A 144179-nucleotide genomic window follows, 5' to 3' on the forward strand; every position below is an offset into this window, starting at 1 on the left:
TCTATTCCTTGGCCTGCCAATTCTGCGTGCACCACCATGTGGCATGTATTCATACGCCTTTTTAGCGGGTTCATCATCGCTCATTCTTATGATATGGCCTAGCCAACGCAATCGCTGCATCTCGATACGTTTAACTATATTGATGCCGTTGTATAGCAGATACAGCTCGTGGTTCATGCGACGTCGATATTCACCGTCAACGCAGATTGGTCCGTAGATCTTTCGAAGAATTTTTCTCTCAAATACACCAAGCACTGCCATGTCTGCTTGCGCAAGTACCCAGGCTTCGGAGCCATACATCAGCACGGGTAGTATCAGTGTTTTGTAGAGCGTTATTTTTGTTTGACGAGATGTGGCTTTGTTTTTAAACTGCTTACATAAACCAAAGTAGCATCTGTTGGCCAATACAATTCTTCTTTTTATTTCACAACTGATGTCGTTTGTTGTGTTTACGGAGGTGCCGAGGTATACGAAATCTTTTACTACCTCAAAATTATAAGAACCAACTTCAACAGTTGGTCCGATCTCAATGGACGCATTGCGCGTCGACACCATCAACTTGGTCTTCTCACCGTTTACCGCCAGACCCACTTTAGCAGATTCTCCTTCGACCTTTATAAAGGTATTAGTTACTTCTTTTACTGATCGGCCCATGATGTCTATATCATCAGCATAAGCAAGTAACATGTGACTATTGGTGTAGATTGTGCCACTTCTTTTGACGTTTGCCTCTCGTATAACCTTTTCTAGCATGATCACACGAAGGGCTGTCTCCTTGTCTGAAACCTCTTTTGGTACCAAACTCTTCGGAGAGGTTCTTTCCTATTTTAACTGAGGACCTCGTGCCAGTTAAAGTCATTTTAGAAAGCCGGATGAGCTTTGCGGGGATACCAAATTCAGACATGGCTTGGAATACCTTGCAACGCAGCGGGCTGTCCAAGGCTGCTTTATAATCGACAAAAAGGTGGTAGGTGTCGATCTGCATCTCTTGGGTCTTCTCTAGGATTTGCCGCAGTGTAAATATTTGGTCAATGGTGGACTTGCCAGGTCTAAATTAATATTAATTAAATTAATATTAATTATATTAAAAATAGCAGAAAAAGTCATTTATTAAGAATTTATTTTTAATGAAGTTAAACAAGTAAAAAGCGTTAAGTTCGGCCGGGCCGAACTTTTCATACCCTCCACCATAAAATATTCTGAACTAAAATGGATTAATTAGTTTTCATTCCTGTCCCCAACTTTAAGTGGGTACGTTAAAATGTCAGATAATGTACGTTATATAGGGGTTATAATAAAACATGGACCTATGTTGACAGTTTTTGATGGGAGCCTTTAATGTCAAATAACTCCTAATTCGGCTAAAAATTGCAGCTAGAATCCTCAAAATACCGAAAATCGGTACATAAGGTGGAAACTTCAAATGTCATTAACAGCTAGTTCGGAGGTATGTGGGCTATACGAAAATATGAACTTAAATGAAAAATTTTTGTTGGCTTTTAAATTTCAAATTACAGAAAGTTCGTTCAAAAAATAAAGCTAAGGTACGGAAAATCGGGAGGTTTGTTTTGGGGCTATACCAAAACATGGACCTACGTTGGTTAAACATTTTAAGTAAAATCCTCAAAGTACCGAAAATCGGGAAGTATCGTTATATTGGGGCTATGTTGAAAATTGTTGATGCATATGTGTGGTGACCACTTCAGCCTTCAAATGTCAAATTACAGTTAGTTCGGTTAAAAATTTTAGCTAAAATTGCATAATTATTGAAAATTGGGAGGTACTGTTATATGGGAGCTATATCCGAACATGGACCTATGTTGACAATTTTTGATGGAGAGGGGTTGTGACCACTAGGAATTTCAAATGTCAAATGTTCAAATTACAGCTAATTCGGTTAAAACTTGTGGATAAAAATCTCAAAATACCGAAAATCGGGAGGTATCGTTATATGGGGCTATACCAAAACATGTACCTATGTTCATAATTGTTTCGAATATAAGTTTTTTGGTCACTAAGAACCCTAAATATCAAATTATAGCTAATTCGGTCTAGAAATGTGACTTAAAACGTCAAAATACCTGAAAGCGGGCGGTAACGTTATATGGGGACTATTCCAAAACATGGACCTATGTCCACTAGTTTTGTTATATAAGTTTATTGACACTTAAGATCCCTAAATGTCAATTTATAGCTAAATCGGTATGAAAATGTAGCTAAAAACGTCAAAATACCGTAAATCGGGGGTACCGTTATATGGGGGCTATACCAAAACGTGGACCTACGTTCACAAATTTTCTTATATAAGTTTATTGGCAATTAAGAACCCTAAATGCCAAATTATAGCTAAATCGGTCTGAAAATGTAGCTAAAAACGTCAAAATACCGTAAATCGGGGGGTACGGTTATATGGGGGCTATACCAAAACGTGGACCTATGTCCACAACTTTTGTTATATAAGTTTATTGACACTTAAGAACCTTAAATGTCAAATTATAGCTAAATCGGTCTGAAAATGTAGCTAAAAACGTCAAAATACCGTGAATCGGGGGGTACGGTTATATGGGGGCTATACCAAAACGTAGACCTATGTCCACAAGTTTTGTTATATAAGTTTATTTACACTTAAGAACCCTAAATGTCAATTTAAAGCTAAATCCGTCTGAAAATGTAGCTGAAAACGTCAAAATACCGTAAATCGGGGGGTACCGTTATATGGGGGCTATACCAAAACGTGGACCGATATAGCCCATCATCAAACTTGACCTGCCTGCAAACAAAAGACGGATTTTCCCAAAATTTCAGCGTCCTATCTCAATTTTTGTGGATGCTAGAGTGATTACCACAGACGGACGGACGGACGGACGTGCACAGATCGACTCAGAATTTTACCCTGATCAAGAATATATATATACTTTATAGGGTCGCAAATGAGTATTTCAATGCGTTACAAACGGTCAAAAATCGGACATACGATATGAAAATTTTAACACGATTCGAGAAGAGCTCGACTTAGTCCATCTTTTAATTTGCGCTATATTCATGGGAGTCACTCTTTGAAATAGTTATGGTGTTTAGTTGTTTAAGGTAGGATTATTAGATCTTTCAGCTAATTATGTCAGGAAGCAATATGAACCACAGTGCCTATCTTCCTTGAAATTTTCAAAGAAGATGCTCAAACAATCTTTAAACGTGAGGTACGTCGTTACCCGATGCCATTCGGTCATATCGAATACTCAATTGGTATATGATCGCTTTCATCAATCATTTTTGGTGGCCTATTTTAGTCAGGTTTCAGCCCAGATTTCGAGATTTTATTCAATTCATTACTTCATTGCAGAAAATATTATATTTCTGATGCCTCGATATATTTCGAAAGTAATTATTTACCACAAAGTCTACTTGTTTTTATTTCCTTCTTCTTTTACTTCAAGAGCCTTCTTAAAGAAAATTAAGTCCTTGTAAGTCATTATTCAACTCTTGGAAAACCTACGAAATATTTAACAGTCACCTTTATGACAGGTGACCCAAAACCCAAAACAACGAAAAACTTTCAAGTCAAATGTTGTCGTTTTCAGGTGTTCCCAACATCTCTTGACAAAACAACATTCGAAGGTAAAGAAATAGCATATTTATATTAGACAATGTCACAAAAGCACAACAACAAAACCTCCTTCTCACAAGCCGAGATGGGAGAAAGGTGTTTCCGACACTGCGGTGTTAAAAAACATTGAAATAAAATTCACGAATTCCATTAAAATGTCAGACTTTCACTTTTCACAGCTTAAATTAATATGAATTATTGCTTGACGAGGACGCCGACGGCGACTACAAAGACATTGGTGAACACTCCCCTCCAATTTAACAAGACACAAGACCAACGCCTCCATCTTAATATTTACATTCCCCACAGGCAGGATGTAAAGGATAATTTAGCTTTTTTTTCCTCTTCTTCGTCTTTTATTTTTGTGGGAACCTTTCTGCTGCTCTGCTAGTGTCTAGTCGTTTGCCTCATTGCTGTTGTGTTTTTGTTCTTGTTTTTGATGACATTAACACCTTTTGTGCACAAATAAAACAAAATTCATTTAGAGGCGTATGTTGCACGTACGAACTCTAGCTCTAGTTACTCCCATCTACTTACCTTGAAAGTGTTACTCCAGACGAATGTTGTCTTCTTACCCACCTTTAAAGAGTGTATGAGTTGCGAAAGAAATTATTGTGGTAGATTGCAAGGAATCGGAAATGGCTCCGTCAGTAGTAGTAGCAGAAAAACCCCATGTTTAAATAAGTATTTTTTTCTCCTCGTTTGAGATTTTTATGACAGAGACATGTTGAAGTTGTAATAAGCTCCACATACTGTAACAAGGGAGTTAGTTGATGTATACTTGGGTTATTATTATTGCTGCAACGTAGAACACAAAAAAAAAATAACTCCATATGACTTCTAAGAAATTATACTGTGGTTCAGAGCGGTATAATATTGGAAATTATTTAGGTGTAGTCATAAAAAATGTTCATAAAAGTCAGACTGGGTCTAACGCATGAAAATCTGAATATTCATTCTGCATCTTTTTGTGTTTATTTCAGCTAAATTCTGCAAATGGATGTAGCTTTAAAATATCTTCAAATGCAGAGATCAGATGCGTTAGACACGTAGTTTCGACTTTGCTATAAGGATGAGGGTCATATCATATTGATAGAATCGAGCTGTATTCTATACAATAAAAGAAGTCTCTCTTTGTTGTACATAGAGGGCTTTATCATCCCTGGAATTGTTTTCCACCTAACAACTTCATATCTTATTCCACTGTGCTTCCACCAGACCAATAATCTTTATTGTAATGGCAATCTTATTTCATTACATTTAACGAAGAGCAAGGAAGCTTTGCACAACACTATAAAACTGCAGGTGGTAATATCCTAAAGTGAACATCTGAAGGAGTAAAGTATTATAAGTAAAGGAGAATATTACTTAACAAGTGAGCCAATGCCATAGTAGGGTCGGGGCTGACTATGTGATACCCTACACCACTACCCCTGTGCTTTTGACTGGTAAAATTCAAAATATTAAAATTGGGATAACTTAGCGCCTTTGCTCTGAATGTCTTTATTAATACAGGTCAATTTTGTTGAAACGCAAGTGGGATGTACGCCAACCACCAATAGGCTTATTTCTCTATGAGACCGCCATCAACCCCCAAAATTTCGTGAGGATCCGATCAAAATTCCGACCTATAGTGTGATTGCACAACAAATGGTAAAAGGGATGCATTACCGACAATTGAGATATCTCTGTTGTTTGACCACCGATGACAACCTACTTCACATCGTTGTAATGGTGATATTTTCTACTTGCCAGGTTTTTCTTTTGATATACCTCTTACAGAAGGGAGATATTCGCTTTGAAATAAAACGTTGGGATTTTCTAGACTTTTTCTCCAAATGAGTTTTTTGCCCATTGCGACCCTTGAATATTATCCGACAATCACCAACATCAATAGGCAAAAATGAAAAGTTGTGTTTAATTTGCGGCTATTGCGATATCTTCGTTGTTTGATCACCTACGACAACCGCCTTTACATCGTGGTGTGGGCTATAAAAAGTATTACAACAAGTGCAAAAGACATTCCTTTTCTTTCTTAAAACAACATTAACTGTTAACCCTTTTGTAAAGGACATCATTAATAAGTCGCAAAACATTAAAAATAAAGCCGTTTGTCACACGCCCGACCCCACAGTTTCAAACTAGAGAACACCGTCTAATAACAACAACAAAACATTTTCCAATTTCTACTAAAATAAAACGTTTGATTTTTCTGTTATTGAACTGAAGATGAAGATGGAATAGTGGAGTGATAGCTGACTGGCTGGGTCAAAGGATTCAGTCATCAGTCAGTCATTCGTTCGTTCATACATTTTTTAACGTTTGGCCATCGATAATAAATGAGTTTCTTTGAAGTGTAGAGTTTGTTTGACAGTATCCATCCAACAAACCATCCCTTTGAAGGCATTCATCTTTGAGGTGGGGTTCAGATCTTTTTGAAAGCCTAAATCACATTCAAATAATATCCATTGCCGATAATATTTTTTTGTTTTTTTTTTTTTCTTTTGTGTTTTTCTGACATTTGATTTCAGTGATAAATGATTATGACCATGGCTAGCTTAGCTACTAGTCGTTGATGATGAAAAGCAAATCCACACTTCAATTTTAGAATTTTAATTTTGAACGAGCATAGAATTGAAATGAAATAGCGGACGGCGAATAAAGGCAACGCAATATATTTTTTAGATAAATAATTTGTGATATTCTCGCTCTTGGAGGTCAATGTGGAGGCTTGTTGATGGGGTTAGTATGTTTTATATGGCATTATTCTTGTAAATTAAAATTAATGAATTATGTTTGTAAATTTGGCAAATTTTTATAAAATTATTTTTTTCAAAATGACAAATGTTGGGCGTGGAAGTTTTTAATTAGTTTTCGGAAATTATTAGAAAAACTTAAAATAATAAAAATAAGAAAGCAAAAGCTTTCATACCCTACAATACCGCTCTTGGGCATAAGCTTTTCACTGATAAAAAAGCCATTAAAGTAGTGGTGGATCTAAAAGTCCTACAAAGAGATCCCTAATTTTAACATTTATATTTTGGAAATTTTGCAGCATAGATTTATTGACGTTTGTAAGGGGGTATCAAACAACGTGCACCTACTTATTCCATTGAAAGATCCAATCCACATAGTCTTCACTAATAAAATGTATACGAGGGGAACTAGAAAACTTTCTGGCCTAACAATAAAAACGCGAATATTTACAATCAAAAATAGTTTTATTGTTTTCTACATTAGTCTCCTGCATTATTTATACAATTTTTCATGTGCTCAAACCAATTTTTAAGTAATCTTTCCACTCAGATTGAGAAACCTCCAAAATATGGTTTTTGAACGATTCAACAGCATCTTCTGGCGACGAAAATCGTTGACCACGTCCGTCTTTTTTCTTTCTGTGCGGGAATGAAAAGAAGTCATTGGGTGCCATTGGGTCAATTCTGTAGGCGAATCAAATTGTTGTCCGGTCAAAAAGGCGCTGGTTTGAATCGATGTATTAGAGCTTACGTTGCCATGGTGGCCAATGAATCGTCTTCTCTTGTTCGTTTTTCGAATGTCTCAGTCGACTTTAGGCAAACAAATGGTAGTGTACAACTCAGAATTAACTGTCCACGATCCCCAAGCCGTATAGTAGCCACATGGTCAGTTTAGTCGAAGAAACAGGCGACCACTTGCCTTGATGTGCGACGTCGATTGCTTTTTTCTTTCGGCCTCATACGCATAGATCCGAGATTGGTCGTTTGTGACGATCTTATAAACGTCGATTGAAGCGCCGCGATCTTATTTATTCACAATTTGCACAAATCAACAGTAGCCTTTTTTTGAGCAATTTTCACTTGAACGTAGTGTCGAATGTGACCCATAGAATATTGGGGTAGTTTGTGATCGGGATTCTGGTACCATCGACCACGACATTAAACTCTCTTCCAAACTGCGCCGTCCATGTAATGAATAGAGTGGCGGAAATCTGCATATTCCTCGCGTGAAAAGGTGGCAAGATCTATTAAATAGGAGTTCAGTCTCTCACAGATGTCACTAGGGAAGGTACCTAACGCCAGGATCGTGCAATCATCCGTATAGGTTACGATCTAGATGCCGTCTGGAGTGGGAGGAATACAGGAGAACTAGAGGATAAACAGTTCCGGCGTTATCACCTCAACTTGGGGATGTGTGTGAGTTTCCTGTGTGTCGCGTATCACTGGCGTCCACACATATAATTTACTATCCAACGGAGGGTTGTCTCCTCAATGTCCTCAATCAGCTGGAGTGCCTGACAGTATCAAAGGCTTTTAATAAGTCAAGCGCCACCATCAATGTTCTATCACACGGCGGTCTCTGGTTGAGTCCTTGACAAAAATGTGCGCAAATGGCGTGCAGCACTGTTGTCATGTTGTGCAGCTTACGGAATCCATGCTGGTGATCATCAACTGGATACCTATTTCTGACGCTGGGGAGGATTAAGGCCTCAAGGGCCTTTGTTACTGGCGACAAAAGCGAAATCGGCCTGTACGATTCGCTTTTGCTGACATCCTTGCCTTGCTTCGGTAGGGGGACAACACTGCTTATTTTCCAGACTTCGAGAACAATAAGGGTGGCTAGCGACAAGTTGAGAACTTTAGTGAGATACTCCACTCCCGACTCATTCAGCTGTTTCAGCATTACCATGGAGATTCCCTCAGGGCCCAACGCTTTGGATGATTAAGGGTTCCTGGTGGCCTTCGCCACATCATCCATTGTAAACTGTTGTGACTCATCCTTGACAGGAAGATATCTAACGCAACGTAGTACTCTTTTTTTCGCCCATTCGCTCCCTGGGTGCTCGAAAAACTGTCGATTGAAATAACTTGCGCACCTCTTCGGGTCAGCCAACGTAACGTCGTTAAATGTGACTGAGGTCCTATCTTCCTTCTTTTCGATGTTCACAGTTTACTTATACCAGCTCCGATGTTGCAACTCTTCACATGATTTAATCATTTTTTCCGCTTATACTCCCCGACCAACCTGTTAACTTTCAGTGTCAGTCTCATTTGCCAATCCCGTCGCTTCTGCTGGGAAGCTTGGTCTCTCTTCGGGTATTCGTCTAGCAGGTATATTGCGAGCGGCTGTAGCAGTGATGATGTCTCGGAACGTCCTTTCCAGTACCCGAACATCAAAAGGATTGGCGAAAGTGCGGCGTTTAGAGGTGATAAAATTGGGCAGTCTGTTAATAGAGACATTTTTGGGGAGATGGTCTGAGTCGAGGGTAATGATCGGTTGCCGGAAGGCGTCATTTGTCAGACCAGGTGACATGATAGTTATGTCTGGCGGTCACAGTTCGCCTCGCTCTCCTCTTATTCTGGTAGGGGCGTCCTCAGCCAGCGCTGTAACAATCTGGTCGTTTCCGGGGACCGAAAAACGATACAAATACAAACATACGTACACAGATGTGGCGGCCGCTGGCCGGAACACGGGCGCTGTTTGAGATTGAGGAAACATTTGCTGTTGATTTACCGATCTGCGTTTACAAATAATCATGTGATATGAACCCCAAATTATGCATAATGCATGTTATAAAAGTAACAGACTATACACTATTTCACTTCAATCGCTTTCTTGCATACCATTCATTAAAATCTATTACAGCCAACTATCATTTATCTCTCATGGTTTTGATTAGTTCTTCGTTCACTGGCGACGGCAACACACTTTAATGAAACTTTCTCTCTAATAACCACTATCAACTATCATTACAAAACTATAAATTACCTCAAGCATGAAATTATCATCGCCGACGACAAAACCAGAAGAAATTGTGCAACGACAACAGTGGAAATTAACGACTATTACAGTGACTAATCACAGGAATACGTACATTACTCGCTGTTAAAAACAAACAAACATAACAAGATGATAAGAAACTATAGCAAGTGACTGCATATGTTCATTATCCTTTCAAACCAAAATTATTATAGTTTCGCCTTGTTAATCTCAACAACAGGCATTTATGAGATTTTACAAGTCTTTGGGAACAGATTGTAAATAATTCAAAAAACGCGACACAAAGTATATTCGTATGCAATGGTCATAAAGGTTAGTTAAGTAAGACATATATTTCGTAAATATTTAACATTTAATTAAAAAAATCTATAAAATGCCATAGTTGGTGAGGTCCGCTATTTGAAGACTAATAAACAAATGCTTCTGAGAAAGATGTCAGTGCCATGTGTTGAAATAATAACCATAATTAGTAGCAAATAAAGTAATTTCCACATAATTAGGACCGAAAATGCTTGATCGACTCATTCTCCATAGACAGATAAGCCGGATCACAACAATTAAAGTTCCTTATTAAAGGTGTTGCAAACTATGTTGTATAATAACATTTACCCACACACTTTATACGTATTGTGGTATGATAGCAAAAAAGTTAGAAAACAGCTGTCAACTTTCGCTTTGCATAGCTTTCACATGTCATTTGAAATGACATCAGGCAAGATTTTAAAAGTATAAACGAATGAATGTTTCTTTCCCTTCATTCCCTCCGCAACTGTTTTATCAAGGGTCACAAATAAAACTTTCATGATTTTTCTGCTCATTCTGTCTCCTGCTTCTTGTTCTACATTTCTTATACATATCACCATCACCGTCATCATCATCGTAGTCGTCGTCGTGGCAGTCATTTCGCTTAATGTTTTTATCTGGCCGGACTTTTGTGCGTAAGTTTTGTTACTCCCTGCTAATTTAGTTGTCATTTCTTTTTCTTTTTTTGTTTATTGTTTCCTCTGACAGCTGCAGGTCTTTGGCGGTTTTCTCCACTTGGTTGGACAGATTTTGAAGCCTAAGGTATTTTTGGTTAAAATATTGTTATATTTTTTTCTTGTGATGTTCTTCTCTTCGTTAGTTTCGTGGAATGTTAGAAAACATATGCCAGTTGTAAACGTAGTATAAAAGCGGTAGGATAATTGAGGGAAAAAATTTGTGTCTAATTTCAACGGTTGAGGAAATGGTATAAATTTCCCGTTAATTCTAATTAATATCAGAAATTGGATATTTCAGTTTTGGATACTTAGGGCAAACATGCATATAACGAGTATGTGCGAGGAAGTCAATAGAAAAGACACAATACGCAAAAGGACATATGTGACAGAGTAAGTATTTCAAAAACAACTAAAAAATAATAAATAGGTTTGAACCTCTTTCGATTGTTTCTGCGAATATTCAATGAATTCCATACCACCAATTGCATTCTAGTTTTACTTTTGTAAGCTATAAAAATACAAATCATAAAAACGTTTTCCATTAAAAAATCTCCTAAATGAATGCTGGACCTCAGGGGTCATTAAATAATTGTCACATTGAAATTTAAATTTCAAAATGAAAACTACAGGCAGACAGCAAAGCAAGCGAAACAACCAGTTGAGACCAACTCAGTTGTATGGCTTAACCGAAAAAACTGGAATTTTTATGTAAAACAAGTAAGAAACTATCAGTCGGCTTTGCCGACAGAGATATACCTCCAGCCTATTTAAATTTAAACTTTCATATATGGACAGATCGAAAACCGGCTACACTACCGCAATCATTTTCCCCCAAAATTGTATATTATGGGAATTTGGAGAATTTTTGCGCATTTGATCTTGCCGACAAAAATATACTCACAGGTTTTGCGGAGGAGGTACTTGAAGGGTTTGGCCGACACTGTCTATTTTTGAAGTGGATCTTTTTTGGGAGAGATCCCATTCAACAGATATCGTGTCCACCAGTCAATTCTGTGTGTAACCGTTTAATTTAGAGCTTTTTAACCATTATGTCATAATATGTATATAATTTTATATGTAGTCATATTGTTGTTGTTTCAGTAAAAATGTCAAAAGAATCCTTGAACAGATCTTAAAGCTGTCGTGGAGGCAGGTGTTTTTTCGGGTTCATTTTCCCAGGAATATTGGCCTCGATTACAACCTGCTGCACAAAAAATCAAAACGATCCGATAGGAGGTCTTAAACTGAAATGAACCAAATTTTTCTGCGGGATGTTCCGTAAGGAGAGAGTCCATATTCTAATCTGATATATGGTAACATGAGACGCCTTCGCTACGTTTTTGTTCAAAATGTTCTCATACCGACACTGTTAAAGATTTTTTCAAATATTATTTTTGGTAAGAATATTAGCATGTCTTGACTATATGTTTTGATATATAAATGGTTATAATTTTGTTCTTAAAATACTATTTTTGAAAATTTACAACATTTCTAAAAAGTGGCGAAGCCTCCCCACCCATGGAGCAGCTTCGCCATGGATATTGAACATTCCCCAACGGACTCTAAAAATTTTGTTTACCATACTTCTTCTTTAAATATCAGCGTTATGCAAAAAACTAACATGTTTTCTATTCTTCTTCTTCTTTATTTGCAAATACTTGTTCGGATATTAGCGATCATACATTTTTTTGTTCATTCATTACAATACATAATTTATAATATTCATTCTGTAATGGTGAGTTGTCTACATTTTGCAGCATTTAATTGATTTCTTTCATCAGAGATATGTGTCCAGTCTTGTATATTCCGTAACCATGTAGTTTCTCGTCTCCCTCTGGTTCGTTTACCCTCAATAGTTCCTTTGAGAATCGCTTGTGGAATTTTGTATCCTGTTTTTCTTCTTCGGATGATTTTCAGAAGTTGTCTATCAGCATTCATTCTTCTTAAAATATCTTCGTTTGTTGTACGAGCAGTCCGTGGAATCTTGAGTGTTCTTTGATATAACCATATTCAAAAGCCTCTAGTTTTTTCTCATCCACAGATTTTATTGTCCATGTTTCAGCTGCGTACAGAAACACGGACCAAACGTAGCATTTAATAAAGCGCAGTTTTGTAGGAAGGGCTATATCATGGCTTGTTAGGACTTTATTGTATTTGAAGAAAGCACTTCTGGCCTGTTCTATGCGGCATTTTATTTCAGTTGATGTACTCCATTCTTCATTAAGCAATACTCCAAGATATTTAAATTTGTTTACGCGTTCAATTTCAGCGTTGTTTATCAACAATGATGTGTTGGTTATGTGTGAGTATTTCCTGCTGACAATCATATATTTGGTCTTTTTCGTGTTTATTCTCAAGCCATATTCTTCACTACATTGAGTTAGCTTATCTATTAATTTTTGTAAGCCAGACATACTGTTTGATAGTAGTGTGGTATCGTCAGCATAGCGTATGTTGTTAATTAGTTCTCCGTTAATTCTGACACCAGTTTTTTCTTTATTGACCGACTCTCTGAATATCTTTTCTGCGTAGATGTTAAATAATAGTAGCGATAAAATGCAGCCTTGTCTTACTCCTTTTGATATGGGAATTTTATCTGTCGTCTCTCCATCAACTTTTATATTTGCAACCTGATACCAATATAAGCTTTGTATACATCTTAACTCCTTGCCATCAATTCCTATTGATTTAAGAATTTCGATAAGCTTGTCATGTTGGACTGTGTCAAAAGCTTTTTCGTAGTCCACAAAACATGAAAATACGTCTTTTTTCATATCCCTGCATTTTTTAATTAATACTTGTATACTTAAGAGTGCTTCTCTTGTACCCATTCCTTCTTTAAACCCAAATTGTGTTGCTCCCATATATTTCTCGCATTTCGGATAGATCCTTGTATGTATGATTCGAAGGAAAATTTTAAGTGCATTAGACATTAGGCTTATTAACCTGAAATCGTTACATCTTCGTGCAATGGCGATAAATGTTGACAAAACCCAGTCATTGGGATATACGCCTGTATTATAGATATTGTTGAACAAAACTGGTAAAATGAGTATATTGTTGTCATCTATTAGTTTTAGTACTTCTGAAGGGATTTCATCCGGTCCCTCTGCTTTCTTATCTTTTAATGCTTTTATTGCAACTTTCACTTCCTCTTCGCTTATTGGGCTTCCAGTTGGTTCAATTTGCATTGAGTGAATGTTGTATGTCGACCTTTCATTATCTGTATATAACTCTTTTATGTAATTTTGCCATGTCTTCTTCCTTTCTAAGATGTCAAGTACAGCTTTGTTGTTGTCGTCGAATAAAATTCCTGGTGATGTTCTACGATATACACCTGACACTTCCTTTAGTTTCTTATGAAGATTATAGTCATCATGTAATGCTTGCAGAACTTCTATTTCTTGACACTGACGATTTATGTGTGCAGTCTTTTCAGCACGTGTTGCTGTTCGGATTTCTTGATTTAGTTCCCAATAGACTTCTTACTTTTTGTTTTTGTATTTTCTCCTTTCATTGCGGAGTTCTCTTATATCATCTGTCATCCAGTCTTCCGTTTTTCTATTTTGCCTTGTTGCAGGAATATTCTTTGTACTGAAATTGATCACATTTTTTATGTTTTCCCATAAACTGTTTAGGTTTTCATAGTCGATGTCATTGAGATTAGTGTTTAAGGTTTCTCTCACCACGTTCTTGGTTATAGGATCATTGAGTTGTTCAATATTTGATGTTGCTCTCGTTTTAGTTTTACGGGTGGAAGAAAGTTTGATGCGAATGTTGCACATTAAGAGATTATGGTCTGATGGTGCATCGGCCCAGGAAATATAGAACATTTTGTTATGCAGGAATAATATCTATTGTTTATTATGATGTAATCAATTTGGTTTCTTACGATATTACCTCGGTTGTCCTGTGGGGATATCCACGTGTACAGTCGCCTTGGATGAAGACAGAAAGTTGTGTTTGATATTTTCATTTTGTATTCTTGGCAGAATTGAACAAGTCTATCGCCTCTTTCATTTCTTTTGCCAAGTCCATACTTTCCAGTAGTACCATTTACTTCCTCATACCCAACTTTTGCATTAAAGTCACCTTGGATTATAGTAATCTCGCGAGACTTCGTCATTTTTATCAGTTGCTCTATTTCGCTATAAAATTGTTCTACATCTTCTTTGCTTGAGTCGCATGTAGGAGCATATGCTTGAATTATGTTAAGATTTAGTGGTTTTGCCATAATTTTTAACATCATAGTTCTTTCAGACATGTGAACACATCCGGCTACATAGGGGATTATGCTATTGCCAACAATTACAGCGACACCTTTCCTATAGATGTCCTCCCGATTTCCAGAATGATATATTTTTGCATTGTGGGATTTAAACTCTCCACATCCAGTCCACCATGTTTCGCAGACACCAAGTATATCTATTTTTAGCCTGTTCATTTCGCATATTGTGCTATCTAATTTTCCTGGTTCATACAGATTTCTTACGTTCCAGGTCCCAATTTTTATACCCTCCACCATAGGATGGGGGTATATTAAGTTTGTCACTACGTTTGTAACTACTAGAAATAATCATTGTAGACCCCACAAAGTATATATATTCTTGATCAGCGTGCAATTCTACATCGATATAGCCATGTCCGTCCGTCTGTGGAAATCACTCTAGCGTCCGAACGGATTGACGTAGGTTGATGAAATTTTGGGAAAATTGTTGTTGGCGTTTTTTATTGTTGGACTGCAGAATTTTACATCTTTGTGTTTATTATTGAAGCAACACACTATGTTCGTATTCTTTGCAATGCAAAGACGACATAAAAACAGTGGTGGATATAAAATTCTTTAGTTCGACTCAAATTGTAGGGTAATCAGTTTTAGGGCCATATAGCAAATTTCTCATTTTGTTTAATTTGCTGGATGGGCTTATTGACCTGTTTATCGATACAGAGTCGGCGGAAAAGGGAACTGATGAAGTTGTTTGGTGACAACTGAAACTATAGTATTCCCGACCCTCCGCCCGCAACTAATCAATTTCATATCCACTGTAAAACATTTTGTTGTTATTCAAATACTTGAATACAACAAAATATGGACTAAAGCTGAAATAAACACAAAGATGTAATATTTTGGGAAAATATGTTATATTTACATAGGACTTTTGGTATTGAAAGCGGGCTATGTAGGTCCACGCTTTCGTATAGCCCCCATACAAAATGACGCGTGACGCGTCGTCGTTTTAAGGAATTTTTAAGATATTTGTATTTGTACATTTGTTAGTTGTAATTTGGTACTTTGTGTCTCCAGAGGCCAAAAAATATTCCTACCAAAGTTGGGTTATATAGGTCCACGTTTTGGTATAGTCCCCACATAAGACCCCTTATAAAGTACGCGTCATTTTAATATATTTTGAATGTATTAGACCCATTTGACCAAAGAATCGGTTGTAACTTTGTATTTTGTGTTTCCAGAGGCTAAGAAACATTTGTACCATAAAATGTTTATATAGGTCCACGTATTGATATAGCCCCCATAATACAATATCTCCCGATTTTCGATATTTTGAACGTTTTAGCCTCATTATCACACCGATATGGCTGAAATTTGGTATTTAGTCTTCTTTAGGCGTATAAAACTTTCCCCCAAAAATTTGTAGGTATAGGTCCACGCCATCATATAGCCTCCATAGAACGGTACCTTCCGAATTTCGGTATTTTGAAGGTAGTGGCCACATTAATCCACCGAAATGGCTGAAATTTGTGGTGGAGGGTATAAAAAGTTCGGCCCGACCGAACTTACCGCTTTTCTTACTTGTTAGTTTTCTCTTTGTTTTACCTCCGGGGATTCTTAGCACCCTCTTTTTGCCGGAGACTGAGGGCCGTTCGTTATTTTGTACTTCCATTGTTATATGTATGATTTTCAAGGGATATTACTTCAGCGGTTTCCTGTTGCCTTCTGAAGAGTTTAGAGTTTTCTGTCTCCTAATTCAGCCGCACCTCCTGCAGTTCAGATGCTGTTTGCTGCCGTCAATCCTTTGGTCAGACGCTGCCGTTTTCCATTTTTTCTTTTGGTTCGCCCCACACATTTTATTTCTGCGTTACCCGCCATATCTGATGAGCGTTCCCCTATCCACCACCTGGGGAGGCGTCCGATGGGAGAGAAATAATGGAAAAAAATATCTCCGCACGTATGTTTTCTATTGAATAATCAAAAATGATTTTAAAATTCACAAAAAGTAACCGATTCTAGAGGTTAATTGAAGTAGGTTCCTTGAATTTAGGTACAAAAATTATAATGTATAAGTTCGATACATTGGTTACGCCAATGTATACGTTCGATACTTCGTTTCCCCTTCTGCAGCATTCCAATTACCCACGCTAATTGGCCGCTCTCACGAGCCCTATGGGGATATCTTCTCTGCACTTCTTCCAGGAGCCTTATTCGCCTAGTTCGGATTGTAGAAGAGAGTTCGCTCTTTTCTACTACCTCTCCTGGAAGCCTTATTCGCATAGTTCGGATGCAGAGGGGCGCTTTCCAATGCTGCAGTCGTAGTTGATGTCACGGCTTTTGATCGCTATTTCGCCCTCTTGGCAACTTCACTTGCTATTTAACTTTCGAAGGAGTCACACTCCTATTGCTTTCGTTTCGTAGCTTCACATACAAAAGGTAATGTTTCTCATTCGCAGAAACCTTATACGAACAATAAACCGAAAATATATTTGAAACTGATACACTCGTGTTTGTCTTTTATTTTCTTCTCTTTTCATCCCTGAGCTATCGGCGGTCAGTGGTATCACGCCAACACATAATATAACTAAAACAAAATATGTTTAGGATAATATTTGATTTTAACTTCATATTATAGTGTGGTATATCTATGGTATAGCGAATTTAAGTTAAACATGACAAATTTCTAACATTAACCCACCACGCCCCTATCATGGCGTAGGCGCCCTGATTTATATTCTTCAGTAGTTGTCTTCTAACGGTATTAAATTTGTTTTTGATATCACAAAAGGTAAAGAAGATATCACAAAAAATACCTACCATAATTATTTTTCCCAATATCCTGAAAACACCAAACATCGTACTTCCGCTATCATACCTATGACACAACTGCCAACTCTTGGGAGATGATAGATCTTGATTAAACTCACAATTTTGCCTTTAACGGATTTTTTCTAGCACTTGTATTTTGAGACAAAATCGGGGCTGGCGTAGCCGCCCCAGTGGCGAAGGCGCCCCATGTTACCATAATCACTTAATCTCTCCGAAATCATTGGCAATTATGTTCATAGTGGAATCGTAGAAGTACAGCTCTTTTAGCCGAAGAGCACTCTTGGATGTATTCAGCAAGATTTAATGGGTGAAGAACTAATATCACCATACCATATGTCTGATAGAAAAATTACGATGTGCAACGTATAGACCAAACCGGTTAATCACTTCGAAGGTTATCGTGCTTAATATTTTAGCCAAATATTTTGAATTTTTTGTGAGAGGTAACCGAAGCAGTGGAACAATATGGCCTATCATCGAACTTAGACTAAAATTGGAAAAATTACTATGAATGCCAGGTTTTTAACCAATTGGTTGATATTGGAACCAGTCCAAAATCGGGCGGTATCGTTCTACAGGGGCTATACTAAGACTTGTACATACACCGACAATTTTCTAAAAAAAATATTGTAGGCGAAGACTAAACACCAAATGTCAGCAATTTCAGAGGTATAATACAGTTAGAACTCTTAAAAATTCACAAAAGCATAGAGTACCAAGCTATGGGTACTATGTCAGATCATGTCAATTTCCTTATAGAAATTTCTGAAGAAGGGTTTTGTAGTCCAAGTTTAGAATACATACCAAATGTCAGCAATTTCGGTGGAATAAAAACCCTAGAAATCGGGCGGTAACGTTCAACGGGAGCCATATCAAACCCCTGACCTGGAGAACAATTTTTTGCCCATGCCAATTATTAGCTATTTCAGAGGGATAATGCTGTTAAAACCTTACAAAATTCCCAAAAAAGCAAAGAGTACCGTTTTATGGGCGCTATATCATAAATTTAACCCGCTGCGACGAACTTTTGATAAAAAGGTTTGTGGCCCAAGCAAATACTAAATGCCAAATTTCAGTCATTTTGGTGTGATATTAAGGCTAAAACCTTAAAAATACCGAAAATCTCAATTTGTCATTCTATGGGTGCTATATAAAAACATGGACATATGTTTGGTGTAATTAATTTCAGTCAATTTAGGCCGAAAATGTAGGCAAGTAAAAGAGTATCAGTCGGCTTTGCCGACAGTGATATACCCTCAGCCTATATAAGGGGTTTTTTCAGAATTTTGTGTCCCTTTCGAACTTGCATACAAAAATGTTGATTAGGATAAAAGTTAAAAATTGTTGCGGAGGAGGAACTTGAAGGAATGGACCGTTTGGCACAAACGTTGAACCATATGGTCCATATACAAACCTGATCTATGTCTGGCAAATATATTAGGATGTGTAAAGTATGGACCAAATCGGTCACTCCCTTCAAGAGTTATCATGGCTACAAATTTTCGGAACATTTTTGAACTCTTGTGGGGAGGTACCTGAAGGAGTGAACCGATATAACCCATCTTCGAACTTAAACTAAGTTTGGACAAAATATTACGAAAGGCAAATTATGGACCGAATCGGTTGATCCGTTCGAGAGCTATCGTGCGCTCCAGCCAGACAACCAGACATATGGACGGACATGGCTAAATCAACTCCAAATTTTCTGAAACACATTTCGTCCAAACATACTTGGGGTCTAAAACCATTATTTCGATGAGACACATTTTGTCCGTATGAAAGTGTATATAACATCGTTAGCATAAATGCTGAGGGTATAATAAAAACGTGAAAATACCGAAAATCAGAAGGTGCCATTCTATGCGGGCTATACCAAAACGTGGACCTATATGAATAGTTTATTGTGAACATGTTTTATTACCTCTGGAAACAGATGAAGCGACATGGTTATATGGATGTAGGATTGTACGCTGATCAAGAATATATACTTTTTGAGCTCTAAAATATTTCGAGGAGTTACACACTGGATGACAAACTTACAATACCCTAAATTGTATAGTTGAGGGTATTTAAATATAATTGCGAAATATCTGCGACAGCTTATTTATTGGGTGGGGTTGAAAAATTAACAGAGGAGCCTCACCATAAAATCGTTTCCCCATCAATTCTAGTATTCAGTCCTTCTCTCCACATGTAGCTATAAAATGGCAAAATTAAATCAAAATCCCCCAGATAATTCCGGTGGTAATCTTAAATTCACTTCAATATTAAGCGCAATCAGTTCGTTCTCATTTTCAGTGTTTTTTAAATTTATATCCCCGATGGTCAAACCAGACCATCATATGCAGAACAGCTCAATTTGTATGACCTATAAATTTGTATTCCATTTTCTTTGTTCTGCAACAACTTTAGCTCCCAGCTCACACCTCTAAAGTAACAAATTGCAATCATCATAACATGGTGAATATGGAAAACTCAGTGGTTGGAATTTAAAGAAAATGAACAAAAAAATCAAAAATTAGCAAAATGTACAACAGCAACATCAACGGGGAAAACCAACAAGATATTATATGAGGAGAAAAAATGTTGAAAAAAAGCATGGAACTTCTACTTAAGTTTGCGTTACTAATAGGAAACTAAGCATTTTTTTAACGAGTTACATGAAGGCGATGTGAATCCAGCCTAAAATGCTGGTGTATTTGAGAAAATGAACCAGCACCATGTTCAGCACAGGAATCATGGCATCTTGGCAATAGAGCTAGCTCGCTTGCCTGCCTGTCCGTTAAGAGTTTTAATAATTTTTTGTTATAAGAACCTAAATAAGTATATGTTTAATTTTGAACATACCCAAAAAAACAAAACACACAATCCTGGAAATGGAATAATTTGATATTTTTAGGTCATGAAAAGACTAAAGCCTTATAAAATACAAAACGGCAAATTAAATTTTCAAACTGAAAACGTGGGGAAAATTTAAATTGATATATTTCCTTAATTCGAAGGAAATCACTAAACTATTTCCGTGGACAACAACAACAACGCTAGCTGGTAATCGATACTTGAGTCTCACATCTCATTCGCTGGCAAAGTGCACACATTTTTCCGCTACAAACACTTGGGAAGGAAACGGAAATTGTCGTTAAGCAAACCAAACACAGTGGCACAGCTGTTGATGTTGGTTGGGTGGCAACTCCGCTTGAATTTCAGGGCAACAGGGAATGAAAACTGCTGCTTTCGTAAGGTTTTCTTGTAGTCGAACGGAAGTTAAATGGAATATTTTACAGTTTCGTTGCTAACGTTCATATAAATGGTGCAACATTTTTTTTGGCGATATTCACCTTTTGCACCTCCGCACCACCATTAGTCTTCGCGACAACTCCTATTTCTGGCTACAATAATATTTTCTCTGCATATGCACTTCATTGTGTAAAGTGCTTCAACAAAAAATTTCCTTCAACTTCAAAGTTGTATTAGGTACTCAACTAAACCAAACGACACAAAAAGTATTGCATGTTTTTTCGTTGGGTTTATAGTTCTGAACATGTTTTGGAAAACTAATTTAATGTTGTCATCTTTTAACAATTTCTGTGCAAATATTTGCTTAAGAAAGTTCTTAAATATGAATTTAAAGATTGATGGAAAGTTTTTGTAAAAAAATACTGCAAGGAAAAAATATTGATTTGTACTTAAATTGAAAAACATAGGTAGCTCCATACAGAGCATTTTCTCTGCAAGTCGAAGTAAGAATTGATTTCCACTCCTCTCAATTTGTTGATTTGCTTTCCCAAATTTGAATACCACGTTTTTCGATCTCATCTTCCAATTGTTTATACCAATGGAGCCTAGGCCTTTCCGTTCACCATGTACCGCCATACTTTTTTATTTACACTACTTTTTAGCTCAGTCCAATGACACGATACGTTTAACAACGCCGGTTTCGTCGTATAGCCGGTACAGTTCTTGATTCATGCTTATTCGATATTCACCGTGAACGCATATTGCCCCGTAGATCTTTCGAAGAATTTTTCTCTCAAGCACAACAATAACTGCCTTATCTGCTTGTGCAATAGCCATGCTTCGGAACCATACATTAGCACGGCTAGTATCGGTGTTTTGTAATGGGTTTTTTTTTTTTTGATAAGATGTAGCTTTACTTAAGCCGAAGTAGCATTACTTGGTGAATACAATTCTTCTTCTTATTTTTTTTACAAATGATGTTGTTGGTGTTGTTTTGTTGTGCCGAGGCAGTCGAAGACTTTTACTTCCTCAAACGTATAGGAACCAACTTCCACAGTTGGTCCAGAACCAACTTCCATCAACTGGATGTTGTCACCGTTTACCGCCACACCCACCTTAGCAGATTCCCCTGCAACGTTTTTTAAAAGTAACAGCTACTTCCTTTACTAATCGTCCCGTGATGTTTATATTATCAGCATAAGCAAGTGACATGTGGCTATTGGTGTAAATTGTGCCACTTCTTTTAACATGTGCATCTCATATAACCTTTTCCTACAGTATGTTGAACAAGTCACACGAACGGCTGTCTCCATGCCTAAAATCTCTTTTAGTACTAGACTGAGGACAAAATATCAGTTAAATTCATCTTACAAAGCCGAATGAGCTGTACGGAGATACCAAATTCAGACATGGCTTGAAATACCTTTGAGCGTAGTGGACTGGCGAAGGCTGCTCTTTAATTGACAACAATGTGGTAAGTGTCGATCTACATCTCTTTTATCTTCTCCAGGATTTGCCGCAGGAAAAATATATGACCAATGCTGGACTTGCAGGGTCTAAATCCACATTGGTATGGCCCAATTATTTAGTTTTTAGTCGATCGAAAAATATCCGTGACACTACCTTGTAGGGAATAGGTAGATAGTTAGACCATACAGTCATATCTCCTTTCTTGTAGACGGGACGCAGGATGCTCAGGATCCAATCTCCAATCTACGCGTTCTTTCTGCCAGATGTTGCAAACAAGCGATGCATACACCTTATCAGCATATCGTCTCCGGTTTTGATTATTATTCTTCATCCGGTGCTATCTTTATCTCATATTTTCCGAGCGGTATACATTCAATACCATATTCTGGGTTGGATCTGTGTTAACTTCGTCGTCTTCGTTAGTATTGGATACCAACAGTTTGGAAAAATTATCTTTCCATATGGCAAGGTAATTTGGTAACTTTGGTAACTGATCCAGAAAGTGTGCTTAATCAGTATTAGTTACCAAATTTCCTTGCTGGTCTCTACATGAGTATGTTCCTGTACCAAATCAGTCAGTTTGATGTTTCAATCTTTAGTAGAATTTTCGGACTTCGTTCTGGCTGTTGTACATCTCCCGAATTTTCGGACTTCATTCTGGATCCTGTACATCTCGATTTTTTATACTCCCGCTTTTCGATTTCTCTCTTTTTCCTGCGGAAAGGATGTTTTCCCTCTCTCCTTTTCTCCAGATTCCTCTCTCGTGTGCTACGCGGCGCACAACATTCTTGGTCATACCATGGGTTCCTTGGTGGAGGTCTCTGGTATCCAAGTATGAATAGTGCGGCTGTTTGCATGGAATGGACAATACTTTGCCACTGTGCTGATATGTTATTGGATTGAAGGGTGATTTTGTTAAGCAATTGGGCTAGTTTAGTGGAACATGCTGTGGCTATCCATTATGATTGCAGCTTACCGATGTCCAACGTCCGTGTTGTGTCTGTTCCTAATTTGTTTGGTACATTTAATCGGGTACATACCTTTGTTGCAACAAGGTGGAGATCCAAGTCGATGTTTGCTCCCTAAAACGATCGTACATCCATATATCGCAACGTGATCAATTTCATTTCGCTTTTTTTGATCTAGTGACACCTTACGAATAATTAGATGTTTAAATCCGGCACTGCTAACTATCATGTTTTCTGCCGCTGCAAAGTCTATTAGCCTCCTTCCATTGTCAGATGTTTCACTGTGCAGGCTGTATTTTCCTATTGTTGGGCCAAAGATATTCTCATTTCCAATTTTGGCAGTAAAATAACTAGGAATAATTTTAATGTCATGGGAAAGACAACAGCCATATATTTTGCTAAGCTCTAGTAAAATATATCTTTGATCTGCTCGTCCTTGTTTTTAGTGGGAGCATGAAAGGAAATAAAAAAAATGAAATGTTGAAAAATTTAGCTTTCATTCGAATCGTAGGAAGTCTTTCACCGGGGTGAAGCTGGAGATCAGATGTGTTAACCTCCTGCTTTGTGTTATGGCAGTGTGCCAACTTTAGGTGTTGTTGTGTCGTCTTTTCTAATCCATCATATTTCCAGTATGACAGTAATATCGACCTTATAGTGCGTAAACTGCACCGTCTCTACAAAGAGTCCAAACATTCCAGGTGCAGATTCACCCATCATGGTTTTTAAAACATTTGCGCGTGTCATCAACTTTAAAGGGGGTTGTTTTTCGTGTTCTTGTCATAATATGTTGCCTTTTGGAGAGGTGGGTTAGTAACCAATCGCCCAACTCAGGTTATTAACATTCTTATGGGTGAACACGTTACACATGTTAGTTCACTATCTTCAACGGATGTTAAAGGCAGGTGACAGGGTGACACCACCGAGAGGTCAGTGTCCACATAAGATGAAGAAGGGACCAAGATAAGTCCTAGGCTTTGCTATGTTAAAGCCGATCGGGGTCATTGCTTGGAATCGTTCATCCTGCAGGTCACCCAAGGAGCAGACTAATGTCCCCATAATTCCTTTTCTGTTCGACGGACACAATCGATTAGTTGTCAATGAGAGCCGTACCTAAAATTTTCTGAGCGACCTTATTGCAGAACATTTCGGAGCTGAAAAACGTCATCTTGTGGTACTTTTAGAGCGGCTATTAAAATAAAGGACGAAAAGGACATTAAAGGACATAAAATTGCACGTGTTAAAATGCTGTTATGACTTTAGACTTCATTTTTTTAGAGGAATGTATCATTATTTAGCCGCTCTTTTATACACATCCAGCACAAAATGCAAAATCACTGTGGAATATATCACTTACTCTAAGCGGGATGCAGGATCATACAACTGTACTGAGTAGAGTACAGACACAACTGACAGAATATTAATTGAAATTCCTATTTTTAATATTTCAATATTCATTCAAATAGCAATTACTGCAAATGTCTTTAACTGATACCGTTGTTGTTGTTGCATATGATGTTGTTGTTGGTCTACTAACTATACAATAATCCAAATAATTATGCAATTGAAATAACCGACTTTGTTTACACTGGTCAAATGCCACAAATGTCTCAATAAAAGAACGAACACAGCCACCATACTTTGGTAAACCCACAGAACACCACCCACTACCGAGAGAGAGGCTGAGAAAATAGGCAGGTTATGCAAACATATAAAATACCGAAAATTTTCTGGAAAACCTCAACAATAAATTAAACGATAGGCTGTAGGATATGTAGTAGGGGCCAGGTATAGATGGTAATGGTGTGTTTAGTGTATAACTCTGCTGGTTAAAAGCAACACTGAATGTGTAACGACTACTAACAGAGGAGACAGTCATAACAGCAGTAGGCGACAGCAACCATAGAACATACAACACAGAACACATTCCAACATATTTGCTGAGCAAACAATTCAACTATGGCAGTAGTACAAAACAAACAACACAGGAAATGTGCGAAAGGAAAGGACAATGGACAAAACTGTAACTTGAAACAATGCTATTAACAACAACATTGATTTTTCGGGTAATGCTTAAAAAGGGAGAGACTAGAATTCTGGCTGGTGGTCATTACCACCATTATAGTAAACCGGAATCATCCACACATAATCGTGTGTGCATAGATACATACATACATACGTACGATTGTTTAGATGTGAAATAGTAGAAGGTGGCAACTATGTGAAGGAGTTTGAAGAATGCCTGTCTACAAACATCATTGAACTGTAAAGTATTTATGTGCACATCGAACACCCACAATATGACCACATAATCAATTGCCAGCCACAGTATTAAAAGTTCCCGATACATAGTAGTACAAAACCAACAACATTTGTAACAGCAAATACAGTAGCAGCAGCAACAACAAATACAACTACATTAACAAGAGAAACTGTAATTTTATACAATTTGTAAAACATGATTATTGTAGGCATGCAAAGCTATCATCATTTCTTTTCACATAGTAGGTGAGGCGAAGTTGCTTGAAAATCAAATCCTTGTTATGGAGGAAAGAACTGCTAAACACAAAAGCAGAACAATTGTAGGTTCATTTAACTAGAAGTACGATTGTAGTAAATGGTTTTATGTGGCATAGCATCGTAAGCCGCGTTGGAACACTATGGCCTGAAATAGATAAAATTTTCAACATCAGCCCTCTCTTCGATCATGGTTTGCCAGCTGACATGGGTTAACAGACTTAACATTTATTCTAAGAGTGGTATATACACTTTCTCCTGTAGAGACCTGCAAGGTTATAAGGCTATATTATTGAATAATGTAGGTAAAACCTTCAGAATACAGAAAATCGGGAGGTAATTCTCAACAGGAATGTTTTTTTTTTCACCGAAGACAATATACGGAATTTTACCCAATTCAGTTTGATAATGAGTCTAAAACCATCAAAATATTAGAGTTGCTAAATCAAGTGAACTAGTTCAGTAGCATAGTTCGTTTGCGTATTAGTTATTTTGTGAAAACAAAGAGATAATATAACTCATACACAGTTCGTTCATACAAACTACCACTGAACTAAGTAATGAACCAGGTCGTTCGAAATGGATTTCAACAACTCTACAAAATATTGAAAGTTGGGAGGTACCGTCCTATGGATGCTGCATCAAAACGTGAACTTGTATTGACAATTTTCTGGGGGACGACATTGACTTCTTACTTCTACTTCTTTTACTGATCAACTCATGAAGATCAGTAAAAGAAGTAACTGATATATTTAAGAAGGTCAAAGGAGAATCTACTAAAGTGGGTCTGGCAGTAAACAGCGGCAAGACCAAATTGCGTCCGTAGAAATCAGACCAACTGTTTTGAGGTAGTTAAAGACTCGTCGACCTCGGCACCGCCATAAACACAACAAACACATAATTTGTGAAATAAGAAAATACTACTGTCCAACAAATGGCTACTTTGCATTTCTGGGCTAATAATGAAAACTCGAATGCTCAAATCAACTGCCGAATCACTTTTTCCACTCCCAATGACACAACTCTAAAAATGGGTTTTACACACCTCTAAAACATGGGTTTCAACGCTTAAATTATATAGGACTATACGCCGGATGACCCATCCACGTTTTGGCAAGTCAAAAAGGAGTTAGTTTGAGCCAATTCGTGAGAACTCGAATTGTCAAAGTGCATAATGATTCGTCTTCTTTTGTTCGGTTTCCGTTTTCGTGGTGTTCCACTCAGAATTTGGCAATCAAATGTTGCTCAATTTGTTTGCTTCGAAGTGCTTCTTCCACGAACAGCTTTCGTTGGATTTGGCTCATCTTCAAAGATCTACACGGTCGATTGCTCTTTTGATTCAAGCTCATGAGCATAGATTCATGATCAATGGTATGCTTATGGTAGAAATGCCCAAGGATGTCTCTATCTGACGGTATGTCACATGTCGATCTTTAATTATCAGTTCACGCACGGCATCAATGTTCTCTAGCACAACGACATCACATGTTAATATGTCAAACTCTCCAACGGAAATGTATATAGTAGCTCTCGTACTATCTTTGCTAATATATGATTCCGAAGCCTGCGTACTTGCGCAAGCAGATATTTGGTGTTTTTGGAGAAAAAATCTTAGAAAGATATACGGGCCAATCTGCGTTGTTTGTGATCAAAAAACACGATATTCCAAATTGGTAAAAGAGGACCATATTTTCTTAGATCTGTTTATATGGTAAATGTTCAGTAGCGGGCCAAGTAAGCTACAGCTTTTGCACAATTTTAAAGATATTAAAAATGTCCTGCTATTATTGCTTTAATATTTTACATACATATGTGTATTCAACAAAATACTTTTTTTTAATTAACCCAAGATGCACAATTCCAATAACCATTTTTAATGTCACCACCAACTGGTACTTGAATGCAGTGTTACATTCCGCTGGAAAATATACTAAATTTACTAAAACTACATTAACAAGTTAGCATTGCTTTTTTTCTACCATGACTTCGACAAGTGTGGCACCAAATTACAGCTAAAACTGATTAGCAGTAATTCCATGTTACACTCAAATGGTCATTAGTAGCATTTAGATGACATAAATTTATCATGACCCGCTGAATATAACTTTAAGCGTTATTATTTTCAATTCCTTTGGGAGTCATAAAACTCGAGAACATATGGGACAATGACGCTAATGATGAAAGTTTATATGTTTTCATATTACGATCATGATCACCAAGCAAATATTACCATAATTTAATACTTCAAACGTCTAAAAGTTTTTATTTTCTAAGCAAACTTTTGGCCTCATGCTCTGTTAATTACGAAAAAGGGAACACTTTTTGGAGTTTTATTACATATTTATGTTTTGTTGTTGTTCATTAAAAGCTGATACACACTGAGATACTAGTGTTACATACGTTTATGTGTATGTAAGTTTGTGCATGTGTGGGGAAATTACATAGTGGACATAATCTTTATCAAAAGGCTTTACTTAGTTTTAATAGTAGTGTGAACATCCTTAAATGTTAGTTATATATTTTAGTTAAACTTTGTCTTAGATTTAACTATTCACCAGGGAGAGAGAGAGTATGACTTAGAGGAAGGTTGTGTAAAAAAATTTAGGGTGAAATGTTGGCATGTTTTTATGGTCACATTGTATCCACACATTTAAGTCTTATGGCGATGTTTTGGTCTTGTTACTATGGACCTACACATAAAGCTAAATTAGCTTGAATTATTGTACAGGTTATGGTTCAGTGTGATAGCCTATAAACAAATATTCTTTAAATAACTCAAAATGTGTCGGCAAGTTTAGAAAAATATTATGTTTGTAGATGTTTTAAATGCCAAAATTGGAAAGAAGACCCAACTATCTATGAACCAACACTTTTTATTCTCAAATAGTGCGTGGCAAGCATTCAGAGATGTTTAAATTCGTACTTCGAGATGGATTAGTGGCCGAAACCGAGACAGTTGGAAAGATGAAGACTTCGCCCTTATAAAAAGGATATTATCTCATCGAGAAGATGCAGTGGTGTAGTCAATTGAAATGACGCCAAAGTTTTGTGGTTGCCATAAAGGCGAGGGAAAATTAGTAGAAGAAATCATGCTGCGTCCGAAAGAGACTTTAGCAGAAATGATACACGTAGAGGATCACAGATATTCTTGCAAACTCCGTGCTCATGACTTCTACGTGTTCACAATAAAGTAAAATACAAATAAATTTCACAATAATGACTCATAATATTCTTTAAACATTTCTTCTTCAACTTTCAAAATAGTCCTCAGTGATCTCTCCTTAAAGGTAATTTTATGTAGCCCGAGTACTGTAATCCAACTTCTCGCTGTGCCTGTGTGTGCTATATAAAAACAATTATATGTTATAATAATAAAAACAAAAGTATAATAAAAAGTCAAAACAATTTATTTCTAAGTTTTGTTTTATTACCGGCAAACAATTCATTACTTTAGTGTACAACGCAATGCAACCATTTGGAGAAGTAAGACCGGCCAATGGTCGGAACATATGGTCACATTGCCATGTCGATTATATCTATTGCAATAAAAATACAACAGTAAAGAAATATGTAGTGAAAGCAAGTGAATACATATATGCTCTGGTCAAGCTACATTTTACGATTCCATTTTATGGACATATGTTAATAGTCTTGGGCAGCTCTTATTGGGGTATACTTGGGTACCACGATTATGAAGTTAATGGTTTGAAATCACGGGTGACGTAGGGGATGGAAGATACCAAGCAACGGTCCTGACCGGTTTTAACATGGCAAAGCCCAGGATTTATCTTGGTCCCTCTTTCATCTCAAGTGAACACTGACCTCCCCGTGGTGTCACCTGGGGAACTGCCTTTAACACCCGTTAAAGGTAGTGAGCTAACATGTGCCGCGCGTTCACCCATAAGAACGTTAAAAACTTGGGTTTGGGCGTCGGGTTAGTAACCCTCCCCTAGAAAAAACAGCCTACTATGAAAAAACGAAAGAAAATAAAAAACAAACCCCTCTAAAGTTGACGAACCCCGCAAACGTTTCAAGGACCATGAATGTTCGCACTCTTTATAGAGAAGGTGCAGTCTTCGCATTGGCAGACGTACTTGAAAAGTACAAGGCCGATATTACTGCCATACAGGAAATACGATGGATTGGGAAAGGCATCACAACAACACCTAAAGGTGACGCACTGTATTATAGCATGAGTTTGGTTGCGGATTTGTAGTTAGTCGGAGACTAAAACATCTGTTATCCAGCTTCACTCCAGTGAATGAAACACTTGCTGCAATTCGAATAAAAGCTAAATTCTTCAACATCAGCTTTATTTACGCTCTTGCTCCCACTGAAGAAAAGGACGAACAGACCAATGATATATTTTACGAGCGCTTAGAAGAAACACATGACCGTTGCCCTGCCCATGACATTAAAATCATTCTAGGCGATTTTAATGTCAAAATTGGAAAGGAGAATATCTTTGGCCCAACAGTCGGGAAATTCAGTCTCCACATTGAAACATCTGACAATGGTATGAGACTGATAGACTTTGCAGCTGCAAAAAACATGGTAGTTAACAGTACCAGATTTAATCATCTCGATATTCATAAGGGTACCTGGCTGTCTCCAGATCAAAGAACAAGTAATCAAATTGATCATGTTGTGATAGATGGAAGACATTCATCCAGCGTGTTGGATGTACGATCGTTCCGAGGCGCAAACATTGATTCGGAACACTACCTTGTTGCAGCAAAGGTACGTACCCGTCTAAACGTTGCAAATAAAGCACGAACAGACACAACGCGGAAGTTGGACATCAATAGGCTGCAATCACAATAGATAGCCACAGTATATTCCACTCAACTAGCCCAATTACTTAACGCGAGCATTCCTTGTCCCGATAACATAACAACACAATGGCAAAATATTGCCCACTCCATGCAAACAGCCGCAAAATCCATACTTGGATTCCAGAGGCCTCCACAAAGGAATTCATGGTATGATCAGGAGTGTCGTGCTGCTACCGAAGAGAAAAATGCGGCATATAGAGCTACTTTGCAATCAGTAGCAACTCGTAGCGCACGAGCGAGATATCGGGAGAAAAGGAGAGAAGAGAAACGTCTTTTCCGCAAGAAAAGAGAGAAATGGAAAAGCGGGAGCGTGAAAAAAATCGAGATGTACAGGAGTCAGAATGAAGTCCGAAAATTCTACCAAAGAGTAAAACATCAAACAGATGGGTTTGGTACAGGCACATCCTCCTGTAGAGACCAGCAAGGTAATCTGGTACCAATCTGCTGGTATCCAATAGTAGCGAAGACGATGATACCACAGATCCAATCCCAGATGATGGTATAGAATGCATACCGCCCGGCCAAGATGAGGTAAAAACAGCAATCAACCGGCTGAAGAATAATAAAGCAGCAGGAGCCGATGGCTTACCGGACGAGCTGTTTAAAACCGGAGGCGACGCGCTGATAAGGTGTATGCATCAGCTAGTTAGCACCATCTGGCAGGAAGAACGCGTACCCGACGATTGGAACCTGTGCATCATATGTCCCGTCCACAAGAAAGGAGATAAGACTGTATGCTCCAACTATAGGGGCATAAGTCTTCTCCCTATTGCCTATAAGATAGTGTCAGGGATATTGTGCGAACGACTAAAGCCAATGGTCAACGAAATAATTGGACCATACCAATGTGGCTTTAGACCTGGCAAGTCCACCATTGACCAGATATTTACCCTGCGGCAAATCCTGGAGAAGACCCAAGAGATGCAGATCGACACCTACCACCTTTTTGTCGATTATAAAGCAGCCTTCGACAGTCCGCTGCGCTCAAAGGTATTCCAAGCCATGTCTGAATTTGGTATTCCCGCAAAGCTCATCCGGTTTTGTAAGATGACTTTACCTGATACTAGGTCCTCAGTTAAAATTGGAAAGAACCTCTCCGAAGAATTTTGTACCAAAAGAGGTTTCAGACAAGGAGACAGCCTTTCGTGTGACCTATTCAACATTTTGCTGGAAAAGGTAATACGAAAATCAAATGTCAAAAGAAATGGCACAATCTACACCAATAGCCACATGTTACTTGCTTATGCTGATGACATAGACATCGTGGGACGATCAGTAAAGGAAGTAATTGATACCTTCAGGAAGGTCGAAGCAGAATCTGCGAAAGTGGGTCTGGCTGTAAACGTCGAAAAGACCAAATTGATGGTGTCGACGCGCAAAGCGTCCATAGAGCTCGGACCAACCGTGGAAATTGGTACCTACAATTTTGAGGTAGTTAAAGACTTCGTCTACCTCGGCACTGCCATAAACACAACAAACAACATCAGTTGTGAAATAAGAAGAAGAATTGTATTGGCCAACAGATGCTACTATGGTTTAAGTAAGCAATTTAGAAACAAAGCTGCATCCCGTCAAACAAAAATAACACTATACAAAACGCTGATACTACCCGTGCTAATGTATGGCTCCGAAGCATGGGTACTTGCGCAAGCAGATAAGGCAGTGCTTGGTGTGTTTGAGAGGAAAGTTTTTCGAAAGATCTACGGGCCGATTTGCATTGACGGTGAATATCGACGTCGTATGAACCACGAGCTATATAAGCTATACGAAGACATGAATATAGTTAAACGTATCGAGATGCAACGATTGCGTTGGCTAGGCCATATCATGAGAATGAGCGATGATGAACCCGCTAAAAAGGCGTATGAATGCATGCCACATGGCGGTGCGCGCAGAATCGGCAGGCCTAAGCTTCGATGGAGCATACAAGTGGATGAAGAAATGAAAAGGCGCGGTATTCCAAAAAGTCAAGCGAAAAACAGAGAGGAATGGAGATCTTTTCTTAAATCGGTCTATGGAACAAATGTTCTGTAATGGGCCAACTAAGTAAGTAAGTAAGGTTTGAAATCACAGGGACGAAATAAAACTTAATTGTAGGTAGCCACTAAACATATAATATTTAAGCTGGGTACACATTGTCAGCTTAATAGCATTTAACTTTTACTTTTAAGTATTTGGACAAGGTTTGGATGACGATTTAGTATTAGTTTGCTTGTTTTAAAACTGGAGTTTACTAAATCAATGCAAATTCGTTTTATTCTAATTTCAAATGATCTGATCTTAGTATATCAGATACTATAAAACACATTAATTTAAAACTGTTTACGTACTTAAAAACATTATTTCTTTTAAAAGACGGTAGGAAAAAGAAAAAATCCTTCAAACAAAAAAATAAAAATTTGCATATTTTGATTATATTCAAGTCTATTGTCTGAACGAGTAACTCGTCTCATGTCTAATGTTCACAATGAAAATTTTCTACATCATCAAAATATAAAATTGAATTGATTTTATGAAAATGTATAAGCTGGCAGTGTGTAGTCAGTGAGAGCTGCATATGCTTGCTCGAGTTTCACAGATGTATTGGAGTACAAACCCCATTTCGCCTAACCAAAAAACACACATGAGGTGGAAACATCGATATTCCATTTTGAGACAATTTGAAAACTAAGACAAAACAAATAATAGACTCACGTCTGTGCCACTCTATTGTTATTGCTTTATTCGTTATTTGTCGTTTATGGAAGGCAATACATTTTAAAGGCATAAACGCCTATGACAGGATATTAAGGAGTGGAAATATGGTTCAGATGCAGTGTTTTGTTTTAAGAATATTCAAATATTTTAAATATTTTAAGAGGACACATATGTATGTGGGTATTAAAGTTATTTAACCCTTAAATGATTTACTGGGGAAAATCGTCTTTAAAAGTTTCTCAAAAAAGAAATTCGAGTTGTACACAAGTTAGTCGACATATACATACATGCGAAAGTATGTTTATAATCTACTAATTTCTTTACTTACCACTGAACCCTTTATGGTCACATGAGTGTTAAAATTCCAAGTGTGTATATATGCCGCGATAATGTAAAAAAGTCTACTTCATTGAAAACAAAAACGAAATTTTTTCATTTTCTAAAAATAACTGTCAGACAGACATCTGTGTCTGAGACTCCTTACGAAAAGTCTTAAACGACATAATTTGAAATATTTAAATCTAAAAATTATGCTAAATGAAGTAGTAAATCTTAGTTTCCCAAATTCGATTTTATTTTTCTATGAAGTTGAAGCAGACGTTGTAGCAAAATCGACTTTTCTCCTTTATTTCCATGTGGATGTTGAGGGGTTATGGCCAAAAGGCGTATACGGAACAAATTTGTGCATATGTGTGCTGTTCCAATTAGGGAAAAGAATAAGTTCAACACTAAAGTGAATAGCAGACGACGACGCACTTAAACAGTTCAAACACAAAAATGGAAAAGTTTTAAATCAGCAATAGAAACAAAAGGAAAAAACACGAAAGGGGTATGAACTTTAGCAACTGTGGTTGACACACACACATATACATATGTGGCGACAAGGGGGAGTAGTTTTAGAATATATGAAGAGAAGCAATTTTGCAAAAATAAACCAAGATGGAAATTAATAATGTTGCTTTATTTTGACTTAAGAATTCAGAAAATTCTAAAATCTAATTCGATAAATTTCCGCTATAAACCCAAAAAAGTGTTCAATATTACATGCTGTAATAAAATGCTTTTCGTAGAGACGTTTCCTAATCACTCAAGATACAACTCACACATTTTTAATAAAACCGGTTTAAGTGTAAGCCCCACACTTATTTTCAATCACATATCAATGTGGAGAAAACAAGTTTTTGGACAAATTTTTAACATCCTCCTTCTATGCTTACGATGGTATATACCAATGCTAGGTGATGGAAGCCCCTTTTGTAGTAGTATGTATAAAAATGTCTCACAAATAATTTCAAGATGGACTTTAATGGTGTGTGGAAATTTTAATAGTGTGTAGTCATTGAAAACTGTAAAGCTTCCACGATTCTCCTTTGTCACCTAAGAAAATGCTATTTAATTAAACTTGCAATCTGTTCTTGGTACATTTTGGGTCACCACATCTGTTGTTTTTTAAAGTCACAGGTTTGTTTTTATTGGCTCAATGAGTGTAGGTATTCTTATTAAAGGTCAGCAAGTAGACACAACAAGTATACATAGCGTTGAGAATTCTTGACTGACGCGAGGATGGGATTTCAATGTCCTCAGCGGAAACCTGGTGGTACACTATTGTTGCTTTGTTGAGCGACAGTTTTGAGCTGATAACAAAGCGTATTGCAATGTCTGTTAGGTTTTGTTTCTATTGCTCGTTGATGCTGTATTGTCATCCCACCCAAGGACTATATATGTATACTGCTGCCGAATTAGTCCGTGGTACTTTCGGAACAATCAGCTATCGCTGAGCTGGCAAAAGTAGCTTTTTGCTTTCACTTGGATGGGTTTAGAACATCAACTTCACAACCCGGAATATTTGTTGAACTTCCCCTTTTATCTAATTGTCTATCAAACTGAATATGAAAATATTTGAAATTTGTCTGGAACCTAATTTAATTTATCTCTTTAACGTAGCCAACAATATGTTCGTAATGTTCTGTCAACATTTATTGTTGTCCCATTATCCTCTATGTTTGAGTTTTAAGTTTCACCACAATATTCCCCGGAAAATGAAACAAAGCAACGTAATCATAGCAAATATTGCTTTAATTGTTGATATCCGCTTTAGCAAACGATATATGGGCGATTCTATGGACAAAAATATGAAATTGGTCCCTTACAGACAATTATATTACAGTCCTGATGCCCATGGAATTCTTGTGATTCCAGTGGCTACAAAAGATTCGTATAAAAGTCCTCCAAAAAACGTGAAGGGGTCACAGTAAAAGAAGCCACCCTAAGGAACTAATACAAAAACAAGTCAGCCAAGGCTATAGTCGGGTCGGGGCCGACTATGTGATACCCTACACCACTACCGCTGTTCATAAGCTTTTGACTAATAAAATTCAAAATATTAAAATTGGGATAGCTTAGCGCCTTTGCTCTGAATGTCTTCATTAACACAGGTAAATTTTTTTGAAACGCATTTAAGTGCATCGACAGTACAACCCAAATAAAAAATGGAAAAGTGGGATGTATGCCAACCATCAATAGGCTTCTTTCTCTGTTAGACCCCCATCAACCCCCAAAATTTCGTGAGGATCCGATCAAAATTTCGTAGTGTGATTGCACAAAAATGGAAAAAGGTATGCATTGCCGACTATTGCGATATCTCTGTTGTTTGACCAACTATGACAACCTACTTCACATCGTTGTAAAGGTGATATTTTTTACTTTCCTTGCCAGGTTTTGCTTTCGATATACATCCTACAGAAGGGAGATATTAACTTTGAAATAAAACGTTGGTCTTTTTTCCAAATATTTTTTTTCACATTCCGACCCCTGAATAATATCCGACCATTATCAAAAATCAAAAGGTTTTTTCCTCTGTGGGAACCCCAATAACACCCAAAATTTCGTGACGATCCAATTAAAATTGCGACCTGTAGCGTGATTTCCAAAAAAGTGGAAAAATGGAATGTATTACCGACTATTGCGCGATATCTCCGATATTTGGATACCTACGCCAACCTGCTTTACATCATTGTAATGATGGAATTTTTTACTTTCATTGTCAGACTTTGCTTTTGGAAGGTCCCCAACCAAAGCTGTGATATTCGTCATTATTATTAAAATCGCAAAAATTAAAAGTTGTCTTCTATTAGCGGCTTTTGCGATATCTTCGTTGTTTGACCACCTACGTACCATCGTTGCAAAGGTGATATTTTCTACTTTCATTAGCAGGTTTTGCTTTTGATATGCCCCTTTTAGAAGCGGAGATATTCGCTTTGAAATAAAACGTTGACTTTTTCTCCAAATAAGTTTTTTGCCCATTCCGACCCCTGAATATTATCCGACCATCACCAAAATCAATAGGATTCTTTCCCTGTAGGACCCCCATCGATATCCAAAATTTCGTGACGATCCGATCAAAATTGCGACCTGTAGCGTGATTACAAGGTTTAGATGGACAGACGGACAGACGGACGGACTGACGGACGGATACACATAGCCAGATCGACTCAGCTCGTCGAGACATTAATTTTGGTATATATATATGTATGGGTCTACGACCATTATTTCGATGCGTTACAAACTTTTTGGTTAAAACCAACTTATAATACCCTCCCCAAATAGTGGTGTAGGGTATAATTAAGGTTTTTTAGGACCGCAGTAAGTTATAGTTATTGATTACGTACAAAGTTTTTATATCCTCAGGCATTAGGCTACCGAGGGTTAGTTAATACTTTAGACCCAAAGTATGCTTGGACGAAATCCATTGCAGACAATTTAGAGTCGATTTAACCATGTCGGTCAGTCTGTCTGGCTGGAGCACCAGATAACTCTCGAACAGATTTTCCAATTTGGTCCATTTGGTCCACTTCTTCGGGTACCACACAAAATTTCAATTTTTTTGTAGAGGTGCGGTTGTGCACGCGATCCCTTTAACGGCGGTACAAAATTCTCCAAATTAATTCTTCCGGCGGCAACTAAAATGACTAATTACAACGATATGTTACGAACTAAGTGTACAATTAGCCGGAATTTTTCCCATCGTGAAATTTTATCAAAATCGACGACACCTTCAGGTACCTCCCTCGCAAAAGCTCAAAATTTTCGCAATGTAAGGGCTGTTAGAAAATTGTTGCGGTCCAGTTTACACGATATAATGCTATAAAAAATTTTAGGGTAACCAACCATGCCTGAAGGGCACAATTACTATCGAGAGGAGAGATTGACATTAGTTCAACCATATTAATTAATGCTTCATAAATTTCACTTAATGAAGGAAAGAGCCGTATGTATGTACATGTGTAACGTATATGTACACACTCACCAAGTTATTCAACATCAAACATTTACGCCTGACAAAGAATAGCAAAGACGCGACTTAAAGATTACAAGTTAATTAGTAAACATTACAAAACATTATACAATTGACTTTTGCTCCAACGCACTATAGGTAATTTGGCCTGTTTTTGACGCAAAAATTAATAGCGGTGGATATGTGGGCTTTTTATACATTTTTATTGCTTTATATGCAAAAGTAAGATAAAACAAAGAATTACAACGTAAAATTCGGATATAGCGAACATCGGTTATAAGAAACTGCGTTTATAGCGAACAAAGTTTTATGTTTCCAAAGAATTTTTCTTAATATTTGTACACACATTCAACTTCTTAAAACGACCACGACTATAACAAACAAAAGCTGTTACCCCGCGAATAGAATTTTTTACAATTTATTACGATTTTCAGGCCCGCTTTAAAGCAGAAGCGGATAGCGACGAATTTAAGCACTGTTTCAAATATTTAAATATATGATATTTAAAAGTAGGCTTTAATAAAAATTTTACAGACGAATACGTCTCTAACGAACGCAGGATATAACGAACAACTTTTCTTTTTCCTACCCCCTATTCTCATTGTACCTATTTTATCCGTTCCAACCCAATAAAAGCGGTTACAATAAAAGAAAAACGGTTACAATGAACTAAAGTACTGATCCGCCAAAAGATTTTTATAAACATTGATATGTTTAAAATATTTATTCGCGAAAAGATCTGTATAAATATTATATTTTTGAAGGACTAAATAAATCACGCAATCATGATCCCTAGTAAGAACTTATTACAGCTATAATTAACAAACATGTTGACCACAACACGTATGTACATTTTTAGAACACATGGTGAATATTTTTTTAAAGAAAATGTCTTTTTAGGTCAAATAGGATGCTTTTTCGTATTTAATATTTCCTTCACCAAACAAAACATTAAAATATATATATTTTTCTGCAAGGAGGGCACCTTCAAAAAAATGATATAACTCAAAAAACGCAAAAAATCGCACCTTAGTAATTATGTAGTTGATTCAGAACTCTTTGCTGAAGATATTCCCAATAGCAGAATCACGGCCAAACACGGCCAATTTAGTATAGGTCTATATGAAGTGAGTTTAAGAAAAATAAAATATTTATTTTTGACTTTTTGTGTTTTTTGGTCGCTACCCATAATGTTTAAGCTATATTATATATTAAATAAATTCCTCTCGCAATTACCAATCTATTCCATTTTACATATATTTACATTTGGTTTATTTTTCCGCGGTTTTAAATACATTGAAATATGTCTTACAATATATATATTTTTTAGTTCTTCTTCGAAATTCTCACTTTGACTGCAATTTAAACCGCGATAATGACGCTATTTTGAAATATACACTAGCGGTCATCTGAATAGGTTTGAATTTTTTTCATTTTATATGTTAAGTTATCTTCTGATGTGTTCGTATTACAGATCCATACTATTTAGTTTTTTAAAGACCTATCCTATGCCAACATTCCCAAGAAAAAACTTGACGGTGTTGCCATATTTTCGGAAAATATCCCAATTATAATAAAAAATGTACAAAAAAGTGTCCAATTTTTGCGATCATCAGAATAGGTTTGAATCAAATAAAATTGAAAAATTGTACTACCCATGCAAATATTGCGCAATTTTTTGGTTTAGTTTAGTAAAACGGAACATTCTGATAAATCCTACAACAAATTTGACCCGCTTTATTAGAAACGTGGGTTCAATTCTCAACATGAAAAAGTTACCAAGAACTTTCAGATAAAATCAAGAAATATTACAACAAAAACGTTTTATAAACTTGGTTTAAATGACTTTTTGATTTCGTAAGATCTCTTCTGAGCTTCGAAAATTGTCTGAAAGCAAATACCAAGTGTAGCCATATAATTAGGATCGATAAATTAGAAAGGTCATTGAAAATAGTTGGTATTTTAGTTCAAGTTTCATTTTTTAACTATCCTTGCAGTACAAATTTAAGTATTATCATGGTCACAAATCCACGATAGTGGACCACATGTATCATTAATGTTCGAAAATTGGTCTGGAAGAATGTTTCTTCGACGACAAAGAAGTAGAAAATTGTAATTCAAATTTAACTCAAAGGGGCATGATATCGCCGACTTTTATAATGCTGTATAACTTCAGTAGTCCATTCTTTTGTACTTATTCGTGTTTGTTTTATGACTTGTGAACAGAAAAAAACTTTTTGACCTGACTATATAGGTATTACAGCACTATAAAAGTCGGCGATATCATGCCCCTTTGAGTTAAATTTGAATTACAATTTTCTACTTCTTTGTCGTCGAAGAAACATTCTTCCAGACCAATTTTCGAACATTAATGATACATGTGGTCCACTATCGTGGATTTGTGACCATGATAATACTTAAATTTGTACTGCAAGGATAGTTAAAAAATGAAACTTGAACTAAAATACCAACTATTTTCAATGACCTTTCTAATTTATCGATCCTAATTATATGGCTACACTTGGTATTTGCTTTCAGACAATTTTCGAAGCTCAGAAGAGATCTTACGAAATCAAAAAGTCATTTAAACCAAGTTTATAAAACGTTTTTGTTTGAATATTTGTTGATTTTATCTGAAAGTTCTCGGTAACTTTTCCATGTTGAGAATTGAACCCACGTTCCTAATAAAGCTGGTCAAATTTGTTGTAGGATTTATCAGAATGTTCCATTTTACTAAACTAAACCAAGAAATTGCGCAATATTTGCATGGGTAGTAGAATTTTTCAATTTTATTTGATTCAAACCTATTCTGATGATCGCAAAAATTTGACACTTTTTTGTACATTTTTTATAATAATTGGGATATTTTCCGAAAATATGGCAACACCGTCAAGTTTTTTCTTGGGAATGTTGGCATAGGATAGGACTCTCAAAAACTAAATAGTATGGATCTGTAATACGAACACATCAGAAGATAACTTAACATATAAAAAGAAAAAAATTCAAACCTATTCAGATGACCGCTAGTGTATCATTCATATTAATAAATTTTGACATGTTCTTTTTTTTTAATGCCAACTAAAAAATTATTATTATTAAAAGTTGCAAAATCGACTTTTTGCCTCAAAAACTGGGCAAATTACCTATAGTGCAACGCTCAGGCCCACAAAGCAACAAACTCTCTAACACTAGCACATAAGAACATTTACGGCTAGATGTATGACACCTGTATTCAACCTTCCCTGCCAGCAATTGAAAGTGAGTTTCGCACTCCCTCCCCTAAGAGGTCACATCGGAGACACGCCAAGGACGATCGTTGGTGAATTACACAAACAATTTGTATAGCCTTATTGTGATTACGTTTTATCGTGTATGCCGACACTTCGGAGTGACTTCTGAGTGACTTCCAAGGCGATTGTTTACATTTATTTAATGATTCTACACATTTGAACAAATATGGGAAATTTTTCTATCTGATGATTATATGAGACGGTGGTGCAGTAGTAAGGATACTCACTTTGCACTCTGAAGGTCCGGGTTCGCTTCCCAAGTCAGGCAACAAAACATCATATTTTTAAAATCACAAAATTAATGTAGGCGGAAATTGCAAAGAATAATTTCTCTAAAAGAGAAGAAAAATAAAAAAATTAAATAAATATAAATAGAAAAAATTTTTTTTTTTCAATTTCTAGAACTATCGCGGAAATGATCTTCTAGAAGTGTCGCTGGAGTGACATCCAAGACGACATGCCGGCTTGGTTCATTTCTTCACAACGGAGGTCACTTCAGGGTGACTTCTGAGACTATCGCCGCGACTGTTTTCATCGCCCTGGGCGACACGCCTAAGTCACTTCCGCGATAGTTTTTGCTTGCAGGGTTGAAACAGTATGCTTGAATGCCAAAAACAATGATTGCAATGAAAATGGAATACTGGAATTCTATTTCACCTGGTGGAGGCACATGTTAAAGTGTGCCAAATAATTATGCGGATGGTAATGTTAAATTTTGTGAAAGCGCAGAAACCATGTGTGTGCGTGTGAGTGTTTGTGAAGAACACTGTAAGTCATTTCACTTCAGAGGGTATTGTTGGCGGCGTATCCTTTGCCTGTTGCTCACTTGGAAACCTCAGCAAAAGAGACGGAATTTCAGCTCTTGTTGCCATTTTTGCTGATTTGCTGGTATTCATTTGTGTTCGAGAAATTTTTTTAAGTTAACTGAAGCGGATTTTTTCTCTTCGTTCTTTGTTTCCTTTGGCATTCAACGTGTATTGGCATTTTTTCTTTAGATGTTTCACTAAAACGTAAAGGCGAATGAATGTTGTTTACGTCCGTTGTTTCCTTTGTAGCCGCCGCATCTTTGATTTGTAAAGCGAATAATTTCGAACAAAATGATTTTAACTTTGATTCAAGGATATTGTTTCGTTGCTTGGTTGGAGGAAGAGAAGCAATTCTCGTTAAGTCATACAATTGTTTTTTGATTTGAAATGGAAGAAAGAAAAATCGAGCAACGGTATTTTTGTTTGCACAACAATTCTGCAAATTCATTAATTTGTTTGTTTTGTGAAGTTTACTTTGTGTGGATTTGAATGAAACAACAAAAAGGGATAAACAATTAGTTGTATTTAGAACAAATGCGTCCAACAAGAAAGAACTATTCTACGACAAAACTCGTATCTAAGTCGTACCAGAAGCCTAATCCCAGCAAAATTTGAAGGAAGGGGTTCCATGCGATGACGTGATTTCGTGGCATGTTTTGCATTGGTTCAAACGAAGTCTTGAAAAATCCGATCTTTTCATTAGCATTTGAACCAATGCAAAGGAAGTCGTGAAAGATCCGATCTTTTCATCAGCATTTGAACCCATTCCATTGTTCTAATAGAGATGAATTTTGTTTTTTTATTTATACACATGTTTTTCTACTTACAATAGGCATGATGTTGTCGGAGACTCGAAATCACAACCAACGTTGTTAAAACTCTCGTCGTAATGACAATGTCATTGCAAAGGATTGGTGAAAATGACATACCAATGCATTAGTGGAAATGACATGCCAAAGCATTGGTGAAAATGACATGCTTTGGATCCAAAAATGAATAGCAACTTTTGGGGTCCACGCTCATATAAAATTCATCGATGAAGATGCTAAAAAGATGACATGCCAGATCACTTGCACCCATGATTGAATGGCATCTTTAGCATCGAACATTTTGCTGGGATACTGATTAATATAATCCTAATCCTTTCTTTCATTTAATTACTCATTCATTCATGGGATCATCGAAGTGTTGGAAATCCTTTAAAGCATAGACCGCCTTAAAACTCCTGTTTCGAATACAAACACGTAATCGCTTTAATACCATAACCTTTACAGCTACCACTGATGGTGTTTTACCCACCTCCATAATTGGCATAACCTACTCCAGCAGGATATTGAAAAAATCAAAACATAGGGTTTCTCCTAGGCTCTCCACTTGCATATAATTAGTGTTTGCCCTTCTGTCTTAATCTTCTCACTTCTCAAGTTTGCATGGGTTGCCAACATTGCCCAACGAAAGGCTTGAGTTCTCATTACTGGTGCAAGTGGCGCCAAATGCTGTACTGAATATTCAGACTTTGTTCCAAAACATGGACCGCCTTAAAACTCCTGTTTCGAATACAAACACGTAATCGCTTTAATACCATAAACTTTACAGCTACCACTGATGGTGTTTTACCCACCTCCATAATTGGCATAACCTACTCCAGCAGGATATTGAAAAAATCAAAACATAGGGTTTCTCCTAGGCTCTCCACTTGCATATAATTAGTGTTTGCCCTTCTGTCTTAAACTTCTCACTTCTCAAGTTTGCATGGGTTGCCAACATTGCCCAACGAAAGGCTTGAGTTCTCATTACTGGTGCAAGTGGCGCCAAATGCTGTACTGAATATTCAGACTTTTCAGGTTCAACATCGGGCAGATGCTTTCATGCTCAGAGAGCTAAATATTGGTGTGGTTCACAGCTGGGACTTTCAAACTTTTCGCAACGTATAAATAGACAGTTTAAGCTAAGTGACAAAGGGAATAGGAATTATATTGAGCAGAACAATCCCGGATAGCCATTTTCACAATGGGTCGAATATGGGAAAAACTAACGGGAAGTGGTGTGTGCTCTGCTGAAATGATCATCAGAGACTCAAACCAACTCAGAGACAAATGCAAGGTTTTTTTTTAGACAGACGTCTTAGTGGAAATTACAGATTTTGAAGGTAGAGTAGTAATTTGCACGGCCTTTTTCTTAGTATAATGAACAAAAGACACAGTCTTCTTGGTGCACATACGACTTTATCTCTCTGATAAGATACTGCAGAAGCCTTCAATGACTGTTCGCGGGTCTTTTTAGATCTACTGCTGCTTTATCCACTTCCCTTTTTCCCAAAACAGACACCTGTGACACCTCCGCCACTAACTTGGGTGAACTCCGAGGATGGTAAATAGTCGAATAGTCGATAGTCGAATGTGGATCTACTTTGGTACCCATACTTATTGTTGGCTTACAATCTCGAGGACAATAAATTAAGAAGGTCGGTCCACGTTTTTATGTGGTCCCCATAGAAGGGTATTGCCCGATTTTCAGTATTTTGAAGGAATAAGGGGCACCATCGACCAATATATTCTGAGGAAACATAATTTCTGCCGTCTATATGGTGAACAGTGTGACAGTAAATTTAGCTGCGGATATGTTTATATTCGTCAGCAGTAGAGTTCTACTAAGTCAGCTATGTAGATATTTAACCTATCACATACACTGCGGTTCATCTGAATAGAACCAATCAATTTTGCTTACAAATGTCGTTATATCTAACGATAGGAGAGGAATTGAAAAGTATATTTTTGTGGACATGTAGAGTATATAGTAGCCAATATTTTCAATACCTAACATGTTTCACATATGCGTTATAACGGTACTTTTTACTCGCTTTATGAAAAAATGTCAAAATATTGGCATGTTTTAATGGTTCACCAGGATAGAACCACCATAATAATTTGCACAAATCCTTTGTCAGAAGTGGAAAACTTTTACAAAAAACTACTTGTAATTAAAAATAAAGGCCGTGAGTGTCCATTGCCAACAAATATTGGGCAAAAAATTGTATTAGGGCCTTGGAATATGATGAAAATCGATGCTTAGAGCTCCAAAAAATATTTTTATGAAGGAATAGATAGCAACAATTTACAAAGTCAAAATTGAATACTGAATTGGGTTCAATATTTTCAAGACTACAACAAAAGTACCAAAAAGTCACATTTGATAGCTTTATAAGCCCTAAACAGAAGAAATATGGTAAAGATAACTCAAATGTTTGCTTTTCCAATTCAATGATTTGATAATTTTTCTGAGGGAAAATGAATGGAAACCGAGGGGTTCCACTCCGTTTCGTTGGCTATGGACATCTGCAGGTGCAAAGAATAAAGAAAATCAAATCGCCGAACGCTTCATGTCACCACCAAGGCCTTGAAATTTCAAACGATCCCAAGACGTTTGATGAGCACAAAAAACTTAGTAATAGGGTCATCCAGAGGTTAATTTTAGTGGAAGAAAAGTGTTTTATTTTGATGGTTTTGATGTTTACACCTCTGTTAATTATAGTTTATGTACCGAAAAATATTTCTGATCCATTACTACACAAGAAAGAACGTCTTTGTTTCTGTGCATTTCACGTTACGCAATATCTTCTAAATCAAAGCCCTTGATGTTGACATAAAGGATTCAGCGGTGGGAGTTTTGATATTTTTCGAAGCTGTAGATGTCCACAGCGAACGAAACTGCATGGAACCAATTGATTTTTATTCATTTTCCGCAGATATTTTGATATTTTTTCATAAAGCGAGTAAAAAGTACTGTTATAACGCACATGTTAGGTATTGAAAATATCAGTTACTATATACTCTACATGTCCAGGGTATTTGTAGGCAAAATTGGTTGGTTCTATTCAAATGAACCAAAGTGTATGTCGTAGACGATAAATTGCGACGTCAAGATCGTAAAATCATCCGCATACAGTACGATATCTATGTCGTCTGGAGGGTGTGAAATTTAAGGAAGGCAGATGTTAACAGTTTCGGAGGTCCTACATCGCTTAGGGTAACTTCCTGCTTCGTTTTTCTGAATTCTACAAATGACTGTGGCCACATACATATGAGCCGCTCACTTTCAGAAGCCATTTCGATTAACTCCATACTCTAATAAAGATTAAGGCATTCGACGCTTAGTTGGTTTTTAAACAGCCGAAGATGCTCTATCCCTCTCAATAATATTCGTAAGTCCTGGTCCACACTAGAGTGATTTCAATGAAATAATTTCATGAAATTAGGCGTTCTTAGATCTTCCATACTAAAGTAGTTTTATGAAATTGCAGTAGTTGGTACCATATAGTCAAAACATGTGTAAAGAAAGTGCCATTTCATCGAATCCAAATGACTCAACAAGATTTTTTGTCAACAAAACCTTTAGAACAGTCTATCATTAACAGGAAAGTAGCCGTCGCAGGGCTTCCAGTAAATTGGCTCATAATACCTTGGATAAGTCCAAACCCTATTTCATGCAATGTAAATGTGATTATAATGAAGATAAAGAATTTCAATCGATTAGTATAAGAAAACTATAACTAAAGATCAGCCTTTATTATATTCTAAAGGTAGAACTGTGGCAAAGGAAAAATGGAGAGACATGATGTACCTGCTAAAATTCATTCCTCCTTTCAAACACGATTACTATAAGAACTTGTAAACAAATCGATATTGATAATCCTCGTATTCTGATAAAGAAGACATTATTTATAAAATTGCTGAACCATACAAACAATATTTTATAACTAGACATCGGATTTTGCATATTTTTATTAATAAAGATACGAAAATTCTGATTGGACCAAAATTCGTTTTGAAGAAAACTGAATGCAATGACAGGCTCATATTTTTTATTTTTTTGCATATTTGCATATTTTGCATATGAACAAAATATGCAAAATATGCAACTAATTTTTTTGACGAAAATCGTCAAATTAAATTTGAAAAGTCATCAAAAAGTGTTCTTAATTAAGTTTATTGTCGTTAAACGTCGATTTCTTAGCAGATTATCATGTTATTGATTATTATTCCGCCATAGCAATAAATCTGGACTAAAAGACTTAGAAAATTTGCTATAACCCAGCCTTCTTATTACAACATAAGTTGCTTTCTAATACAAATTTGTTCAAAAACTCAATCAGAAATGTCAATAACATAATAATCTGCAAAAAACTATGTTAAACGGCAAAAAACTTAATTTAGAACGCTTTTTTGATGATTTTCCAAATTTAACTGACGATTTTCGTCAAAAAAACACTTGCATATTAAGAATATTTTTTGCATATTTTGCATATTTTTTGCATGATATGACCCCAAATATCGAAAAATAGACCCTCAAAACGTCTAGATCCAAAATTTGTGTCCAATCGGATAAGAAATACAAAACATGCTAAAATCCGATGTCTAATAATCAGGTCTAATGCCTAACAAAGCTTGTTTGTTTCTTTCAACAAGTTTATTTTTGGAAGCGTACTGTCTCTTTTAGTCGCATATTTAACTCATAAATCATTCCTATACTTTTTAGAGAATATGTACCACTGTAGAATGTGACGGCCCCTCCAGGATATCCGCATTTCTTTTCAAAAATTTATGTTTTGATAATTCGAAGTGTACAAAAGTTTATAAAATCGTGATGAAATTGCCACTCGGGATATCCGAAATTGCTTCTCAATACTGGAAATATCTGTTTTAGAACTCCTTTGTAAATTGTCGTGCGCATTTAGGGCGAAAGAAATTGACGCCCAAATCCTCGGGCGTGTGCATCCACGAGTGCATGAACTCTATATAAGCACTCTGATGGGTGCAGTCCATGGTGTTTAAAATATATTACGGATGTCGTCAATATTAGAGCGGTTATCTATTATCTTGTTCTTGGATACTTAACTGAAGTCTCATCTTAAATTGTTGTTATTCTTATAAGTGTACATGTAGCGCGGCACACTGCCTTTTGTTGTTATTAAAGCTAGCTTTTTTCACTTGGTGACACCATGGAGAACTAAGTGTCAACTTCATATTATACCATGTTGTCCTTAACATGAGACCCTTGGATTTTTATGCATTCATTGTAACATTTTCCCGTAAAGCTTAAGAATATTTTAAATTCAAATTCCCCCAAATTAGCAGCATTAAGCACGCAAATAAATAAATTACATTATGTAATCCAATCTAAATATCCCTAAACAAAAACATAAATAAATGTTGAAACTAATTTGTACAACAACAAACCAACGATAATGCAATAACCGCAAATATAGTGACCGCAAGTGACCACCGCCAATCAACCAACCAACAACAACTACTACTATGCAACATAAATCTAAGCCGACAATCCAAATGGAATTTAAAACTACCATCACTAAGGGTGTTATTGAGCCAAACTAAGTTTCGGCAAATCCTTTAAATTCCAAAATGAGTCATAAATTCTAGTACCCAGAATGGGTATTAAATAATAATTAATACAAAAGCTATTTTTTTTGGGAAATTAAAGACAACAACTTCAATGTAATTCTCTATTTGGGGGAAGAGAGGAATTAATAATAAATTTAACTTAACCCCTTTCGGAAAGTGTAGGGAAATGTTGTCTCAACTTTCAACAATATATAAATTCAAATCATTATTTTCATAACTTTATTAAATTTACTACTCTATTGTTTCTCAAACAAATAAACTGAGAAAGAAATGCACCAGCAGAGAAAGAGCTTAAAATAATTTAAAAAGTATTAAAACATTTTTCCCAAAACTTCTTTGTTTTTGTTATGATAATATTTACTTTGGCATAGACTTTAATGCACTTATAATTGTCATAACAATTTTGTTGTTAAATCTCTTTCTTCTTTTGCTTCTACTGCTTGTTGTTTGTCCCGTGTGTTTCCTAGGGAGTGCGAATCGAAAAAACAACAACACAAGACATTGCAAAGAAGATGACATTTTTGTCTTCAACACCCGCCAGGAACAGTTCATACCTCCAGAGAATTTGTTTGTGTTGCTTCAAAAAACTTGCAAAAGGAGGTTTTGGGAAAAAATTGTATGGATAACTTTGCACATTTTGTGCATTTTATGGCTCAAGTTGAATTAAAAGTTCTCAAGAACTTTTCAAAATATTACAAATATTCACCCAGGGATGAGGAGTGGAAGGATCAAGAGTGAATGTACAGTGGAAAGGACAAAATAACTTATTTTTGGAAGAAAAAAGTTCTCATCGACTTAGTCAAATGCGTAATTAAGGGGCCCATCACCCTAACTATGAAGATTCGATCAGAATTGCAAACTTGCAGTGTATGGATGAATAGATGGATTTTGCCCTAAATATTCCATAATTCATTTTGGTATACATTTCGATGTGTTGATAAACGCTACTGTGCTCTAACACCTCTCCTCTTCTTCCCAGCTATGAGGGAGTCAATCCGAAATAAACTTCTATTGTGTTGCCGTTGTTGTGATTGTAATTTTCCCCCTCAACGACAATGAGTGTAAAACATTTAAACAATAATAAATGATAAGTAGAACTAAATGAGAAGGAGCAGCAACTACCGTTCAACAACAACAATAATACTAAAACCCATTATCATTTAAAATATTTGAAAATTTGCCTCGAAAAGGTTACAAGAAAATAAAAGAGTAGTCTGATTTTAAACCACATTTTTCTTGTTTCACTTCAGAGGGGAAAATTACTTTTTGGGGGATTTTTCCATGCCTCAGAAAGTTCATTTCCCAACCGCTTTTGCACAATAGGATAGAGAAAAAAGCAATGATTTGCATTTGTAATCAGTTGTCTGCTGCTACTTTTCGGAAAAAGCAGACCTTGGCCTGGCAATGAATAACCATCTGAATAACAACAAAAAAGTGAATTTTAATTTTGATCGCAAAGCCAACATCTTTAACTGCCACCTAAACCTCAAAACCCAAACACCTGCCAAGAATAATAAAAAGAAAAAAAATTGACTCATACTTTTCGATTGCAAAAACCTCAAAATAGTCAATGAAATGGAGAAAAAACTGAACAAGAACTAAAAGCCAACTGAAAATCCCAGTAAGACAATGGCAGTTTCGAATGTAATCTAAACTGTCAGAGTAGTAGTGAGGGTGATGCTAAACATTTTAACTTCCCAGATAATTTGCATATTTTGTGGCTTTGTCATGTCGTTGCACAAAGACGATAAGGCTCAGCAGCATATGATTTGACCAAAATGCTTTTGCAAATCCAAAGCATATTTCCAGCGTTCAACATTGTTGTCTTTTGTGTAGACATTGTATAAAAGCAGATCCTTGTTATGCAGCCCAGCCCATAAGTAAATATGCATTGGAAACGATTCAATACAAGAAAGGCAATGAAAGAAAATATCATTAACAGATGGGTATCGAAAGGGATTTTATGTTTCTGTTTTGGTTGTTTCATTTGAGGTTCCATTATGGACTCCTTCAGGCACCTGCCATACAAAATTTCGGATAAGTTCACATTAAGACCTGCTCTCGAATCACTTATTTTCAGGGGCAGGTCTATATTTCTTGGGAAAACAGACCGAACGGTGTAAAAAAACCCTATGTCAACATATGTGGCGGTAGGACAGCACGATAACTCTCTAACTGTTCAACCGATTTGGTCCAACATTTAGTCTTCGTCATATTATATCTAAACTTAGTTTCATGGGACAATACCAGTCCACAACTTCCGGTACTTCTCCCCAATATTTAAAAAAATGTCACTAAAATGCTAGGACGATATTACTTGATCCAATTTGGTCCAAACATTGGATCTCCTAATATTTTATCAAGATTTAGTTTAAGTTCTAAAATGGCCCATATCGGTTCTCCATAAGGGTACCTACGTCCCACAAAAGTTCAAAATTTGTGTCTTAGTGCAGTTAATCCCTAATCCACTGACACTTTTTTACTTGTTCCGTTTGAAATGCATTGAAACATTCATTTGCGACCCGTCTTTCCGTCCGTCCGTCCCGTAATCACGCTATCTTCCGATTGATTTGAAATAGAGGGCTGAAATTTTGCACACATATGTATTTGGTCTGAACTTAGATCATGTTCAAAGATGGGCTGCATATATCGCCCGATTTCAGGCATTTTGGTTTTTTTTACCTACATTTTCAGACCGAATTAGCTATAATTTGGTATTTAGTGTTCCCAGTGATGAAGAAATTTCTCCACCAAAAATGAAGAACAGAAGTAAACGTTTTGTTATAGCCCTAATATAACGGTTCCGCCAGATTTCGGTTATTTTGTTTTAGCTACATTTTCTGTAGTGCGATTCTGTAACTTTTTTTAATAACGATTGTAGAAATCGTTAGCACATACCGACGAACATCGATGGAAAGACAAATTGTCAAATATTATATTTTGATATTTATTAATGTGTTTTTGAATTAAAAATATTGTTTCTTCGCAAATACAGGTAAAAAACGCGTAAGGGAGGAAGAAAGGTCCGCTTTTTGAAGAAATGCGCCTAACATAAGTATCTGCAAGTCTACTTTCAACTTCTAAAGCGTCAAGTATGTATGTATGTATGTACTTCTAGGAGGTAAATAAATCTCATAGATTCTCGTGGTTTTAAATTGTTAACACCTCAAAACGAAAGAGTTATTTTTACCATATGAATATTTAGCTTTGAAGTTTGACATGACTTAAACCCTTACAATGATGTACTTGGATCCACGTTACCGTCATTTGAGTTTATATATTCACATATTCAATTCACGCCCACATCAAATGGAATTTCTCATAGCGTAGTGTATATAGTGATTATTAGTGATGCTGAGTTTAAATCTATAATATTACCACAGAAAAAAGTAGGTTGTAGGAACACCATACACGTTTTGGCCTCGTAGAAAAATAGTGTTAAGCGCATTGGTATATGCCTTGAGTTCTTTTGACGATTTAGCTAACGGTTTTCCTCTTTAAAAATAAGGAAAGGGTAGCATGGGGCAGATTCGCCACTGTTGCGCTTTTGTCAGCGCCGAATTAATTGATGCTTCATGTAGATCCTCCAAGGGAAAGTTATGAGTTAATCGAAGATCTACAACTGAAGGTCTGCGGTTCGAATCCCAGGCCAAGCAAAATCAACTTTTGAACGGTGGCAAAATCCCCCCTCAGTAATGCTGGCGACATTTCCTGAGTATTTAAGCCATGAAAAACTTCTCTACAAGTGGTGTCGTAAGACACGCCGTTCGGACTCGGCAATAAAAAGTAGGTCCCATATCATTGAGCCAATATGAATCGGCGTGCACTCATTGATATGAGGGAAGTCTCCCTTGTCCCTTCGGGATGTTGTGGGAACATATAAAAAAATAATATAATTTTTTTTTTTTTTCAAAATAGTCTGGCTTAATCCCATTGTTGTTGTTTTATTATTTTAAAACAACTAATTTATTAGTGGAAAAAGGTTGGCATTGTTCGCAAAGGGGTAAGGCAAGGAAGACTAGTTTCGATCCACGCCACTGGATCTCATCAGTTCCCTTGTTTCCACTAATAACTTAGTTGTTTTAAAATAATAAAACAACAACAATGGGATTAAGCCAGACTATTTTGAAAAAATAAAATTGTATTAGCTATCCCAATAAACACGACGCCACCAATGTTCGATTTAAAAAATAATATATCTACGACGCAAAGTGACGCCTTGGTGTATAATATTAAAAAATTCAAAAAACAGTAAGGTACTAACTTCTTACACCGCAAATAACTGAAAATTTAAAAGATAAAATATTTTTGAAATGGATGTTTTAGTTAAAGTTATTTTAATTACTTTTACATGAACATTTTTAAAAATTATTTGCATAAAATTTGATGGAAATTACAATTTTTAATTTTTTTCAATGAAAAAAAAAAAACAAGTAAACATTTTAAATTCGACCTGACCATGAAATATTCTGACCTCAAATAGAATAATTAGTTTCTTTCCTGTCTCAGAACCTCCCCTCAGAACCTCCCCTCAGAACCTCATAACCAAATTACATACAAAAATGTTGATAACAACTTCAAAGAATCTATATCCACAATTTTTGGTGATGGGAAAGTTTCCTGATCAATGAGAACTCTAAATACCAAATTACAGTCTATTCGGGCTGAAAATGTAAATAAAAACTTCAAAATACCTCAAATCGGGAGGCTCCGTTATATGGGGACTATAGCAAAACCTGGATCTGAAATTTTTGGTGCATAAGACTTCTCTACAAGTGGTGTCTTAAGACACGTCTTTTGGACAGTAGGTCCCGTGTCATTGAGCTAATATGAATCGGGGTGCACTCATTGATATGAGAGAAGTCTCCTAGTCCAATAAAATCTTCAAAATACTGTTATATTATATGCTATATATTGGCGACAACATCAGAATTAAAAGCCAAGTCCCCAGGTCGATGGCCGGCATCGCTTGGGCTGCTGACATAGAAACCTTGTTAACCTTTTGCGAAGCAATAGGCTGTCTCGTGGTAAACTATGCTGCGCCAGTGTTGTATGCAAATATTAGCGCTACACAGGCATGCCAGAATGGCAACAGGATGCCCCCAGCACATGGTAGTATTACTTCCATGCATAGATCAGGTTCGAATTTAGAAAAAATACACTTTAACAGCTCGCTTCCGATCGTTTTGAAATTTTCTGCAACAAGTTTTTCTTGTGGGCCCTGTTACGACGACTCGTCTAGGATGGTTTTTAAAAAGTAATGCAACGTGTGGTGTGTGTATGCGGCCCTAGTTACGACGCACAATGGTTCAGGAATCGATTTTCCTGGCCAAAAATCAACATTTTGTTTTGTCAAAGATATTTAATTTCTATATGGGATTCGATAGTAAACATATTGAAACTAAGAAACCAAAAAAACAGGCCCAAATATTGGAAGGTGTGGGCGTGGCGCGCCCCTAAAGACGAGCATTTTCCCTATTTTTGGGAAATACGTCATTTTTGCAAATTTCTGGAGAAAGACGAAGCTATTTCTTTGAAACTATAACAGTTATTTTATTCATTGTTTTTTGATGAGGCAGGTAGGATTGTGGCCTTTAAAAATCGTTTTAGCTAATTACCGTAGCGTTTACACAACATGATCTATTTTATTCTGCCTCTCGTACTAAATTTTATGAAATTCCAAATTTAGTGGACTAGAACTTTTGTGGAACAACATGGAGCAAGATGCCCGAAAGTCTCCTCTTCCAGCCCATATATACTTTTGTACCCGTCCCGTTCCGTCCGTTCAACACTTTTTTCAATTTATTGAAATTACATGGGTAAAAATGTGTGTTTTTCAATACTGTTTCCATATGAATTACAGTTTTTTGACACAAATTACAACTTTTTTGAGTATATGAGTTTTAATACGAGTTATATAAGTTTTATTAAAACCCAAGGTGATTTTTTTTAATTTTTGAAAAAATTTAAAATTTTTTTTTTAAAAATTTTTGAAAAAAAAATTTTTTTTCGACATTTTTTAATTTTTTTTTTTTAGTTTCTTTTTTGTAATTATTTTGTTTATTTGTTGGTGTTTGGCCATCTTTAATACATAGGAAGATATAAAAAACACAAAAACACTCATATTTTGGTGAAAAATAGTTAAAAAACTCAAAAGTTTAACTTTGACCTTGAATTTCTCTGCAACTACCATACCGAACTTGACCGCTTATAATTCGTCTGAAAGCTGATTGTGTTATCTGTCTAACAAAAAAAGAATTATGAACATATCTCTATCCGTTCAAAAGTTACAGAATTTTGGCCAGGAAAAAACGATTCTGAACCACAGTGCGACGGTAGCTTTTTTCGAGGACAAATCCATACCTCCCGAGAAATTGACCCAAAAACTTAAAAAAACCCCTATACGCATTAGAAGTATTGAGTTTACTTCTTCATTTTACATCCGAGGCTGAAGGTATATCTCTGTCGACTCAGTTGACTGATACTTCCTTACTTGTCTTTAATACATTTAGCTTCACCTCTGATTATTTTTGAACAAAATATTCATTCTTCCTCCTTCCAACAATTGCCATTAAACTTGATCTATGTGTATGACACAATATCCCCAGGTAAATTCGCAAAACAGAAATATTGCATTATTAAATGATTTTATTATAGTCGTAGAAATAAGAAAATGCCAAAAACCGCCAACAGCTAAGACCAATAAAATTGATCCGAACATAGTTGATAGACATCAAACAGTTTCTTATAGCACACATTCATACATATTTTGATACATGCGGAAGCGATAATAACATAAAAAGCTTTTTAAGTTCAATGCAAATGCAAAACATTAGTTCTTCACACACAGATACACTCGCACATTGTCTGTTGAACAGCGAAATTTGAATGCAAAGGTTTAATTTCAATCACCTGCCGGAAGCAATATGAAAATGCATTCACATGGAAGCGTTTTATGCTTGCGATGGAAATGCAATTAATGCAAATGTAATGGATATGTTATTCACAAATCCCAAGTTTGATATGTTTGAATTAAATGAAACAAGGTAATAGGGAAAGTTATTTCAATATACATATGTATAGAAGTATTAGAATATTCAATAAGGATGGTAAGGATGGGTATGACATTTTGGATGATGTGCAATAAATAATGTGTATATGCAGCAAGAGATTACAAGGTTGGAATTGTAGTCTCTCTTGCATCTTATAGCAGAGGAACTATATATTTCAATGGTGAATTCATAATTTATTTCCGTATTATTATATTATTGTCAACATATTATTGTGGTATTGTGCAGCCTTAATAGGGAACTTTACATTTAGAAACCATCTTCAAAAGTAAAGCAAAGTAAGCTAATTGGCCTAAATTAACACGAACCCATCTACCATACGTAGCAAGCAATCAATATGTTTACTTCCAATATTGTCCTATAATAAATAGTGAATTTTATGAGTTGCCACTTTTTTTTTTTTTTTTTTTTTTTGATTTGGTTGGGGGTGACCAAAAACAGTTGTTCACTATGCAAATATCAACATAGCAACAGTAACAACAAAAATTCACAATGGAGAAGTCAAATTACAGCTAGTTCGGTTAAAACTTATAGCTAAAATTCTCAAAATACCGAAAATCAGGAGGTAACCCTTTATGGCGGATATACAAAAACGTGGACCGATAAAGCACGTCTACGAATTTGACCTGCCTATGACAAAAAACACTCAAGTGGAAAAATATATATATCATTCTAGCTCAAATATTGTGGATATGTCTAGATGGATTTAGAATTTTTTCCTGATCATCAATAGGGTCGGAAATTAGTATTTTAATGCGTTACAAATAGAAAAATAAACTTAATATACCCTCTATACTATACACAGTAGAATTCAAAGATGCAAATCGCTTAGAATCATTCCAAATTGTTCGAACCTGACCTATTTTTGGCATTTTTCGCAATTCTTAGAAAGGAAAAGGCTTACAAACATGAGAAAAAGGTAGTTTAAAATAAAAAAAATGCTTATATTACACAATGCAGCAGCATTTTTGGGGGTGGAAAAATTTTTTGGAGATGAAAGCCCTTGATGAGTATACTAAGAAGACAAAAGCAAATTTTCGCCATAGATATCGTGCGATGAAGTTTTTGATTTTTTTCCCTATAGTACTTGGGGAAATAGCTCCATATCTCGGTTTGGCGTTGTTGTAGCTTCGTTTTGAGGTGACATGTCTTCAGTCAAATCGATCGAATCTTTTTGTATAACTCAATGCCTTTCATGTGTAAAGAAAGTAATGATGAAGTTAAGCCAATGGGGAATACTCCAGACTTAAGCAATCATATTTCCTTAAAGTTAAGATTACTTTCCAAGGATTTGCAAGAATTGCAACTAGTACCAAATTGAAGCCAAGGGTCTCTATATTGCAAAAATGTTTAGACTTTTTGCGGATATTTGCGATTTGGGCAGTTATGACAAAAAGTTTAGACCGGCTTTTAGGTGCTGAATTTATATTTTTTGGAAGGTGATTAAATCTTAAAAAATACCGAAAAATCAATTGTAACCCTATATGAAGTCCGAAAATTCTACCAAAGAGTCAAGCATCAAACTGATGGCTTTAGTACAGGCACATCCTCCTGTAGAGACCAGCAAGGTAATTTGGTAACTGATACAGATAGTGTGCTCAGGATATGGAAAGAACATTTTTCAAAACTGTTGGTATTGGTATTGGCAGCGAAGACGACGAAGATACCACAGACCCAATCCTAGAAGATGGTATTGAATGTATACCGCCCAACCAAGATGAGGTAAAGACAGCAATAAATCGGCTGAAGAATAATAAAGCAGCAGGATCCAATGGCTTACCAGCCGAACTGTTCAAAACCGGAGGCGACATGCTGATAAAGTGTATTCATCAGCAAGTTAGCACCATCTGGCAGGAAGAACGAGTACCCGACGATTGGAACCTAAGCATCCTGTGCCCAGTCCACAAGAAGGGAGATAAGACTGTATGCTCTAACTATAGGGGCATAAGTCTACTCCTATCGCCTACAAGATCGTGTCAGGGATACTGTGCGAACGACTAAAGCCTATGCTCAACGAGATAATTGGACCATACCAATGCGGCTTTAGACATGACAAGTCCAGATGCTACTTTAGTTTAAGTAAGTAAGCAGTTTATAAGCAAAGCCACATCTCGTCAAACAAAAATAAAGCTCTACAAAACACTGATACTACCCGTGCTGATGTATGGCCCCGAAGCTTGGGTACTTGCGCAAGCAGACAGGGAAGTGCTTGGTGCGTTTGAGAGAAACATTCTTCGAAAGATCTACGGACTAATTTGCGTTGACGGTGAATATCGACGTCGCATGAACCACGAGCTGTATCTGCTATACAACGACATCAATATAGTTAAACATATCGAGATGCTGAGACTGTGTTGGCTAGGCCATATCATAAGAATGAGTGATGATGAACCCGCTAAAAAGGCGTATAAATACGGACTGCTTGGCGGTGCACGCAGAATTGGCAGGCCAAGGAATAGATGGCACAAACAAGTGGATGATGAGATGAAAAGGCGCGGTATTCCAGAGTGCAAAGCAACAAATAGAGAGAAATGGAACAAGTGTTCTGTAATGGCCCAGCTAAGTAAGTAAGTAAGTAACCCTTTATGGAGGCTGTGTTGAAAAGTGGACCGATATGACATTTTTATAAGACGGTGTTCTGAACTTTGAGTTCATTATTAGAACCTATTCGGTTTGAATATTTGTCCCTAAACTGCACTTTTGGGAAAATTTGTGAAATTTTCTGTGAAGGTATTCGAATTAGTGGACCGATACAAAAATACTGCTGCAAAAATACTACCATGCACAAAGGATATCTTGCACTTAAGTTGAAGAAGTTCCTTCGATAAAAATTGGAATATCCGAAAATGTTTCCAATATAGATCTTCTTGGAACTTAGAAGAAATTTTACGATCAGCAAGGTTTCACCCAAAGCAAATACTCAAATCGTATGTACGGAAAGGCTACTTAAAGCTTTTGGGACATTATCTCAGGAAGTATGGACATGTCCCTGAAAAAATAGCTCCGTCGTAAAAGGCGCTGAGAGCACAATATGCTGCAAAAACTTTTATGACGATCCGAGAAGTGTTCCCAAACGGAACGCGTGCCAAAATTGTTGAAATTTTATACGGGACGTAACCGTAGAAGTGAAGTGAACTTCCCCTTCGTCGGAGTGAAATCATGATATTGATAGTGTATAAGTTCGATACATTGGTTACGCCAATGTATATGTTCGATACTTTGTTTCCCCTTCCCAGCATTACAATTAACTACGTTAATTGGCCGCTCTTTGAGCCCTATGGGGAAATCTTCTCTGCACTTCTTCCAGGAGCCTTATTCGCATAGTTCGGATTGTAGGAGAGAGTTTCGCTCTTTCCTACTACCTCCCCTGGAAGCCTTATTCGCCTAGTTCGGATGCAGAGGGGCGCTTTCCAATGCTGCGGTCGTAGTTGTTGATCACGGCCTTTGATCGTTATTTTGCCCTCGGCAACTTCACTTGTTCTCTCGCATTCGTAGAATACACACGCATAAAGGTAAAGTCTTGTTTCTTTGAAACCCTTAAACTTTACAACAAAGATTTGAAAATAAACATACAACAAAATTACATACACAAATTGTTTTTATTTCTTTTTCTTTTTGGGTTTCAAACACTGGTATCACGCCAACAGATAGCAAACAGCAATTTTTATAATTTTGTCAGTTCGTTTTGTAAACATAAGTCTCTATAATGGAGATTAATACTTCGGATTGATTGCTTAAATCTAAATATAATGGAAACTTTAATTTTTTACCAAAGTTGCACTTTCATATTATAGGCTTTTATTTTATATCCTTTGCTATTCGCGTTTCTTCCCGAGATTGAATACTAAGTGACTAAGATGACTAAGTGATTTCCTTTTTTAATTTCACAATGAAACAGAGATAACTCATTTAAATTTTAAATTAGATAAAGTAAATTGGGTAAACTACCTCCTTTGAATATTTTATATTCTGTGCATTCAAGAGTTCATAATCACTTCAATTGCAATTCAATGCATAAAATCATTGGAATGCTTATAGTACTGTCGCGACTACATAATTTTGCTTATTTTTAAATTTTTTACCCTACACCACTATGTGGGGAGGGTATTATAAGTTGGCTTTGGCCAAAAAGTTTGTAACGTATCGAAATAATGGTCGTAGACCCATACTTATATATATCAAAATGAATGCCTCGACGAGCTGAGTCGATCTGGCTATGTGTGTCCGTCCGTCCGTACGTCTGTCCATCTAAACCTTGTAATCACGCTACAGGCCGCAATTTTGATCGGATCGTCACGAAATTTTGGATGTTGATGGGGGTCCCGGATGGGAAGAAGCCTATTGATTTTGGTGATGGTCGGATAATATTTAGGGGTCGGAAAGGGCAAAAAACTTAGGTGGATAAAAAGACAACGCTTTTTTTCAAAGCCAATATCTCAGCTTCTATATGGGGTATGGGATAATGAAAGCAGAAAATATCACCTTTCTAATTATGTAAAGTGGGTGCTCGTAGGTGATCAAACAACGAAAATATCGCAATAGTAGCAAATAAAACCCCAATTTTCATTTTTGCGGTTTTAATTATATTGACAAATATAACAGCTTTGGTTGAAAATTTTCCAAAAGCAAAGCCTGACTATGAAAATAGAAGATCCCGTCTTTACAATGATGCAAACTAGGTCGGCGTAGGCACCCAAATAACGGAGATATCGCAATAGTCAGTAATACATCCCATTTTTCTATTTTTTTGGAAATCACGCTACAGGTCGCAATATTGATCGGATCGTCACGAAAATTTCAGGGTTAATGGGGGTCTCACAGATGAAGAAGCATATTGATTTTGGTGATGGTCGGATAATATTTAGGGGTCGGAATGGGCAAACACTTATTTGGAGAAAAGTCAACATTTTATTTCAAAGCCAATATCTCTGTTTCTTTAAGAGGTATATCAAAAGCAAAACCTGGAAAGGAAAGTAGAAAATATCACCTTTACAACGGTGTAAAGTAGGTCTTCATAGGTGGTCAAATAGCAGAGATATGGCAATAGTCGATAATGCATCCGATTTCCGATTTTTTTGTAATCACGCTACAGGTCGCAATTTTGATCGGATGGTCACGAAATTTTGGGGGTTAATGGGGGTCCTAAAAAGAAAGAAGCCTATTGATTTTGAAAGTAGAAGATCGGATAATATGCAGGGGTAGGAATGGGCAAACACTTATTTTGAGAAAGTTCAACGTTTTATTTCAAAGCCAGTATCTCTGTTTCTTTAAGAGGTATATCAAAAGCAAAACCTGGCAAGGAAAGTAGAAAATATCACCTTTACAACGATGTAAAGTAGGTCGTCATAGGTGGTCAAATAGCAGAGATATGGCAATAGTCGATAATGCATCCGATTTCCGATTTTTTTGTCACGAATTTTTTGGGAGTTGATGCGGGTCCCACATAGGAAGAAGCCTATTGATTTTGGTGATAGCCGGATAATATTTAGGGGTCGGCATGGGGAAAAACTCATTTGGAGACAAATTCAAAGTTTTATTCTTTGTGAATATATTGGCTTCTATTAGGGGTATTCCAACGACAAAGCCTGTCAATGGAAGAAGAAAATATTACCTTTACATTGGTGTAAAGCAGGTTGGCGAAGGTGGTCAAGCAAGGGAGATACCACAATAGTCGGTAATGCATCCAATTCTTCCTTTTTTTTGCAATCAAGCTACAGGTCGTAATTTTGATCGGATGGTCACGAAATTTTGGTTGCTTATGGGGGTCCCAGAGACAAAGAGGCATATTATTTTTGGTGGTAGTCGGTTTATATTCCCTAAAAAAATGTTTACCAGTGAAAAGCTTATGTACAGGGGTAGTGGTGTAGGGTATCACATGTTCGGCCCCGTCCCGACTATAGCCTTTGCTCACTTGTTTTAATTGGCATTCAAAGAGTGCGTAATGCGAAGTATCTTCCTCCTTATCCCTAAATCAAATGCTTTCATGATTTCGTTGTCGGTTCTTTGTTTTGTTCTTGTTTATTGCGGTCTTTGTTCTTCATTTTCGATGGTATCCTCAGTAGACCCTAACAAATCTAATTATGAATGTTTGTTTGCACAGTGACAAAGAAGAATGCAATTTTTTTTTAATATTGACAAACTTAATGTAAAATATTTTTTATTCCTTAAATAAGTTCAAGTACTATCTCCTGGTAGAGTTATAACTACAATTTTGCACAAATTGCTATCTATATCAAAAATCAATCAAAGAAGAATTGGATAAAAGTCCCGTGCCTTAATTACTTCTATACGCCCCAGTCAACAATACTAATAACCAATACCGAATACCTTATTCATTTCGAGTTATATTCAAAACTAATAAAAATTAATGAAATTGGTAATTGAGCATCTCGAGTTCATTGTGGTATTAAGAAGAGAAAAATAAATTATTAACGCATATTTGAAATGTCAGAATTACCTTGCAGCACGAACTGATATGAAACGTGTTTTAATTTCAAATTGTGAAGCACAATCCTTTAACGGAGATATTGCATAGCGGAAAGATGATGTTGCCACTTTTATGTGGTTGTACCGAGTGTGAATTGAAGACTGAATATGCAAAAATTTTCCATGACAAAATATGTGGCCAAAAAATTATTCAACAAAGCTACGAATTCCACTACTACCCACATTTTGAAAAATAATAGTTCTACATTATACTATCACGAAAATGTTGTTCTGCATACACATTCATATTAACAACACATTGCCACAAATACAGTAAAAGTAACTGGTAAACGTAAATTCCAAACTAGCTCCAAAACAATTGTCATCATTTATTTTGAATTTATTTCGCGTTTCACGGCCAACAACCACATTTTATTGTCTGAGGGTGTGTTCGGGGCAGCTCACAGAACTGCCGTGGAACAAACAAGCGATTTGTAGAACAAATTAAAATGCACTTCTAATAATCGAGCCAGGAAAATAAAAAACGTGTTTGAACTTTTTGCGGAAGAAAATGTTTGTTAAAATATTTAACAAGGTTTTGTTTTCGAATATAGTAAAGTACTTGGAATCCAATAGACATGAATATTACCCTACATCAATAAAAAGTAGAAACAGGCATAGGTAATTTTCTGTAGCCATAAAGCTGATGATATAAGTATTCTATGAATGCATAAACAAGAGAAAAATACCAAAGAGGTATAACCAAATTAGAAATCCGTGTTAAGTAGGAAATGATAGAAACCAAGCAACGCACGGTGGTCGAAAGCACTGATCTAGCGGCGGGAAATTAATAACTTGCAAACGAACTGAGATGCGTCACTGAAATTTTGCACTAATTCAGCTTGTACCTGTGGGTAATAATGGGCCAAATATGAACAATATCCGCTGATGTTTTGGTATAGCCCCCATATAACGGTACCTTAAGATTTTCGGTATTTTGAGGATTTAAGCCACAATTTCGTAGCAAATTACCTTAATTTGGTACTTAGGGTTTCTAGTGGCCATAAAATATTTTCACCAAAAATTGTGGACATAGGTGCACGTTTTGATATAGACCCCATGTAACCATACCTCCCAATTTAAGGTATTTTGATTATCATGACCACATTTTTATACCAACTTGGCTGTAATTTTGCATTCCATGTTCTCACTGCGTATAAAATTTTCTTACAAAACATTTTCAACACGGATTTTTGTTTCGATGTAGCCCCTTAAATGATACCCCCGATTCGTTGAATTTTTACTTGTTATCCCATATTTAATAACATATTTAGCTATAATATGGTATTATAGTGTCTCCGGGGGTAGAAATCCTTTTTGCAAACATTTCTCAAGATAGGTCCATATTTTGCAAATGCACTGCTAATTTTTTTTTTTTAATTTCATTTAAAATCCCTTATTTTAAAAGTACAGTCATTAAAATACTTGCAAATATTTGCAGCCCTAATGTGGTTGTTCCGTATCCAGAGAGTCCAGCCAAGTTCGGCCAAGTTTACAAGATGCACTCTATGGAACAAGGACGTACAACCAATAAAAACACAAACAAATTTAATTTTTTGAACATTTATTGCTATATAACTAAGTACCTCCAGACCCCAAACTAATTTTTTTAAATTAAATCTCACCCTCTGATATTAATTGAATATAAATCTTGTCCAGTTTCATTACGAATGCATTTAACATTTAAACAAATATGAAGTTAATTTTTTGCAACAATTTTTTAAAATCTGATCCAACAAAAACTCTTGTATTTGATAGGGAATAACTGAGTGAATATTTACAACAAAAAAATAAAAAAAAAAATCGTTGTCTGCAAAGTGTCTGTAATCGATACAATGGAAAATATTTCGCAATTTTATAGTTCGATTTTTTGACTTTCGCGCCGCTAGATCAGTGGTTTCGACCAGTGTGCAACGGTCCTAATTGGATCGATAATTTGTTCATCCCAAGGGGACAAATTTCATAATTTCAGATATTTGTGCGTGAATTATATTATGCTGCAATGGCACCCACTCCATACGTCATTGTAGGGTACAATCTTCCAGTTTAGATTGCATTACCAAACAAATCCATTTGCTATTTGCTTCTTTATATTCAATACCAAGTCAACCATAAACACCTTCTGTTCTGTGGCGGTAACTTCGTTTCACACAAAACTTTTCAGACGACAATGAAAGAGAATTGCGTTGCAGCGAATACTGCAGTATCTGAATGCAAATAAATCAACCAAACGGCAAGGTTATTACCACCTTGTGGTCCATTTAATTCTGGAATATAACATCACTCCCTTGATCCTACTTTAAGTTTATATTTCTTAATATTCATCGTAGTTTTTTTGTTGTTTTCGATTTGTTTGCCTTTGTTTTCTGATACTGTGTGCATAATTCAAGTTTACGTGGCTATGTATGAGTGCATTGTCCCATTCTCTAGCTATGAATATTGTCGCCCCTATTAAGGCCATTTGTCATTTGACCAAAGTTTTGCAGACAAACAAAATTGCACAGCGACCACAAGAAAATATGGAACGGAATTTATGAGTGTCGTGATAAAATGACAAAGGAATGAATTTTTGCGATTTGGAAATGAATGAATGATGATGAGCTTAAAATATTAAGTCAACATGTTAACGCTGGTTGACTAAACAAATTTCACTTAAGTGACAAGTTTTGTACTGTCTTGAAGGAGGGACTGGAAGCAGTTGTACAGTATCGATCTTCTTGAAAATTTATGTATGTTTATTTATGTTTTTCTATGTGTAAATCTTATACTCAATTTTAAGGTTATCGGGCTCGTAAGGTATTTTATTTGGTGAGTTTTTTAAGCTGTTGGCCCATTGTGTCAGCAAGCATAGCCTTGTCCCCGAAATTATATAATTGTAATCAGAGTCACAGGGACTACCTTCGATGAACATTTCAAAAAAATCCTAGAAAACTGCAAATTTTTAACTCTGTGACTAATGTCTGTCACTTCGTTCGATAGTTGTCTTGGCCATCACCCATTTTAGTTGTTCAAAGTAGTATCTTTTCGAGCATTAGGACTATTACCTCACCATGCATTTTCTTGCTCACGAAAAACATTATTTAGCCACAAGTAGATGAGGATTTGTACCGAGGTTCGTTCAAGATTCTAGCCTAATTTTAGAATGTTTGGAGGAAATGTGTTTCAGACAATTTGGAGTCGTTTTAGCAATGTCCGTCCGTCCGCCTGTCTGTCTGGCTGGCTGGCTGGTGCGCACAATAACTCTCGAACGGGTGAACCGATTTGGTCCAAAAGTTGGCTATCGCAATATTTTGTCCAAACTTAGTTTAAGTTCGAAGATGTGTTATATCGGTCCACTCCTTCCGGTACCTCTCCCACAAAAGTTCGAAAATGTTCGAAAATTTTGTGCGCACGATAACTCTTGAAGGGAATAACCGACTTGATCCATACTTTGCACATTGTGATATTTCTACCAAACTTAGATGAGGTTCCAATATGGACTCAATCGGTCCACGCCGTCGGGTACCTCCCACACAAAATTTCGGAAATGTTCAGTTTAGGGCCTGCTCTCGAATCGCTTTGATTTTTGTTGCAACAACTTGTATTCACTGCCCCCCATACGACGGTACAAGTTTCATCAGGGGAAAGTCCATACTTCCCGAGAAAATAGCCTAAAAGTTCCAAAGAGCCTCTATGACATCGTATGTAGTGGTTGGATCGCATGAAAACTCTCGAACGGATCTGCATATTCGGTCCAAAATTTGGCCTTCGTAATATTTTGTCCAAACATAGCTTAAATTCGAAGATAAGCCATATCGGTCCACTCCTTCAGGTACCTCCCCCACAAAAGTTGAAAAATGTTCGGAAAAATTTTGCGCACGATAACTTTTGAACGGAGTGACCGATGTAATCCATACTTTGCACATCCTAATATATCTACCAGATATAGAACAGGTTCGAATATGGACTATATTTCTACTCCTTATGGTACCTCTCACACAAAATTTCGGATATGTTCACTTTAAGACTTGCTCTCGAATCACTTTGATTTTTGTTGAAGCGATTTGCATTCGCTACTTCCGTTACGAAGGTACAAGTTTTTTCAGGGGCAAGTCCATATTTCTTAGGAAAACAACCCGAAAGGTGTAAAAAATCCCTATGTCACCATATGTGGCTGTCGGAGAGCACGATAATTCTCGAACTGTTCAACCGATTTGGTCCAACATTTGGTCTTCGTCATATTATATACAAGCTGTCTTAGTGCCGACATTTTTGTCGGCAAGTTCAAATGTTCAAAAAGGACCACAAAATTCTGAAGAGACCTTAAGAACATTCGATCTGTCCGGAGGTGAAAGTTTCACTTCACATTGGCTGAGGGTATATATCTGTCAGCAAAGCCGAATGGCACTTTTTTACTTGTTAAAAAATTATTTAATACCTGTCAAAATTATATTTTCAAGTCTTTAAGTAGATATAATAAATTAAATAAAAGCTACTCAGTTAGAATGCTTCTTAATTTCAACAAATTTCTGTAAATGTTTCCAACCAAATGAAATGTGATTTCATGTTTTGCGATTAGAAGGCAAATTGAGGACCTCGATGTTTTGGTTGTCTTGTTATGTTAACAAGCTAAAGTATTCTGACGATTTTGTTGGCAGCGACAAATATAATGTGTAGGCTCTACTGGACGACTCTTCAGCAACAATGAATTTAACATCAATTTTGTTACTTAACAGGACCCACAAAAATAAAAAGAAAATGCCTCTTAAGAAGAATAAAATGGAGCAGATGGAGACAGAACTCAATCTTATGAGGATGATTTTAATGACAATCAATTAGGATAATTAACGTTAACATAACGTTTTATTTTTGCTTCGTCTTGGTGGGCGGGTGGCTCATTGCAAAAAAAAAAAAACGGAAAGTGAATAAAGAAACCAAAGACCGAATGGAAAGAAAACGAAATTAGAAAATAAGAAAGTGAATGCGGGGGGAATCATGGCAAAAAAGTAAGTCCATTAAGTGTCTGTCTGTATATTGGATGTTCCATGCTGCTGTTGTTGTTTTGTTCATGTCGTTTTCCCTCTACTTCGCCTTTGGCCTTTTATGTTAAGCGTTCTAATTTATTCAAAAGTTTATTTGGTGTTTTAACATAAATTTCTGCTCTAATTTCTCAAATTCGCATAAAAAATATTTGAATTGCCCTGTGGTGGGGTAGCAGGTACCGAAAGGGGAAGCTGAAGGTTTAACATATTTTATGAGCAGAAAAACAATTTTTTTTTAAATATTTACTTTAGCAGACATGATGTTGCAAAGTGTAGATATTTCAGTTTATTTCTTTGTTTTGTTGTTTCCTTTCTTGTTGTTGTTGTAATTTAAGTAATGTAATCCTTTGACTGTTTATTGTACCCTGCGGCGCGTACTTAACGCTAATTACTATCATTCACAAAAACGGACAATATTGCGTTAAGCAAATTGACCCAAGCTAAAGCTATTTACTCTTTAGAAAAGAAGAAGTGAAGCGGATTTGAGGAGTAGGTGGTAGTATAGTCACTGACTGACCCTTATTAAGTAGGGAATAGTTAATTTAGGTTTTTTGTTTTTTTGGTGAATGGTTATGAGTTATGGAATAGTTATATGCTAAATTGGAATATATTAATAATTTAAATGAGAGGTATAAAATATTTAAATACAAATGCTGGAAACGACCATAGAGATGCACGTCGGCACTTAACATATTTTTGTCGATTATATACTAGACTTCAGTAAATCTATACTTTCAAAGATCATATTAAATGATACCAGGGCCCTGTTCCACGAAACAACTTATCGCTTTTCATTTTGTACTTACCAAAAAGTAGCTTTTTTGAAAAGTGATAATTTTTTTGTTCCACAAAATTACATTTTAGTTTCTGTTTGTACTTAGCAAATATTAGTATACTGTTCTCTATCGCAAAGTTTTTGTGCTCTCTTGCTTCATAAAAGTAAAATAAAATAAAACAAAATAAAAGGAAATTAAAGTAATCAATTTTAACTACATCCACTTTAAACTTGTTGTTTTTAAATTTAAAAACAACAAATATGAGATTAAGCTTAACTTACATACAAATAGTAAGTAAAAGACACATCTGAACAAAACTGCCAAAGTGAATCTATAAATAGACACAATGCACGGTGGACGATTGGTTGTTGTTATTTTTCGACAGCTATCAAAATAGTTATGTGCATTCTGTGCAATGTGGAGACACATGACAGTGGGAGTAGTTAATTTGGTTTACATATGCCGCTACGAGATTTTTAGGTGTTTCGGTTGAATTCGCATTTAAACGAATTCATCAGTCACACTTATTCTTGAGCTCGAGTGGTCATAAAATTGGGGAAGGGTTCTTTGTTTCAATACAAAGAACTAAGAGAACTGATGAGTCCAAGTGGCTTTGGACGAAACTAGTCTTCTCTGTCATCCCCAAAAGTAAGCAACTTACATACAAATAGTAAGTAAAATAAAAATAAATATAAAAATAAAATAAAATAAAATAAAATAAAATAAAATAAAATAAAATAAAATAAAATAAAATAAAAATAAAAATAAAAATAAAAATTAAAATAAAAATTAAAAAAAAAAATATAAAAACAAAAATAAAACTAATAATAAAAATAAAATATGCATAAATAAAATAAAAATAAATTAAATAAAAATAAAATACAATTATAATAAAAATAAAATAATAAAATAAAAAAATAAATAAAAAACTCTGAAAGAGGGTTTAGGCATGGTGTAAAACCGAGAAACATCGATTTTTGGTGTGGTTCGGAGGGGGTTGTTTGGTGGCTGGAAGTTCGGAAAGAGGTGTTTCGGATGCTGGAGGTTCGAAATGGGTGGTTCGCAGGGTGGAAGTTCGGAAGGGGGTTGTTCGCAGGGTGGAAGTTCTGAGAGCGATGGTTCTTAGTTCGAAAAAATTAATTCGATCCTCATAATTTCTTGTCATTACCGTGTTTTTAATATTTCCGAACAAAATCTCCAGTCGCAACGTTTTAAAAACTTTAGTTGTTTTAACAATGTACGTTGGCAAAGAGAACGCTTATCCCGCAAATTTTAGGCTAAGTTATCAAAATTTGGTATGCAAAAACAAAATGCAAAGTGTTCTGTGGAAAGAAAGAGGACAATTTTTTGGCAAAATCTAAGCAAAATATACATAGTTTGCAGTTACAATTTTTCACTTAGGTTTGTGGAACAGTTATCAAAAATAAGGGTTCTGTGGAACGCTAAAATTTGCGAATTGTCAAAAATATTGCTAAGGGCAAAATGAAAAGTTGATAAGTTGTTTCGTGGAATAGGGCCCTTGTCGGTTCTATGAACTGAATTAATACGGAGAAATTATAGACCAGGGGCCGTCACCTCAACAATTATGTGTTTGTGATCGTGTAGTTTTTGACCACGGGAAGATCAGTATATCCCGAAATGTCAGCTTCGACCAGTTTTTTTCGTGTCGGGATAGAGAAGAACCCCTGAGCATGTATCTATTCGGCCAGTTGTGAATTATGCTACTGTTTGCTGCTCATAATATCTCCCAGCGTGTCTATCACTCTGTCGTCATATTCATTGTTGGCGTTGGAATTCGAGACACCCCCCAGCAACAACAAAGGCAGCATGTTATACAATATGTTGTTGTTCAGCGTCCCGGAAATGCTTCGTTTCTGCAATTCAATGTGCAACGGTTTGTGCAACAAAATCAGCGAAATTGTAGACTTTATGAGTCGGAGAAACATCACGGTCACCGCGATCCAACAAACAAAGCTTACTGTCACCTGTAGCTGGCAACGTTGTAATATTTACAACGTTTTGTGCAAGGATTGTATAAAAAGCTTGAGCTTGACACTAGTGACCCATACATGGCATACGAGTATATGGAAGCAGAGCATTTAGAAGGTTCGCGGTTCAATCCTTGACCATTTCCTGGTGCTAATGTCACAATATTTGGAACCATTACTTAATGCAAAAAATGGTAAAAATAAATGTTTCTTACACAGTGTCTATTTGTTAGTATTACCTCTTTTGTCATTAAATTTCTCCAACGTAAGGACAATGGTCAACAAACCTCATCACATACTACTCTAAGTCATTAAATTAAAGTGCGAAATTTTTCAAATCTTTATGGCCACTAACGTTAAATAGTTCTAATTAAAGTCCACAGCGTGTAAAACTATAAACATTTAGGAAGACCCATTTCATACTAACGTCATCACAAGAAGGCCACTCCCTTCGAGAAGAAGAACAACACAACACTGGCTGGGCGACTGACTGATTTTATGGCAATTTCTGCTGAGTCAATAGAAAAAAGTGCATTAAAATTAAAAACTATTATTTTGAACACGTAAAAATTAAATATTTTGTGTGCTTTGTTGTAGCATTTTCAATAAAGGAAATACAAAAAAACAACAACACTATAAACTGCAAACGCAACAAAAGTATAATAGAAAATGACAACTTTATGGCCAGTGTTTTTAAATGCATCAACCATAAATGTCTCATTGTGTTAACAGTTCCAATTAGATTTATTCTACGATGTTTGGAATGGTTGTAGAGAATAGAAGAGAGAGAAAAGCAAAGGAGAACTACAATCGAGCAATGAACGCTTGTGTAAGGTAAACGCTTACCACGAACTTGCCAGATAAACAATAAGCGATAACAAAGAAAGTTGATAGCGGAAGAGGAACAGTATCAGACCAACAAAGCGTCAGTGTAACGATAAAAATTTAATCAGCATAACATTTTTATGGCCTACTTTTTCATTAAATTGCCAAACGTCATTTAAAAATCGTAAAATATTTAACATAAATTTCTACCACTACAACTGCAAAGCAGCGGCACGACACACACCTACTTAGTCTCCAACTCACTCACTATATACCACTAACAAATATTTCGTCAGGAGGCACTTTTACTTCTATGACTTGAGCGAGCACGCTCACATTTAAACACATGGTCGCTGTTGTAGGTTTTACGCTCACAACAAACAACAGATGTTTTATAACAAAAGAAAACATAAAAACCCCTTTTTCATCATTTTTATGTTTAAATATATTTAACGTTATAGTAATCAGTCAGTCAGCGGAGCAGCATGGTCGAGGAAGCAGATATTGCTGTTGAAGAATGAAATGAAAACTTTAAGTCGGCCTAAGAACTTCAATCACCACAAACACTAAGTTTTTCCTCAAGCTAGCGCTCACACAGGAAACCACATTCCAACTTACTTATGCACCGGAAGTCATACGAAGGCAACGTTGGGAAGGAGGAAATATTTATAGAGTAACATTCTTGTTGTTTTTTATGTTAATGCTCCTGTTTTAGCTTGCCTTGTTTCTTACTATTTGTTCTGTACTATTTTAAAGTAAAAGGGATAAGGTATGTGCATGTATGTGTGTGTGTTCTCCTGTTTTCTTATTTTTTTCTTGATAGACTTCATTTTCCGATTCATAAATCCTTTCTCTACCATGACATACTCATCAACGAACCTATAAAACTCCAACATACAAATATGGGAATTTTTACTGAAAAGTTTATCTGGGTACAGGGAGGCAACGTACATGTGCACTCCGTGAAATTCGAATATGGTACCTTAAAATAGATACATATTCCTCTATAGCAGCGTTGAAATGAGGTTGTTTAAAGTTCGATTGCAATGAGAGAGAGAGAGAGAGAGAGAGAGAGAGAGAGAGAGAGAGCGCGATATTGTAATCAATTTATGTATTTCACATTGATTTTACGAGTTTTTAATTGGATTTTGAAAATTGATGCCCTGATATTATTGTTACGGAATTAGGGTTTGAACTTAATCCCGTGTAAACGTTGTTTTATTCCCCGATACGCTTTGTACCAAATAAAACAGGGTTCGTTTCAGATTACGATTCTACAATGCTTTATTGACTTTATTCACTTCAGTTATTCACACAAGACTTCACTTTAGTTGGTTTCCACTTTACTTCTTTACTTACACTTACGGTTTGAATATCGCGTTCTGATCATAACTAACTAGGCCGGCAACTGCACCCGCGTATTTATATCCGCTCGCCGATGCCTAGACGTTTCTAGCATCCCTCATGTAGAATGTTCCACTATGTTCCAACGAGCTCCGGATGCACGTACACACATACCCGTATACAAACAGACAAATTTAATGTAAACAGTAGGGCAGCGGCAATAAACACGCGGGAGCAGGAGGGCATATAGGTGACGTCAGAATGTAATGACGTAACACAAATAAACAGAGAAAGAGAGTGAGATTACAAAACCAATTTAGGCAAGTAAATGTGTAAATGAGGTTTAAGTGTTTATTGGAATAATAGTTGTTGTTGCAGAAATAAATAAGAGAGGGAGAACTGAAAACGTAAACGATAGTGATTGGAATTCTATAGCGTAATTGTTGTTGTAAACTTGACTTAAATGAACTAAATGCTTACTAAAAATTTACGTTACAATTCAAATCCTTAACTTAACAGATATTCATCTAAATTTCTTAAATCTATCGGTTATTTTCGTAACATTGCCTCCCGCTTAAGCCTGTTCGTCCCGAATAGGCACAGTCTCCGTTCCATAGGGGGCCAACCGCTCCAGGTGCACCACTTTCATCTTTGATCTAGGACTGTCGTTTCGCTGAATTCGATACACTACATCGTTTATCCTTGTAATCACCTTGTAAGGCCCTTCCCAGTGGGTTTGTAGTTTGGGGCACAGTCCTTTCTTCCGTTGTGGATTGAACAATAGCACCAGTTGTCCTTCATGGAATCCATCCGTATTCGCCGCTCGGTTGTACCTTTCCTTCATTTTGTTGCTGACCATTTTAATTCGATTACGTACTGCATTGTGTACTTCAATGAAAGAGTTACGACTTTCTTCGCCTTCATTCACGTGGTCCTTTGGTGTGGCGTCGAAGATCAAATCACCAGGCAGCTTCAATTCACTCCCGAACAAAACTTTAGCTGGGGTACGAGATGTAGAATCATGGATGGCCGATCTATATGACAGCAAGAATTTCGGTATATGCTCAGCCCAGTCTTTTTGGCGGCTGTCCACTACTTTCCGTAAATGTTCCTCCAGAGTGCGGTTAAACCTTTCCACCATTCCATTGGGGATGCAGAGGTGTTGTTCTGGTCTTCTTAATTCCGTATGAGTCGCTCATTTCCTTGAATATCGCTGATTCGAAATTTCTACCTTGGTCGGAATGTATCTCGGATGGACCACCATAGCGACATATCCAATTTTGGGTGAAAACATTTACAATTGTCTTGGCTTCTTGATTTGGGATGGCATAAACCTCCGGCCATTTGCTAAAGTAGTCCATAACCACTAATACATAACGGTTCCCAGAGTCGCTTATTGGGAACGGTCCAGCCACATCCATTGCTATTCTTTCAAATGGTGCCCCTGAGTTGTACTGCTGCATATAGCCTCGACTCTTTCGTGTTGGACCTTTGGCTTTCATGCATCTCTCACAATTGGATATCCATTCCGCAATATATTTTTGGCATCCAGCCCAATAAAATCGCTGTTTTACCTTTTCGGTGGTCTTGGTAATCCCCAGGTGTCTCCACTTATACCATCGTGAAACTGTGTCAGGATCTCCTTAACTTTAGAATCTGGGACCACAATCAGATTCCGGTTGGTTTTACCATCTACGATATAGGCAACCATCTTTTAGGAATAGACTATTCCACTGAGCCCAATAGGATTTCAAAAGAGGGCTTTCGGACGCTATATCTTTCTGACTAGGTCGTTGGTCTTCCTCTTTTGCCGCAATTATCTTACTCAGAACGGGATCTTTTCGTTGCTCCGTTGCCCAATTTTGGTCGGATTCGATCTGCAGCAGCCGAATGTCGACGATACTCTCCTTGTTCTCAGCCTTTGAGCAATGTCTGCATTCTAAATTGCATGGTCGACGGGACAGGGCATCAGCATTACCATGTTTTCCTCCCTTCCTGTGCTCGATGCTGAAGTCGTAACTTTGCAGCCCCTCTATACATCGTGCTAATTGAGCTTCCGTATTCTTGAACTGGAGTAACCATCGGAGAGCTGAGGGGTCTGTCCTAAGAAGGAAATGCTGGCCATATAGGTACTTATGGTAATGCTTGATGCTCTCTACAACTGCCAGTAGCTCTCTTCTCGTCACGCAGTAATTCTTCTCAGGCTTTGATAGCGTTCGGCTGTAGTATCCGATTACCTTTTCTTGACCGTCGATTTGCTGCGATAGTACACCGCCGATGCCATAAGCGCTAGCATCAGTATCAAGAACAAATTTTCCGCCGGTCATAGGGTAAGCCAAGAGCGGGGCTGAGCATATCAGATCTTTTCATTTTCTAAAGGCCTCTTCCTGCTCCTCGTTCCACCGAAACTTTTGTCCCTTCTGCGTTAATCGGTGGAGGCTGACGGCGACGCTGGCAAAATTTGGGACGAATCGGCGGTAGTACGTGCAGAGACCCAAAAAGCTCCGCAACTCATGCAGGTTTCGCGGTCTCGGCCTGTCTCTGACGGGTTCAATTTTTTCCTTATCCGTCCATATGCCTTCGGTTGTAACACGATGTCCCAGGAACTTTACTTCTCGTTGGAAGAGGACACATTTTTTCGGGTTCAGCTTTAGGCCTGCGGACGACAGTGCTTGGAGAACATCCTTTAAGTTCTTCAGGTGTTGGTCGAAGGTTTTTCCCATGACAATGATGTCATCCAGATATATAAGGCAAGCCTTCCAATTCAGCCCCTTTAACACCCGCTCCATCAGCCTTTCAAAAGTAGCCGTTGCAGAGCCCGAATGGCATGACATTAAATTGCCAAAGACCGCCATTGACGCCAAACGCTGTTTTCTCTTTTTCTTTTTCGGCGATCTCCACTTGCCAATAACCACTCTGCAAGTCTAGGGTAGAGAACCATGACGTTCCGGCTAAGGTATCCAATGTGTCGTCAATCCTTGGGAGCGGGTAGCTGTCTTTCTTGGTGACATCATTTAATTTCCTATAGTCAACGCAGAACCGAGTGCCTCCATCTTTCTTCTTGACCAACACCACTGGGGAGCACCATGGACTTGATGATGGTTCTATCACGCCGCTCTTCTCCATTTCTGCTATCAGCTTCTGTACCTCGCTTCTTTTGGCCAGTGGCACACTTCTTGGAGCCTGTTTTATAGGTCTAGCTTCGGCTGTATTTATTTCATGCTTCACCACAGATGTTCTCCCTTGATGTTCTTTCGTGAACGCAAAATCACATACATGTTTCCAGAGGAGCTGTTTGGCTTTATTCTTCTCAGAAGGTGACAGGTTGCGCGTCCAATTTTTGATGTAAGCTTCCAGGTGCTTCTTCTCCATGGCTGACGACTTTTCAGTGTTATTCTTCAAGTTAATTACAGCTTCAGCTGGAGTGCATTGTCCAACATCGGAAAATTTGCTAATTTGCTCTTCATTGCTTGACAAGTTTAGAACTCGAACTGGAATTAAGCCCTCATCATTGCTTCTTACCAAGGCATGTGCTATTAAGATGTTGCTGTTTCTGATTTTTGCTGGTTCGACCACCCACAAATTGTCTGCTCCACAATCTCCATCCATTGCTACCCATATTATTGCTTCGGCATTTGGTAGTATTACTTCTGGATGATCCGTAGTCAGATGTCTAATGTGTGTACTCTTATCGTATCCCACATTTAACGGAATTTCGACGTTAGACCAGGTCATTACACGATTTTTCATGTCCAGATTGACACCAAAGGCAATCATGAAATCCGCGCCAATTATGACTTCGTCTACTATATCGGCCACGATAAACTCATAAATTGCTGATTTATTAGCAATAGTTAGCTTCAGGGTGATGTTTCCATATACTGCTGCGGGTTCACCCGTTGCCGTGCGCAGTCTGACTCAATTTAACGGCGTTATTCTGCCCTTTGTCAGATCCGTTCTAATGATGGACTTTGATGCGCCCGTATCTATGGTAAGGGTACGTTTATCACCGTTGATGTAACCAGTGGTTGTAAGGTTATGATTTTCTTGCTGAACTATCGCAATGGAGATTGTGGGGCCATCGTCGATGGGAGCCAGTTCATGCCCCGCTGGACTAGCTCGATTTAGTTTAACGGTGATTCATTAGAAGCATTTTGGGTGTCCCGTTTACTTCCATTTGATGGAGGTGGCGAAGAAGATCGGGGTCTTTTGCGCTTTGAGCGACACTCCCGGGCCAAATGTCCTGTTTTATCGCAGATATAGCATTTAGCCCTGGGTTTATTACAGACCAATCTCGTTTCTTCCAGTACTTCCTTCATGGCTTCCTGGACTACAGATTTTGGTTCGCATTCGACCTCTAGATTACGTACCCTGTGAGTCTGTGGCTTAGAAAGTATCCTTGCTGTCTCCTGTGCAAGCGCGAATGACGCTGTTTCGGCGAATGATGGTTTTGGTGACGCATATGTTGCACATTTAATCTCGGGGTCCCGTATACCATTCACAAATGCTTCAATTTTCATACGGTCCACCAACGGATGATTCTCTCCTGAATACGTCATTAGCACCAACCGTTCCACCTCGGTGGCGAAATTTTGTAACGTCTCGTTTGGTTTTTGCACTCTTCCTCTTAATTCCATCAGGTAGATGTTTTGTTTATGTTCTCCTCCGTATTTACGTTCAAGTGCGGCCATAATATCAGCATAGCTACCTCTAGATTCAACAGGGATACTCTGTATTACATTAGCAGCTCCGTCTTTCAGTGAAAGGAGGAGCGTTACAGATTTGTCGTTGTCGTTCCATGAATTTCTAGAGGCCAAAGCCTCGAACTGTAACTTAAAGACATCAAATGGTGTAGTTCCATCGAACACAGGAGGTTTGATTTGCACAGTGTTATCTATAACTCTCGTGGGAACACCTTTGATTTCCAATTCTGACATTTTCTTCTCGACGTCCAGAAATTTCTTGTCGTGGGCCAAAAATTGTTCATTCTGAGCCAGACATTTTTGATCAACGGACTGAATTTTGTCGTCAACAGACTGAATTTTATCGTCGACGGACTGAACTTTATTATCCAACACCTTTATCTGGCCTTCTACATTTTCCACTCGCTTTTCAATAACTTTTGTAACATTTTCGAGCTTCTCGTTTATTATTCTGGAGTTTTCCTCTAATTTACCGTCGAATTTGGAAAATTTTTCGTCTATGCTCTCCTTTAATTCCATTCTGAGAGTTTTAGAATTTTCTTCCAATTTATCGTCAAATTTGGCAAATTTCTCCTCCATTCTTTTTGCGAACATTTGGGTCACTATGTCAGGAACCAATGTAAATAGAACTCCCCAACGGTAACTCCGCTACCGACATTTTAGCATTGTAGCGGTTATAATCACCATCACCTTGAAGTTTTACTCATTGAGACCGGCTCCAATAATTTGTGGTTAGAGTTGTACCGAATGAACTAGATGGAACGATCTAGTTCACAACGTAGTTCTAAGCGTCCTCCTCGTTTTAAAGTTAACTTGTCGCATGTGACCCCTTGAATCCCGATGTCGAATGTGGCCCCTTAAATCCTGGATTTGCTGGTGGGCAGAATTCTTCTACCATCTACCAAGACATTGAACTCAGTGCTCACTTCTATATTTCATGTGGTGAACAGACTGGCCATCGGTTTAGTGGCGGATATTTTCATATTATTAACATGGAAAAATGTGTTAAAATAGGTAAAATATAGTTCAGTCAAGATCGTACAATCATCCGCATACGTAACGATTTCAATGCCAGGGTGGAATAAAGGAGTAGAGGTTAAACAGTTCAGAAGAAAACTGCGTAGAAACCATCGATTTATAATAATTATCTTGATTTGTAGGGTTGGCATTTACATTTCGGATGACAACTTTTATTTTGTTTTTCAAAATAGTCAGACTTAATCCATACTCGTTGTTATCCTGAAAAAAAATATCAAACTTTGAATTAGAAAGGCAGAAATTGGAATTATTTTAACCATATTTTTTCTGTTTCGGGCTTATAAGCCCATCAAGCATGACTTCTTTATAATTTTGTTGTACTTTTGAAAATTTTTTACACAATTTTGTGTAAAAGTCTGACCTAGAGTTGGGCAATGTAATTCCTAGTTTACTGACCTAGTTCATACACGTATGAGTGATTCAATACAAACAAACATATGAAATCACTCATACATAGTTTTTTTATACAAACGATGAGACCATATGTAGTTCCACATAGTCCACCCTTGGGAAGGTAAAAACACAGGCTATGTTCGGGTACCGTTTCTAAATATAAAGCGAAATCCCTTTCTTTTTTTTAATTTCTCAGTAAGGATTATCATTTTAATCTGGTGTTAGTGATGTTTTGTGTTATTGTTTCTATACACTTTGGAGCATAATTCACCCTAACTTTATTGTGCTCAGTGTAAATCCAGGGTATTTATAATTTATATCAGTAACTGTGTGTGTGCATGGTTATCAATCAGTAGAAAGTAAGTAATGTTTGAATACGAATTTGAATGTTTAATCCTGCAGCATGGAGTACAATAAACTGCTACTCCGACCATAGCTGGATTTTGTGTGTGTAACCAACTTTACAAAATATTTAAAATACTTGAGCTTTATTTGGTTTGGTTCTGATCCTAAAGTCGGTAGTCAGTCACTCAACCAAACAGACAGCAACAACAAGAATTCATGCCTTCTTTAGCTCTTTCAGATGATATATATGTAGTTTTGCTTTTTTTATGATGACCATGCTAATGATTATGAGTGCGATAAGAAAGCAAAAGTTTGTGGGTTGTGTTGGGAGATGGCTAGACGAACTAAAATGTTATCACCCCCCTATTTAATGCTAAGAATGGAAATATGTAAGCAAAAAATATGAAATATTCCAAATTATGTAACTTTACTTAAACCAAAAGGACTATAAACAAACTCAATTTAATGCAAAGCTATTTAAAAGCTTTTTGAGATGTCGGCAGTGTGTGTTCTTTTTTCTTACCGTGTTTAAATTACGGGATGGTTTCTGTAGAAAAAAATCTAAAGAGAGTTAAAATTTGGTAATGTTGCATCAACCGGGTGAACAAGTTTAGCAATATTTGTAAATAAAAATGTTTCATGTTTCTATGAACGAATGTGAATTCTATGTGGCGTATGATGGATATTATTATCGTTGTTTAATGTTAAGTATACGCAACATATCACAGGCCCATTTTGACAACCTTGCCCTCATGAAAAAAGGTTTTATTTTTTAAATGTACAAGATCTGGTGAAATAAAAAAACTTATTTACAGGATAAAACTGAAATTGGAAAAATTTGGCAATGTGCGTGTGGGAATATTTTATTTCATTACCTTTTTAGTAGGTGTATTGAGGTCAATATCATAATATAATTAAAGAAAGCAGGTCAGTATCCACAATTAAATTGACATTTACACCAACTAACTTAGGCTTCATTATTCAAAATTTCCCTCCAAAATGTTCCAACAAATGTAAATTCTTATAGTGAAAACAAAATAAATAGCGTATTTATTTGAATTACACCCTATTTAAGAACTTCACTGCGGTATTTGCTTTCACAACACTGCGCTAGTCTATCGACACATATTTATTAGAATCTGTCACACAAACAAGGAACGAGGAGAAAAATAGAAGCCTTTCGCACACTTTCTCCTCTAAGGGGTAGTTTACACTATATGTAAATGTCATATGACATGAAATTTTCCATCGTTATATATTCGCTAATATGTCCAATATTGGGGATTTTCCTTACGCCATTTACTCTGTGCGTCCACACCAGCACAAATGTAAAAAACTACGTCTACACATTGCCTCCGTGGATAGATATGGAATATTTTTATTTCGTGTCATATGACATTTACATATAGTGTAAACTACCCCTAAGCAATGAACCTGAATTTAAATGACAACCGTCAGTCAGTCATTCACCCAACATACACTTGTAATTTCACACAGCTATATTGGCTTTATTCACTGAAGACAAACAAACAAATCGACCAAGACGCAAATATTTACAAGGCAAACTGAGGCATGGGAGATAAATGACTGGAACTTGTCATCATATGGTGTACAAATACAAACACTGCGTTGTTGTACCCGTCATAAAACACTGAAGATATGTTCACATTGACAAATTTTACGATGCAAAAGGCTGAGCAAAAAAAGTAAACCTGGAGAGAGGGAAACCATTTGATATGTTTGTGATGCGGAAACAATGGACCAAATGAAACATGTGACATATGAGTAGTCTGCACAGATGATTTACACCAAAAACATAATAGACTTGTAGTAGTACACACACAAATACATGTACATATACTTAGATAGATGATAGCAATAACAAGGACACGGAATGTTTTTTCTACATTGCAGGAAGTACAAATAACATCAAGTCACAAAACTTATTACAGTTGTGTTGGGTTTTTAAATGCGCTACACTCTAAAGAACAAATATTCGAAACAAAATTTATTCGTGAAGATTATTTTTCAAGAACGAACGGATTCAACAAACGTCTTTCAATATCGTTCTCCTAGAAGACCAATAGATTGTTTTCTAGAGGAAATCAATACTTTCCGAGATGTGGACTGAAAAATGTCATTGTATTTAGTGCCACTCCTTACACATTTTCAGCACAATAGTGTAGGCAAGCCCAACTTCTTACAGCAGGTAATCGTTGATACCGTCATAAATTTAGTTTCCGCACATCCCTTGATAATAGTGTGATATTTATATGCAGACAAGGTAAAGTCGGCTGATGTTTTTTTACTTGTTTAATTGGACGTATTTTTGTAAATTCGGTTTACAAGTATCTTCATTCCTTTACTAATCACTGTAATTACAGGGTATATCGAAGGCTCACTTGCCGACTTCTGATAACCTTTTTGACATGTTCATTTTATTTTTATTTCATTCATCTTTAACTATCTAGGTACGTCTTTTTTATAGCAAAGGCTGATGAATATCTATGCCACATAGACAATATATATGTATGTATACTTATGTGGATGGGAAGCGGTGTTGCATGCAACATTTACACTTCTTTCACTTTTTCACGTCGAAAAAAACTTAAGCAATAACAAAAAGCACAACAGTCCAACATTATCATCACGCTTGGTTAAATGACTGACAAGACTTACTGCTCTTTATCAGACGATGACATTTCTATTCCTTTATCAAATTTTGTTTTAAAACACGACATATAGAGAGACCGACAGACACAGAGACATATGAGCATAATGAGTTTTTAAAACTTTAACAGCAACTTTTGTTTGCTGCATTTTTAAACGATTTCAACAAAATAAAACTAGTACTTATTTTATTTTCTGCTTAATAATATTGCCAATACGTCGCGGCAACAACATCAACAATGACCAGTAATGAGTGCCATGTAATAAATATCGTGAACTAGCCGGGAAAATCCTCATCGTTGTTAGTTGAAGATTTCATTGGGTATTTCACAACATTGAGCAACTAATACCCACACGAAAGAGAGATGTTCAATAATAATCCTTTACAATGTGAAACATACACGGCCGACTGGGAGTCCTGTAGATAACAACATATCTAAAACGTACTTGTAATGCCATAGGGAACTGATTATACACTAGGTAACAGAAATTAGTTTTATTGCATCAATATTAAATGAAGCATTCCAGTTAGAGATTCATGCAAGGTCTGGACAATCCTCTTTTATCTGGAGTGTACACAGACCTTCGAATGTGTTTACATATGAAGCTGCCCCTTACAATCCATGAACACAACCCTAATAAAATAATAATATTTTTATACATAGCAAACAAGTTTTGGAAGTTTCCAGCATAACAGCCGACGTTATTATTCTTCAAACAGAACAACACCGTTCAACACTTTCTACAAGAACACAACATGGGTGAACTTTGGAATATTCAGGTCATTATTGTTGTAAGTAAATAAGGAATTTTGGACTTGCCTTCAAAAAATATCAGTGTAAACAGTTGTGGTCCTGTTTACACTGATATCCGCCTTTTTATCAGCATGCAGTCTTTAAACGATAATATTGAAATTTTGGGGGGGAGGTACTCGATACAAACTCCCGACTTGATTTATGTTTGATAGATATATTACGATATGCAACGTTTGGACCAATGTCAAGGACTCATTTCGACAGTTATTCCGCCCGCCAACCATCTTAGTTGGCCACTGTAGGACTAGCCGAGTTTTCTGGTCAATATAGCCGGAATTACGGACCTGACCTCAAAAATATTATATCTTTGTTAACAGGATCTCTAGGATTTACAAAGTCTCGGCCAAATCAGATATCCCAGTTGTAAGTTATCATGCTTATTAGTTGTTGTTGTAACCTGCTCAATATTCTTCTGGTTTTATCTCCATGTCTAAGAATGTTGCTTCTTCAATGCGTTGTAACGCCAACGCTACTGTAGTTAGTTGAGTAAGTTTGACGAGACAGTTGAAAAAGTACAATCTGCCGCTGTGCATATGCTTTGCAAGGTGTCACAAATCCTTGCTCTATAGGAACTCAGACGGCTGTATCAGCTTCAACATAGTTGAGCAATAACTTCTACCGTTTCTTGTGGCAGCTGACGTTCCTCAGCTGTGATAGATTGGGGTGTACTCCGAATTTCCATGATAGTTGTTTATGGCATTTGCGACTACATTTGTGTGAATGTCACTCAAATCTGCTTCATAGCTTTGCTGATCTAGGGATTATCTTGTAACTTTGGACTTCTATAGATCATAAAGATCTCTCTTAACATGCCTGGGCAGATCCTTTCCACCATATGGTGATTAGGATGACTCCCGAGCCAGTACTAGAGTTGGGCAATCTAGTTCCCGGAGCGGATCGATCTTTCTAGTTCCTTTTCCCAAAAGGAACTAGTTCCTTAAAGTAGTTCCATAGTTCCGACATCGATATAGTTCAACGAATTTTTCTGTTTCTTCGATCTTTTCGTTCCAAATAGTTCCCAGACCGTAATAGTTCCACGAATCTTTCTCTTTCGTCGCTGTTTTCGTTTTTTTTTTGTTCCAAATAGTTCCGAGACCGAAATGTTTTCATTGTTTGGTGGATGAATTGACATAAAAATAAATAAATTGCAGCGAACAAACAGCAATAACGAAAGATTGACGTAGGCGTTGAATTGAAGGAACGAGAAAAACGAAAGGAACCATATGAACTAAAGGAACTATATAAACGCAAGAGCTGGATATAGTTCCAATAGTTCCTTGTCCGGAATGGTTCCTTGGAAATAGTTCGTTCAGGAACTACACAACTCTAGCCAGTACTGCAACGAGAGCAAGCCGTAGTGTTGACGTGCTGGAAGAATATTCGTCTCTTTATGCAGACGATCAACTGATGGCACCCTGTTGCAGTTCTCTAGGATACGTTCTAACGGGTTTGAAAACTGTTCAATATACTGTCGAATATACTGTCGAATGTGAACCCTAGAATCTTGGGCTAATTAGCTGCCGGAATTATGTAAAGGTAAGATCGATCAAACATTTCAGTATTTCACAAATGGCATTATGAAAGACGTACCAGGACAAAATCGTGCAAATATTCTCATATGTAACGATCTCAGTGCCCTCTGGAGGGGAGGAATACAGGAAAGGTATTTGATGAACAGTTCTGAAGATATCACCTCACCCTGAGAAACTCCCTAAATCATTCCAAACTGCTTGAAAATTTTTGTTCTTCCAAAAAATGTTCCCTTGTTTGCAGCCCAAAGGCTAGATAATTGAGGTTCTCGTTCCTATGTATATCTCAGTTTGTCGGAAATATCTGTTGCATGCCCTGACGATGTGAACATGCTGGAATTCTGTTAACATCGACGGGCCCATTCAACTATGTGCTCATCTCCGCAATCCAGGTGGTGATCAGAATGGCAACAAAATTAGTGGCGGATATTGACTTATTCCTCGTTTGTCGATCAATAGAAACTCAACAATTCACATTTGATATTAGGGAACCTAACCTTAAGATCATAAAATCATCCGCATATGTAACGATCTTAATATTGTATGGAGAAAGAGAAATACATTAAAGGTGAAACTTAAGCAGTTTCGAAGATATCACTAACCTTGGGAAACTCCTTTTCGCACTCTAGGGGCTCCAAATTTTTTGTACCCCAGCTTATTTGATAACTAGGTTGTATACACTTTCATATGGGCAGAATGTGCCTCATAAAATAAATGTTTGGAGTTGATTTGGCCATGTCTGGATCAACCGATCAAATGGATCAACCGATTCGGTCCAAATCGGTCCACTCCTTCCCGTACCACCACAATAGTTCGAAAATTTTCGGAAAATTCGTGCGCAAGAAAACTCTTGAAGGTAGTAACCGATTTGGTCCATAGTTTGCACATCGCGAAATTTCTGCTAGACATAAATGAGGTTCATGGACTCAATCGGTCTACTCCTTCGGATACTTCCCACACAAAATTTCGGAAATGTTCAGTTTAAGACCTGCTCACGAATCGCCTTGGTTTTTGTTGTAACAATTTGTATTCACTGTCCCCCTTACGACTGTACAGGTTTCATCAGGGGCAAGTCCATACTTCTTGAGAAAATACCCTGAAAAGTGAAAAAACCTCTATGAAACAGTGTGTAGTGATTGGAGCGCAAGATAACTCCCGAACCGTTCTGACGATTCGGTCCAAAATTTGGCCATCGTAATATCTTGTCCGAAATTGGTTTGATTTCGAAGATGAAGCAAATCGGACCACTCCTTTTGGTACCTATCCCCCTAAAAGTTCAAAACTTTTCACAAATGAAATGATCACGTAACATTCGAAAATAGTATCCGATTTGGTCCGTACTCTGAACATCGTAATATTTCTACGAGACATAAATCAATGAAGCAGGAGGTAATAGCTTAATTTTCATTAAAAAATAGTGGTTTAGCGTGTTGTGGAATTCTAGTTAGCTGCAATTTTTCTTAGTGTAATTTGTAATGCCAAGTCGATCATATACTTAAATTTGTCCTAAGGTTTTAGTCATGATGCCCACCAGTGCCCACCTCGGGAATAATTTTCCAACGTAGGTCATGGGTTTAAGATTTATCAGTATTAAAATCAGCTGCCATCTAGTGCCAGACTATAAATGGTGGGCCGCTGACTAAAGCTGCCATAGAATAGGGTTTCTATGGATATATCAGCGTATAACTCTGTTATCTGACCACGTACATTACATAATTGGCAGCAGTGGCAAGGTGAAGAAATCTTCTTCCAAATTAGTCTTACGTTGGTGGTACGTGCCTTCCAGGAAGAACGCTATAAGATCTATATTAAAAATTTTACCAATTTTCGGACAAAAATATCGGTTTTTAATCCTATAAATTGGTTGAATTTTATGTTGTTTTGGAGATTGTTTTGTTTCCCCAAGCCTATTTTTGCATCATAAGATAGTCGGGACCTTGGTTCATGTCATTTTGTATTAACAGCGTAAAACAATTCTTACCGTATACCACCTCCAGAGGGGAAAGGGGGGAGAATGTCACGCTCATGGCGTCTTAAAACACTCTTCCGGGCAGCACAAAGCAGTAACCGGCGCATTGGCTTGATTTTTATAATCTACTAGCGGACCCGGCGAACTTCGTCTCGCTATTAAGGAATAAAATTTCATACAAAAACTCAATTTTCGATTTTTCCAATTTTCCGGCTTTTCCAGAGAGATTTTCTTTCGTAAAGACCTTCTCCTCGAAAATACGAATAACTGACAAAAAAATTTACAGAAATCGGCCTAGCCGTTCTCATTATACCCTCAGCCTTTAGGCTATGGAGGGTATATACACTTTGATACGATGAAAATGTGCCTCATCGAAATAATGGTTTTAGACCCCAAGTATGTTTGGACGAAATGTGTTTCAGACAATTTGGAGTCGATCTAGCCATGCCCGTCCGTCTGTCTGTCCGTCTGTCTGTCTGTCCTGCTGGCTGGAGCGCACGATAACTCTCGAACGGATGAACCGACTCGGTTCAAATTTTGGCTTTCGTAATATTTTGCCCAAACTTAGTTTAAGTTCGAAGATGGGCTATATCGTTCCACTCCTTCCGGTACCTCCCCCACAAAATTTCGAAAATGTTCGGAAAGTTTGTGCGCACGATAACTCTTGAAGGGAGTGACCGATGTGGTCCATACTTTGTACAGCGTAAACTTTCTACCAGAGTAATATGAGGTTCCAATATGGTCTCAATAGGTCCACTCCTTCGGGTACATCCCAGACAAAATTTCGGAAAAGTTCAGTTTAGGGCCATCTCTCGAATCGCTTTGATTTTTGTTTTAGAAACTTGTATTCACTGTCCTCCATACGACGGTACAAGTACCATCAGGAGCAAGTCCATACTTCCTGAGAAAATAGCATGAAAGTTGGAAAAAAACCCTATGTCTCCGTGTAAGGGGTTGGAGCTCAAGAAAACTCTCGAACGGATCTGCCGATTCGTCCAAAATATGGCCTTAGTAATATTTTGTCCAAACATAGTTTAAGTTTGAAGATAAGCCATATCGGTCCATTCCTTCAGGTACCTCGTCCACAAAAGTTCAAAAATGTTCGGAAAAATTGTTCGTACGGTAACTATTGAAGGGAGTGGCCGAATTGGTCTATACTTTACACATCCTAATATATCTACAAGATATGGATCAGGTTCAAATATGGACTATATTTGTCCACTCCATCCGGTACCTCCCACACAAAATTTCGGATAAGTTCACTTTAAGACCTCATATCGAATCACTTTGATTTTTGTTGAAGCAACTTGCATTCGCTGCCTCAATTACGAAGGGGAGAGTTTTTTTAGGGGCAAGTCCATACTTCTTGAGCAAACAGCCCGAAGAGTGTAAAAACCCCCCTACGGCACCATACGTAGTGGCTGGAGATCCACTTCCATAACGGTCAATGTCGATCCATTCCTTTTAGTATCTCCTCCGCATAACTTTTGATCTTTAATCCTAATCAACTTTTTTGTCGGTTCAAACGCCAAAAAATTTTAAAACCCGCTAAATACATACGTGTTTTGGGAAAAAATTGTTTCAATATACACAGGCTGAGGGTATATCTCTGTCGGCAAAGCCGACTGATACTTTTTTACTTGTTTTATGAATTATTATACATTTTTTACACCATTTTTATATATATAATCTATATATTTTTGGCCACATTCTCCATACAAGTGGATCCACTGTGCGACGGTACAAATATTTTCAGGGGCAAGTCCATACTTCCTGAGAAAATACTTTCAGAACTATAAAAACCCCTATGGCACCGTGTATAGTGGCTGAACTACGCGCACGATAACTCTCGAACGGATCAGCCGATTATTATTGTTATTAAGCAATTGGATCAGTTTAATGGAATATGCCGTGATTGTCTTTTGTGATTACAGCTTACCAATACCAAACTTCCGTGTTGAGTCTGTTGGTAAGTAATGGGTTTCCTATATTTGCTGGAAGAATAAGTTATCTGAACCAATGTTTTTTTGGTTTTTGATCTGGTAACAGATGACCGAAGGCTTTAGAACTGAAGGGTTATCGTTCAAACCATTTTACAGGAAAATTTTGAACTTTTGTGGGGGAGGTACCGGAAGGAGTGGACCGAAAAATATTACCATACCCAAAATTTGATTCGTCTCGGTTGATCCGTTCGCGCACCAGCCAGGCAGACAGACGGACGTACGGACATGGCAATATCGACTCCAAATTATCTGAAACGAATTTCGTCCAAACATACTTGGGGTCTAAAACCGTTATTTCGATGAGGCACATTTTTGGCCGTATCAAAGTGTATATACCCTAAAGGTACGTACACAATGAGAAATTCATCCATATCCATATCCATCCTAACTTTAAGTGAAAGAATAAAGAAATTATTTTACAGGAAATTGTGCGCGAAGTAAGCGGCATATTTCATTGTGTGTTTCACCTTAAAGGCTGAGGGTATAAAAAATTTAGCTATTTGTACATCCCTGCTATCAGTTGACATTCCTGCTTAAACAGTGGTTTTTGTACATCAAAAATCATTTGCCTCTCCGGCAAAGTTCAAAATCTTCTGAAAAATTGTGCGGATGATAACTTTTGAATGGAGTAAATAGTAAAATTTCTACCATACATTGTTGAGGTTTCAATATGGACTCTATCGATCCACTCCATCGGGTACCTTCCTTACAAAATTTCGGATAAGATCAGTTTAAGACCTGCTCTCGAATCACTTTGATTTGTGATCTAATAAGTTTTATTAGATGCACCCATTACTACGGTACAAGTTTTTTAAGGGGCATGTTCTTACTTCCTGAGAACCATATGTAGTGGTTGGAGCGCAAGATAACTCTCGAACTGATCAACCGATTTGGTCCAAAATTTAATCTTCGTATTATTTTGTCCAAACATAGTTTGAGTTCGAAGATGGACAACATAGGTCCACAACTTCCGGTACCTCCCCCGTAAAATTAAAAGTGGTCCAAACAGTTATACGATGTCCAACTGAAATGACTAGAGCAATACATATATAAAAAAAATTATTCCCAAAATAAAATCCACTTCCAAAATGGACTATGTCGATCAATTCCTTACTGTACCTCCTCCGTAACACTTTTAAGCATTAATCCTATTCCATATTTTTGTCGGCAAGATGTAATGTCTAAAAAGGTTAACCAAATTCTGAAACCTTACTAAATACATAATTTTTGGGGAAAACGATTTTGGTTTTGTAGCCGGTATTCGATCTGTACTTAGATAAAGGTTTCAATTCACATAGGCTGAGGGTATATCTCTGTCGGCAAAGCCGAGTGATACCTTTTACTAGTTGTTCCTGAATTCCCGCACGTATCGCGTTTACTCATGTAATTAATTATCCAACATTTCAAAATTAGCCGAACGTTAATCTGCTCGATCAAAGGATTTTTGTAAGTCGAGCTCCGTCAACACTATTCTACCGCACGTGTTGCTTTGGTTGAGTCCTCGACTAATATGTGTGGCGATGGCCTGCAATGCTGTAGTAGTGCAGCTATGATAGCTATTTCTGACGCTGGGGAGGAGTAAATTCTCAAAAGTCTTTGCTGCGGGCAACAAACGGGAAATCGGCCAGTACGATTCACCTTTGCTAACATCATTGCCTGGGATAAGTGGCGGCATCAGCCACCCTAACCATTTTTCAGACTTTAGACATGATGTGGGAGGCTAGGGATAGGTTGAGAAATTTTTTGAGATACTCAATTCCCGGCTTATTCAGCTGTTTAATTTACATCCATAATTGTAAATTGCGGTGCTTCCTTCACGTCAGGAAGAGATCTAATGTGACATAATACTCTTCTCTACCCCTGCCATTTCCGGTGTGATCGACAGTTGTCCAAATTCATATATTCCGGCTCTTCAGGTGAACTAACTAACTGACTCTGCAGTGAAATTTGGTCTCCCACGGTGATAGGTTCTTCGACACCGGATTGATCCGGATTCACATTACATCAGCTTTCCGGCTAGCGGCTGCAACACCAGTGTATGTATGTATATTGATTTGTATAAAAAACAGGAAAATTTTGGATTTTCAATTAACAAACATAATTTCGCATATGCATTTATCAAATGAATTGCGTTTATATGTATACTAGTTACCAAGTTTAGCCTTCGTCTGCCACAAAAACAAAATCTTAATATGCATCATAACACCGTCCGACAATTTTCAAAAATTTTTTTTACATTTGAACCGGACTATATTCGTTTGAAAGTATAGGCAAAATGGAGTATAATGGTATTTTTAATTTTTCGTTTTCTCATCGTTTTGACCTCATGGAGGCAAAGTTGTAGCTCTTGTCATAAATAACATAAATTCTGGACAAATAAAATGCACCAAACCTCATTTTCAAGGTCAAAATCGCCTAGGTCAAACCCCTAGAAAAAGTTATAGAAGATGATGAAGATGAGGTTTAGTGGATTTCATGTGTCCAGAATTTATATTCTTTATGACAAGAGCTACAACTTTGCCTCCATGAACAAATTAAAATTCTTCGCGGTTTAGAAGATATGCGCCTGCCAAAATGCTCACTTTTGACTTCATTTTTCAAGGATTTTTTTGATTTCCTTTTTTCCTGCAATGCAATAATTTATAATTATTATATAAAGCCTATACTCTCCTCTTTAATATGACACCAATAACAGCATCGTACGACAAGTACAAGTATTTAAAATATTTTCTTTTTTTTTAATGTTGACCTCTGAAATTTGTTTGACCTCTAAAAGGTCAAAACGATAAGAAAACGAAAAACTTTAAAATGCCATTTTACTCCGGTTCAAGTGTAATTTTGGCTGTCGGACAGTGCAATCGGGCTAAATAACCTGTGAAACGTAGCATAATGGTTGTATGTGTGGGACTTCGGTAGACTCCTACTTTTTCAATGTATCTCTTAGGTCATAACAGCTCAACTCGAAAGAGATTAATTAAAAATATCACCATAAATTATCTTCGCCTTAATAAGGAAAAAAGATGGTAATTTTAGTTTTATCTCAGGAAGTACGGCCACGAAAAAAAATCAAATTATTGTAAACAGGGCCACAAGGATCACTTATTGCAAATATTCCGAAACGAACAACCCTTAAACTACACATAACCAAAACATTGTAATTTTTTGAGGAGGCCTAACCCGTCCATCACCGGACTTGATCTATGTTCAGAAGAAATATTAAAATGTACAAAGTTTGGATAAACTCGTTTACTCCCTGGAAGAGATATCGTGCTATTCAGCCAGACATACGGACGAACATGGCTAGATCTTGACAAAGTGTGTATTCCCTTTGTAGCCACAAACCTGAAGGTATCAACATGGAGAACTCTTTTGGACCTTAAACTTCTCCAGGTCTTTATTAAAATATTCTTTAACAGAGTTTACGCCTTAATATTTAGAAAACTATCAATCGATTTTTGTTACATTGTGTTATTAAAATTCCTTACATGTGTTCGATACAAAACTATTTGAAAACGGCATTAAAATGAAAACCCAAAAATTGTTTCCCTGCACAACACAAAAACTCAATTCTACTCCTTTAGTTTAGAGTTGACCACAACTTTTGTCATATAAACTTCACTAGGAGGTAGTTGACCACAACCATGATAGCTACAACACCAACAACATCTGAAATTACATCACTCACTTTAAAACTCCTGGTATTTACAGAGTATAAACCTGCAACGACCTCTGGCTCCATTTCGCTGTTCATTTTCCAAGTAACGTGAAGTACCTAACTAACAATTCCACCACTTGCAACAACAACTCAGTAAAGTTATTAGCAGGACACATACTGGTTTACCATTTTGAAACGATGTTGCTTACCATTTGATGCTGATTACAGTAACAAGTTACCCACCAGTCACAACCATCATTGTTGTCTATGGTCAAGTACAACAACAACAGTAACAACAAGAAGAGAATTGGAAAAATACATTTTTTAGCAATGCCGGATTAATAGAGAAAAATTGCTAAATGACCCATAACACGTATTAAATGTTGTAATAAAAATCCAATGCAACAATGGAAACCACGGACCTGGATATGATGCTCTAACTTTGAAGAGAAAAAAGCGTAAAAATAACTCCAAACGGGGTAACAAGGCTACTTTAGATGCCATGTTAACCAACAAATACTGTACAGCAATACGCCCCCCTTGTTACGAACACTCAAAAACACACAAACTATATTATGTTACCCCAGGGAGAGGATTAGCACAAGAAATACAAAGCTCCAGGATATGACCAGTAATGCCATCAAAAGGATGCCAAAGTGAAATCGTAAACGTTGTAATGCCATTGACAGGTGACTGCTGTTCTTACATTGTTTGCTTGTGTTCGTTACTTTTTTGGGTTCATCTTTTGAAACGTGCTCCATCATCACTAACTGTCTGTTTTGGTCGATGGGTCAGTCAGGTCGTCACTTTCGTACTCCTCCAAATCGATAACAAACTTTAAGTGGTTGTGTAAATTAACTAAAGTTTATCCAACAAGAACCTAAAGAATGGGGAAGGAGATAAGAGATCAATATTAATTAAAGAGCTTATATATAACCTAAGATGTTTATAACATTCACGATAATATCATAATAGAACATAAATGACATCAATCGAAATTAAATTATCTGACTTCTAAATAGTCGAGTACTATGATTAATAATGTTAATTACTAAAAGGCGAATATAGGTCTCCAAGAATATAAAATTAGAAGTGATTTTTTGAACAACACAAGTATTATCTCAGACAGAGGAGGGGAGGAAGTAAGAAGAAGATCGTATTTTCAAACACACGAGAAAGGGGGTTCGACCAAAACGTAAACCAATTACCACGATTTTTGGTAGATACGTTTTTACAGTGTTTTACTTAACGTGCTTTGGTGTCTGTTTAGTTCAAAACTAGTATTTTTTTCTTCAATTGTTATCACATGTCAATGAATATTTTACGACTTAGTCCATTAAAAGTGAATAGTGACAATAAATGTTGCGCTTTTTGGTGTTTCAACTTTGACATTGTTTGCAAATGCAGCTAGAAGTGGATAAGCCGCAGTTTTCAAAAAAAAAAAAAAAAAAAAAAAAAAAAAAACTAAATAATAGGAATTATTTAACAGCCACCAACACACGCATTGCTGTTGCTGTCTGTTTGTCTGCCTGCCATTGTTGTTGATATTTGATGCAAATGTGTGCCTTGTTTGTTATACCCTACATCACTATGTGGAAAGGGTATTATAAGTTTGTTTAGGTAAAAATTCATGTAACATTGGACCGATCGTTACGAAATTTGGTATGGAGGTCGGTTTCACATCAGAATAGATCGCTATTTTAATTGGTGATGATCGTGAAATATTTAGCGGGTGAAATGGACCAAAAACATAATTTTTATCCGATTTTGTAGCTGCTCTGTAGGTCGCAATAATAGTCTGATGGCCTCGAAATTTTAAATAAGGTAAAAGAAAGAAAAAGCATGCAATTTGAGATGGCGATCACATAATATTTAGAGGGTCAAATAGACCACAACTTTTGTGTCAAAATTGTGAAAATTTTTAATATACAGCTTATATCTTTTTTCCTGGAAGAGACATTCCGGACAAGTAAGCTATACTTGGAAGAGGATCACTTGACCTTTCTATTGATTTCAATTGTGTTGGTGTGCATAATAAGGTAAAAGAGTTACAGCTTAATATATACACAGTTATTTGTTTGTAGTGTAATCATAAATACGCTAGAAGACGCAATTATCTATACTCGTATATATAAAAGAGCTTAGTGATAAGTGAGCGAGTGACATGTATATCATCGCCCAGACGAAACCGCTGAAGCTAGAAAGCTGAAATTTTGACTGTGGGTTGCTGTCGGTGTGTAGGGGTGAGATAAGGCTGGGTTTTTGGAAATTCGACCAAGAAGGGTACGAAAAGTACTAAAAGGTACTAAATATGGTACCCTTTGTATTAGGCAAACGGGAAGAGCTAGTATTTGGAATGAGGGTAACTGATGGAGAGTTAGAAATATGTACCAAAGGGTTTTAGGAAACTCGACCTCTAAATGTACGAAAAGTACTAAATTTTGTACGAATTGTATATTTTAAAGGGATTTAGCTAGAAACTTGGAATTTGGTATGGAAATCAAGGTTGGATAGTGGTGTTTATAAAAGGAAATGGTTTTGGAAATTGGTACTCATGTGTACGAAAAATTCTAAATGGTACTAAATTTAGTACAATTTGGATTTGGGTGAACGGATAGAGCGGGAGTTCTGAAATTTGGAATGTGGGTCACTGATGGAGAGTTAGAAAGATGTACCAAAGAGTTTTGCAAATTCGACCTATAAGTGTACTAAAAGTTACTAAATTTAGTACCAGTTGTATATTTTCCACTGATATAGCTAGAATTCTGGAATTTGATATAGAAATCAAGGTTGGGAAGTGGTGTTAATAGAAGGAAATGATTTTGGAAATTCATACTCATATGAACGAAAAGTTCTAAATGGTACTAAATTTAGTACAATTTGAATTTGGGTGAACGGATAGAGCTGGATACCAGAACTTTGGAACTATGATTATTGTTAAAGTGTAAGAATGATATATGGGTGTAGTTTTTTAAATTCGTACTTATGTCCACGAAAAGTATCAAATGGTACTAAATTTGGTAAAACTTGGAGTTGAGTAAACAGATAGAGCTGCAAACCTGAAATGTGGATTATTGAGGTAGCTTTGAAAATTCGTACTTATGTGTACGAGATGTACTAAATGGTACCAAATTTGGTACAATTTAGATTTGGATAAATGGATAGAGGCGGAATCCTAAAATTTGGAGTAGTGATTACTGTTGGAGTATAGGATTGTGGTAGTTTTGGAAATTCGTATTTATGTGTACAAAAAGTACTAAACTGTTCAAAATTTGGTACAATTTGGATTTGGGTGAACGGATAGAGCTGCAAACCGGAAATTAGGAATTACGATTACTGTTGTAGGGTAGGATTGAGTATGTACGAAAAGTATTAAATGGTTATAAATTTGGTACAATTTGGATTCGGGTGAACGAATAGAGCTGGAAACCTAGAATTTGTAATAATAATTACTGTTGGAGTACAGAATTGAGTTAGTTTTGGAAATTCGTACTTATGTGTACGAAAAGTATCGTGAAATTTGGAATTATGATTACTTTTGCGTGGAGTAAAGATTTCGGAAATTTGTTCTTATGTGTACAAAATAATTTTTGTAAATTTGGTACCATTTGGATATGGGTACAATATGGTACAATTTGGAGTAGAGTAATGAGATAGTTATTGAAATTCGAACTTTCGTACGAAAAGTATTAAATGGTATACGAATAACGGTGGAATTCTGAAATTTGGTATTATAGTCGCTGTTGGTGTGTAGGGTTGAGATAAGTGAACGAAAGTTACTAAACGCCACAAAATTTGGTTAAAATTGTTCAGATGAAATTGTAAATAAGTATCGTGATTGGGATATAATTTGGGATATCGCGATGTTATTTTTGAAACGTTTACCTATTATAAGTAGGTTAAGTTTATATTTAAATTTGGTTGTTTGTTGGTGTTCAGATAAGGAGTTTTTGAAATGCATACAAATTCTGAAATTGGGTATGGAGGTCGCTATGGACTGAATTATTGAGTTGGTATTGGAAATACAAAATTGTACCAAATGTGGTGTTGGGTGATGCTGGAATTTTATAGTTAGTGTGCGCAAAGTACGAAAGTGGAATAAATTTTGTATTGGGGCGTTAGTACAATAAGTGTACTAGAAGTATTAAATAGTACTAAATATTGAAGCACTGGTATTGAAAATGTCTATAAAAATCCGCCTTTAGAATGTATGCAATGTTTCTGCATGTAATACCATAGAGTTTTAAAATTGTATTGAATAGTGTGCTAATGCTTTCCTGTTAACGCGAAGATGGTTTCTAAATTTTACACTGAAACCAAACGGTCAGGACGTTTTAGAAAGTACATCTGAAAACGTAGATCTATGCGACTATTGCTTTGCAAGAAGGTTTTTAGCCCCTGTGAACAAAAGGGCTAAATTAAAATGTGTAAAAAATAACTGTTATATAGGCGCCATGTCAAACAAAGCGTGCGCATTAAGTAACATTTTTTGAATTAAAGTTTTCTACATGTTGATATCACAAATGCCGAAATTACAGATACTTCGGTTGGAAAATGTGAATATAATCTTCAAAATACCCGTACCGTTTTAATAAAACATGGACTGGGATTTAAAATGGGTATTTTTTTTTTTTTTTTTTTTTGGAAATTCGGACTAAAGATATTTGAACAATACCTAGAAGAAATTAAATATCAATTAAAATAGGTATTAGTACATCAACATTTTCAGTGTCCACCATTTTCATACGAAATATTGTTTATTTGTATATTATTCCCTTTCCGCATACGAAGTAGCGGGCATTTTGCTAGTAGCTTAATAATCACGAAATTTTGTACGAGGTAAGAGTTTAGATAGATAAAGTTGCCTACAATGTTGGATGATGATCTGATATTATTTAACGGGTGAAATGGACCATTACTGTTGTATGAGAAAAAAAATATTTTTGGTTTATATTTTATTTTCTGGATTTCATATCAAGCTTTTTGTAGAAAATTAATTTATGTTGAAACTGAGGTATGGGGTATTGTAACTCGCGATCAGTTTTACTATACCATAACTTTTGACCGCATTTCGGTAAAATAAACTGTTTTAGCCCGATTCACCGAGGGGTTTCTTAAAATAATATTTTGAGCGGAAGCTGTGGTCGTACTAATGTAAAAAAATCGGAAAAAATCGTTGAAGAAAACGAGTTTCATTATGTTATTTTCCAATTAGTGGTTTTACAGCACAATGTAGAGCTTAATGCTCAAAGGAGCAGTTAAAGAGTACACTTCAGAGTTGAAGTGTCTAATGTATGATTTTTTAATATATCCACTGTATCTACCACAAACAGATGCTGACATTTTGAAACCTGAAAAATTGGGTTTTTTGAATTTTTGCTCTAATCGGGACGCGCAGCTGGATTTCCCTAAAAGCGCATTATTTGATTGTAGTACTCGCGATTTCGCATTTTTTAATGTATAACATGAGGGTGTAGCCCTCAAAGGATCACAGTAATCTGCGCCCAAACACGAAATTTTTGTGCGTAAATTTTTCTCAAAAACCTATTTTTTTGGTTTTAAATTTACAAACGTCATTCGATTTCCGTGGAAACCAGCGTAAATTTAGTTTTTTTACGTTCTGAACCTAACAAGCCACGACGCGTAAAAATCCACCCACTAGATCGGCGGATATGATACCCCACAAATTTCGAAATTTTGCAAAAAATTATTTTGAAAATATCGCATATTAAAACGCGTTTTGGATGTTTCAGTTCTACTTAAATAAATAGATAGATACGCGTGTTTAAACTGCGCGTAAACAGATATTTAAAAACTTTCGTAAATCCAGAGATATAATAGATTTTTTCTAAAAATTGAGTGCGATGCTACATCCACGGTACTTGAAGGATCGCATTGAAACGGCATAGAATGATGTATTTTTTAATGGTGATTATTGGAATCGGATGCGCATAAAATGTAAATGAACTTCGCGGAAATTATGACCATTTTACTGTATTTTGCACCCTAATATGCAGCAGATGCTACACCGTGGCCGCCAAATAGAATTTGACAAGCTGTACATCAAATAAGAGGGATTGGTGCGCTGTGTTGGAAAATCGGATGCGCATCATGTCATTTTCATAATTACGCGGTTTATATGCGTCTCAAATGTTGTAATATTCAATATAACATTATTTTAACGTTATGCCACAATTGGAATTCCTTGTGATTTAATATAAGGTTCTAATAATATTATCCAATAGGAAAACTATAAGCGAAAAATTTGTTACAACGGAATATCATCTTTATTGCGTGAAATTTTCACGAAAATGCCGAAGAACTCAAACATTTTTTCTCCAACTTTTCCTATAAAACCATTAAAAAAATAAAATTAGAATAATATGATTTTAATTTTTTCCTAATATTTTCTTCGTATTTTTGCAAATAACATGAATACTATAGATCCAACCTTCACAACTTAGGTTTTATTTTATTCCTCAAAATGTCTGGATGCTGTTATAATTTTTTTATATATTTTTCGTAAGTATGAGCGCTATAGTTTCAAAAATATGTTTGTAAATACGTGAAATTATTTACAAATTTGATTTTTCGCGAATCCATTGATACTTTGCGATTATGTTTTGAATGATCGCAAAGGTTACAAATTCAGTTAACGACAATAGGATATAACAGCTAACTATATTAAGCTGCGATTTTTTTTAGATTTTTTTCTAATTATCATAATTAAAACGGTCATATCTTTTGCGCGCAACGATCAAAGTTAGTAACGAAAACAGAGTTGGAATGCTGATTTTTTCTTAATCTATGTCCCAAAAATCATTGATGTAGTATCAAAATTTTTTTTTGATTTTTATACCCTATACCACAATGTGGAAAAGGGTATAATAAGTTTGTTTTCCCAAAAATTCATGTAACGCCGCGAAATATTCGTCGTAGACCCCTCATGTGGTATACCAAACTTCATATCTCGACGAGATAAAGCGATTTAGCGATGTGTGTCCGTCCGTCCGTCTGTCCGTCCATTAAAAATTGTAATCAAGCTAGAGGCCGCAATTATGGACCGATTGTCACGAAATTTAGTATGGAGGTCGGGTTTGGACCAGAATAGAACTGATTAGTTTTTGGCGATGATCGTGAAATGTTAAAGGGATGAAATGGACCAAAAACAAAATTTTTGCTCGATTTTGTAGCCGCTCTGTAGGTCGCAATAATAGTCCGATCGGCGCGAAATTTTAAACGTAGTTTTGGTTTGAGATGAAGAAGTAGCGTGCAAGTCAACGGTATGATCGGATAATATTTAGCGGGTTAAATTGATCAAAACTTTTGTGTGAAAATTGGTAAAATTTCTAATGCACATCTTATAACAGCTAGCCCGGAAAGCTAGTGCACAGGGATAGTGGTATAGGGTATCACATGGTCGGCCCCGTCCGACTATAGTCTGTTCTTACTTGTTTTGAAATGGAAAAGACAACTTTAGACATTTTTCCTGATATATCGGCAAAGTAGCCTACATATGGAAAATAACCTACTAACATTTTCCCCTGATGCAAATTGCAATAACATGTTTGCTAGATAATGGACCAACTGGGTTAATGGGTTTTATGTAGAGAACCACATGTTCCTATTCCCAGTTTTTGCATTATTGCAAATTATATGGTGCCCTAGCGTATAAATCGTCCAATTGGATTTTTATACATACATGCATTGCAGCATGGGTCGCTTTGCCACCTTATTCAAAACGATTCCCCAGCCAGGCAACATCAAAATTTCAACGGTGGCAAAATACCAATCAGTAATGTCGGCGACATTTTTTTTTAGTATTTGAGCCTTGAAAAACTTCTCTACAAGTGGTGTCTTTGGGCACGCCGTTTGGACTCGAGATAAGCTGTGGGTCCCATATCATTGAGCGAATATGAATCGGGGTACACTCACTCATTGATATGAGAGAAGTCTCCCTTGTCACTTCTGATTATTATATTATTAGTTAAGCTTTGTGTGATACGGTGCCAGAATCCACAAAGTTATTTCTTACAATAAGTTTATTTGTTTTATAAAGAAATTTTGATTTGTTGAAAGCTAATTCCCAGGGGTAGTGGTGTAGGGTATCACATGGTCGGCCCCGTTCGACTTGGCATAGCCGACTTTAACTAACTTTTGTTGCCCTTGTTTATGCTTTCATTTTATCTGCAGCATACATATGTTGAAACTTGTACCAAACTAGTAAATAGCAAAATACTGTTCTGGGAATCTCTCTTTTAAAATATTCATGACTTTAATATGAGAGTTCCATTAAATGCAACAGTTTTGGTTTAGAGTTTTGTTGTTGTCATACGAAAAAAATCATGCAGTGGGGTATAAATATTACATCCAAATTTAATAGAGTTTTCTATTCATGGCAATTACGAAGCATAAAATTTTAATACTTTTAATTTAATTGAACATTTTATATAAACTAAAGGAAATAAGACGACTATGATGAGAGGTACATCACTTACATTAAATTACATTGCCTGATGTAATCACATTTCATCCAGTCTAGCCTTATTTGCAAAATTCACCAAGTAATTTGTGTTTAAAAACAGCTATAGACAATAGTGCGTATGGGCAACACAGCCACAATTTCTAAATTAATTATACGCCTAACTTCTCTAACTGATACCCGCTCTACATTGTTCCTCCATAAAATTATGCCACATTTTATCTTCTGTTCCCATTCGAAATTAATAATCTCTTGATATTCTTTTGTCTTCTCACACTGGGTATTCGCACTTAACACTCGTCACTTAAACTGTGAATCCTTTAATTACTCTCACAGTTTTCTGTGATTTTGTTTTTAATTACGTGTGACACACATTCCAGACTCCCATTCTAATTTTCTCTCCATAGTCAGTTGGCTGGTGGTTGGCGATTTATTCTGACAAATTGTATAATAAATAACAACAACAGCAGCAACATCACTATGTAGTAGTACAAGCAAAACATCCCAAGATGAGATAGTTTGTAATCCATTGTGTGTGCGATGGCATTCTATTTGGAACATACTTTCGTTTCCGATGTTTTATTTATGCCGGAATTCATGCATGAACATGTGCCACATTTCATTTGTGAACGACAAATTAATTAAATGACAAATATCTAATTTGTTGAGAGTGAATTTCATTTGGCCTCGGGGACACAAATGATTGGGTAGGCGAATAATGCAGTTTCCCGCCATTTTGGCACTTTCTATTTGGGAAGTGCTTTTCGTTTATTGTTTTGTAATTTCAGCATAAAATCGCTTGGTGTTCAGGACGCCTATTATTTGTTTGGATTTTCTTTGTCAAAGCGGGCTAATGAGAAATATGTTGTTCCCATCACATACTAATTTATTGTTAAGGGAAAACCGGATGAAAATTTGTGATCAATGTTTTGCATGCCGAATATTATGGGTTCGATATTTCGGTTTAGCAACCACATTTTCTGGCCCGTTGTATCACCTCGGCTATAAGAAAAATTTAAACATAAACAATGTTTGGTACGTTTGTATTCCTGTTCAATCTGGTTCTGACTTTATCTCCATGTCTAAGAATGTGGTGGCTTCAATTGATTTTAAGCACAAAGTTACTGTAATTTGCTGAGTTTATTTGACAGAAAGTTGAAAAGGTGCAGTATTTTGTGTGGGTCTGTACATTATGCTGCGCAGATATCATCAATAATTATCCTATCGGAATTGAGACTATCGCGAAGTAAGTTGTTCCAAAACTATTCTATTTTGAGGTGCCAGCTGACGTTTTTCAGCTGTGATATATAGAGTTGGGCAATCTAGTTCCCGGAGGGGATCGATCTTTTTAGTTCTTTTTCCAATAGGAACTAATTTCTTAATATAGTTCCATATTTCCAAATAGTTCCGAGACTGATATAGTTCAACGAATCTTTCTCTTTTATCGTTCTTTTCGTTCCAAATAGTTCCGAGACCGATATAGTTAAACGAATCTTTCTAGTTCATAGTTCTTTTCGTTCCGGGACCTAAATAGTTCACCGAATTTCTCTCTTTCACTGTTCTTTTTGTTTCCTTCGTTCCAAATATTCCCAACACCGAAATGTGTAATCGTTTTGTAGATGAATTGACATAAAAAAATAAATTACAGCGTATAAACAGCAAAGAAGAAAGATCGATGTATGCGTTAAATTATAGGAACGAGAAGAGCGAAAGGACCTATATAAACGCAAGAGCTGCATATAGTTCCATCAGTTCCTTGTCCGGAATAGTTCCTTGGAACTAGTTCGTTCCGGAACCATACAACTCTAGTGATATATGGGGACCTCATTCGAAATATAGTTTTTATGGCGTCTGCGACTGCATTTGTGTGAATGATATTGAAACATGTTTGAAAAGCTGGCTGATCTAAGAATTCTCTGTTGTAATGTTGGACCACCCACTCCACACATTCCGGGATGGGTGGTCCTATCCACCATATAGACCCTCACGTTAACACCTGAGCAAGTACTGCAACGAGAGCATGTCATTGTGTTGCTGTACTGAAAGGATCTTCGCAGTTAGTGCAATGATGACATGAAGGGGGACTCTGTTGTAGTACTTAAGCGGCGTTCTACACTACTTACTTATGAAAGATTTTAAGTCGTTATTAAATATAAAAGCAATAACTGCCACAGAAAACTTGAATGGAATAGGTGCGGGAACGGCGTGTCTTACGAAATGAATGGAAGAAATACACAGGAAATGTAAGATGGGGAATTTGCCACTGCCGATTTTAAATCGCAAACCTTCTTAGTTGAGGGAGGACGTGCTTACCACTGCACCACGGTGGCTCCGTATACATAAAATTGATTTTCGTTCCATCAATGGTTATAGAGTAGTCAGCTTTATATCGTCTTCCAGTGTGGAGTGCTAGACATGATCGAAGGCTATTGATAAGTCGAGCATCACTAACACTGTCCTGCAGCAAAGCTTGTTGTAGTCGTGCCCTCGACTGATAAGTCTGGAAATGCCATGCAGCGATGTGGTGCTGCTTATGAAACCCATGCTTATGATAGGCAACTATGTACCTATTCCCGATGCTGGGGAAGTAGCGGAACCATCCTGCCCATTTATTAGACTTCGAGCAAAATTTGGGTCGCTAGCGACAGGCGGTGAAGTTTGTTGGTATATCTCCTGTCTCTTTCACCAGCATTACCATGGCAATTTATATATGACCCAACGCGTTTCCAACATTATCCATTGTAATTTATGGCGATTGCTCTTTGCAGGGAGAAATCTTATCCGACATAGTCGATAATTATTGTGTGAAAGAACTTGCGCACTTCATCCGATCATTCGCCAAACGCGACATTGTTTCCTTCTTCCTTCTGCATCTTCTTCTGAAATGTACCCACCTCCCGGAATCTATTATATCTCACCGAAGTTTGAGTGTGGTGTACTTAGATGTGATAAATCGACCATGTTTCCTTCCCCGGGTTCTGATGGAAACCAGGACAAGTACTTCCTTCTATTATACAAATATGGCATTGTAGGAGACCTGGTTAGGTACTCCCTTCCGGTTTCCGGTGGTTAATCTTGGCTTGTAAACCACAAATTGTCAACTACCGGTCATATGATCAATTGAGGGTTAATGAAGGGAAACCTGACAGCATAGCCTTATTGCGACGTTCCTGTTGTCACGAGAGGGTTAAATAAGAAAGACGCAAGAGTAAGTGACACAATTCATGTTTATCGCGATGTACCTGCAGTCATCAAAGGGTTAAATAAGGAAGACTTAAAGTTACGGACACAACTTAGGCCAGAGGTTAAAATTAGGGAGACCTAAGAGTTACGGACACAAGATGGGCTGACGTTAAATAAGGAAGACCTAAGACTTTATGAAACAACTTAAGCGTTTCGAGGCAGTCCTGTGTCACTAGAGGGTTAAATAACGAAGATCCAAGAATTACGGCTAGCATGGGGTCTCAAAAGGGTTAACCGGGGGTAACCTAAAAGTTACGAGCACCACTGTGACTCGCCTGGATTTCCTGTCCGTGGGTATTCGGGTTATTGTACACTTGTTGCTTCTAATTCACCTCTTCTCTTTGGCCTTCCATTTTTTTGAACCCTTTTTTTGATAAATGCCACGTGTTCGTGGGTTACATATTACCCACTATATAATTTATTTCAGGCTCTAGAGATACGTGTCAATTATCACTATGTCAACGATGGTAGTTTCTCCCTTGTTGTGTGGCCTTCAGTGAACCTAACGGTGTACGAATGACCACATGTAGTAAATTAGTACGAGGGGAGTTTAATGAGTTGGAAAAATGAAGTAAAATGAATGTAAACGAAAACGTAAATAGAACCTCAAGGACCATTGATCCTTGAACATTCCTTGAAAAAGATTTTAAATTTTTTTGTGGGGAAGATACTTGATTGAAATTTGCGAAATAGTCTATCTTTGAACTTCGCTTGCTTTTGTGCGCTCCAGCCAGTATCAACGTTTTTATACCCTCGGCTTGTAAAAATTAAATAATATAAAAAGTAAATTTGTAACAGTATTTTAATGTAAATATTTTTTCTAATTCGTTCAGTTTATATAGATATATATAATTAGTAGATTCCCGAGTAAATATTTAGTTAAGCAAACATAATCTCTGTTTGCAATGAAAAGCAAATATTACTTACAAACAAGAAATTGGTGGTTCGTACAAATAACCAAAAACACACACTAACAATATATTTTATCCGTTATAAATTGAAAAATTTGCCAAAGTTAATATTTTAAAATAAACTACATATTCTGTTTAATAACATCTTATACATTATTAATTACCAAAGCAAGTCTCTTTAACATTAGAGATATATCAATGAGTACCCATGATCCATCATAAGTAGTACTACTGTGAAGAAGCTTCAAGGAACCCCTAATTAATCTCTCTCCTTTTTATCTCTCACCATCATTCTCATGACCCTATATAGCGTATGAGTATTATTGTTAGATGTCAATTTAATAACACTAATACGTTCCATATGTCTATCATGACCTCTTCACTTTCCATTGTATCATGTTTAGTGCAAACCATTTGCCAAAAACAAAACAAAAAATGTGCGAATCTCTTTGGTTGTCTGTGTGTGTTAATCCTTAGTTAAACATATGTTTAACTAACAAAAGTATTTATTTCATTTACTACTCCCCAACAAATCATAAAAATGCACTAAACATTTTCAAAATGTAGTAACATTTCATCAGTCAAGCAACACTCTCTTAAAAACACACACATACATACATTATTGAATGTGTGTTGCACAGAAAGACTTAACACCAAATCGTTTTATTTCTCTATGATTTTTTTTCGAAATAAAATCTTGTATTTGAAAGCTTTAGAAATATTTTCTTGGAAAGTCGTAAAACACACTTTATGGTCTCCTGCATACACACACATTGGCATATGTTTGGACACACATTGGCATATGTTTGCTAACAGGACATTTCTTGGCTAAAAGCCAATTGAGCAACAACCGGCATGAGTTGCGTTTGGGGAGTTGGCAGGGAGAAGGTCATAAAAATTCTGGCATTTAAGGAACCCCTTTGAGTGTTATTATTTTGTTACAAACTTAATTTTGTGTGTCCATGTATTTAGGAATTACTTTATATGTGCCTTTGTGTGAGTGTCTGTGTGTAAGGCAATAAGATATGTATTTAGAAAATAAAACCAACGAGTCTCATAAACCTTCATTTATTTAGGTATTTCAGATGCTTTCTTTTCTTAAGTTCTTTTTATGATCATTTCTTAGATAAGAAATAAAACCGAGTCCTTTTGCCATTTTAGTTGCATTTATTTTTTGCTGTGGATTGGTTTGTATTAGGTTTTGTTACAAAACAACCCATATGGCTTAAAAATATTTTCATTTCAAGTAGTAATAGAGAAAATGACGCTGTTCATCTAACATGTGAGAAGGTATGATTTTGTTAAATAAAAAGGAAATTTAATTTATAAAATTAATTAATTACAAACGAACTGCCTTAAATCTAACTGAATAAAATAATGGTGTCAGATGATACTCGTCCGTCTGTTTGCATGAAGGCTTAACACGATAACTCGAGAAGCAATAGAGCGACTTGGTTCAAACTAGGGTGTCCAAAAAACCGGGTTTTTCAAATAAAACGGTTTTCGGTTAACCGAAATTTGCATTTTTTTCAAAAATCGGTTTTCGGTTATCAAAAATTGTCAAAACCGGTTAACCGGTTTAACCCGGTTTTGTAAAATTGATACAAAATTGCTCATAATTGATAAATATTTGATATAAAAAGTGTGCGGCAAGGGGTAAATTAAGTATAACTAATTCGTTATTATATAAATATCTGATAATATCCTTGTTATTTAATATTCAACCTTAAAGTGGAGGCAGCAAAAATAAGTCAGAAATTGTGCTCTAATGCCAGTAGATTCAACGCCTAGGTAAACGGGTAGATAGCTACCTATTAGTTATCTTTACCTACGCGATTGGTAATTTCTACACCCCATAATTTTTGAAATGATGTGGTAACATTGGTGATTTTCATCCATGATTTCGCAAAAGCATTGCAACATAGAAGTGTTTTACAACTTTTAACACATTGGCAACGATCAACCAGGCAAAATCCTTGGTGTAAGTAACACCGGCGTTTTTGGCCGGGTAACGTTACCTATGAGTTGAAATTGTAAAATTTTGCATACACGGGAGATATCTATGATAACTACGCGTAGAAATTACGGGTATAAGAATAGTAAAAGCCCTTACAAATATAAGATTTTGTTCCAAAGGAATTACATTTACATGTTATTAAGTCTGGATTCTCCTTCTTGCGTTGAGAACCTCAAATTATCGTGCGGAATTCAAAATGCAATTTGTTACTTTTACCCTTTACAACCTTAAATTCGACATGTTCTTAGTTTACTGTACTAATTTAAAAACGTATGAATAACGTCATTCAAAAATAACGTCATTGGCGAAAACCGGTTTCGGTTTTGTAACTCAAAACCGGTTAACCGCTTAACAGGTTTCGGTTTTGGACACCCTAGTCCAAACTTTCTACATAATACTATTGTTTCCAAACTTTGATCAAGTTCGGAAATGGACTATATACGTTTGTTCATCCCCATCGAATAATTTTCCAACGAAAGTTAAATAAATAAATAATGTTCTTTTTCAAAGCGAATATTTCAGTTTATTTAGGGTGTATACCAAAAACAAAACCTGACAATAAATGTAGAAAATATCACCTTTATAATGATGCAAAGTAGGTTGCCGTATAAACGAATACATCGCAATAGTCGCTTATGAAACCCAACTTTTCATTTTGGGGATTTTAATTATAATGACGAATATCACAGCTTTGGTTGCGGACCTTCCAACAGCAAAACATGAATATTAAATTAGAAAATCCCTTCTATACAATGATGCAAAAAAGGTTGGCGTAGGTGGCCAAATAACTGAGATATCGCAATAGTCCAATAGGCCAAATAACTGAGATATCGCAATAGTCGGTAATAGATCCCATTTTTCCATTTTTTTATTCACGATACAGGTCGCAATTTTTATCGGATCGTTACGAACTCTTGGGTGTTAATGTCCACAGAGGCAACCTATTGATTTTGGTAATGGTCGGATATTATTCAGGGGTCGGAATGTGAACAAATTTATTTGGAGAAAAGGCCAACGTTTTATTTCAAGGGAATATCTCTCTTCTGTAAGAGGTATATCGAAAGCAAAACCAAGCAAGGAAAGTAGAAAATATTACCCTTACCACGATGTGAAGTATCGATATCGTAGTAGTCGGTAATGCATCCCTATTTCCATTTTTGTGCAATCACACTACAGGTCGGAATTTTGATCGGATCCTCACGAAATTTTGGGGGTTGATGGGGGTCTCACAGAGAAAGACGCCTATTTATGGTAGGCGTACATCCCATTTGCCATATTTTGTATTTGAGTTGTACTGACGATGCACTTAACAAAATTGAGTTGTACTGACGATGCACTTAACAAAATTGACCCGTATTACCCTCTTAGCGCCTAGAATTTTTTGCAAGAAAACTTACAAATTTATGTGAAAATTGTATTTTTGAGACCTTCTAAACGTATAGTTTTCCTGCAATCAGGCCTTATTCTAAAAATGTCGAAAACTTTGAAGGGAATATAGGTGTATTCTTACATGATAATAACTTGGTTTTTGATTGAAAAACTACTCTTACTAGATTCTTAAAAAAATCCCTGAATTCTTATGAATGTAAAATTTATGATTAAATTTATATGGAATATTTAAATTTTTAATCAAAATTCGAAAATTGCAAAAAAGTCGATTTTTTTTTTTTGAATTGCTTGCGTTTAACGTCAAATGAGAGAATATGGATAGACCAAATGAAGCTTTATAAGCGCGAAATGAGAGATAACAGACAATACTATAATAAAATGCAAAAAAAAACCACAAAAACATCAGAAAAATACCCGAGTTTTACGTAAATTTTTGCAAAAACCTTATGCACAGGGGTAGTGGTGAAGGGTATCACATAGTCGGCCCAGACCCAATTATAGCCTTGGCTCACTTATTTAAAAAATGTGTTCCTGTGTTCTTATGTTTCGTCGACTACGAAAAAGCCTTCGTCACGGTCAGGCATGAAAAATTTATGGATATCTTGATTGATACCGGTATAGCAGAAAAGGAAATAAGATGCATAAGGAACCTTTATTGGCAACAAACTGCAAATATTCAAGTCGGTGGAGAACTTAGTGACACTGTATTAATATCCAAAGGCGTTAGACAAGGATGCATCCTTTAACCATTATTATTCAACATATATTCCAATAAAATATTTCAAGAAGCAGTAGAAAACGAACAAATTGGTGTAAGGCTAAACTACTCTGAAGTAATAAATATTATACGATACGCTGACGACACAACATTAATTGCCAGTAATCTACATGGCATACAGAGACTAGTTACCTCACTCAATGAAAAAAGCGAATTATACAGTCTAATAAATATTAAGAAGACGAAATATATGGTAATAAGTAGAAGAAATAACCAAAACAGCACATCGCTCATAATAAAAAATTATGAAATAGAACGGGTAAGGAACTTTAAATACCTCGGGGTCCTCATAAATGACCAATGGGATGCGTCAACGGAAATAATGTGCCGAATTGTAGTAGCCAGACAATCTTTTTTCAAATATTATAAAACATTAAGAAGTCATGACATTAACATTGCAACGAAGAAGCGATTTATTAAATGCTATATATGTTCCAATTTATGCTGCCGAAACACGGACAATAAAATCAACGGACGAAAAAAAAATTGAACGCGTTTGAAATATGGATTTATCGCAGAACTCTGAAAATTCCATGGACAGAGCGTGTACCAAATGAAGAAGTGCTAAGAAGAATGCAAACAGAACGACAGCTGTTTGACACCATAAAAAATAGGAAAACATCTTATTCGGGACACATAATGAGAAACGAAAAATACTCAATCATCCAAAACATAATAAAATGCTAAATTGAGGGAAAAAGGCCAAGAGGAAGAATAGAAATTTCATTGATAAAAAATATTCTAGATTGGACAAATACGCCAGATGAGAACAACCTTATAAATGCTGCGAGGAATGGAGAACTCACCATTGCAGAATAAATTTACACAATAGATATTATATATACATCTAAAATATTCAATTTGTAATTGTATGATCGCCAAAATCCGAATACGGATCGGCAAATAAAGAAGAAGAAGAAGTTCCTAGAACTATAAGTCAAGTTCATAATTCATTCATTCATTTAATAAACAACCTTTTATTACCTGCTAAAAAAACTATTGAGGGAAGAGGTAGGATGTCTGTAATGTTTATACTTCAATTTCGATAATTGATTTTTAATTTGGTTTACGTGCGTGACAGTTGGTTTAAATAAAATATAGCAAGCTAATTAGATGTTTAGATCAAAAAGGTAATTATGAATTAATTATCAAATAGAAATAAACCATTCATAATCAGTAGTATGTTGTTGAAAATTACCTTTCACAATAATAGCAAACAAACATGTATTCGATTATACAGCTTTAAATTACATTTCCCTCTGCCTGCCATATTTATACCCTACACCACTATGTGGAATGGGTATTACAAGTTTATTTTGGTAAAAATGCATGTTGCACCACGAAATGTTCGTCGGATACCCCCAATGTGGTATACCAATATTCATATCTCGGCGAGATAAAGCGATTTTGAGATGTGTGTCCGTCTGTCCATTATAAATTGTAATCAAACTCCAGGCCGCAATTATGGACCGATCGTCACGAAATTTGGTATGGAGGTCGGTTTCACATCAGAATAGATCGATATTTTAATTGGTGACGATCGTGAAATATTTAGCGGGTGAAATGGACCAAAAACATAATTTTTATCCGATTTTGTAGCTGCTTTGTAGGTCGCAATAATAGTCCGATCGCCTCGAAATTTTAAATAAGGTGAGAGCATATGACAAAGAAAAAGCTTGCAATTTGAGATGGCGATCAGATAATATTAAGAGGGTTAAATGGACCACAATTTTGTGTAAAAATTGTGAAAATTTTTAATATACAGCTTAGATCTTTTTTCCTGGAAGAGACATTCCGGGTTAGCTATACTTGGAAGAGGAACGCTTGACCTTCCTATTGATTTCAATTGTGTTGGTGTACATGATAAGATAACAGAGTTACAGCCTAATATACCCAGTTATTTGTTTGTAGTGTTATCATAAACACGCTAGTCTTCGCAATTATAGCTCAATAATCACGAAATTTTGCACGAGGTAAAATTTTCGGTAGAAGAAGGTGCTTACAATGTTGGATGATGATCTGATATTATTTAGCGGGTGAAATGGACCATTACTTGCATGAAAAATACAAAAAAATATTTTGGTCTATATTCTATTTCCTGGAGGGCACATGCCTGCAAAGTAGAGTACATATGGAAATAGAACTACTGATCTTTCCCCTGATGCAAATTGCAATCACGTGTCTGCTAGATAACGGATCTACTACTTAATATATAATGTGTTTTGTGTAGAGAATCACATTTTCCTATTCCCAGTTTTTGCATTATTGCAAATTACATGTCCTAACGTTTTAATTGTGCCCTAACGTTTTAATTGTCCAATTGGATTTTTATACATACATTGCAGCATGGGTCGCTTTGCCACCTTTTTGCAAAATGATTCCCCAGCCAGGCAAAATAAAATGTTCAACAGTAGAAAAATATCCTGTAGTAAGGTTTGCGACTTTTTCTGAGTATTTCAGCCATATAAAACTTCTCTACAAATGGTGTCTTAGGGCACGCCGTTCGGACTCGGAGATACGCTGTGGGTTCAATATCATTGAGCGAATATGAATCGGGGCACACTCGCTCACTGATATGAGAGAAGTCTCCCTTGTCCCTTCTGAAATGTTTGTGAAAAAATTATTATATTATTATTTAACCCTCCGTCATGCACATGTTCCGATAGTCACGTACGTAGCGCATGTATCTGGCCAGATAGAGTATGTATTTTAGTACATTTATATGAAAAATATGATATTTTAGTGATAATATTATATTGTTGTCACGCCAGCCAGATATATATTTTCTCTTTTTTTGTTCTTAGTACATGCTTAACCCGTGTAAAAGATAATTGCTTCGGGTTTCATTGCTTCCCCTTCACAATGTTTCGTAAAATGAACTGTCGAAAGTAGGTTCACACATTTATTTTTTTTTGCAAATTCATACCAAATTTTCGTGGAATCCAAATAGCGATGACAAAACACGACGAGAACGATCCTTTCTCATTTCGTTAGGAATACATATATCAATAAAGTACAGAACTCTTCATACAAACTGAGTGTGTATCTGGTCAGATACATGCGCTACGTATACGATGTATAGATGAAAAAAATCTACATAAATTTTGTTTGTTGGTTTTTTTTAATGTGTTTTTTCATAAAACGATACCTTACAATATTTGTAGAGGGTACCTGGAGACTCAAGCCCCTAGCTAAATTAGAAATATATTTAAATCACAGTTGAATTCGTAAAATATCTGGCCAGATACATGTGCATGACGGAGGGTTAAGCTTGGTGTGATACGGTACCAGAATCCACTAATTTATTTCTTACAATAAGTTTATTTGTTACATAAAGAAATTTTGATTTGTGAAAAGCTAATTCCCAGTGGTAAAGGTGTAGGGTATCACATGGCCGGCCCCGTCCGACTCTATTCTTGGCTTACTTGTATTTTCTAATTTCTGTCATAATTATTCATAAATTCCAATTTAGAATGAGAGGCCTACTATAACTAATATTCATATGCATGGCCATATGCTCAGCCACAAAACTAATGATTTAACCAGCAGTAGTAGCAGCAATATGTGTGTGAGCGTGCAGAATGAATATCCCTTTCCACCTCATAAATATATGGACTTGTCATTTAAAAGGCAATGTAGTCAATATGCCGTACCACAACCAGCCACTCATACAAACACACATTCGAGATCTTTACACAATTTATTCAAAACTATGAATCTTTATATGACATTAACACCTATTCTATGCATAACGTCTTTGAATAATATAATCATTGCGTATGTAGGAACATGGGTGATAATTTAAACGTTATCTGCATAGACATGGGATGAGGTGTGGTACCGGCAAAAAAAAACTGTGGAAAACGTTGACTGACAAGGAACCAATTGCAACACATCTGTTTCTGAATGCTTTCTATAAGATAAGAGTATAAAGTGTCATCCAGAAGAAGGAAGGAAGAAGGACAAGAAGCAAAAAATTGTTTCTACTGTCAGGTCAGCATCTGGCAACAATGTAATTATTGCTACCTTGCGGCGACTCACACTCTATATCTATTTTAAGCAAGGTGGGTATATTAACCATTGCAGCACCGCAGTTCTAATTTAATACCTACTGAATGTAAAAATCAGTATTACAAAGGACAAACCAATAGTGTCTCACCGACTACTCCAATTGCGGCCCATACTTATATAACATTATCCTTTTCAAATCTCAGACCTTTAAAACACAAAACTGTGTAGTTGTGGAAACAATTGTCGACGCAATAAACAACATATTTTCGTACTTTTATTGCCTTTGGCCAAATAAACTAAAACTATAATTTTAAAAGTGAATAACTGCAGGGAATTTCGTAGGATACACTACGACCAGCAATTGTGAAATGAACATGCTGATATGTAAATGCAAAATAAATATATAAAATACAAAGATATAAAACATTTGAGATTAAAAGACTTTGGTCAACTGTGTGCATTCACGCATTTCTCATCAAAACTTGAAAACCTGTTTTGTTTTTACTTTCCACCTGTTATAGGGTATTACTTTGCATTTTGGTGCAAATGGCCCCAAGCTAAATTCATCTTCTTCTGTTTTTTGTCTGAAATATTTGCCTGTTTAACTTTATGGCCAAAGTTATGCTTGAGAATTTATTGTATTACCAGCATATTTTTTATTCGCTTTTTAATTTCCTACGCAGAGTTATTACGGCAGGCATGTTTATAATTCATTGAAGTCGTAGGATTATTTTTAGTTGAGATATGTCTTCAAAAAAGCAGGAAGCAAGTCCCAGAATAAAACAAGAGAAATGAGTATTTAGTAAATAAAATTGTTTTTATTTTATAGTTACTTAAGAAATCTACTTCTACTCTATTGTAATACCTACATTTACAGATTTAAGGAATGCTTAAAAATTGTGGCATAAGATGAATTATTTATTTTACAATTTCATTTGTCTTTATTTTGCGAACATATTTTCCTGCAGACCTTAAAATTAAATTTGTAATTTAGTTTTTATAGAGCATTTGAGATTGGGGTAAATATCCCCCTAAAACTCAACAGGAATGTAGCGTAAAATATCAATGTATATCATTCTAAATTTTATGGTGTACTACAGTATTAAAACAGAGAAAGGAGATTATTCACCTAATTAAGCAACCAAATAAAACCAATAGTCCAAGAAGTCGAAGTAAGATATTATTTTATATTATTGCATATTATATTATTGCAACAGCGCACTTAGGTAATTTGTCCTGTTTTTGAGGCAAAAATTAATAAAGGATTTCTTAACTTTTTAAATTATTTACACAACGGTTATAAGCAACTACGTATATAACGAACAAAGCTATTAATTCCAATGCAATTTTCATTAGATTTCTTATACCAACCAACTGTTGAAAATGATCACCGTAGTATGTAACAAACATTTTGACCCCGCGGGTAGATTTTCAAACGAATAGCTATAACAATTTTGGATATTTTTAAATTTACGTTAATAAAGACGAGTTTAGTACACCTTTAAACCGAGTCAATGATTAACATGTAAAAGAGAGATAAAATAAAACTTGCTACTACCGCACTGTTTATAGGAAACAACCGATATAACGAACAATTTGTCGCCATTTGTCGCCTAGGGTCTCTCCCTTGCGACCTATTCACCATATGGTGGCTAGGATGGCTCTCACGGTCACACACTGCAACGAAACCATGTCATTGGACTGAACCAATTGAAACGACTGGTTGCCACGTGACTTTATTTGTCAGACCAGGTGACACGACATATCTGGTGAACTGTGGCAGTCTCCGCTAATTCTGGGAGGGGCGTCCGCATTGACCACTAAAAAGTAAAGCTATCAATCTGATCAGCCAGCAATATACCCCTCTGGTCATTTCCGAATAGAACCGAATGCCTCCAGTTATAGTAAGCATTAAAGTCCACCAAGTCCAGTCGGTTGTGGCCTTCCAAAAGGAACCATACATTCCATATGGGGGTCTTCAGAACTATGATCATGCGAGATAAGTCTGTATTGAAAAGACTGGTTTAATAGGAAAGCTAATCCAAATAATGCAAATATCACAACGTTGAAAGCTTCATTTCTTGTTGAACTTTGTTTCCTGCACCGTCGCGACCGTGATACTCTATCCTCAAGTTTACCTCGAAGTTCATTGCTCTAAAGTGCACATGTACGAGTCCAGAACAACTCCTAAGATACACCCACTCTATTGTACCTCATCGAAATTTGAGTGTGGTGGATGCGGATGTGACAAGCCGAACACATTCAACCATATTGCTGCTGCGTTTTCCTCCGTTCCGGTACGGACCAAAAATAATGAGGAACAGGAATTCTGGGATATGCTGCTCCCAACACAGAAAAAAAATACAAATACAAACATATGTACAAAGAGGTGGCAACCGGAAAACGGGCGTTGTGTGGTGCCGGGTCAATTCGGTCATTGGCATTGGACAAATATAAAATAAATCTGATATGAGTTTGCAGTAACTCCAATATGCTTTAGTATGTCTTCTTCATTATATCGAACTTCTTGTACTCCTAACAGGCGTTAAAGGCACTTTCCCAAATGACGCGATGGGAAGGTGCCCAAGTAGGCTCTTCTTTTATACGTGATGGACTTTGCCACCGTTACCCTCGTAACTGTTGTGGCTATATTATAGAATTTGTAATATTGCGAACAATTCCCAAAATTCCACAACAATTTATTCCCTACACAGGTTTACTTAACTCCAACTATAATCCTTTACGCGTGATTTACTTCAAGACCGTAAATTACTTGGCAATTAAAATGTGGTTCAATATTCTGCAATTTATCGCCACAGCGATACGATTGCGAAATAATTTATGCACTTATTCTTATTAGTTATTTGTTTTTCATTTCCCACTTACAAAAAAATTGCCTTTTGCAAAATTCCAATAAGTTGGTTGGTCAGTCGCCTTAGTATTGTTTCCGGCTATGGTTGTGTTTGACTGGCTACTTATTCACTTTGCTTACGTTTCATTAATAATTTATAAAGTTCTTAATATAATTTTTCCGACTCCAAAGTTGATTACCTTTATTAGTCGTTATAACAAAATATTGTGCGGATAGAAAGCAGGTGAGCTAAAGTTAAAACAATTTCCGATTAGTCCCTCTACCTTTTGTTGTTGCTGACGTTTTTAGAGTAGCTGTTAATGTTGTTGTTACTTTACAAAACTGTTGCATGATGAGAATTCCGTGTTTGCAATGAAGTTGCATCCTCAAACTAAATCGAATAATTTGGTTAACGAAAAGTAAGTACAACACCTCAGTTCTCCTCAAAATCCATTTTAATATTTTAAACGTATTTCCTGATTTCTCTCTAACCATATCCCATTTGCTTTTTTTAAGTTTCTTCACATCGTCCTTTTCTGGATTTTTATATTTGTTTGCAGAAATCTCTTCTTCTTCTTCTTCTTTATTTGCTAATTCGATTTTCGAATGTAAGCGACCATACAATACAATACATATCGAGGTACATTTCATTTACTTATTTATATACATATTAAATTTAATATTATTTAGTACTATATATTTATAAATTATTAACAATTATCTCAAAAGTGTTTCTATTTCTTGCCGCATTTAGAAGGTTTGCCGAATTATTATATTTTGTCCATTCTTCTATGTTCTTTAGCCAGGTCATCTCTTTTCGGCCTCTGGTACGCCGACCTTCAACTGTTGCTTTCAGGATTTTTTGTAATAATCTATATTTTACATTTCTCATGATGTGTCCCAGATATGAGGTTTTTCGTTTTTTGATTGTAGCTATGAGTTCTCTTCTTTGATTCATTCTTGTCAATACTTCGGCATTTGTCACGTGCGCAGTCCATGGTATTTTTAAAACTCTGCGGTAGACCCACATTTCGAAGGCTTCCAATCGTCGTATATCAGCAGCTTTAATAGTCCACGTCTCCACGGCATACAGTAGAACTGACCAGATGTAGCATTTTATAAACCTTGCTTTTGTTTCGATGTTTATATCATGATTGACAAGGATTTTCTTATATTTAAAAAATGCATCTCTTGCCATCTCTATCCGACATCGTATTTCCTTCGAGCAATCCCATTGGTCATTAATTGGTCTCGACATATGCATTATTTATTTTTAATTTAGCTTCATTATGTTGATTTTTCTTACTAACAATCATTAGCTTTGTTTTGTTAGTATTAATTTTTAGTCCATATGATTCGCTACATAAGGTGAGTTGGGTTACTAATTTTTGGAGTCCTGATATACTATCAGCGATTATAGTAGTATCATCTGCATATCTAATGTTGTTTATAAAGGTGCCGTTTATTTGTATTCCTTCCCGGATATTTGTAGTGGATTCTTGGAAAATTCTCTCTGAGTATATATTAAATAGGAGTGGAGATAAAATACATCCTTGTCTGACTCCTCTCGATATTGATATCTCATCTGTCAGACTTCCATTGACATTTATCTGTGCAGTTTGCTGCCAGTATAAGTTTCTAATGCACCGGATTTCTTTATCATCAATTCCGATAGACACAAGTATTTCCATTAACTTATCGTGTTGCACTGTGTCAAACGCTTTCTCATAATCTATGAAGCACAAGAAAATGTCCTTGTGAACATCTCGGCATTTTTGTATTAGGACCTGGACACAAAGTAGAGCTTCTCTCGTCCCCATCCCTTCCTTAAAGCCAAATTGATTTGATCCCATAGCTTGTTCGCATTTTTGATATATTCTTTTGTGAATAATTCGTAGAAATATTTTCAGGGAGTGGCTCATTAAACTGATTAGGCGGTAGTCGCTAGAAATCTCTTAAAAATTTAAAATACGAAACATCCTAATAAAACAACAACCGACAATCCAAAGTATTTCTCTACAACTTTGAAGCTAAAGTGTGACTTAGTTGTGTGTTCCTCTCTGTTTTTATTTTTAATTTTTGGTGGCAAACACGTTGCAAGGATTACAGGAGCTAATTATTAACAGGGATTAAATATGCTACGTGTTTATGTATTTTGGCAACAAAATAATCACGCCGTAGTAGCAGCGACAAATATTGATAAGCAATCCCTGCTATTACAACTAAGCTGGTGCTCTACAGAGAACCTAGAATAACTCTCACCCTAGCAACTCCTGTTGTTGACTATTTTCGTGTTTTATGTTTGCTTCTTCTGCACTTTATGTACGAAAATCCTTAAAAGCATTTGCTTAGCTCGGGTGTTTATGCGTTATACCTAAAATTTATATACGTATGCATGGCTGTGTGAAGCAATGTATTCACTCAATTATATTGAGGTGTGTGTATGTTACGTTGTTCATATGTTGCCATTTGAAAAAATAAGCTTCGAGTACAGGAAAAGTAGAAAACGTATGTCTCACAGTGCAGGTGCGTACAGATGTGTGACAATACATTAAGTGTATTTGTGTTAGAGAACAAGTGGAGTTTTAAAATACAACTCTTAGGTTTATACTTTTGTTTGTTTATGGTATAACGTGTAAATCCAGCGAGTAAGGGGATTTATTCTGTGTAAAACAGTGGTTAAAAATAGAACGAGAAAGAATATTATGACCAAGGGGAAATTGAATTTTTTCATATAAATTAACTTAGAATTGATAGTCTGTAGACAAATTTCAACGACAGCATTCCGACCTCTAAGAAGAGGAACATGTTATCAAAGAAATTTCAAATCAAAAATTTTAGGATTTGTGAAAAGTAAAAAAGAATCATACAATGTAAATGAACAACTGAAGTGGTGGACCTAAATGTTCTTTAAACAGACCCCTGATGGCATTTTGGTATGTGACAAAAGAAAGTTAAAAGTACCCAGCGTAAATTTTTAGGCGTTTGTAGGGAAGGCATCATAACAGGACCTAATTATTCCACTGAAAGAACTAATCACCAGGAACCAGTTAAACAAACATAATAATTTATATATTCCAAGAATAATATAAGGACGCGGTTTTTGGAACTTTCTGATAATTTTGGAAAGGGGTATGCAGAATAAAATTTCAGTGTTGTAACAAAGATCACAAAGATCACTTCAAAATTAAGTGTGAGAAGCGTATGAAGGACTAAATATTGAACATTTCTTGGCACATATCTCAGGAGGTATTGGACCGATATAGTCCTCAATCTCATTTGGTTTAGTTGCTATTTAGTTGCTTATCATGAGTTTTTTTAGAGCTTTTGGGTCAATATGCCAGGGAGAATTGACTTTTTTGTAACGACTCTTGAGGCTTTATTCCTTCAAATGCTTCAGCTATAGCTATCCAGTTGCCGATCATTAACTTGAAGTAAGCAGCACAGCACTACAACAGCGCTACATGTCATTATCACACATATTAGTCGAGGATTAAACCAGAATAAGCCGTGCGATAGGACAGTGTTTGTGGCACTCGATTTATCAGAAGCCTGCGACACCATCAGGCACTCCTTCATGATTTGCATAGAAAAAGAAAGAGGTTCATCGTTACAAGAGGGATTCTTAGAATAGCAAGAAGTTTTGAATAGCATTCACGCAGATCCGGTCGCTGATGCTATAAATAAGTATGGTGGAAATGCGGACCTTGGAGTACATCCCCATTTATCGCTGCTGAAGAACTTCAGGCTTCAACTCCCTGCCAAACCACTCATCTATCCCCAGTAGCTTTGCGGTTAAAGCAGCAAACGAACATAAAAGCATATCATTAGCTGTTACAACATGAATGACCTTATGACCAACGAGCCGAACCCCACTGAACCTATCGTCACCCATACAAGCAACACACCCATTTGTCAATTAGCCGAACACCGTTTAACCGACACCCAGCCGAACAATGTATCGTGACAAAATGATCACGTACTTAATACAACAATACACAATAACTACGAAGACGCTTCGAAACAAGCCCTCCAATAAACAACACATACATACATATGTTCCCACAATATTCTCGAGGGCCAAGGGAGACCTCTCTTATATCAATGAGTTCACTCCGATTCATATTGGCTCCATGATATGGGACCTACTTTTTATCGCCGAGTCCGAACTACGTGTCTGACGACACCACTTGCAGAGATGATATCCATGGCTGAAATACTCAAACTACGCCTACGTTATACAGAGAGGATTTGCCACCGTTGAACATGGAAAACGGCGGTTGAACTGCACCACGGTGGCTCCCAACATTATGTTGGGAATTCTTTTTGACGACTACCCAGTTCTGTGTATAGAAATCAGTAACTGAAACGTACCCCTAGACTAACATATTCCGATAGTCTACACCCGAACGCGGAGGACAACGTGTTCCCGAACATCTACAGCCGAACTGCGTTGATATCGTAATCCTGAACATTTATAACCGAATGCCGAATACATTGTATTCCCGAACATCTACATTCAAATGATGAATACATCGTGTGAATGATCATTTCCACATGAACACCGAATACATCATTTTCCCGATCGTCTATACCCGAACGCCGAATACATCTTGTGCCCGAACATTTAAACCCGTACACCGAATACATCGAGAGCCAAATACATCATATACACACCAACACTGAATATATCGTGTTCCCCAACATCCATAAACGAAGGCCGAATCCATCGTGTTCCCGCTTATCTAGAGTCGAACGCCGAATGCATCATTATCATCTAACCCCAACGTCGATAACGTTGAGTTCTCGATTATCACCAACACCTAAAATTTTCCAATAATCTGCAAACCGTCATCAAGACATAAGGATCCAGTTTAACTATAAATAGCCAGCGAAACATCAATTTTCCGATTATTTACAATTATTTCAGCTGCTTCTTAATTTCCTGATCTGTCAGAGCCAGATAAACACTGCCGAATCGTCTTTAACAGAACCCCCGACCCTACCTGAGGTACCTTTAACACAACGATCGGTCTCAATCCATTCCAATTTTAACGAATTTCCTGCCCCAGAAAAGATAAAATACTAGGCGGAGATTCGATAAGCTTCAGATCGTTCTTATGGGAACCCTGGACGCGATTAAACTCACCCTGTCGACGACAAAACCACATTTAAAAACACAACTAAATCTTCAACGAGTCTATATAACCAAGCCAAATAATACAACCCGATCGGCAACAAGTCTGGTTATCGAACCGATCATCCCAAAATAGGCTAATAACACCCAAGTCAAGTGCCCACATTCGGCTCCTTGAATTATACAAGAATACCGACACTCCGCTAAGTGACTACTATTGAACTTCCGACAATCTCAATTCAAATATTTCCATAAAATCATCCTTTAACCGATAACACTGGTCAACAAAAGTAAAAATGTTGGCAGTTTTTCTCAATCTATTCTTGCGTTTATTAATCAGATTCCATGTGCTTGATCCAAACAGTTTTGGAATATTGATCGCTGTTGTAAGCTGGAAAATATAGAAGACCAATATTATACTTTATACAATTACGTATTTTGAGTGGGTGACGTAGGGGATGGAAGATACCAAGCAACGGTCCTGACCGGTTTTAACATGGCAAAGCCAAGGATTTATCTTGGTCCCTCTTTCATATCAAGTGGACACTGACCTCCCCGTGGTGTCACCTGGGGAACTGCCTTTAACACCCGTTAAATGTAGTGAGCTAACATGTGCCGCGCGTTCACCCATAAGAACGTTAAAAACTTGGGTTTGGGCGTCGGGTTAGTAACCTTCCCCTAGAAAAAAACAGCATACTATGAAAAAACGAAAGAAAAGAAAAACAACCCCCTCTAAAGTTGACGAACCCCGCAAACGTTTTAAGGACCATGATCTGTGAATCTGCACCTGAAATGTTCGCACTCTTTATAGAGAAGGTGCAGTCTTCGCATTGGCAGACGTACTTGAAAAGTACAAGGCCGATATTACTGCCATACAGGAAATACGGTGGATTGGGAAAGGCGTCACAACAACACCTAAAGGTGACGCACTGTATTATAGCTGCCATGACGTAAAGCATGAGTTTGGTTGCGGATTTGTAGTTAGTCGGATACTAAAACACCTGGTATCCAGCTTCACCCCAGTGAATGAAAGACTTGCTGCAATTCGAATAAAAGCTAAATTCTTCAACATCAGCTTTATTTGCGCTCATGCTCCCACTGAAGAAAAGGACGAACAGACCAAAGATATATTTTACGAGCGCTTAGAAGAAACATATGACCGTTGCCCTGCCCATGACATTAAAATCATTCTAGGCGATTTTAATCCCAAAATTGGAAAGGAGAATATCTTTGGCCCAACAGTCGGGAAATTCAGTCTCCACAGTGAAACATCTGACAATGGTATGAGGCTGATAGACTTTGCAGCTGCAAAAAACATGGTAGTTAGCAGTACCAGATTTAATCATCTCGATATTCATAAGGGAACCTGGCTGTCTCCAGATCAGAAAACAAGAAATCAAATTGATCATGTTGTGATAGATGGAAGACATTCATCGAGCGTGTCGGATGTACGATCGTTCCGAGGCGCAAACATTGATTCGGACCACTACCTTGTTGCAGCAAAGGTACGCACCCACCTAAACGTAGCAAACAAAGTACGAACAGACACAACACTAAAGTTAGACATAGGTAAGCTGCAATCACAACAGATAGCCACAGCATATTCCACTCAACTAGCCCAATTGCTTAATCAAAGCACTCCTCATCCCGATAACATATCAGCGCAATGGCAAAGCATTGCCCACTCCATGCAAACAGCCGCAAAATCCATACTTGGATACCAGAGATCTCCACCAAGGAATCCATGGTATGATCAGGAGTGTCGTGCTGTCACCGAAGAGAAAAATGCGGCATATAGGGCTACTTTACAATCCGTAGCAACGCGTAGTGCACGAGAGATATACAGGGAGAAAAGGAGAGAGGAGAAACGTCTTTTCCGCAGGAAAAAGAGAGAGATGGAAAAGCGGGAGGCTGAAAAAATCGAGATGTACAGGAGCCAGAATGAAGTCCGAAAATTCTACCAAAGAGTCAAGAATCAAACTGATGGCTTTGGTACAGGCACATCCTCCTGTAGAGACCAGCAAGGTAATTTGGTAACTGATACAAATAGTGTACTCAGGATATGGAAAGAACATTTTTCAAAATTGTTGGTATCCAATAGCAGCGAAGACGACGAAGATACCACAGTCCCAATCCCAGAAGATGGTATTGAATGTATACAGCCCAGCCAAGATTAGGTAAAGACAGCAATAAATCGGCTGAAGAATAATAAGGCAGCAGGAGCCGATGGCTTACCAGCCGAGCTGTTCAAAACCGGAGGCGACACGCTGATAAGGTGTATTCATCAGCTAGTTAGCACCATCTGCCAGGAAGAACGAGTACCCGACGATTGGAACCTGAGTATCATGTGCCCCGTCCACAAGAAGGGAGATAAGACTGTATGCTCTAACTATAGGGGCATAAGTCTACTTACTCCCTATTGCCTACAATATCGTGTCAGGGATATTGTGCGAACGACTAAAGCCTATGGTCAACGAGTTAATTGGACCATACCAATGCGGCTTTAGACCTGGCAAGTCCACCATTGACCAGATATTTACCCTGCGGCAAATGCAGAGAGAGAGAGAGAGAGAGAGAGATGCAGATCGACACCTACCACCTTTTTGTCGATTATAAAGCAGCCTTCGACAGCCTGCTGCGTTCAAAGGTATTCCAAGCCATGTCTGAATTTGGTATCCCCGCAAAGCTCATCCGTGTTTGCAAAATGACTTTAACTGACACGAGGTCCTCAGTTAAAATAGGAAAGAACCTCTCCGAAGAGTTTGGTACCAAAAGAGGTTTCAGAAAAGGAGACATCCTTTCGTGTGATCTCTTCAACATCCTGCTGGAAAAGGTTATACGAGAGGCAAACGTCAAAAGAAGTGGCACAATCTACACCAATAGTCACATGTTACTTGCTTATGCTGATGATATAGACATCATAGACCGATCAGTAAAAGAAGTAACTGATACCTTTATGAAGGTCGAAGGAAAATCTGCTAAAGTGGGTCTGGCGGTAAACGGTGAGAAGACCAAGTTGATGGTGTCGACGCGCAATGCGTCCATTGAGCTTGGACCGACTGTGGATGTTGGTTCCTATAATATTGAGGTAGTAAAAGACTTCGTCTACCTCGGCACCTCCGTAAACACAACAAACGACATCAGTTGTGAAATAAAAAGAAGAATTATATTGGCCAACAGATGATACTTTGGTTTAAGTAAGCAGTCCAAAAACAAAGCCACATCTCGTCAAACAAAAATAACGCTCTACAAAACACTGATACTACCCGTGCTGATGTATGGCTTCGAAGCCTGGGTACTTGCGCAAGCAGACATGGCAGTGCTTTGTGTGTTTGAGAGAAAACTTCTTCGAAAGATCTACGGACCAATCTGCGTTGACGGTGAATATCGATGTCGCATGAACCACGAGCTGTATCTGCTGTACAACGACATCAATATTGTTAAACGTATCGATTTGCAGCGATTGCGTTGGCTAGGCCATATCATAAGAATGAGCGATGATGACCCCGCTAAAAAGGTGTATAAACACGGACCGCTTGGCGGTGCACGCAGAATTGGCAGGCCAAGGAATAGATGGCGCAAACAAGTGGATGATGAGATGAAAAGGCGCGGTATTCCAGAAAGCGAAGCAATAAATAGAGAGAATTGGAGATCTTTTCTTAGTTCGGCCTATAGAACAAATGTTCCGTAACGGGCCAGCTAAGTAAGTAAGTAAATAAGTAAGAGTATTTAACACTTGAATTACGTTATGAGGACATAAGGCACCCCTTATACTGCATGTCAAAATGTGTGGGATCCTACAAAAATTTGGGAACATAGGACCGGACAGGACCAATATGCATATTTGTCCGATTTTAGGTATTTTGGCCTATATGGATATATCGAAATCTTATCCAATTTATATATGTACATTTTTGTAAGATTTGTTTTTTTTAGCCACAACAATGGTCTGGGCCTTTAGAAAATTTTCAAGAAAGTGCACACTTGGCTCCATACAAATTACTATGGAATCAAAGATATCTCAGGTGGCACGGGTTAACCTTAATCGATCGCCAAAAAAATTCGTGTATAATGTATATATCTCTTTATTCATAATACTGGGGATACAACTATTTCCAACCAATACCACAGAAGAGACAAGGTTTTCGACTACGAGAAGCCATCACGAAATTGCATTTCACCCACTGTTTATTGTGACGCGTAGACTTCAACAAAAGTTTGTTGGTTTACTTTCAAAAGCTTTCTAACGCTGCATATCAGTGGCCGAATAGGCCAAAATCAAGAACATCAATCTCGTCATCACATAAGAGTGAAAATACAATTTATTGAAAACAAGATCACAGGAGCCAAAAATGTTTATTACCAACTAATAATCTTCAAAGAATTTTTCACCTATTTTGGTTAATAATACAATTAAACTGGCAACGCTACTACTTTTACCCTTTTCGTGGGAGGCTTACTGAATACCTACTTCACTTGTTTTTCTGTTGTGCTTTACTACGTTCATTCATTCTTCATTCTTCCACCTAAGTTTACTTAATTCCATATGCTTTTGTTGTATGGTGCTGTTGCTTTTGTTGCTTCTGTTAATTTTGTATGATGTTTTTTTCTTTGCTTTGCCTTGCACTTAATCTCCTTTAATTAAAATGAATAGAAATAAAATAATATTATTTTTCAGATGCTGCTGATGCCGCCATACCTTTTGTTGTAGCCGCCATCACTGCAGTTAGAAAGTTGAACTTGCTAAAAGAAAGAAAACAAGTAAGAACGGCGTTAAGTTCGGCCGGGCCGAACATGTTATTCCCTCCACCACAAGTTGTATTGAAGTAAAATGGAATAATTAGTTTCCTTTCGTGTATAAAGAAGACTTAATACTAAATTTCAGCAATTTCGGTAAAATAATGTGAGGCACCGTTCTATACCGACAAATTTCTGACGAAAAGTTTTTACTCTCAAAGAAGACTAAATACCAAATTTCCTATATTTCGGTAGGAGAATGTGGCTAAAACTTAAAAACTACCGAAAATCAAGAAGTACGCTTCTATGGAGCAATAGCAAGACGTGGACCTATACTGATAATAATTACTCTTCTGGAATATTTTATAACTCTTGGAAGACTAAATAACGAATTTCAGCCATTTCGGTGGAATATTGACGTCACAATCTTCAGTATTACGAAAATCGGGAGGTACCGTTCTAGGGGGCTATATTGAAACGTGGACCTATACCGACGAATTTTAGTCGGAAATGGGGCAATATGAAAGCGTGGACCTTTACAGGCAAATTTCTGGCGAAACGTACTCGGTGGAATATTGAAGCCACAACCTTCAAAATACGGAAAATCGGGAGGTACATTTCCATGGGGGCTATATGAAGGCATGGACCTATACCGACAAAATTCTGGGGGAATGTTTTATACCTAAAGAAGACTACGTACCACATATCAGCCATTTTGGTAGGATAAAACCTTAAAAATACCGAAAATCGGGAGGTACCGTTATATGGGGGCTATATCAAAACGTGGACCGATATATCCCATTGTCAATACCAACCATCCTGCAAGTAATAAAAACTTCTGTACCAAATATTGACTCTCTATCTTTAAAATTGCGAGCTGTATCTTGATTTCAACAGACAGACAGACGGACGGACGAACAGACGTACACCGTTAAATCGACATAGAATTTTATGCTGATTAATAATATTTATACTTTATAGGGTCTCCGACGAACATTTCGATGTGTTACAAACGGAATGACAAATGGTGGAGGGTATAAAAATACTGAACATAACTAGATTGGCCGAGGTATGCATTAAATAACAATAATTGTCTGCATGCGAACAATATTCTAGATTCTGTGAAAAGGATTTACTTTATTTTCTCTTTGAGAAATTTAGCAGCTACAAATAGCCAGGTAGCTAACAAAAGAATTTATAAAACACAAACACTTCTATGGAATAATATTATATTTACGCATGATTTAAGTTAAGAGGAAATAAGATTAAATTCTTTTGAATTTATGGTAGTTCCTTTATTTGAATGAAAGCAGGAAATGCAGGCTTTACAAACTGGCAAGGCAAATTTTAAGCGCAATGTTACGCACATTACAAAATTATATCAGCTATGTAAGACATTTATGTGAAAAATAACCCGAAACCAAGGCATGAATTTTGACTAATTTCTGGATTTGTCTTGGTATGGCCAGGATAGACCATGCTTTATGAATGAACAGTAATATATACCACCGCTAAAAACGTGTAATTACAGAACGCGAATTCCGATAGGAAGAAGAGACCAAAAAAGGTATCGAAATACATGTAATTCAAAATTGGAAAGTGAACAATTCCACCAATCTGGTTTGTATTCATACTCGGTTCTGCGTAATTCATGCCTATCATATTTTTTAAAATATTTGAATAAATTTGCAGCCCAAGAAAGTCTATTCCGTCCTAAATATTCCACAAAATATCTTTGTACCCTTTTCTTACTGTTCATGTTTACGATAATGAACTGCAATGAACTTATCCATCGCGTACTTGACCGTTAATAAAAATAAAAACAAACAACAAAACAAATGTATATTAATTACTAATCAAAAAAATACCAGCACTTACACTCCATAATTTGGCCAAACAAATGCGTGAATGTGACCATATTTAACCCCATATTTACCCCACAATTATTTAGAATTTAATAAGTCCAGCTCCACGCTTCTTCAAACTCAAAACGAACGCTTAATGAAGTCCATTCACATTTAGTAAACCAACAACAAATTTGCCGTCATCTGGTGTTTCGTTGAATGTCGGCGCGATGCCTTTATCACTTCTGACCACTTCCGCTGCCGGAGCATCATCATCCATCCTAACAAATAATCATCAACGTTCAAAACGGATGTCATGGTCTTTGTGAAGTTATATCTTACTACAGCGAATCGTTTTTCCTCATTATTTAGCATATGATTATAAATTCAACACGTTTGCCATGTTCGACAATAGAGAAAAACAAAAACAACTAAAACAGCCAAACAAAAAACTCCTCGAACTCCTCAAATTACGCATTGTTGTCCTTCTCGTCGGATCGGATTTATGATACTCCTGGGTAACATCTTTCACTTTATTCGGCCTACACATTTTGCAGTCTGCAGTCAAAAGGACAGAAAGGAAATGCCTCACCAACCAAACAACAAACTGACTGTATGTCTGTCTTTCTGACAGAACATGCTAAATTATGGTTGTTTAGAAGATAACTAATACCGGTAAATGGTTGTGAAAAAATGTTCGTAATTAGTATTCAGGCTCCAGTTAGATTGAGCTGCGTTACTGGCATTGGGAACACGGAACAAAGCTGAAGACAAAAGTTTTACAATTTTATTAGATTTTAATTTCGGTATGTGAGTAAGGGATGCGTAAAATATGACATGACGGCAAAAGCATGTTTTTACATTAAACGCTGAAAAGCTGAAATATTGGATGTTCTCTAAAAATTAATGTTAGGACTAAACAAGAAAAACATTTAGTTCGGCCGGGCTTTTATACCCTCTACCATAAAATATTCTGAATTAAAATTAAATAATTAGTTTCCTGTTAGGTGCAAAACTTGTTCGACCACGGATAACCCAAATGCCTAAATTAGGTCAACAGATTTATTTCAAAATTTATTCAATCTGTTGGTACCTTTATATGGGGGCTATACCAAAAAATGGACCTATGTGGACGATTTTTGGTGTAGAAGTTTTTTCGGGACCACCGAAAATTTACAATTAGTTCGGTTCAAAATTGTAGATAAAATCCTCAAAATACCGAAAATCGGCAGGTACCGTTATAGGGGGGCTATACCAAAACATGGTCCTATGTTGCCAATTTTTGGTGAAGAAGATTTATACTCGCTGAAAACCTTAAGTGCCAAATTACAGCTACTTCGGTTAAAAATGTTAGCTAAAATCCTCAAACAATGGGGCCTGCGCCAAAACGTGGACCTATTTCCATCATTTTTAGTGCAGACATTTTTGACCTCTTGAAAATCCAAGTTCCAAATAGGAGCCAATTCGGTAAAAAAATGTAGCTAAAAGCCTCAAAATGCTTTAAATCGGGAGACACCGTCATATGGGGCCAATACCAAAACGGGGACCTATCTCCAACATTTGTGGTGCAGAAATTGACATCTCCTCGGGACGAACATTAAACATTAAACAATTAAGAAAGTGTGAATCGGCTGTGCTGACGGAGATATACCCTATGCCTCTGACCAAAAATAAATATAAAAAACAAGTAAAAAAGTATCAATATGCTATGTGAATTGAAACTGTCATCTACGGACACATCGAATGTATTTAGGGTCTTTTCACAATTGTGTGTCCCTTTTTGGACATTTGAACTTGCCGACAAAAATGTGGATTAGGATTAAAGTTCAAAAGTGCTGCGGAGGTGGTGCTTGAAGGAATAGACCGACATAGTCCACTACGGAAGTGGATCAGTTCAATAGATATCGCGACCAAATTTTAGACCAAATCGATTGATCAGTTCGAGAGTTACAGTGCTCTCAAATCACTACATATGGTGCCATATAGGTCTTTTACACCTTTCAGGCTGTTTTCTCAAGAAGTATGGACTTGCTCCTGAAAAAAACTTTTACCGTCGTAATGGAGGCAGCGAATGCTAGTTGTTTCAATAAAAATCAAAGTAATTACACGGTGCTCTTGAAGCAAATTTAAATGAAGGGTGCTTACACCTGGAAAGTTTTTGCAGATTTTGAAACTACAATGTTGATAGATGAGAAAAATCAAAAAACAAAAAAAAAAAATCTCCGGATTTGAAATTTTTAGGGGTTGTTTAGGTTTTTGCGATTTTGCTTGGAAACCGCGAGTCCTGTCAAAATGGGACTAAAGAAAATGTTGTAGCTATGAAAATTCTTTACAAGATTACTTAAGCCAGTCTTGTAGAGAATTTCCACAGCTTTAAGATTTTCACAGGTCCCATATCGATAAGACTTCCCGTATTCAAGCAAAATCGCGAAACCCTAACAAAAAAACCTAAAAATGTAAACTGAGCTTCTTTATCTCAAAAATGGTACAGCCTGGGAACAAATCCTAAACGTCAATCCTCTAGAGAATTTTTACAGCTAAAAATTTTTTTTAAGCTCAATTTCGATTGGACTTGGGGTTTCCAAGCAAAATCGTAAAAACCTAAAAATGTGAATTTTGACCGCGATTTATTTCAAAATCTCTACAGCGATTTTTTCTTCTTTTTGGATTTTTCTCATCTCTGAAAATTGCTGTTTCAGAATTCAGAAAAACGTCCCCTGTGTAAGCGTTTTTCATTAAAAGTTAGTTAAGGCGCACCCTTCATGACATTGTTTTTCAAGGGGGCGATACAGTCAGTACATTGTCCCAATTTGAACTTCTATATCTCACAAATAATAAAACCTACGAAAATATCTTACAGGTCAATCTTGTAGAGAATTTTGATAGCTACAACATTTTTCTTAGTCCCATTATTATAGGACATGCCGTTTCCAAGCAACATCGCAAAAACCTAAACAAATTCTAAAAATGTCAACTTGAATCGCGATTTATTTAAAAAGCGCTCCGGCGATTTTTTGACTTTTCTCATCTATGAACATTGAATTTTCAAAATCTGCAAAAACTTCCCAGGTGTAAGCACCTTCCATTTAAATTTGCTTCAAAAGCACCATGATTATAGAGCATGTCTTAAAGCGAACTTACCCCAAATTTAGTGTGGGAGGTACCCAAAAGAGTAAACACATATAGCCCATATTCGAACCTGACCCAGATATAGGTAGATTAGAATGTGTATAGTATGGATCAAATCGGTCAGTCCCATCAAGAGATATGGTGCACACAATTTTTTTTCGAAGATTTTGAACTTTTGTGAGGGAATTACCTTTCAAAGAGGAGCGGTATGGCTTATCTTCGAACTTAAACTAAATTTTTTTTAAATATTATGAAGGCCAAATGTTAGGCCGAATCGGCAGATCCGTTCGAGAGTTATCTTGCGCTAAAACCACTACACACGGTGTCGTAGTGGTTTTTAGCAACTTTCAGGCTATTTTCTTAGGAAGTATGGGCCTGTCCCTGATGAAACTTGATGATGAAACTAACCTGAACTTATTCGAAATAGAGTCCATATTGGAACCTCATCTATGTCTGGTAGAAATTTCACGATTTCGTTCGCACAAATTTTCCGAACATTTTCGAACTTTTGGGGGGGAGGTACCGGAAGGAGTGGACCGATATGGCCCATCTTCGAACTTAAACTAAGTTTGGACCAAATCGAATAATCCATTCGAGTGTTATCGTGCGCACCAGCCAGCTAGACAGACAGACGGACGAACATTGCTAAATCGACTCCAAATTGTCTAAAAAAAAGGATTATTTCGATGAGGCACATTTTGCCCGTATGAAAGTGCGAGGGTATATACACTTAGCATAAATGCTGAGGGTATAAATATAAAAAATATAACATATACGGACAACGCAGCATATATTGATTTTTTTGCATTATCTCAGGAACTATAGACTTACTCTGAAAGAAAATTTCACCGTTGAAATAAAAACCGTAAAAACAACATTCACACCACAGATTCACACAATAGGTCAGAGGCGAATCCTCAGACTGCTTTTGACAAATTTTATGTGGTAGGTACACGAAGGACCGGACCGAGGTACTACATATTACAACACGATACATGACTGGATTAAATAATACGATGTGCAAAGTTTGGACCAATCCGGATTTTCCAATTTAGTTGGTGCTGTCAGGTTTCTTGGAGTTTTTAAGCCATTATATCGTAAAAGGGGTGGCAAGGACAACCTGTGGGAGGTACCCGAAGGAGGTGACCAATATAGTCCATATTCGAAGCCGATCTATATATATCAGGAAGGAATAATACGATGTGTGAAGTTTGGTTCAAATCGTTTCTTCCCTTCGAGAGTTATCCCTCACACAATTTTATAGAAAAATTTTGAACTTTTGTGTGGGAGGTACCCGAAGAAGTGGGTCGATATAGTTTATATTCCAACCTGATACATGACTGGGTGTAATAGTACAGTATGAAAAGTTTGGACCAATTAGAAACTCCCTGCAAGAGTTTCTTTACGGATATTCCATTTTGTTTCTTCCGGCCAGGGTTTCTTGGAGAATTTAGTCCAATATCTCCGGATGTATGGACTTGCCCCAAAAAATTGTACCGTCGTAAAGTGGGCTGTATCTTAAATCTAGAGATACCATTACATGAGGGTTAAGCCAATACATCGATTCATATTATGAAGTTTCTAGAAGAATGTATAATTATACCCAACATCCTGAGGTATCACTACTTGATAGATAAATGCATATATTACTTAGGTTTGCACGGAGAACCCAATCAACGATCCAACAACGCAGACCCGGTTCAGCTGCCATAAAATATAAAATATTCAATCCAATAAAATGTCCAATACGACCACAATTTCTAGGAGAAACATGATATATTGGAAATTTAAATGTTTGTGGGAACAATTTATTTGAATAATTTACATATTAGAACCCATAGTCTCGGTCCTTTGAATCAATGTAATTTTTAATTATTTTTCAAATTTATTTCGTCTTGGCAACATTTTCTAAAAGACAACGCTTTCAATCTCCCCACCACTGCAACAACTTGATTCCAACTAGAATTTATTTAAAACACTTTAAAACATAAATGGGCAAATGGAAGTGTTTCGACATTTTTCATGAAGGAAATACTAAAAGTGGCCATATTGTGTGCCATTTTCCAACAACTGCCAATGTTCATGGTCAGGGGTGTAGTATAACTTTATGCCTGATGATTTGTTGAGAAAAACACATTACTTTTTAAGTAACATTACGCAACAACAGTTACAACTTGTCGTTATGACGTCGACAACATCGACACTGCAGACAAAGACATGGCCTTGTTAGTTCTTTCTTCCGAAAATACGAAATAAAAATTAAACCCTACCAAAAGAAATCATTTATCATTTACAACAATTGTCGTCCACTGTCAGTCAGTACAGAACCGACGTCAATTGTTTTTGCTGTTTTCTTTAGACAAACACTTTTAACTATTGATTTTAAAATTTTCTGTTTTCAAATTTTCCATTAGTATGGCATTTTGTGGCGAATTGTATTTGGAATATTGACAGTTGTATGATTTGTTATTTAGGAATTATTCTTCGACCACCACGTCACGACACATTCATGGCCATGGCCATTAGTAATGGAGCCAATGAATGTCTCGACCGCAAAGTCCTTCATTTCATTCATCGTTGTCCTTTTGTTCGAAACCATAACATGAAATCAATGAATGATGGGGTGGTGGATGGTAATAATAGGAGTGGGGGTAATGGTAATAACAATTTTGGAAAAGTAATGCCGATTACAGTGTGAATGACTGTTTGGCTGGCTGGGCTGGCGAAGTGCCTATATCAATGTCCATTGATAATGCTGATGATGTGGTGGTTTCAATGAAAGACATTTCTAAATCAATTAAATTTCAATTTGTCTCGTTTTGAATTTATGAATGTTGGAATATAAATGTTGTGTCGCCAAGTAGTAGAAAAACGAAAATGTGGCGATACATTTACGAACCCAATAGCGTCTTTATAGAAGAGCTCAACAGAGACTTTATTGTTGAGTACATATGGTAATTTTCAAATTTCATATATAAATATATATATAAATTATTTTAGACAGATTGGCCAAGAACTGCGGATGTGCCACCACATTCTATTTTGGGATAAATAGGGATATTACTCCCGAACCTTTGTAATCTGTGACACACCTTTTTGGCAAATATTATAATCGCGTATAAAGGATTACATTTCTGTTAAAATAATCAAAGAAAATCGCGGTTCGATTCGCGGAATTGTCAAAATATATTTTTGCAGATTTTCCTACTTTCAGGGTATCTATATCCGGCGTTTTAGTGGATGGATTCGAACGCAGAAGGGCCTATTAGATCCGGCACGTAAAAAAACTAAAATCACACGGGGTTCAGGGGTACCTGTACGACAGTTGTAAATTTTAAAGCCAAAAAATAGGTTTTTTCAAAAAAATTACGCACCAAATTTTCGCCTTTGGACTCCTATTACTAGGAAGCTGTACGGAGCACACTCATGAGATATACATCGAATGACGTGGAATCGGGAGTTCTACAATCCTGTATACTAGTTTTGATTATTATCTAGTTGCACCCTCTAATTATACGAAAAATTCGAAAAACACTGAAATCGAAACTTCAAAATGTCAGCATCGATTTTAGGGGGATGCAGTGTATATATCGAAAAGTCATACACTAGAACTACGTTGCCGAAGGGGTATTCTTTAGTTCTCTCTTTGAGCACCGGTTTGAGTTTTGCGTGGTTCGGCCAGAAATCAAGAAAGAACACAAAAAAACTTGTTTACTTCAACACATTTTTCCCATTTTTTTATATTACCACCAACGCAGCTTCCACGAAAATTATTTGTTATGGTCCATATTATGAGATCGTGGCTAAAACACTTCAATTAATATAAATATATTCATATTTTATAACATATATTAACAGTTCGCGACTTATTAAATGGTGAACCTCAACTTCAACGATTGTAAAACTTTTTTGAATATTACCATATAACTCTATCGCATATAGGCGAGCTGAAGGTAGTCTTTGTAGGCTAGCTGAATGGATAAGTAGTTGTCCACACATGTGACCTACTACTACACCCCTCCGTCGAGTTTTGCTTATTGAATCCAAAAAAAAAACGGAAAGTTGTTTATCAAAGCTAATTTAGTAGTTTTTTGTTATTTTTCTTCTAATTTCTGTTACCTTATTACTTTGATCAATAAATGAAAGTTTATGTTTTTCAATTAGGAGAACTTGACTAACACAACATGCAACTCAACTTAATGAGGTTTGTTGAAGAACTTCAGAGGAACAACTGAGAACAAAGTAACTACAACCAAAACAAAACCAACAATAATGATTACTTAATGAATTTCCCCCTCGCAACAATATTCCCTACTGACAAACAAAGAGTAAAGCAACAACAACTTTTCCATATGCTACGTTAAAAGAACACGTCGTTACAGAATTAAAGCTTATAACTTGCTCTGGAAAATTTTCCAGAATTTTTATTTATATTCCTTTTAAAGTAACATAACATCTCTTTTGATATATTTTTTTTTTTAAATCAATCATCAATATTCTCACTTTAAAGAAGAGAGCCGACAAGGTAAAAAAGTACTTCATTTTATAGGTCATTCCTGTCGTATCTCCTCTTCCTTTATCAACCAACAACAACCTTCTCAAATTGAGTTCCTGTTCAATGTTCAAAGCTTGGCTCCTTATCACCAGCATCCTTAAACGGATGGAGGTTTTTATGACCCTACAAAACGTTTGCCTTCTTTGCTGTTGCGTTGTTGGTGTTCTTTCCTTTGTGTCCTTTGTGTTAAGACCGATAATGATGACAACAAACTATGTTGGCCTTTGTCTAGGTGTAGGAATATGTGTGTGTGAGTCTGTGTGTGTTATCTACACATGAGTTTTATGCCAACTTTGTTCCCCCATTGCTGTAGTATTTTGTTGATCTTTAACATGGCGAGACAAATAATTTACTATTTCTTCTGACCGTCGCACATACACACGCGCTCACTCATTGAGCACAAACCCACCAATATATGGATTTTGTGTGTTCATTGTGAATGTGTATTTGTCGTAACATTTTTGGTAAACAAAGGCCTATTGCGTTGTCTTTCTTGTATCCCTAATAAAGGACCACCAAATGAGGGGTTCCTTATCTCCCACCCCTTCTATTATTTTACTCGTAGTCATTCAAAGACATATTATGGCAATCAAGGGAGTGAGCCGTCGGCGGAGTTTTCTTTGTCGTCAACATCACCATCATCTTCGTCGGTGTTCTTTTTATTATTCCAGGTAGGTCTCACATGTTTATCAATACAAATAAAAGCAAAAACTGCAATATTAAATGTCTGATTTGAAGATTTAATATTTCTATTTATACAAGACAAAATAATAAAGTTTAAGGAGTTAAGGTACATATATGTTAAAACTACAGCTCTGCCAACATTTTAAGACCCAAATATTAACATCATGAACTGAAAGTCGGTGAAAAATAACTTTTAAAAACTGTTCTTAATAATACACTGATGTGAAGAATATTTTGCAAATACAAAAACTTTATGTTAAGTCTTTGTGTTAAACTTACTTACTTACTTACTTAGCTGGCCCATTACAGAACATTTGTTCTATAGGCCGAACTAAGAAGAGATCTCCATTCCTCTCTATTTGTTGCTTTGCTCTCTGGAATACCGCGCCTTTTCATCTCAACATCCACTTGTTTGCGCCATCTATTCCTTGGCCTGCCAATTCTGCGTGCACCGCCATGTGGCATGTATTCATACGCCTTTTTAGCGGGTTCATCATCGCTCATTCTTATGATATGGCCTAGCCAACGCAATCGCTGCATCTCGATACGTTTAACAATATTGATGTCGTTGTATAGCAGATACAGCTCGTGGTTCATGCGACGTCGATATTCACCGTCAACGCAGATTGGTCCGTAGATCTTTCGAAGAATTTTTCTCTCAAACACACCAAGCACTGCCATGTCTGCTTGCGCAAGTACCCAGGCTTCGGAGCCATACATCAGCACGGGTAGTATCAGTGTTTTGTAGAGCGTTATTTTTGTTTGACGAGATGTGGCTTTGTTTTTAAACTGCTTACTTAATCCAAAGTAGCATCTGTTGGCCAATACAATTCTTCTTTTTATTTCACAACTGATGTCGTTTGTTGTGTTGACGGAGGTGCCGAGGTAGACGAAGTCTTTTACTACCTCAATATTATAGGAACCAACTTCCACAGTCGGTCCGAGCTCAATGGACGCATTGCGCGTCGACACCATCAACTTGGTCTTCTCACCGTTTACCGCCAGACCCACTTTAGCAGATTCTCCTTCGACCTTTATAAAGGTATCAGTTACTTCTTTTACTGATCGACCCATGATGTCTATATCATCAGCATAAGCAAGTAACATGTGACTATTGGTGTAGATTGTGCCACTTCTTTTGACGTTTGCCTCTCGTATAACCTTTTCTAGCAGGATGTTGAAGAGGTCACACGAAAGGCTGTCTCCTTGTCTGAAACCTCTTTTGGTACCAAACTCTTCGGAGAGGTTCTTTCCTATTTTAACTGAGGACCTCGTGTCAGTTAAAGTCATTTTACAAAGCCGGATGAGCTTTGCGGGAATACCAAATTCAGACATGGCTTGGAATACCTTTGAGCGCAGCGGACTGTCGAAGGCTGCTTTATAATCGACAAAAAGGTGGTAGGTGTCGATCTGCATCTCTTGGGTCTTCTCCAGGATTTGCCGCAGGGTAAATATCTGGTCAATGGTGGACTTGCCAGGTCTAAAGCCGCATTGGTATGGTCCAATAATCTCGTTGACCATTGGCTTTAGTCGTTCGCACAATATCCCTGACACGATCTTGTAGGCAATAGGGAGTAGACTTATGCCCCTATAGTTAGAGCATACAGTCTTATCTCCCTTCTTGTGGACGGGGCACAGGATACTCAGGTTCCAATCGTCGGGTACTCGTTCTTCCTGCCAGATGGTGCTAACTAGCTGATGAATACACCTTATCAGCGTGTCGCCTCCGGTTTTGAACAGCTCGGCTGGTAAGCCATCGGCCCCTGCTGCCTTATTATTCTTCAGCCGATTTATTGCTGTCTTTACCTCATCTTGGCTGGGCAGTATACATTCAATACCATCTTCTGGGATTGGGACTGTGGTATCTTCGTCTTCTTCGCTGCTATTGGATACCAACAGATTTGAAAAATGTTCTTTCCATATCCTGAGTATACTATCTGTATCAGTTACCAAATTACCTTGCTGGTCTCTACAGGAGGATGTGCCTGTACCAAAGCCATCAGTTTGATGCTTGACTCTTTGGTAGAATTTTCGGACTTCATTCTGGCTCCTGTACATCTCGATTTTTTCACACTCCCGCTTTTCCATCTCTCTCTTTTTCCTGCGGAAAAGACGTTTCTCCTCTCTCCTTTTCTCCCTGTATCTCTCTCGTGCGCTACGCGTTGCTACGGATTGTAAAGTAGCCTTATATGCCGCATTTTTCTCTTCGGTGGCAGCACGACACTCCTCATCATACCATGGATTCCTTGGTGGAGGTCTCTGGTATCCAAGTATGGATTTTGCGGCTGTTTGCATGGAGTGGGCAATGCTTTGCCATTGCGCTGATATGTTATCGGGATGAGGAGGGCTTTGATTAAGCAATTGGGCTAGTTGAGTGGAATATGCTGCGGCTATCTGTTGTGATTGCAGCTTACCGATGTCTAACTTTCGTGTTGTGTCTGCTCGTACTTTGTTTGCTACGTTTAAGCGGGTGCGTACCTTTGCTGCAACAAGGTAGTGGTCCGAATCAATGTTTGCGCCTCGGAACGATCGTACATCCAACACGCTCGATGAATGTCTTCCATCTATCACAACATGATCAATTTGGTTTCTTGTTTTCTGATCTGGAGACAGCCAGGTGCCCTTATGGATATCGAGATGATTAAATCTGGTACTGCTAACTACCATGTTTTTTGCAGCTGCAAAGTCTATCAGTCTCATACCATTGTCAGATGTTTCACTGTGGAGACTGAATTTCCCGACTGTTGGGCCAAAGATATTCTCCTTTCCAATTTTGGCATTAAAATCGCCTAGAATGATTTTAATGTCATGGGCAGGGCAACGGTCATATGTTTCTTCTAAGCACTCGTAAAATATATCTTTGGTCTGTTCGTCCTTTTCTTCAGTGGGAGCATGAGCGCAAATAAAGCTGATGTTGAAGAATTTAGCTTTTATTCGAATTGCAGCAAGTCTTTCATTCACTGGAGTGAAGCTGGATACAAGATGTTTTAGTCTCCGACTAACTACGAATCCACAACCAAACTCATGCTTTACGTCATGGCAGCTATAATACAGTGCGTCACCTTTAGGTGTTGTTGTGACGCCTTTCCCAATCCATCGTATTTCCTGTATGGCAGTAATATCGGTCTTGTACTTTTCAAGTACGTCTGCCAATGCGAAGACTGCACCTTCTCTATAAAGAGTGCGAACATTCCAGGTGCAGATTCGCAGATCATGGTCCTTAAAACGTTTGCGGGGTTCGTCAACTTTAGAGGGGTTTGTTTTTCTTTTCTTTCGTTTTTTCATAGTAGGCTGTTTTTTCTAGGGGAGGGTTACTAACCCGACGCCCAAACCCAAGTTTTTAACGTTCTTATGGGTGAACGCGCGGCACATGTTAGCTCACTACCTTTAACGGGTGTTAAAGGCAGTTCCCCAGGTGACACCACGGGGAGGTCAGTGTCCACTTGGGATGAAAGAGGGACCAAGATAAATCCTGGGCTTTGCCATGTTAAAACCGGTCAGGACCGTTCCTTGGTATCTTCCATCCCCTACGTCACCCCTTTGTGTTAAATATTCTACTTAAATCCTAGAAGGTACAAAAAGTTGATCACAAGATCAAAATTAATAAAAATATCCTAGCTGATATCTTCTTTGGTCTTCAACTTTTCCCTAATAATCTTTTTAATAGTATTGTCTACAAACGATAGTAATCGGAGAAAATTTGGTAGCTGTAAAAACTATTCCAGATCGACTGCGAGGGCAAATTATATACCACGGAGAGATATTGATCAGCCTTTTTGATCCATATTTATATCTATGTAAGCCTACACCTCCCCTGCTGTGTAGGTATAATGTTTAATATCCGCTAATGGTCCTCAACTGGCCAACTATGAGAAGACCAACTGACTTTTTATGAGATTAACGGTTGACCATACATGAAAATATCTATTTGCCTTCTAGTAGAAAAACTCTTTGACTTGCATGAGAAGATCTACTGGCTATCTATGGAAAATCTATTGGCCTTCTATGACGGGGGTCATTGGCTCTCAATGAAATGACTTTCTTTAAGAAAACTAAACGGATTTTTATGAGAAAACCAAATAGAAATAGAACAGAAGAAATATTAAGAAATACATACATTTGTATGTACAAACCTATGATTTTTTTCAAAACCAAGGACAAAATGCATGCGTGTCAGTAATAGTCCCAATATTTTCTACAAAATCCTAATATTTTCTAGAAATCCGTTGTGAAAAAAAGAAGATATGTCCGTTTAAATTTGAAAATGTAAGAAACCCAGATTTTCACTACTTTTACCGTTATAAAAAAATAAAACGAAGTGACCCAAATGAACTAAAGGTATTGTCGTTGTCCATGGATCCCAACACGATATAATTTTGCATCAGACGCTTGAATATTTTTCGTGTCAAATTTTATAGCACAATGTCATTTATGGACATTTTCCGAAAAGTTTGCACATTCTTAAGGCCAAAACTGCCTGAAGGAGAGTTCCAATGCTTTTGCGATGTATTAGAGTTTTCAATTACTGTCTTGGCTACAATGTTTGTCTTTGTGTTGGATCGAAAATCTCAATGGTTTGGCTGTTATATGCCAAAATATCCAAAAAAATGTCAATAAAAAACTTAAAGTCAAAATCGGGAGGCTCGATTTTCACGGTAGATATATGGTCCAGTGGACTTTTTTGCTCAGTTCAATCCCAGGAATCAGAAACGCGAAGGGCTCATTAAGTTTTTTTTCCTTCCACACAAATCGCCCCACCCTAATATCTACACATTGATGAGATAAAAAAAAAACTAATTCATCGAAATAAAGGTTTAAGGCCCTTAGTTTGTTTAGATGAAATCCATGCCAGACGACTTGGAGTCGATTTAGCCATGTCCGGTTGTCTATTTGCTTGGCTGGTACGCACGATCCAATTTGTTCCAAATTTTAACCTCGTAATATTTTATCGAAGTCTACACTAAGTACGGAGGTGAGCCATATCGGTCCATAAGTTCTACTGGTATCTTCTCATACACAAAAAAAGCTTTGGGAAAGTGCAGTCTAAGAACATGTCTCTGATTGTTTTTAAAATTTTTGCAAACATGTATCTATCCGGTATTCTTCAAAGTTTCCCAACGTCATTACAACACAAAAACCTTTCCTTCATATCTCCAAACTATTGTTAGCAATAAAAATTATTCCCCAAAATTATATCCTATCTTTTGTAGCATCTTTGCTCCAAGATTTTAAACGAGCACAGAAAATAAGGTGACGAAGAAAGCAATACGTTTCCACATATGGTGAACTATGTTGTTTACATTATTTAAGTTTCCCAACTTTATTTGTGTTCACAAACTCCGATGGTCTGGCAGCAGGCTAAACGGGGCACAGAGGACAATATAGCGAAAGTTTTTAACGCAAAGAACATTTTAACAGACGTTTTTCGTAACAAAATTTCCCATACAAAGTTTATACTAAAGAATGACGACGATAAACCAAAGCTGGGCTAATGAAGAAAAGTTGAAAACTATGATAAAATGTTAACAAATAGAGTGAAATTAATAGCAATATGAAGAGCAGAAAACTAATCAAAACTTTGGTTGAAGCAAGAACATATTTGAAGCATATGTTGATAATAATGATTATAATTATTTAAATTAATATATAACCTCAAGGTGTTGAGTAGTTAAAGGAGAAAAATATTTCATAGTGGCATATCATAGATGATTAAGGAATTTTGTGATATATTCATTCTGACTTTATATGTTTTACATTATTTGTGGCCAATGTTTGTTTGGGACCTTAAGTTCACTGAATGATTGGTTAGCTTTTTGAACATAATTTGAACATAATATAATTAATGAAGTACGCTGTTGAGGTATAAACTGTCCAGTCCATGATGTTTTTGAGCCAAGATGTTTCTTTTCTTCCTCTAGCAAGCCTTCCATCAATTTTTCCTTTTAAAATTGCTTGTAAAATGTTGTATTTGTTGTTCCTTAATACGTGTCCAAGATATGCTATTTTGCGACTTTTTATTGTTGTTATTAACTGCCGGCTTACATTCATCCTTCTTAGTACTTTCAGTACTCGCCGGTAAATCCACATTTCAAAGGCTTCGAATTTTCTTTCATCAGAGGATTTGAGCGTCCAAACTTCTGTTCCATATAGCAGCACCGCCCAAACATAGCATTTTATAAAACGTACTTTCGTTGTTATGTTTATGTCATGGCTTTTCATAAGTTTGTTGTATTTAAAAAAAGCATCTCGCCTTTTGTCTTAGGACTATCTAATAAAAAACTCAGTTATGGCTTAAATGATAAAAATAACATTTAAGTTGGCCTTGTTTTAAACGGGAGTCAGACAAGGTAAGTTTAATATGAAAGATAAAATTGTTTTGTTATGTATTTATGTGGATAAAATTCCAATTACTCTTTCATTAAAAAAACAACTGAATGAATGAATGAATGAATGAATGATGAATGAATGGATGAATGAATGAATGAATGAATGAATGAATGAATGAATGAATGAATGAATGAATGAATGAATGAATGAATGAATGAATGAATGAATGAATGAATGAATGAATGAATGAATGAATGAATGAATGAATGAATGAATGAATGAATGAATGAATGAATGAATGAATGAAAATGAAAAAATTTAACTTGTATAACTCGAAAAAATACCAAAACTTTTTTAAAAAAAAAATGTATTATGCATGTGGATAAGTAAGTATTGCTTTCGAATCGGGGCAGAACAGAGAGACCTTCAACATTGTAATTGAGTTGAACTTGAGAAAGTTAAGAGATTTTTGATGTGTTGGTTTCGAAAAGCGGAATAAATGCGATGATGGGGGTTATATGAAGTGGTAAAATAGGTTTCAACAATTACAAGTTTTACAGGTTTTACGTGGGTGACGTAGGGGATGGAAGATACCAAGCAACGGTCCTGACCGGTTTTAACATGGCAAAGCACAGGATTTATCTTGGTCCCTCTTTCATCTCAAGTGGACACTGACCTCCCAGTGGAGTCACCTGGGGAACTGCCTTTAACACCCGTTAAAGGTAGTGAGCTAACATGTGCCGCGCGTTCACCCATTAGAACGTTAAAAACTTGGGTTTGGGCGTCGGGTTAGTAACCCTCTCCTAGAAAAAACAGCCTACTATGAAAAAAAACGAAAGAAAAGACGAACCCCGCAAACGTTTTAAGTACCATGATCTGCGAATCTGCAACTGGAATGTTCGCACCCTTTATAGAGAAGGTTCAGTCTTCGCATTGGCAGACGTACTTGAAAAGTACAAGACCGATATTACTGCCATACAGGAAATACGATGGATTGAGAAAGGCGTCACAACAACACCTAAAGGTGACGCACTGTACTATAGCTGCCATGACGTAAAGCATGAGTTTGGTTGCGGATTCGTACTAAGTCGGAGGCTAAAACATCTGGTATCAAGCTTCACCCCAGTGAATGAAAGACTTTCTGCAATTCGAATAAAAGCTAAATTCTTCAAAAAGACGAACAGACCAAAGATATATTTTACGAGCGCTTAGAATAAACATATGACCGTTGCCCTGCCCATGACATTAAAATCATTCTAGGCGATTTTAATACCAAAATTGGAAAGGAGAATATCTTTAGTCCAACAGTCGGGAAATTCAGTCTCCACAGTGAAACATCTGAAAATGGTATGAGGCTGATAGACTTTGCAGCTGCAAAAAATATGGTAGTTAGCAGTACCAGATTTAATCTTCTCGATATTCATAAGGCCACCTGGCTGTCTCCAGATCTGAAAACAAGAAATCAAATTGATCATGTTGTGATAGATGGAAGACATTCATCGAGCGTGTTGGATGTACGATTGTTCCGAGGCGCAAACATTGATTCGGACCACTACCTTGTTGCAGCAAAGGTACGCACCCGCTTAAACGTAGCAAACAAAGTACGAACAGACACAACACGAAAGTTAGACATCGGTAAGCTGCAATCACAACAGATAGCCACAGCATATTCCACTCAACTAGCCCAATTGCTTAATCAAAGCCCTCCTCATCCCGATAACATATCAGCGCAATGGCAAAGCATTGCCCACTCCATGCAAACAGCCGCAAAATCCATACTTGGATACCAGAGACCTCCACCAAGGAATCCATGGTATGATGAGGAGTGTCGTGCTGCCACCGAAGAGAAAAATGCGGCATATAAGGCTACTTTACAATTCGTAGCAACGCGTAGCGCACGAGAGAGATACAGGGAGAAAAGGAGAGAGGAGAAACGTCTTTTCCGCAGGAAAAAGAGAGAGATGGAAAAGCGGGAGTGTGAAAAAATCGAGATGTACAGGAGCCAGAATAAAGTCCGAAAATTCTACCAAAGAGTCAAGCATCAAACTGATGGCTTTGGTACAGGCACATCCTCCTGTAGAGACCAGCAAGGTAATTTGGTAACTGATACAGATAGTATACTCAGGATATGGAAAGAACATTTTTCAAAACTGTTGGTATCCAATAGCAGCGAAGACGAAGAAGATACCACAGTCCCAATCCCAGAAGATGATATTGAATGTATACCGCCCAGCCAAGATGAGGTAAAGACAGCAATAAATCGGCTGAAATATAATAAGTCAGCAGGAGCCGATGGCTTACCAGCCGAGATGTTCAAAACCGGAGGCGACACGCTGATAATTTGTATTCATCAGCTAGTTAGCACCATCGGGCAGGAAGAACGAGTACCCGACGATTGGAACCTGAGTATCCTGTGCCCCGTCCTCAAGAAGGGAGATAAGACTGTATGCTCTAACTGTAGGGGCATAAGTCTGCTCCCTATTGCCTACAAGATCGTGTCAGGATATTGTGCGAACAACTAAAGCCTATGGTCAACGAGATAATTGGACCATACCAATGCGGCTTTAGACCTGGCAAGTCCACCATTGACCAGATATTTACCCTGCGGCAAATCCTGGAGAAGACCCAAGAGATTCAGATCGACACCTACCTCCTTTTTGTCGATTATAAAGCAGCCTTCGACAGCCAGCTGCGTTCAAAGGTATTGCAAGCCATGTCTGAATTTGGTATCCCCGTAAAGCTCATCCGGCTTTGTAAAATGACTTTAACTGACACGAGGTCTTCAGTTAAAATAGGAAAGAACCTCCCCGAAGAGTTTGGTACCAAAAGAAGTTTCAGACAAGAAGACAGCCTTTCTTGTGATCTCTTCAACATCCTGCTGGAAAAGGTTATACGAGAGGCAAACGTCAAAAGAACTGGCACAATCTACACCAATAGTCACATGTTACTTGCTTATGCTGATGATATAGACATCATGGGCCGATCAGTAAAAGAAGTAACTGATACCTTTATGAAGGTCGAAGGAGAATCTGCTAAAGGTGGTCTGGCGGTAAACGGTGAGAAGACCCAGCTGATGGTGTCGTCGCGCAATGCGTCCATTAAGGTCGGACCAACTGTTGAAGTTGGTTTCTATAATTTTGAGGTAGTAAAAGACTTCGTATACCTCGGCACCGCCGTAAACACAACAAACGACATCAATTGTGAAATAAAAAGAAGAATTCTATTGGCCAACAGATGCTACTTTGGCTTAAGAAAGCACTATAAAAACAATGCCACAACTCGTCAAACAAAAATAACGCTTTGCAAAACACTGATACTACCCGTGCTGATTTATGGTTCCGAAGCCTGGGTACCTGCGCAAGCAGATAAGGCAGTGCTTGGCGTGTTTGTGAGAAAAATTCTTCGAAAGATCTACGGACCGATCTGCTTTGACGGTGAATATCGACGTTGTATGGACACGAGCTGTATCTGCTATACAACTACATCAATATAGTTAAACGTATCGAGATGCAATGATTGCGTTGGC

Source organism: Musca autumnalis, unplaced genomic scaffold (assembly GCF_047663935.1).
Source record: "Musca autumnalis isolate F117 unplaced genomic scaffold, ASM4766393v1 scaffold_2, whole genome shotgun sequence".
NCBI classification, from domain to species: Eukaryota; Metazoa; Arthropoda; class Insecta; order Diptera; family Muscidae; genus Musca; species Musca autumnalis.